At 45.8% G+C, this 104,876-nt stretch overlaps 3 protein-coding genes across 3 annotated transcripts in view; 1 reads left to right on the top strand and 2 right to left on the bottom strand.

Annotated features, from left to right (window-relative positions):
* Nucleotides 1-6,939: 6,939 nt before the first annotated feature.
* Nucleotides 6,940-61,801, top strand: SACM1L (SAC1 like phosphatidylinositide phosphatase). Its single transcript, XM_084752820.1, has 19 exons — nucleotides 6,940-7,208; nucleotides 18,725-18,822; nucleotides 22,614-22,688; nucleotides 29,284-29,433; nucleotides 32,631-32,690; nucleotides 33,989-34,022; nucleotides 40,316-40,417; nucleotides 42,699-42,784; nucleotides 44,112-44,198; nucleotides 44,641-44,709; nucleotides 47,754-47,833; nucleotides 49,235-49,333; nucleotides 51,711-51,849; nucleotides 54,697-54,766; nucleotides 54,874-54,946; nucleotides 55,715-55,808; nucleotides 55,900-55,992; nucleotides 56,604-56,661; nucleotides 59,951-61,801. Exons 2-19 carry the CDS (start codon nucleotides 18,748-18,750, stop codon nucleotides 60,085-60,087), a joined length of 1,581 nt encoding a protein of 526 aa, XP_084608946.1. The 5' UTR covers nucleotides 6,940-7,208; nucleotides 18,725-18,747; the 3' UTR covers nucleotides 60,088-61,801.
* Nucleotides 61,802-66,969: 5,168 nt separating this feature from the next.
* Nucleotides 66,970-101,682, bottom strand: LOC311580981 (sodium- and chloride-dependent transporter XTRP3B). Its single transcript, XM_084752816.1, has 12 exons — nucleotides 101,452-101,682; nucleotides 100,578-101,091; nucleotides 92,555-92,695; nucleotides 90,851-90,942; nucleotides 88,413-88,640; nucleotides 86,795-86,905; nucleotides 83,961-84,202; nucleotides 82,495-82,657; nucleotides 71,977-72,181; nucleotides 71,381-71,540; nucleotides 68,979-69,144; nucleotides 66,970-68,019 (listed from the first exon to the last, which is right to left on the bottom strand). Exons 2-12 carry the CDS (start codon nucleotides 100,804-100,806, stop codon nucleotides 67,870-67,872), a joined length of 1,887 nt encoding a protein of 628 aa, XP_084608942.1. The 5' UTR covers nucleotides 100,807-101,091; nucleotides 101,452-101,682; the 3' UTR covers nucleotides 66,970-67,869.
* A 3,103-nt stretch (nucleotides 101,683-104,785) lies between these two features.
* Nucleotides 104,786-104,876, bottom strand: part of LOC311580982 (sodium- and chloride-dependent transporter XTRP3) — a 47,160-nt gene continuing 47,069 nt past the window's right edge. Inside the window, exon 11 of the mRNA XM_084752817.1 lies at nucleotides 104,786-104,876. This exon is cut by the window's right edge and continues 978 nt beyond it. The gene's annotated coding sequence lies outside the window, so the exon portion shown is untranslated.

Genomic DNA, 104,876 nt, shown 5'->3' with positions numbered 1-104,876 from the left:
ATTGGAGTTGCTTCCTCAGGGTGAGCCTGAGGATCCCCCACACCTTTTTCAGCTTATTTGCGCATGACCTTTGGGAATCCCAGCCCATGGCCTGGGAGAGAGCTCCTCTTTTTTTTTTTTTTTTTCGAGACAGGGTCTCTCTGTGTAGCCTTGGCTGTCCTGGACTCCCTCTGTAGACCAGGCTGGCCTTGAACTCACAGTGATCCACCTGCCTCTGCCTTCTGAGTGTTGGGATTAAAGGTGTGTGCCACCACTGCCCGCTGAGAGCTCCTTCTGAAAGGAAAGTTTTTGTGTGGGAAATCTCAAAGCTAGCGCCAGAGGGAACGCGGAAGAGGTTACCAAGCTTGTTTCAGAGGTATCTCTCTTGCCCACTTCTTAGTACAGTCGTTCATTTGGTTTGAAGAAACCAATATAAGGTACATGCTTTTGTCTGGGTTTTCCTTTATTATTTCTCTCTACCTTTTCCCACACACAAAACATACCTCACAGATAGTTCTCACCAAATCACAGGTCAAAGAGTTGTTTGCCCGTCACGTTGGAGACTGCGCCCAGCCTCCTGGTCTTGGCTGCCGCTAAGCACTGTAGTCACAAAGCAAGGTCACCTGAGACTAGATGACCCTGAGCCAGCATTCTGGCCCAAGTGCCTCTGCGCGCTGGCTCCTAGAGCAGCCGGGCTGGGAGGGAGACCTCGTCTGAGCTGAGTGTGTGGGCATTCCTGTCCTCCCGACATTTGAGGGGCTGAAGTTTGTGACGTTAGAGTTCGACAAGGCCGTGCTCAACTACGTGAGGCCCTGACCCCACTCAAAAAATGTTGAAAGAGAAAGAAAAACAAAACCTCACCCAGAACTGAAAAATGAAATTAACTCTGCCTATCACTTCCTGAGGCTGAAGGTTAGTGCTCCTTGGTAGTTCAAATGGGTAAAACTAGAAAAACAACGCAGTGGGTTTTCAGCTGCCCTCTTACTACCTTCAGGGAGTGCCTATGGCTCGAGGCAGGAAGGCTGCAGTGTCTCACTTGTGCCAGGCAGGCTGCGTACCCAGCAGCGGGCTTGGGCGATGGAGCATGTCCGTACCGTTCTCCCCTTCAGGTTACCTGGCTGGGCTCTGGCAAGGCTGGCGGGGGGAAGGAAATGAGCGCATATGTCTTTGCCGTCTTTGAGGTTATGGTGTAGTCTAATTTTGGGTCAAAACGGTTGAAGAAAACTGCAGTGGAATCAGTGGTGTCAGAAGTAGAAGGGATGTGTTTGCAAATTGAATAATTTAAAATTCTGTGATTAATTTTTTTAAATGAAATTCCTGATTGAGATGATTCAGATGTGTTTGCAAATACTACATTTTATATTATTGAAAAAGAACAATAAAGAATTTGCAGACTTTCCCCCAGGACTGTTGTTTTCTGGAGAAGGCACCATTAGGAGGCCCCATATTCCTTGTTTCTCTCCATCTCCGGCCCGTGCACTAGAACCATGAAAATATGTTCACTTATCTGGGATTTTAAATGGGCTATAAATTTTGGCCAGATAGATCTGTAAGGAGATTATACGTATGCAGGAAGAAAACACAGGCACTCAGGAGGGGGACTATGTTTTGAAAGCGCAAAGAGATTTTTCAAGATTCCTGTACCACTCTTGTACCTTGGATTAAAACCGAGGAGATGGTGGCTGATCCCAGATCCAAGGCTAGCCTCTGTCACCACCGTCCACATTGAGACCCAGGGCTAGCCTCTGTCACCACCGTCCACATTGAGACCCAGGGCTAGCCTCTGTCACCACCGTCCACATTCAGATCCAGGGCTAGCCTCTGTCACCACCGTCCACATTGAGACCCAGGGCTAGCCTCTGTCACCACCGTCCACATTCAGATCCAAGGCTCGCCTCTGTCACCACCGTCCACATTGAGACCCAGGGCTAGCCTCTGTCACCACCGTCCACATTGAGATCTAGGGCTAGCCTCTGTCACCACCGTCCACATTGAGATCTAGGGCTAGCCTCTGTCACCACCGCCCACATTCAGCCCCATTCTGCCTGAACAGAGTTACTGGCTACGTGTTGGGCATGGCAGACTTTCCATTCCCTGGCTAGTGCCTAAGTGAAGGCCCTTTATCTGAGGCCTGTGAGGGTCTCCCAGGTGGCTGACAGAGGAATCACAATGTTCTGAACACCTTCAAGTACTATGTCCCTTGTTTGCATGGCCGTCAAGCACACAAAACACAAACTAGGATTGCTAAGAAGATTCAGAGTCCACGGTGCTTTGCAGACATTAAGTACTGTTCTGTAGTACCCTTTTCTCACCTAGTAAAAGTGTGGTCTACCAGTTAGAGCCCTTGCAGAGAACAGTGTGAGACTGGACTCCAAACTGTGGTTGCACAATAGCCTTGTAAAAAGTCTCAGGAGGAGAGAGCTCAGTTAGGTGCTTGCATGAGTCTGGCTCTCACAGGCCATGTAAGAATGCCAGGTGCAATGCTGTGCTCCTATAACCCCAGTTCTGGGGAGATGAGGCCAGGCAGACCCCCGAGGCTTGATGGCCACTAGCTTAGCCCAGTTCGTGAGCTTGAGGCTGGAAGGTCTTGTTCCAAAGAAGGCGGGTACCCAAGGCAGTCCTTTGGGTTCCGCATGCATACATGCCTGCACATTACTTGCGCATACATGTTAAGAAAAAGCCAGAAGACCAATTTTTTGTATTTTTCTTTGACAAGAATCAGTCCTAAATTTGTTTTCAGGTAGCCTCAGAGGTAACTTTAACAGAAAAAAAATAAATAAAATGTACTAAGCAATATTTTGTTCTGAATACAAACAGGACAGATGTGACCAATCTCTCTCGTGTGTGTGTGTGTGTGTGTGTGTGTGTGTGTGTGTGTGTGTGTGTGAAAAATCTCACTGCAAAAGGATATTATTTTCCTCTTTCGCTTACTGAAAAATTATTCAAAGTTTTACTGTTACATAAAATTTTTCCAGGTGTTGTGACAGTAAAGCTTCAAGTGTTTGTAGGCTATTAGTCTCTCTTCATGGTGGTTAGTGGGTATTTTGTGTGTAGAGTAAGCAGATAGTATGTTGGTATGTAGCTGAGGCTGGCCTTGAACTCACGTCTCACCTGCCTCTACTTGACATGCTGAGATGACAGGTGTGCGCCATCATGCCCAGCATGGAGCTCTGAAATCCATGCATACCGTATTAGTTACTTTTGCACTGCTGTGACCAAGTTGCTTACAGAAGCAGCTTAAGGGAGGAAGGATTTATCTTGGCTTGTGGTGTCAGGGGACTTAAGTTTGTCACAGCAGGCATGATGGGACAGCTTTATTCATGGCAGACCAGGAGGCAGAGCAAGCAGACCAGAACCAGGTGCCACGGCCTTCCAAAACAGCACCAGCAACTCGGGAGCAAGCAATCGAAACAGGAGCCTGTGGAGTTTCGGAGTGAAATCACAGCATGAATTAACTTGGGAACCGTCTGAGATGTTTGCTCCTCAGTACTAGCTTGTACATTAGCATGCCGAGATTCTATAGGTCCTGGCAGATGTTGGGAACTCCGGTCATAGACAAGGATCAATCTGTTGCTAGTAACAACAGTAGCAGCCCCACCATCAGCTTTTCCACTGGTTCTCTGAAGAGAGCCAGTCAGTACCAGTCTGTGCTGTGGGCTGCATTAGGGGGGTGGTGGTGGTGTCTTTCATCTCAGCACTTGGGAGACAGAGGCAAGAGGATCTTTGAGTTCAAGAACAGATGGTTTGCCAGGCGGTGGTGGCGCATGCCTTTAATCCCAGCGCTCGGGAGGCAGAGGCAGGTGGATCCCTGTGTGTTCGAGACCAGCCTGGTCTACAATGTGAGTCCAGGACAGCCAAGGCTACACAGAGAAACCCTGTCTAGAAAAACCAAAGAACAGCTGGTTTACAAAGTGAGTTCCAGGACAGCCAGGGCTATACAGAGAAATCCTATCTCAAGAACCAACCAAACAAACACAAGAAAGAAAGGAAAAAGAATCCAGTACTTTCGGGGGAACAGATCTTGTCTTTATAGTGCACTCTGTGCCTGCCTGCTTTGCTACAAATGAACAAACAAAACAAAAAGCCCATTACCATCCGAGATCATGCACTACGCTGGTATCCCTGAGGACAGTGCCCCCGGCATGTCCAACCTGCTGTTCTTGGCTAGTACAGGTAAGAACAGCTATGGATACAGCCAAAACATAAAAACTCTAAACTCAAAACATCAAGAGCTTTGTTTTACTGTTTACTTATTTGTAACTCAGTGGCTCAGTTCTTGATCTTGAACTTTGTGGTGGGCAAGGTTGTATTATAATGTTAAAAGGTTGGGCAAGGGGCTGGAGAGATGGATCAGTGGTTAAGAGCACCGCCTGCTTTTCCAAAGGTCCTAGAGTTCAGTTCCCAGCAACCACATGGTGGCTCACACAACCATCTGTAACGTAATCTAATGCCCAAATAAATCTTTAAAAAAAAAAAAAAAGGTTGGGCAAGCCTGGCTCTAGACTGAAGGTGGCCAACGCCTATAAGAAACCCAGGAGGCCTCAGGGAGTCATAGTCCAAGGGCAGAAGCTTCCTCAGTCAGGTCTTCCACCTGCCATCAGAGGAGTCACTTCCTTTGTTGGGTCTGTTACTGCGAAGGTTTTAGCCAAAGGACCCTAGAGGTGAGTGACCTTTTGGTTTGAAGCAGCCACATCTCAGGAGAGGGACATGCAGTGTTGGGACAGGTGTGTGACTAGAGCCGTCCAGGTGTGCAGTGATGGGGACAGGTGTGTGACTAGAGCTGCCCGGGTGTGCAGGTGACACAGACACTTGTCACTCACTGTTCTCTGGGTTTCTGCTCCATGGCTGCCAAGTCTGATGCCCTAAGGACACAGGACAGCACAGTGCTGCGATGGGAGCAGCTAGGCAGATTTCACACACATGGGTTCTTCTTGACTGTGAGGGTGGTGGTACGGGAAAGCGGGGGCATGTGATACACGGGCAGCTAGCTCTCTGGGGAGAAAAACAAAAGCCCTGATATGAAGTGTGTGCTGTTTCCCATCTCATAAATGTTGCTGCCACTGTCCACTCCACCACATGACACCTGGACTAGGAGTGGGCTGCAATAGCACCATCGTGGTCAAATACCAAGCACCCTCAGGCGTTCGAATACGCTGGCGCCAAGGGAGTAGGAGAAACGTGTTCAGCTCCGTGTTTGGAACAGCAGCAGCAGTCACTGTGCCTCCATCAGACAGACCAGACCGTATGTTCCTTATCATGTATGTCTAATGCCGATTAGCATGTGTAGAAGCATGCGGGTGACAGAAGGTATGTTGTTTCAATTCTTCCACAGAGCAATTTGAAAACACGTAGCAAAAATTTCTAAAGTCAGGTAAAAGTCAGTTAGTCAGTTAGTCAGTCAGTCAGTCAGTCAGTCAGTCTGTCTGTCTGTCTGTCTGTCTCTCTCTCTCTCTCAATGTGTTAAAACTGGCAACAACTCATTTTTTTCAAGATAAAAGTTATGCTTAAGATACCTAGTTTTCTTATGTTATATCTTCAAAGAATATTTAATGGCCTTAAATCTCAGACAGCAAATTAAAGGGCAAACAAAAACACCATAACTTGGTAGGGCGTGCCTTTGATCCCTGCACTCCAGAAGGCAGAGGCAAGTGGATCGCTGAGTTCGAGGCCAGCCTGGCCTACAGAGCAAGTTTCAGGACAGCCAAGGCTACACAGGGAAATCCTGTCTCCAAAAACCAACCAACCAACCAACCAACAACAACAACAACAACAACAAGATTGTAACTTCATTAAAAACAAACAAAAGCCTCTTAAGTGTAGAAGCCGGGTGTGGTGTCTTGCACCTTAAAATTCCAGAACTCTGGAAGCAGGGCAAGGCAGAACTCCGAGCTCCAGACCAGCCTGCTCTGTACCCAGCAGTCAGGACTGCGAGAGTGAGCCACACCCCTTCCCCCTGCACTCCTTGCCCGGTGCTAATTCTGCCCCCCCCCCCCAATATTTTCCTGTATTTGACACATTTTTAATAAACCCTTGGGGGGTGAGGTATGTTATCTAGGACAAACCTAATCATCGATTGAATGACTGGTTAATGAATAGGTTGAGCCCTCCCCTTTGTCACATCTGTTTCTGGCTTTCTCAGGTCTCACGTAAAATGAATGGCCATGCACTCGCTTTCCTGGGCCTCTTATTGCGAAATCTCGGAAGTTTTAAGGTTTCCTTCTGCAACGGAGGCCCAGGTTGGCTTTGCAGGCGGAGCTAGCCGAGGCCGCCTATTCCAGGACCGCAACCAGGTCAGCACCTTGCAGAGCAGGAGCTTCGCCTTTCTCGCTGCAGTGCCGCCCGCTTTCCATCTGCAAAGAGCCTTCGTCACCCTTGAGTTTCCATCATCGCGTGGGAAGACATTGGCCACTCACCTGCAGATTGCAAACCCCCGCTCTCAGGAGTGTTTTCCTAAGTGTACCGGTTTAGACTCCTACGCCCCACTAAGAACAAGGACGGGAGGAAATTTGCAAACCGTTTTAGAGAACTCTGGCTTTCAAATACAATTAAAAAGGTATTATTTTGCGCAAGGCAACATTAAAATTCAAGATTTGACCTTGACATGCGAGCTATGACTCTTTTCAACGAGGGAGGCCTTGTAACTGTGGAGAGGGGGAGAAATAATAAAATAAAAAATAAACTCGCACGTATCGAGCCAGCCAGGAGTCGAACCTAGAATCTTCTGATCCGTAGTCAGACGCGTTATCCATTGCGCCACTGGCCCGGTGCTGGCAGCGTCTCCTCCGCGAGGACTGATCTCCGGTTACGTAGCGTCAACAGGCTCGCCGCCCCTAGCGCTACCTTCCGGTCGGTTCTCTGAGCGCCCCCGCCGGGCGCAGGGCTACGGGGACTCCGCCTTTCTCCGCAGCGCGTTGCACCAATGCGCGGAGACGACGTCACGGCGTGCCCCGGGCCTGCTCCAACCCGCGCGCGCGGGAGGCGAGCCTCGCACGGCCCGGCGGGCGCACTGGTTTGTCCCCCTCCGGCTCCCGTGCTCTCCCGAGAGGCGGTCCCGGGAGCGGGGGACGGGGTTGGACCAGGCTCCGAGGCTACCGCAGCTGGAGAGCGGCCGCGCCGGAGCCGAGGTGGCGTCGGGGTGCGCTGCGGGTGGAGCGAAGCGGAAGGTGGAGGAGGAGCTGGTGCGCGATGGCGGCGGCGGCGGCGGCGGCGGCCTACGAGCAGCTGAAGCTGTGAGTCCCGCGGGCTGCGGCGCTGGCAGGGAAGGGCCGGGCGAGCGGGCGGCGAGGCTCGGCCGCAACGGAGGCCCGGGGTCCTGCAGCCGCGCCCTCCGCCGGGCCGGAGCCCGCAGCCGGCTCTCCCGGTGCGGCCTTCCGCCGGCACAGCAAACCTTTCTTGCTTTCTTGCTTTCTGGGCCTGGGGAGCCGCTCTGACGAGTCCTCCTTAGGGTGCAGCAGACATTCAGTCAGTCGCCCCCAAGGGCGGGTTGAGTTTACTGTGCTTATTTCATCAGACTGCGTTGACAGCTAGAGGCTCGCCTCTAGTTTTGACACAGCAAAATTGACTTTTTAATTTTTTTTTTTAAGTAAAGCCAGGTGTTTGAAGATTTGAGACCCAGCCTCTGGTTGTTTAGCGGTGCATAAAATAGACATTTATAAGCTCTTGGCTCGCCCCGGTTTTAAGGTTGGGGGGCTCTATTCCTCTTGCTGTCACTTAACCCCCAGCACCTGCACCCTTTCTTGTCGGTGAACAACTTCGCGTTAATCGCTTTAATAATTTACCTCGAGGTTGAAAGTCACGGACCACAGCCTGGGAAATGCCTTTAGTAGCAGAAGCAAATAGAACTTTCTAAGACCTAAGTTAAAATAATCCTGTTACTTAGACATAGGCAGCCTAACTCGTTTGCAGAGAAACAAATGTAGTTCGGGTGTTCCTTCTGAGTAACTGTAAAGTACGAAGACTTCTTGGCACGGAATTAGAAGGGCGGCCATCTACACAAAGTGCTGTGTTTTTCTTCTTCGGTTCACTCATTGCGCCTCTTCCTCTTGCTGCACTTCTCTTTGGAAACCTCACCTGCGTTTCTTCTTTTAGACAATTCTCCTTTGCAAAGTGAGCAGTCAGGTCATCGGTGACAGTTGAAGCAAAATGTGTTGGACTTTGTTGGGCCAGAGTCGCTTGTACTTTACTGGCAAACTAGGTTGCCGTCCACCTGATAGCTGTTGAATGTGATCCTACGCTAGGTCTCAGGTGTGTTTGAGAAGCCTGCGTGAGGCAGTGCCGCCTTCGGTTACAGGACGCCGGTGAGTTTTCCTGCCACGAAGAATGACCGAGATGGATAACCTCAGAATTAGGAAGAAGAAGAAGAAGATGATGATGATGATGATGATTTTTTGGTTTTTCAAGACAGGTTTTTCTGTGTAGCCTTGGCTGTCCTAGACTCACTTTGTGGACTAGGCTGGCCTTGAACTCACAGCGATCCGCCTGGCTCTAGGAAGATCATTTTTGGGCTGCCCAGGCGCTAGGTCTCACCAGTCCATACCTCAGTGCACTTAAGAGAGAAGGGAAGTTCATCCTTTCCTGCTGGGAACGATGGTTTTGTACTGAAGTATAAACTATGAAGCTGGAGTTATATGGAAGTCGCTGTCCGTCTTCAGGTTTTACATGTTTCTGTAAATGTGAAGATAAAACTTCCTTGCAAATTTTTCTTTAGCAAGTGGTTTGTGAGTTAGAATCTGTTATCACCCCTTGAGTAAAAAATACTGTTTTAGAGATACTTGTGGGTTGACTTAGTTGCTGACCTATCTCAGAATGGTGGGACAGAGTAGCCAGTTTCTAAAAATGCCTAAAAAGCTATATGAAAAGTCACCTTTAATCCCTCGGCCCGGGAGGCAGAGGCAGGTGGATCTTTGGGTTGGAGGCCAGCCTGGTCTATAGAGTGAATTCCAGGACAGCCAGGGCTACACTGAGCTTGAAGGAAAAAAAAAAGAAAAGAAGAAAGAAAGTTACTTTACTATAGGTGCATTGGTACATAACTTATCTAAATACTGAAGTGCTTTGGTATTAATTAGTAACCTTTTGTACATTATGTCATACGTTTTCTTCAGTTGGTCTCCGCCTTGTTAAAGCTCTCCTAGCCGTGCTCTGTCCATCCTCTACAATTTCCACTTCCATTTTATTAACCTACACAATGACGGCCACAATTTTAGCCACCTGAATTCTAATTTCTTTATAATCTTCTAACTTTACTTCAGGTTAGCCGTTCTAAGGTTTGCTGCTCCTTGTCTATCTTCAATCTTGGGTTTATTTTTAACCTCTGCTAGAGCACTTTCTTCGCCTCTCCTGTCTACGAGCGGGTCACATCTGCAGTAGAGAAGAGAGCTCTCAGGCAGTTCAGTCAGAGCAGACATGGATTAACTTCCTAAACTTTCTACCAGCTTTGTGTCCTTCAGGTTTTGGATGTTTCTATAAATGTGAAGGTAAAACTTCATTGCAAGTTTTTCTTTAGCAAGGGGTTTGGGTGTTAGAATCTGTTTTTACCCCAGATTATCAACCCAGCGAGGCTATTCAGTCTCTGTGAATAGTTTTTTTTGTTTTTGGAAATATGAGTGTATATTCTTTGTAAGGTGAGTCTGTAGGTAAAGTCCTGAAGGAAGCTGGTAGATACCTTCTCTGACAACATTGTTTCTCTTCCTTGAGCTCCCATATGGATTTTGAAGCTAGAAGTGAGGATTTATTGTCATGGGGCTTGGGCACCAAATATTCATGCAATTTAAGCACTCTGTTTACTCTCTCATCCACAAGAGGACTGAAGCTGGGGCAACCAATCCACTCCCTCTGCCATTAAGAATCGTCCCGCATACTTTGTGTCTCTAACAAGGCTGAATGGCTCTAATACGGGATCAATACCTTAATGCTGATTTCTTCTCTAATCCTCTTCAGTGCTTATCAAGAACCTTTGAAGAGCATCTACTCCATGAATCTCCTGAGTAAACGACATTTTCAGTGTAGACTACCTGAGGTAGAGCAGAGCCGGGCAGTTCACCGTGTGTCCTTTGGAAGCAGCAGAGGCTTAAGCCCCTTGGTGTATATGTTGTCAGTGCCTCTGTGACGTCATAGGCTGATACGTTGTCTGCTCTCACTGAGGAATGTCACACGGAGTCCTGGTCACATGAGTCACACACTAGGCATGGCAGAGTAAACCTTGAAACCCAGCTGGCCAAGAGTCCAGCCATCTTTCCATTACACTGCATCACTCAAATGACCTTTTCTTTTCTCGCTGGTCTGTGGACAGCCAAGTGGAAAACTGCTACTTGTTAAGTGAAAATAGCTCACACATGCATACGGGCTTTTCATATAGAAAACAGAATTTAGGTTGTTTTGTTGTTTTAAAAGACAAAGTCCTACTGTATAGCCCAGGCTGGCCTTTAACTCATGATTTTCCTGCCTCACCATTTCAGGTGCTAGGATTATAGATATTGGTCAACATGCCTAGCTTCTTAGGCTACATGTATAAGCATGAATAATGTCAGACGCAATAAGTCTGAAGTTGCAAAACATAGAAAAATGCATTATTGGATAATATTAAAGCCACTCTGTACCACCCTTTTTCTCTTTGAGTGTCAGCCAAAACCAAAGTAAGGCAAAGAACGCTTTCAGGTTTGTCTAGTCTTTATTGTCTACAGCTTCTCACTTGAGAACCGTCCTGTCAGGGCACACCAAAAACAAACAAAAACAAAACAAAAAACGTGCTAGGTAAGTTTATGATTGTATATCAGGCCACATGTAGATCACACGCTGAACATGCTTGTTAGATATTGATTATGTCTGTCTGTCCAACCAGAGACATGTTAATTCTTTTAGGGTTTCTGAGGAAGTATGCTGCTACAGTTTTATGGCACAATAGTCATGTTTCTGTGCAAATAATATATTTTAAAAAGTTGATTAACCTATTATTTTTTCAAGACAGGGTTTCTCTATGTAGCCTTGGCTATCCTGGACTAACTTTGTAGACCAGGCTGGCCTCGAACTCACAGCGATCCATTAACCTATTCTTTAAAAAGATTTATGAGTACTCTATGTATACCTGCAGGCCAGAAGAGGGCATCGGATCCCAGTGTAGATGGCTGTGAGCCACCTGTGGCTGCTGGGAATTGAAGTCAGGACCTCTGAAAGAGCAGACAGTGGTCTTGGCTGCTGAGCCATCTCTCCAGTCCAAATAGTAATTTTTAGTTGTGGTAACATACTTTAAAAATGTACCATCTTAATTATCTTTATGCATTCAATTCTTCCAAAACTACAACTCTGTACCCATTAAATGACTCTGTACTCTTCCCTCCTACCCTGGCAACCATCGTTCTCCGATTCCTTTGTGTTCAACTAGTCATTCTAGGAGCCTCATTTAAGTGGGCCCAGTACTTTGTCTCTTGTGACTGGTTTATTTCCTTCCTATAAGGCTTCAAAGTTCAACCATCTTGTAGCAAGTGTCAGATTCTTTTTTTTCAAGGCTGACTAACATACCATCAGTGGTGGATAGTCTTATATTGCACTGCAGTGGGAGCACAGCCTGAGCTGCATCCTTAGACAAGTTTCATCATTCTTGATATAGGAATTTGCTTCTATCAGACCAAATGATGCAGCTATTACACCCATACCCGTAGGACGTCTGCTGTTGTACATGTAACCCGTAGCTAACCAGAATGCCATGCAGTGTGCCCGTGTGGCAGGTGCCTGTGACCCCCGTAGCTAACCAGAACGCCATGCAGTGTGCCCGTGTGGCAGGTGCCTGTGACCCCCGTAGCTAACCAGAACGCCATGCAGTGTGCCCGTGTGGCAGGTGCCTGTGACCCCCGTAGCTAACCAGAATGTCATGCGGTGTGCCCGTGTGGCAGGTGCCTGTGACCCCCGTAGCTAACCAGAACGCCATGCAGTGTGCCCGTGTGGCAGGTGCCTGTGACCCCCGTAGCTAACCAGAACGCCATGCGGTGGTGCCCGTGTGGCAGGTGCCTGTGACCCCCGTAGCTAACCAGAACGCCATGAGGTGTGCCCGTGTGGCAGGTGCCTGTGACCCCCGTAGCTAACCAGAATGCCATGCAGTGTGCCCGTGTGGCAGGTGCCTGTGACCCCCGTAGCTAACCAGAACGCCATGAGGTGTGCCCGTGTGGCAGGTGCCTGTGACCCCCCGTAGCTAACCAGAATGTCATGCGGTGTGCCCGTGTGGCAGGTGCCTGTGACCCCCGTAGCTAACCAGAACGCCATGCGGTGTGCCCGTGTGGCAGGTGCCTGTGACCCCCCGTAGCTAACCAGAATGCCATGCAGTGTGCCCGTGTGGCAGGTGCCTGTGACCCCCCGTAGCTAACCAGAACGCCATGCGGTGTGCCCGTGTGGCAGGTGCCTGTGACCCCCCGTAGCTAACCAGAACGCCATGCGGTGGTGCCCGTGTGGCAGGTGCCTGTGACCCCCGTAGCTAACCAGAACGCCATGAGGTGTGCCCGTGTGGCAGGTGCCTGTGACCCCCGTAGCTAACCAGAATGCCATGCAGTGTGCCCGTGTGGCAGGTGCCTGTGACCCCCGTAGCTAACCAGAACGCCATGAGGTGTGCCCGTGTGGCAGGTGCCTGTGACCCCCCGTAGCTAACCAGAATGTCATGCGGTGTGCCCGTGTGGCAGGTGCCTGTGACCCCCGTAGCTAACCAGAACGCCATGCGGTGTGCCCGTGTGGCAGGTGCCTGTGACCCCCCGTAGCTAACCAGAATGCCATGCAGTGTGCCCGTGTGGCAGGTGCCTGTGACCCCCGTAGCTAACCAGAACGCCATGCGGTGTGCCCGTGTGGCAGGTGCCTGTGACCCCCGTAGCTAACCAGAACGTCATGCGGTGTGCCCGTGTGGCAGGTGCCTGTGACCCCCGTAGCTAACCAGAACGCCATGCGGTGTGCCCGTGTGGCAGGTGCCTGTGACCCCCGTAGCTAACCAGAACGCCATGCGGTGTGCCCGTGTGGCAGGTGCCTGTGACCCCCGTAGCTAACCAGAACGCCATGCGGTGTGCCCGTGTGGCAGGTGCCTGTGACCCCCCGTAGCTAACCAGAATGTCATGCGGTGTGCCCGTGTGGCAGGTGCCTGTGACCCCCGTAGCTAACCAGAACGCCATGCGGTGTGCCCGTGTGGCAGGTGCCTGTGACCCCCCGTAGCTAACCAGAATGTCATGCGGTGTGCCCGTGTGGCAGGTGCTTGTGACCCCCGTAGCTAACCAGAACGCCATGCAGTGTGCCCGTGTGGCAGGTGCTTGTGACCCCGGGAGCAGGGAGGAGGAGGCACAAGTACCAGTCATTCACGGCCAGCCTTAGTTACCCACGCTGAGGGTTATGTGGTGTGTGACTGCAGCACAATACACCCTGTCTATCCACTGATGGGCATTCAGGCTGCTTCTATCTACTAGCTACTGTGACTTTAGCCATTTTAAATGTGGCAATTTTTCTTTTAGTTTTTGTTTTTTTGAAACAGGGTGTCTCTGTGTCACCTTGCCTGTCTTAGACTCACTCTGTAGACCAGAATGACCTCGAATTCAGAGATCTGCCTGGCTCTGCCTCCCTAGTGCTGGGATTAAAGGTGTGCACTACCACAAAACAAAAAAACAAAAACAAAAAAAGACTTTGCAATGAAGACTTTTTTTAAAATCAATTTTTGATCATAAAAATTTTGACATTGTAATATTTCTACTTAAGAACTTAGTAATCAAGGATTTGTTTTTAATTATTGAAAAACTCTCACTGTAAGTTAAGTTTACAGTCTTGTCTATGTTGAGTGACACTGTAGCTAGGTGTCTTGAGATACATGTGGGCCACAGATGCGGTAGAGTCTTTGTCTTGGTTTCCTCGAAGTCTGTTAGTTCTGTGTATTTGTTAGTTGAGAGTGCAGTATAACCAGTTGATAGGTTAACTTTGAAAAATCCCTGCAGAATGTGGCTGCAGTTGTACTTTATTAAAATTAAAGTTCTCATCAGAGAAATTCTCTCTTCTTAAATAAAGTTTGAAATTTGACCTGTCAGAAAATAGAGGCACCAAGAGGAAGAGAGGAAGATAGGCAGAGGAAGGGAAGGGAAGAGGAAAGAAAGAAGGAAAAGAAAAGAGAGTGCTGTTTCAGATCTGAAGGCCACTGTTGGCTTCGTCCTAAGTGTCCTAGAAGCCTACTTTAATTCACAGTTGGATTTCTGAGGATATTAAGTGGTCATTGTTATGTTACTAGTATTTTCTTGGCTAGGAGAAGAAATAATGTTTAAAATCATTTTCACTAAGCTAATGGAAGCATCCAGTCAGGCCTCACAGAGGAGCACAATGCTGTGGTCACTGGCTACACGCTCCCTCCCTGAAGAACTGAACGTTCACTGTCTTCTCGCACGAGGAGACCAAGGCACATAGGTTAAGGCTGATGCCTTGTCTGCAGGGAGTGGTGGCTGCTGGTGAAGATTTAAAAGGAAATAGCAGTAAAACCTTGCATGGTAGCAAACGTTGCATCACAGAGAATATTTACTCAGTTATTTTTGACTATGAGTACTTGATTTTTAAAAAAATCCCATCAGCTTTTGAAATGAAGTTTAGGGAACATAAAACTTTACAGAACAAAATTCACGACATAAGGCAGCTATATTTGAGATCATGTTAAGGCCAGTTAGTGGTTGGTAGGGGACGAGCAACAGGAAAGAGGACAGCGCTGTGCTTCTGTGACTAGCAGGGTTCTAAGTTGTGGTTCCTGCCCTTAGACTGCCAGTCAGCTGACGTCACTGTTCACGTTTTCAGTCCAAGCCTAGAATAGCATTTTTACTTAAGCCAACTTTTATTGATAACTTTTCACTTGATTGAAGTCCAACAGCCATGAGAGAGACTGTGGCACTGGAACTTTGCCTCCTCTCCTGTAGTGGCATAGATCACGGCTCTCCCTTCAATTTTGTGCAAGTTCTCAACGCTTGAGTTCTCCTGAGCTCTAGGACCTGCATGGTGAAGGAGAGAATGCCCTCCCACCGACTGGCCTCTGGGCTCCGCGTGCTCACCACGGCATACACGTGCACCCACACACTCCCCACGGCATACACGTGCACCCACACACTCCCCACGGCATACATGTGCACCCACACACTCCCCATGGCATACATGTGCACCCACACACTCCCCACGGCATACACGTGCACCCACACACTCCCCATGGCATACATGTGCACCCACACGCTCACCACGGCATACACGTGCACATTCACGCTCCCCACGGCATACACATGCGCTCACACAATCAATAAATATTTTTTAAAAAATACATGCTTAAAGTTTCTGATATTTGTAAAACTATGAGTTGAAAAATGTTTCTTGGAAATATACAGGTTTCTATTGGTAAAAGTTCTATCCAGATAACTTGGAAGATGGTATTTGGGGCTTTTCAGTAAAAGTTTACTGTTAATGAGAATAGGACAGTTAAAATGTGAGGTATAGGTAATTTTCCCTTTAGAAATATCATTATTGTAGTAATTATACATAAAATAAAACCATTTAAGCACAATTGGGGATATATTAAATTAAAGCATTAATTGAATAACTTTTTTGGTCTTATGTTAGGAGTCCTATAAAGAAGATGTGCAGTTTGTCGCCTGTGTAAAGAGTGTCACTGTGGGGCTTACCTTGGTTCAGTAGGTGAAGTGCTTTCTGTACAAGAGTGAGGACATGGGTTCAGATCCCAGGAGCCCATGGAAAGCCAAGCAGGTGTTTGCCTGTAATGCCAGTGTGCTTCAGCGGAATGGACAGCCGAGACAGGAGAATCTCCGGGAGCTCACAGACCCGCTGGCTGCCATCTGCAGTGGCAGCAGCAGGAAACCCTGTCCTAAACACGGTGGCAATCCAGGATGACATTGAGGTTGTCCTCTAGCTACACTTGGATGCTGTGGCACAGGTGCAACCTCACAAAAGATTTTTAGAAGCTGTAGTGAGTATAAAAGGCCCCTCTTGCTCCTGGAGGATCACGAATTCACTGTACATCGTACTGTGTCAGAGCAAAAGTCAGCTTCCCCGTGAGCCAGCCTTGGTTGCCACAGGCGTGCTCCTGGGACTCTCCTGCTCTGTGAGGTGGAGGTGAGCATGGCCGTCCCGAGGCTTAGTTCAGAACATGGCTGTGTTTTCCTTGTGCCCAGCAGATTTTATATACTGTTTCACTTAATCGTTAAACAACGTTGGTATCACCAATTTCCCCAACCCACCTATATTTTCCCTGGTTTTGCTTTAGGATTTCTTGCTTTGTTTTCTATTAGATATAGATATATTTATTGACTATTGATACTTAGTTCCTATGACCAATGGCACATATTGTAAAGTATACAGTTCAGTAAACATTGAGAGTTTTTATACTATCACTGCTGGTGTTAGCATACAGGACACATCCACCACACCACAGAATTTTCTTGTGTACACAATCTCCCACTTTTCTCCCTTCTCAGCCCAAGTTAAACACACATGTACTATCCTGATGGGACCTGACTGTGGCACTCTGGGCAGTTCCTCAGTGGATAGGAGCGCATTCACTGAATGTTTGTGCAAGACTGTTCGTGGCACCTTCATTACTAATAACCCCAAAGCCAAGCCGGGTCAAATACCTATCAACGAGGGAATGAAGAAATGGTGATGTGTCCATTCAGTGGGAATATACCTGGTAATTAACGGGAGTGAACTGCTAAATACTGACATTTGAAACAGACCTGCCTTCTTGGCTGTATAGTAGTTGGCTTGATATTAGTTTTCATGCCTTGTTTCTTAAAACGAAGGAACCTATTCTAATATTAACCATTTAGGCACTATTAACCAATAAATGGATGTTAGTTGTATTTGAATAATCGAGGATTGGCTATTTCTCAGAAAACTCACATAGTAAACACAATAATTCTGCTACAAGGCATGTTTCTGTAACACCAGGTAACAGTCTAGGTAAATAGAAAATGAGGCAGTGATGGCTGTGTTGATTTGTGTGAGATTGTTCATAGACAACGCGAGGCAGAATTATGGGAGTAGAAAAGCTAAGTGGGAAGAGAAGGGAAAGTCTGAAGTCTGGGCATCAACAGTAAAGATTAGTGGGGACTTTCGTGGGTGTGTGTGTCTGAGGAGGAGCCTTGAACTCCAGCTGTAGTGGCAGCAGCCTCTCTTCTCCAGTTAAGCTCTGCTCTGTCTGCACTGTTGGCCCACTTTTCTCCTTGCTGTTTGTTAATTCTGTACACTCCCTGAGTTAGCCTGTGGTAGCCATGCTGAGTTGCTTGGCAGACCTGTCCAGGTGATCTCTTGATAAACCAACTGTTTTGTTGTTGTTGACCAGACTTTGGGTATAAAGTTGTGTACCAAAGTGGGTTGCCATTTTCTGTCCCTTCTATTTTACTTTATTGTTGTCTTTTTTATTAAATGAAAGTTTTCAGGAAGATACATAATATATCAACCAGCAATCTCTGGCCTGCCCCCCTCCCCACGTTTTTAACAAAAAGCAAATGTTTAAGTAATTTATTTAAAACAATTTAGTGTTTTTAGCTAAGGTTAATCTGTTCTTGTTATGTATTTTTTAAAAAATTAGGCCTGGTGGTGGTGGTGCACACCTTTAATCCTAGCACTCGGGAGGCAGAGGCAGGTGCTCTCATTGAGTTGGAGGCCAGCCTGGTCTACAGATTGAGTTCCAAGACAGCCAAGGCTACATGGAGCAATCCTGTCTTGGAGGAAAGGAAAGGAAAAAAAAAAAAAAAAAAGAATTAGTCCTGGGGATGAAACTCAGAGCCTTGCAAGGCAAGTACTTGTCCAACTGAACTATATCCCTAGCCCTTTATTTACTAAGTGCCACACCTGTAATCCCAGCACTCGGAAGGCAGAGGCAGGTGGATCTCTGTGAGTTCTAGGCCAGCCTGGTCTACAGAGTGAGTCCAGGACAGCCAGGGCTACTGAGTACCAAAACCTGGCTTATTTAATGCATTCTGTGGCCGGATTTTTGGCTACTTTAGTGGGCTTTTTTTCTTACCTCCCTTCAGCACTCCTGTTCCTTCCTACACCCAGCACTGGGTAGGAGGGAAAGAGGGTGCTGACCCTCAGGCTGCGCCTGCTGGCCAGGAGCACTGAGTTCCCTGGGGAGTTGGTCCTTGTCACAGGGCATCTCCAACCAGCAGCCCCCGCCACTGCTGGCACCTCGCTTGAGGCTCTGGCATTGTCCCCAAATTCCCAAGGTAAACTATCTGCAGCTTCAAAATCACACCCCTGCCCCAGCATGAGCTGCCGTGGACAGTGTGAGGCAGCCCCATATCCCACACTTGGGACTAAAACAAAAACGTTCTCATAATAGTTCTACGTTTTTAAAGAAACCAAAAATTCTCACTATGCATGTTATACTTGTGATGATTCCCTTATTTTAAGGAGATTGAGAAGAGCTGGGGGAAAAAAAAGAACTCCTTGCCTGGGGTCCCACAGCACATGGCCTGGCTCTGTGTTACAATGTTGTATCACTTTTTCTATGATGCTGAATGTAATACATTTGAGGAGACTGTTATTTTAAGCAATTGATGTCTTTATAACAAATTAAAATCTTAACAGCATTAAATACACAAGTGGAAAGAATTGCAGTAAATCCATAAGGGTAATGAACTTAACAGTACCATCTGTGTAGAAGTAGGAAGCTATACTGCATTAAAACGCTAATATAGTAATTTTCAAGTCCTGATTTTATTTGACTTATTTATGCCTGCTGATTTCTTCTTAGGCACATTACACCTGAAAAGTTCTATGTGGAAGCTTGTGACGATGGAGCAGACGACGTGCTCACCATTGACCGAGTGTCCACGGAGGTCAGCCTTGCAGGTGGGTATGGCTAGTCTCAGGGTATCCCCGAGAGAGTCAGTGCTGTGATCACAGATATTGGAGCTGTCAGTGGTGTGCCATTGTGAGGCTCCTTGGGTGCCTTCTTATTAGAAAGCGTAAGTTTTGCTACCTCAGTTAATTTAGGGGGAGGTGATTCTGAGAAAGGGTTTTGTTGTGTAGTCCATGCTGTCCTAGAATTCATTATGTAGCTTAGGCTGATCCATAACTCTGGATCCTCCTGTGTCTACTTCCTGGTCGTTATTCTCCGACGACAAAATGAGCCCATTCAAGGCAATTAAAGCACACAAAGGCAGGGTATCGGGGGCAGCTCTAAGCTGGGGGCAGCTCTAAGCCGCCCAAGGAACTTGCACACAGAGAGATTCGGAGAGAGGGAGGGAACCAGAATGTCTGGTTTATTTAGTGAAGAGCCTCTGGGGGAGAGGAAGCCAGCCCTGGGCTGGAAAGTTCAGGTAGGGACTGAAGGATGCTGGGAGACGCTGGGGGCCAGGTCCGCTGAGTTACATAGGCACCTCAGCCATTTCTCTAGGGCCTGAGTCCAGCTCCTCCCAAGTGCTGAGATTATAGGCGTTTGTTACCGTGTCTAGGCCAGAGCTATTTCCATTTACTTCTCTGTCCTCTGATAGGGTTTGGTTCCCCTGTCTGAACTCATTTCCGTTTCCTTCTCTGTCTTCTGATAGGATTTGGTTCCCGTGACTGAACTAGAGCTAACATTTGAGTGAGTGGGAAGATGTTTTTGCTTTAAGTGTCAAGAGCATTCACAGCTGCCTTTGTTTTTGTTCAAAACTAACATATATTTCAACAGTTGCTACAGTTTTATTGCTACTGTGCTCTGGTCAATAAATCTTACTGTTCATCCAGGAGTATGTTTGAGTTTGTTAAAAGGTTTAGTAACTATGAGGACACTTTTAACATGAAAAAATAGGATGTACTTCACGGGCTAAAATGTGTAATCATTGCAAGCATGCTTCTTTTTATCAGTGCTTCCCTTGGGTGTGAAAAATATTTCCATCAGTTCTGTGTATGGAACCATCTGAGTTCTGAAGAAATGTAATTTTAAAAAAAGATTTATTTATTTATTATTATGTATACAGTGTTTTGCCTGCGTGTACACCTGCAGGCCAGAAGAGGGCATCAGATCACATTATACATGGCTGTGAGCCACCATGTGGTTGCTGGGAATTGAACTCAGGACCTCTGTGCCCTTAACTGCTGAGCCATCTCTCTAGCCCCAAATGTTTTAATGACAAAGCAATGTACCAGGTAATAAATAACACATTTGAATTTCTTATTTCATTTGTTAATCACCAAGTAATAGCACATTAGAATTTCATATTTCTTTGGTTTAGTACCAGGATATTCACATTAGAATGTTATATTTCATTGATTTAAAATTTTCAGTTCATTTTCACTCAGTTATCCTTTTTATTTTAAGAAAAATCCTTGAAAGTGTACTTTTTTCTTTTCCTCTTTCTTTCTTTCTTTCTTTCTTTTTTTTTTTTTTTTTTTGATACAAGGCTTCTCTATGTAGCCCTGGCTGTTCTAGAACTTGCTCAATAGACCAGGCTGGCCTCAAACTCAGAAAGATCCTCCTGAGTGCTGAGATTAAAGGTGTATACCATCACCACCTGGCTGAAGGTATATACTCTTTTAATCCTAGCACTTGGGTGGCAAGGCAGGCCGATCTCTGTGAATTTCAAGGTCAGCCTGGTCTCGATAACAAGTTCCAGGCCAGCCAGGATTATATATTGACACCCTATCTGAAGGAAAAGAAAATATCTGAATAACCAGAGTAGGTATTTAGTAAATATTGTTTGAGTAGGTAAAGTAAAATATAAAAATATTTTCAGTAGATTAATAAGATGAAAGAAAAACATAACAACTTGTCATATATATGGGTGACAGGTTATTTCTCTAAACACCTTAGGTAGTTTTTCTTTGACAGATGCCATTAGAGTTGTTTTAGGTTGATAATTAACATGTTCTGTGGTCTCTTGATGGTTTCACAGTAACTGGTTAGTTTTAACTATTATAATGTACTTTTAGAGATGTATTATATCACTCAACACTATTATTTATTCATGAGTGAGCTAGTGCTTTCTAAGTGTTTTAGTAAAGTATATTCTCAGTTATTTTTGGACTAGCAATGACTTTACTTATAGGTAGAGATTGCAGCTCCATTTTAGTAGACTGAAATGTTCATGATCAGGACAGATTTTACGTTAAGGTAATGATGGTACCAAGTCCTTGATGAAGTGGAATACTTGGATACAAAGTCGGTGATAGTGAGAGCCTCGCTCGTTAGCTGTTTCTCAGCCAGTTTCTCTCTTCCATTAGGAGTAAAAACTGTGGTCATAGAAAATAGGTTATTTTTTCTACCATGAAAACTAATATATATTCCAACAATTGCTACAGTTTTATTGCTACTGCGCTCTGGTCAATAAATCGTATTGTTCATCCAGGAGTACGTTTGAGTCTGTTAAATAATCTCAATATATTCAGGACAAAAATACCCTCTAGGATATTTCTGTTAAATCAACTGAATTATTGAGGACAGACATAAATGGATCTTGACCGTTTTTGGTATTTTAGATAGAATTAGCTATTTAGAAGAAGATCTTTACTTTTAAGGACCAAAACTTGAGTTTACAATACTGAGATTCAGGTTGATAATAAGTTGAAAGAAAACTGAAGCTTAATAAAATAAAGGCCTTGGCAACATAAGTTTGGAGAAGCTGTGCTCGCTTTTACTGTCAGTTGCTCAGAGCTCTGTTCTGTGTGACATGTGAGAGGTGAATAGTGCTGTTTGAATTTGAATCAAGAAAACAAGCTTGCTTGATCTGGAATTCTCGCACCTGCCTTTGTGGCTTTGTTTTCTAAATAAGAGTGCCACAAAGTGTGTTTGTGAAACATTGCCTGAAAACCCAACAATTCTGAAATGTATTTTCTGGGATACAATTTTATTGGTAATGGATATCATTGATAAAAATCAAAGTTAGTATGTAATCTTCTTGCCTACCTATGCACACTGGTGTGAGGCACAAGAGGAAGAAGCTTCTTTCTCAGACAAGGATGTTTTGGTTTTGTATTCTGCTCGTGGTATGTGAAGGTGAGACTCTTGTTTCAGATCCTTACTTCTGCTTACTCTTAAAGGGATGGATAGGATCTAGTCTCTGGCAACATTAGAAATCACCCACAATTTACCTCATAAAGAAACTGATACTTAGCAGGGAGTGGTGGTGCACGCCTTTAATCCCAGCACTTGGGAGGCAGAGGCAGGTGGATCGAGATGTGAGTTCGAGGCCAGCCTCGTCTACAAAGTGAGTCTAGGACAGCCAAAGCTACACAGAGAAACCTTGTCTCGAAAAACAAAACAAACAAACAAACAAAAAAAAAAAAAAGAAAAGAAAAAAACTGATACGTGGGACTGGAGAGATGGCTCAGCGGTTAAGAGCACATGGTGGCTCACAACCATCTGTAATGGGATCTGATGCTCTCTTCTGTCATGCAAACACACCTGCAAGTAGACTACTCATGTGCATAAATTATGTAAATAATAAATATTAAAAAAAAGAAACTGAAGCTTGTTGCCTGCAAAACCATCTTTTAATATCATGTGGACTTATTTATATTCTGTAAAAATGGAGGTCGGACAATTAAAAAAGTGCTAGTTTATTTTTAGAGTAAATTGTGCAATTTTATTTACTTGAAGTTATTTAAACTACATTTTTATTTTGCTGGTGAGCTCTTCTCTTGTTTTCTTCTTTTTTAAGTCAAAAAAGATGTCCCCCCTTCAGCTGTTACAAGACCAATATTTGGGATACTGGGCACAATCCATCTGGTGGCAGGTAAGAGAAAAAACCCAAGATGGCAAAGAAGGTAATTACGTTAATAACAGTAGCTAATGAGAAAAAGTGATCTTCCTGTCATTCTCTAGGTAGATCTCTAGGTCACGTATTTGTCCTTAGTTTCTAAAAATAATAATAATCTCTAAGCAGTTAAATTTATCATCCTGAGTATTTTTTTTCTTCTTCTTCTGAAGTTTTGTTTTGTTTTGATTTTGGTTTTGTTTTCCTAGACAGGGTTTCTCTGTGTAGCCCTGGCTGTCCTGGACTCACTTTGTAGACCAGGCTGCCCTCGAACTCACAGTGATTCACCTGCCTCTGCCTCCCGAGTGCTGGGATTAAAGGCGTGTGCCTCCACGCCTAGCCCAAAGTATTCTTTTTAAAAGGAAGATTTTTTGTTTGATTTTACTCCAACTAGAGTTGAAAGCATATAAATTTTCATAAATTCTGAGAGCATTTAATTTTAGTTAATTAGCTTGATTGATTGATTGAGATAGGGTTTCTCTGTAGAGTCCTAGCTGTCCTGAAGTTGCTAAGTAGATCAGGCAGATCTGGAACTCACAGAGATCCTCCTACCTCTGCCTCCTAGTGCCCATTTAAAAATTTTAATTCATTGATTTATCAGAATATTCTATACTTTCAACTTTCTATGAGATGTGATACTTGGGCTGAGTTATTAAGCTATTTGTCTGTTTGAGATGTGGTCTGTAGCTATAGCTAGGTTTGAGCTGTATGTTCAAGGCTGGCCTTCAACGCACTGTCCTGCCTCTGCCTCCCAAGTGCTGGGCTTATAGACATGGACAAGAAAGTGGATTTTCATTTTATTGAACTTTTAAAAAGCCTTTGTTTTGTTTTTATTTCAGTGGCAATGCTAGATGCTGTTATAAAAAATTTCAATTTATTTTATGTTTTTATTTATTTATTTTTTTGCCATTCACAATCTAGTGATCAAGGTATACAAGTGATAAGATACTGTAGCACAGTGTGACAGCTTCTAGGAAAGATTTATATACAGTGAAGCCTCTAGGCAGGGCAGTTGGCAGTAGAACACTGAGTAGACAGAGTGTTTGTCTGTCATGTGCACGGTTCCAGCTTCTGTCCTTGGTGTCACAAGAGAAACGGTGAGGGAACCGTGTTTAATGATCAGGGAAGGGTGCTGGACAGGGTAAAGATCGGTGCGTGGTGATGGGCGGTCAGGTGCTCGCCTAACCGCTGCTCCTCCGTGGGCTCACGGTGTCTAGTTAGGTGCACGACTGCCCCAGCGCACCTGTCACCATTTAGACAGGCATGGGGTTCAGAGGGGGTTCCCCTGCACCGGCCAGATCTTGTGATTTCTGGTGTTTCAGGGCACAATCCTGAACATAATCCTGCATGCCTTGAGAATGACCAGTATTTCCTGTCTCTGCTCTCCCAGCTAAGATAAATAATTCAGTTATCAAAAGGTTTGCTTTTATCTTGAGAAAAAAAAGTTACCCTTTTAATAGGTTTTTTTCTAAATAATATATTAATCTTTATAGTCATGCATTTAAGAGTGCTTTTTTAAAAATGGGCTTTTACTGGAGTAGCTCAATGCAGTGTCATTTTGCCAGGCTTTAAAGTTTACAAATAAAAGCTATTACTTTGTGTTTTCTGTTTGTTGTTTTTTTATGTTGTTTTTGTGATATGTTAGGACTCAAACCCACGACCTCACACATGCTGAGCACAGCTCTATCACTGACCTTTCCTTTTGAAGTCCCACAGTCAATAACATTATTAGAAGGCCAGCTTTCAGCACTGTTGACATTTTTACTTCCTTATTACATTTCATACAATTTTTTTTAAATCACACTACACTAACTACTACTGATCTTAATCCCCAGCCCTGTTCTTTTTTTTTTTTTTTTAATTTATGTTTGACTTTTTTTCCCCAGGTAATTATCTTGTTGTCATTACCAAAAAGATGAAAGTGGGTGAATTTTTTAATCATGCAATCTGGAAAGCCACAGATTTCGATGTTCTTTCTTATAAGAAGACAATGCTGCACTTAACTGATATTCAGGTAAGACTTTAGAAGCCGTCACTAATGCAGAACTCAGCAGTGCCGCGCAGTGGGGTAAAATGTAGGCAGGCTTCTCATAAGCCTAATACTAAGCAACTTGTAAATGATGTGCTCTGCTACCTTTCCACCTGTCCATAAAACCACCTTCTAAGGGGCTGGGTATCGTGGCTCAGTGCTTAAGAGCACTGACTGCTCCTCCAGACAGGACCCAGGTTCAATTCCCAGCACCCACATGGCAGCTCACAACTAACCCCAAATCCAGGGGATCTGATGCCATCCCATAGACATACATGTAGGCAAAACACTAACGCACATTAAAAAAAATAATTTAAAAGATGTTTTTAAAGTTTATATATTTTGTTGGGTTTTATTTTTGAATATTGAGAAATTAGAAATTATAAAGTTCTTACAGAGAAAGAAGGACAGATAGAAGGGGTAGTGCTGGCCTTTAATCTCAGCACTGTGGAGGCAGAGGCAGGCGGGTCTCATGAGTTCGAGGCCAGCGTGGTGTAGAGAGGGAGTTCCAGGACAGCTAGGGCTACACAGAGAAATCCAGTCTTCAAAAACAAAAACAAGAAAGAAAGAAAAAAAAAAAAAAAAAAGAAAGAAAGAAAAAGAAAAAGGGAAAAAAGAAAAAACTTAATATTACCTTTAGCTGAGTATTTGCTATAGAAAAATAAAATACTAGCTATGTTTGAAATTGTTTTTCATTTCTTTTTTCTTCTAAAAGAACGTTCTTTTCACTGTTCACATGGGACAAAGAGAGGGTGTGTGTTTGTGCACAGAACACGTGACCTTTTCACATAGTGCCCTCTTTGCTCATTTTCTTTGTCCAGAGACTTCAGGCACCTGCTCTCGTTAGCACTAGATCCCTAACAACATAGTGAATGTTAGTGACCAAAGTATATTAACTGTACAGATGAAAGTCAAACAGGCACAATGATAACCCTAAAAGTGCTTTGAAACTGGACATAAGAACGGAGCTGTGGAGCAGCTTGCCTGTGGGAACACAGCAGTCCTCAGTCAGTCTCCGTTCTGAGCACAGAGCTGCCAGCGTAAGCACGTGGCCGTCAGAGAAAGGAAGAGAAGCGATGTTAAACTGCCACAGGTGTTGTATGACATTCACTGTGCGAAGGATAAAATGCCAAAAACTCATTTGGACTTAGAAAAGTTTGTAACATTTACCAGTGTCACAGTAGTTATGCCCAATGGCAAATTATGTGACCCGGGGCAGTGAGCAGGCACAGTTCAGGTTTCTCGATAAATTTTTTACAAAGTAAAATGTTTTTAATTTTCATGTTTCTGATAGTGTTAATTATAATGTACCCACTATTGGGTATAGCGGCACACACTTGCAGGTCCAGGGTTTAGAGAGACTGAGGCAGGAGGATCAAGACTTGAGGCTCAGCTGAGCTGTAAAAGGACTCTACCTAATCAGACACATGGATAAATGCATGCGTTAAACACAGTGCTAACACTAATTCGTTCATTTTTAACTTACACTAAGAACATCCTCCCCTGTGGTTTTTCGAGGCAGGGTTTCTCTGTGTATCTCTGGCTGTCCCGGAACTCACTCTGTAGACCAGGCTGGCCTCACCGTTTCTCTCTGCCTCCTGAGTTCAGTGATGAAAGGTGTGCACCACCCTTGACTGGCTTATGGTTTTTTGGTTTGTTTTTGTTTTTGTGTATGAATGTTTTGCCTGCATGCATGTCTGTGCATCACATTGTGCCTGGTGGCTGCAGAGGTCAGAAGAGTCCCTTGGTTCTAGAGTCACGGATGATTGTGAGCCACCATGTAGGTGCTGGGAACTGGACCCCAGTCCTCTGGAAGAGCAGTCACTGCTCTTAATCACTGAGCCTTCTCTTCATCTCCAACAACATTTTAAATATTTTCATAAATCCCTTAAAACATTATAGAACAATCAGTTTTTACAGTGGCTTATATAAAATAATTTATGTCACTAAGGTTAAGATAGCATGGTCACTTTTTGCACCGTTACAAAGTGAAGACAATACTTATTTTCCAAAGGTATTTGTGACACTTTCACATTACCCTGTTCTGATTTTTAAATATTTGTGTGTGTGTGTGTGCGCGCGCGCGCGTATGTGTGTGCGTGCTTGTGTGTGTGTATGTGTGTGTGCATGTGTGTGTGCATGTGTGTGTGCATGTGTGTGTATGTGTGTGTGTATGTGTGTGTGTGCACGTGTCTGTATGTGTGTATGTGTGTGCTTGTGTGTGTGTGTATGTGTGCGTGTGCTTGTGTGTGTGCGTGTGTGTATGTGTGTGTGTGCGTGTCTGTGTGTATGTGTGTGTGTGCTTGTGTATGTGTGTTGTGTATGTGTGTGTGTGTATAGATTGGCAGGCGTGTGCCATGGCCCACATGCAGTCGTCCAAGGACAATTTCAGGTGTTGGTCCTCACGTTCCACTTTCTGTTTGAGACAGGGTTTCTGGTTGTTTATCTCCACAATCACTGGCCTGTGAGATTTCACAAGTTCTCTTTCCGCTCCTGCCTCACTGCAGGAGCGCTGGGATTATGCATGGCCCCCAGTGCCAGGGTTAGGTGGGTTTTAGGGATCTGAATTCAAGCATTATATCCACCGAGCAATAGTCTACCAAGCCCAAAAGTAAGTTTTGAAGCTTACTTTCTGGGAGTGATTATTGGGTTTACAAAGTTTCACTCTCCAGAATGCTTGCTTCCAGAGTAATTTACAGTGTTCTGTAAAAATCTCTTCCCACCCCCAGTATGGCTCTGGTTGTCCTAGAACTCACTGTGTAGACCAGGCTGGCTTCAAACCCACAGAGATTCTGCCTCAAATGCTAGGAGTAAAACATATGCCTTTAAAAATGTTTTACACCTGAGTTTTCTTTGTTTGTTTGCTTGTTTTGTTTTTATGGTGAGACAGTGCCTTACTATGTAGCAATAGCAGACATGGAACGCAGAGATCCATCTGCCTCTGCCTCCTGAGTGCTAGGATTCAAAAGGCGTGCACCACGTTCCTGGCTACTAAGATTATTTTTTAAAAGAGTTTTGATTTTTGTGTGTGAATCAATGTGTTTAATTAAGGTTACTTATATAGGCGTATAGGCAGCTTACCAGAAAATGTCTCTCTCACACCCAACCACTGTCTTACCCTCAGGGAGGAAGTATGCCTTGTTTGTTTCTACAAGACTTGTTTTTCTAAAACATACGCCTTCCCTGTAAAAATGCCGAATCATAGCTCCGTCTTAACAAGAGAAACTTTAAGATAAGCTTTTTATTCTTTAGAGTTTCCTTTTTCCTAATATATATTAATATATTCATTCTCCATGAGAAATAATACCTTAAACAAAAGTGAAGCTTAGAGCACAGTCTTTAAAGCACTTCTCTTGCCGACATGAGTTTGATCCCTAGAACTCCAATAAAACCCAGACGCAGTTACAGTTGTGATCCCAGTGATGATGGGGAGGCGACACAGATGGATGGGTCCCTGGGCCTTGTTGACCAGCCAGCCTCGACGACTAGACCCAGGGCTCTAAGAACGTCTGCCTCCACAGAGAGAGGTGCTGGGTGCTGGAGAGCATCTCAGGGTTAGGGCACCTGTTGCTCTTGCAGAGGGCGTAGCGGTGGTTGGTAATATCCACAACTTCAGTGTCAGGATCACACATGGTACACAGACAGACATACACACATACATACATACATACATAAATACATACATGAATGTTTTGTCTCTATATGTAGGCAAAGCACTCATATACATAAAATAAATAAAAATCATAAAAATAAAGATGGTGCCTGGAGTAATAACAGCCACCGTTATCCTCTGGCTTCCATACCCACCCCCATACACACATGCAGTGTCATGCACACCAACACATGAAATAAAAGTAGCTATATTCATTATAACGACTCAGGAATATTTTCTTGGACAATTTCTTTGTGATTACTGTACTTTGTTGTCAAGCCATAAAGCTGTTTTTCTGTGCTGTTTACTTTATGCTTTTGCTAGTCTGCTCAAATGTGTGTATATATACATTCGTAATGTGTAAGCTTATATATTAATCATTTGATGGCCACTAAACATTACCAAACCTTGACTTTTTTTCCGTAAAAAGTCATATTGTTTTTTAACTGGGAAAGTCTGCTAAAATTATTATTCCAAAATAAAGGAAATACTCCTTTTCCTAGGCTTTCTAATCTTTCTTTTAATGAAAAATGATTGTGTTTTATTTTCTATCCAGCCCAAACCAGTGAAGTTTTTTGAAAGTAAGGTGATGCTAATGTCTTGATTTGTGTGTTTCATCTGCTAATGAGGATAATGATGTAATTGCACAGTGCAGTAGGACAGAGAGGACCTGGGAAGTGCAGCACACCAGAGTCTCTGCTGCAGCCTCAGCTGATGCTCTGTTCTGAAACACCGCATCTGTGTAATAACCTGCCGTGCTTACAGGGTCTCCTCCCTCTGACTGGGTGCTTGTGCCGGGGATGTCAGACATGTTTTTAATTTTGCTGTCTTCTCGTGGTGATAGGTTTTCTTCTCATTTGTGACCTGTGTCGAACTCTCTCTTTTCTTTACAGTTACAAGATAATAAAACTTTCTTAGCAATGCTAAACCATGTCTTGAGTACGGATGGATTTTACTTTTCAACAACGTATGACTTGACCCATACTCTGCAGCGGCTGTCAAACACCAGCCCAGAATTCCAGGAAATGAGTCTCTTGGAAAGGGTAAGCTGGATCTTCATGTGTTTATTTCATTCTTAGTTGTTTTTTAAAGGGGCATGTCTTTTATGATTTTTTTTCCTATTACTCCCTCCCCCAAGTCCTGGTGATAAACTCAGGGCCTCGTGTGTGCTGGGCGGGCTCTCTCCCATTGACCCACATCCCCAGCTGTTTTCATTTCCCTTGCTTTTGACTGTATTAGAGTCATATGTGGGACCTTGAAAACATACCATGTTTCAGATGTCTGTCACAGGCCTCGCTGAGAGCCCTGCCTTGTATATAAACACAGCCAAGATTGCGATAAATCGGGCTAGATACTCAAGAATCTAATAGAAACACACAAGTGATTATGTGAAAACCTTTCAGAATGTGTGTGTGTGTGTGTGTGTGTGTGTGTGTGTGTGTGTGTGTGTGTGTCTGCATGTATACATAACACACAGTGTTGAAGATTGCACACATGGCTTTGCACATACTAGGTAAGCACTCTGCCACTGAGCTACATTCGAACTCCACAGTTTATAATTTTACATAAATATTATCAGGCTTTTAAATGTAAGCTTGGGTGTCAAGTCTTCATTGTGTTGCATTCATCTATGATTTCATTGCACTTAGCTCAGCTTTTGAAAATAGTATTCCAGGATGTAATGGCTTGCCAACTAGAGTGTTGTTTTTTAAGTAGAAGAGGCAGCGATTTATTGATTTAAGAATCTGAGCAGTTATAAAGCTGTAGCCTGTTGTGACAACTCTGGGGGTGCACTCTCATCCTGTCGTGTCAGCCCTGGGGGTGCACTCTCATCCTGTCGTGTCAGCCCTGGGGGTGCACTCTCATCCTGTCGTGTCAGCCCTGGGGGTGCACTCTCATCCTGTCGTGTCAGCCCTGGGGGTGCACTCTCATCCTGTTGTGACAACTCTGGGGGTGCACTCTCATCCTGTCGTGTCAGCCCTGGGGGTGCACTCTCATTCTCCATCTTGCTTTGGCTTTCATGCTGTCACACCAGAATCATAGCAATATCCCAGGCTGGCCTTGAACTCACTGTGCAGCCCTAGAAGGCCTTGACCTTTGAACCCTCTTCCCTTAGCCTTCTGATGGGAATTTACAAGGACTATGCCACAGGTTGTGCTAAAATGGGTGTATTTTTAATCTTAGGGTTTAAACGTCCTCAACTGAGTTTCTGCTCCTCAGGGACAGGGCTTTTTGCTGCCTTGATTTTATTTATCTGTATTTGTTTTATTTGGTGTGTGTGGTGCTAGAGCTTAAGCCAAGGACTTCATGCAGAATGGCAAGGATTCTACCACTGAGCCATGCCCCTAGTCCTGCCTTTTCTTTTCTTTTTTCTTTTTTCTTTTTCAATTAAGAAACCATGATCATATTTAGGGGCATACAGAATTTTAAAGGGTGCTATTAATATAACATTGCCAGTAATGGGCCATTTTTACTAGTGAAAATGATAAATTTCACAAATTTATTATTTTAGTTGTTTAGCTGCATATAGCTTAAGATTTTACATTGTAATCAAGTAAAATTGTATGTTAAGTTAGATACAAGCTAAGTAATCAAGAAATTTGGCTTTTAAATAAAAGAGATCGATGCTTTTAAAACCAATTGCTATCTTCCTTACATGTTTATTAAATTTCTCTCTTGTGCCTGTTGTATGCCAGGCATGTTGTACTTAGTGGGAGCACCAAGGCACCCGTGCTGTGGGAAGAGCCTTTGGTAGACTCAGAGAGGTCCTCGTGTGAGGGTCCGCAGGCCAAGATGGCCGCCACCGGAGGCCAGACTCAGTGGGATTCCCCGGGAAGGAGAGTGTTGTGTCTAGGAGTACCAGACACAGCTATAGCGAGCAGGGCTGCTCGGGAGGCCAGGCTTATTAGTTAGGTGATGATGGAGAGGAGGCTCTTGGCAAGAGAGTGATAATAGTAAGTTAGTAGTTAAGTTGGAGGAACTGAAAGCTATTTCTTCTGTGACAGAAAATGAATTTTTAAAAATGCTCTTGTTTTTCTTTTGGACAGAGGTCATCATTTAGCTCTGGCCATCCTCAAACTCACAGCGGTCACCTGCCTCTGCCTCCCGAGTGCTGGAGCCAAAGGTGTGCGCTGCTGTACCCAGCTAGGGGGAAGATTATTTATTTATTTATTTTTAGCTAAATAAAAACATCACTTACAGAGAACCATAAAATTGATAATTGAAACCTTATCTTAAGACATAAAAGAACATATTGAATGGTCAGTGCTTTTGCATAGAATTAAAGACTCCTTTGTTTTGGTTCCTTGGTTGTATTTTCCCAACTGTTATTTTATCCTTAAAGGTTTCCATTTCACCATCTTAAAGACTTTGACACTTATAAAGCCATGTGGCAGAGCCCTTGTGGCTTTAGTTGTTGCTTCCACTTGTAATTCAACAATAATTTGTTGTTTTAGCACTATACTTTTTATCAGGTTGTATTCCAAATAACTCAACTTTTTAGAAATAGCAAGTTATTCTTTACATTTCCTGACTTATAAAATATTTAGTTACATAATCGCACTGTTATGCAGTGAAATGACTAAGTTCGGGTAACATAAGCCACGTGGGAGCACATGCTAAAAGACATGCTACTCGGCTTCTCGTGACCCCTGGGTCATTCCCTAAGACCTCAGGTGTTAGGAGGGAGTGTGGCTCAGCAAAGCACTGTCTGCTGAGTCCATGTGCTGAGCTGAGTCCACCCAGGCTCCTCTGTATTTGTGATGGACTGTCAGACGCCAGAGGGGAGGTCAGACCTTTAAGTAGCAGCTGCCAGATCTCCAGGGAAAGCGAGCAGAGGTTTGGTGCTGAGGTGGCTGTCACTGAAAAACCGAGCAGACAGCAGAAAGGGCATGTGTAGCTTTCCTTTACCTCTGAGGAGGCCAGGCAGGATGGAGTCAAGATGGAGGCCAAGTAGCTGTGTGGGGGCAAGTATCCTTGGGGGGTAGTCATGGACATGGAGAAGTGAATGTAGGCTCTGATAGAGACTTAGTTCTTGGCCATTGGTTACCTTAGGAAGGTAGGAGAGGTGCAGACAGGCATGAGGAGAGGAGGAGCCGATTAGCAGTGGGATGTATCCTGTTGGGCCGTGTCTGGGAAACTCATACTAGCCGCCAGGTGGCGGCATTGACGAGTGTAATTTTCTATCTGAGGACACTTAGTGTGCTGGAGATATTTCATTAAGTTTCAAAACCTCTCTCAGGCAGATCAGCGGTTTGTGTGGAACGGGCACCTGCTTAGAGAACTGTCTGCTCAGCCAGAGGTAATGTACTCCAAATCTGCTCCGTGTTGTGTACATTTTTGCATGTGTGCTGTAAGATGACTGACCGCTCACCCAGGGAGGGTGAGTAATTCTAACTATGACTCGCACCCTTACCCTGCTCGCCCCTCTTACTGGTGTATGTAGAAGTCTAATCCATTGTGTTAGCTTCCTGACACCGTGACAAGATGTCTGAGACAAGCTGACAGTGTTCAGGCTCAGGGCTTTCAAAACCTTCATTCCATTGTCTAATGAGCGCTTTGGGCTTTCAGTTGGAGAACATGCCGAGGAGTACACTGCTGAACAATTGCTCACCTGATGGCAGCCTGCGAGCAAGTGGGAGCAGTCAGGGTGCCATGCCTCATAAAGGTCTAAGTGGTGTCCTTCCTCGCACTAGGCTGTACCTTCTAAATTCCAAGAGCTTCTCTGGCCAGTTGCCAAGCTCTTATGACAAAGCCTTTTAGGGACACTTCAGGTACAAACCATAATACTTATGAATAGAAGCCTTAAGTGAAGAGCATTGCTTTCTGTAAGAAAGCTAGAGTGAACTGTACTGGGTGCGGTGCGTAATGTAGGAGTGAGGGGTCAGGACTAAGTCCTGTCAGTGCAGAAACCACAAGTTTTCATTTAAAGGGAGTAAGAGATTTACTCTGGAGCCGTTTTGAGTGACCATGGCCTGGAAACAGATTTAAGTTACTCCAAATTCCATGTTTCACTATGGAAGCAGTTTCATGACTTTTTATGGTTTTATAGAACAGTGAAAGTCATAAAGCAAGGCAAGTTTAAAATACATTGGTGGGCCGGGTGTGTTGGTGCACGCCTTTAATCCCAGCACTCGGGAAGCAGAGGCAGGTGGATCACTGTGAGTTTGAGGCCAGCCTGGTCTACAAAGTGAGTCCAGGACAGCCAAGGTTCCACGTGGAAACCCTGTCTCGAAAACAAAACCAAAACCAAAACCAACCAAACAAACAAACAAAACAAACCACCAAAAAGAACCATTGGTGGGTACATTAAAGAGGCAGAAGGGGAGGGAGGCTTTTTTATAGGCCCAGGATGCGATCTGATATGTCTTACATGGACTTAAGGTGTGATGAGTTGTCAGTCAGTGTTGGTTTGTTTTGTTTAGTGTTTTGAGGCAGGGTTTCTTTATGTAGCCTTGGTTGTCCTGGAACTAGCTCTGTAGAGCAGCTGGCCTCAAACTCAGCGCTGCGCTCTGCCTCCCAGGTGCTGAGCTACAGGTGCGCACCGGTTCCGCCCAGCTGGTTGACTGATTCTAAATATGCTGTATGTCTCCTTTTTAGGTCCATCGGTTTGCTCTTCCAGTGTTACATGGCTGTATCCTTATCTTAGTTTCTAGATCTCTGTTTAAGTTTTATTTTACATGTTTAAATGTTTAAAATGTTTAAGTTTTAAGACAAGTCCAGTCTCAAATGTGGTGTGATATGGCTATTTTAGTATAATTTATAATTGTTGTTAACATATAAATGCAAAATCTTAGCATAGACTATAAACAGCCCACTCTCCTTTTTAGGTTTTATCCTCTGCAGAGTAAGTTATTATTTTCGCTCAAGAGTTTGGGGGCTGATGGCTTTAAAAGAAAGACGCAGACTGCATCTTGCCCTTTTGGAGTTACCTTGTAGCAATGAGTTACACAAGAGTAGAGCGAAGTTATTTAATGGATGCCTTCCTTAGTATTTAAAGAAATCAGATCAAGAACTGCAGTCATCACCAACCTGAAAAGTGAAATTTTAAATTTTCATTTGAAGAATGATAGAAGTATGAAAATAAAATACAAAGAATAAAGCTTGGAGACAGTCAAATCGTAATATAAAACAAGTGTTGTTTCGTTGTAGATACATTTTAAGAATACATCCTAGTCAGAGACATCGCAGGGAAGTAGGACGCACATGAAAGGGCTCCTGAAGGAAGGTACAGCAGTCAAGACCCTGTCTGTAAATTGGCATCTTTATGTCAAGTACAGCGATGAAGTTTATTGACCTAGCAGTCAAGTTTATTTGTTCATTATGCTGTTACAAGTTTTCATCCATCCATCTATCTCCTGGGGGGGGGGTGTTCAAGACAGGGTTTTTCTGTGTAACAGGCATGGCTGTCCTGGAACTCACTCTAGACCAGGGTGGCCTAGAACTCACAGATCCACCTGCCTTTGTCTCCTGAGTGCTGGAATTACAGGAATGCGCCACCACTGCCTGGCAGAATTTTATATTATTACGAAAAATAATGGAGAAAATGTTTTTTAAAAATCAGGAAAATCTCAGGGTAAAGCTCTTGGTTTATTCTGTTATCGTCATGGCCTACTAAACACACACACACACACACACACACACACACACACACACACACACCCTACACACACACACACCCCACACACACACACACCACCATCAGCCATCTCCCTTTCCCGTCTCTTTCCTTATATAGGTCTCATGCATCCCAAACTCACCATGCAGCCACGTATGACCTTGAACTTTTGAGCCTTGTACCTCCGCCTCACAAGTGCTAGGAGCACAAGCCTTCTGCATGCGAGACAAGTGTACACCAGCCTGCCTCTTACCCTCCCTCCTCCCTCCTAAGAATAAAATAAGAACAGAGGTGTTTTAAGTAGCTTTTCAAGGATTTGGGCCAATTGTTCCTACATTTTTGTTTTGTTTTAAAAATGAGATTGTAGAGCTGGAGAGATGGCCCAAGAGGTTAAGAGCACTGACTGCTCTTCCAAAGGCCCCGGGGTTCAATTCCCACAACCACATGGTGGCTCACAACGATCTATAATGAGATCTGGTGCCCTCTTCTGGCCTCTAGGCATATATGCAGGCAGAACAATGTATACATATACATAATAATTAGAAATACATCTTTAAAAAAATAAAATGAGGTTATGAATGGACAAATAATAATAAAATATCATAAACTTGTTTTCTAGTCTGCTTTATAATTAGGTTTCCTACGTAGTGTTGAGTTAAAAGCTTAAAATGGAGTTGTGTTTAATGTAGTTTGTTAACTAGGATTGTACTTTTAGGTTTCATATTTACAGAGATACCAACAAGTCCATCCGAGTGGAGTGCACTATAGACAGGGAGAAATGCATTCCCGGGTATTTACTCCAGATTACTCAGGGCTCTGTGGGCCACGGAAGGGCTGCCACGGAAGGGCTGCCACGGAAGGGCGGCCACGGAAGGGCTGCATGTGATGAGAGGCTTCTGCAGTACCACTCTCTTACAGCAGGAGGCCAGGTGTGAACAGGGAGGAGGCCAAGTCGTGCCGGGGAGGAAGGCATGGGTGTTGTAGGGTAGCTAACTGTAGCAAGTTGAGCTGGCTCGGTTTTCTAGGTAGATGTGGAATATGGAGGACAGTGGTGTAGCCATAGTTCTTGTCACGTACGTGGAAGGAAGCCGTCGTTGAGATGGGGGAGTCTGAAGGAGAAGAGTCATCCATCTGTTAAGCTCAGCGTTTCTGTAGATGGCGGAGGACAGTGTGAGGAAGGAGCCCAACTAGCAGAACTGGAGCTGAGAGAAGAGGTCACACTAGAGACGACATTTCTTTTTGTTTTTTACTGAATGTGTGTATGTGAGGTGTGCGTTCACCATGGTGTATACAGAGAGGTCAAAGGACAACTTGAGGATCCTGCGGCTCTGTTTGCACTGTGGGGGTCCTGGGGCGGAGCTTGTTTAGCTTGGTAACCAAGTGCCTTACGCACCTCTCTGGCCTCACAGGGGTGAGTCTGTGGATGGTCAGGGTACATGGCACACCTTTCTTCCTGTTTAGTTTGTGTGCATGTGCACACTTGTGGAGGTCAGAGGACAAGATTCTGTTCTTTCCTTCCTCCTTGTGGGTTCAGGTGTTGATTAAACTCAGGTCCTCAGGCTTAGTGACAGGTGCCTCTATCCTCTGTGCCATCTTACCAGCTTTAGTGACAGGTGCCTCTATCCTCTGTGCCATCTTATCAGCTTTAGTGACAGGAGCCTCTATCCTCTGTGCCATCTTATCAGCTTTAGTGACAGGTACCTCTATCCTCTGTGCCATCTTATCAGCTTTAGTGACAGGTGCCTCTATCCTCTGGGCCATCTTATCAGCTTTAGTGACAGGTACCTCTATCCTCTGTGCCATCTTACCAGCTTTAGTGACAGGTGCCTCTATCCTCTGTGCCATCTTACCAGCTTTAGTGACAAGTGCCTCTATCCTCTGGGCCATCTTATCAGCTTTAGTGACAGGTGCCTCTATCCTCTGTGCCATCTTACCAGCTTTAGTGACAGGTACCTCTATCCTCTGTGCCATCTTATCAGCTTTAGTGACAGGTACCTCTATCCTCTGTGCCATCTTACCAGCTTTAGTGACAGGTGCCTCTATCCTCTGTGCCATCTTATCAGCTTTAGTGACAGGTGCCTCTATCCTCTGTGCCATCTTATCAGCTTTAGTGACAGGTGCCTCTATCCTCTGTGCCATCTTACCAGCTTTAGTGACAGGTGCCTCTATCCTCTGTGCCATCTTATCAGCTTTAGTGACAGGTGCCTCTATCCTCTGTGCCATCTTACCAGCTTTAGTGACAAGTGCCTCTATCCTCTGTGCCATCTTACCAGCTTTAGTGACAGGTGCCTCTATCCTCTGTGCCATCTTATCAGCTTTAGTGACAGGTACCTCTATCCTCTGTGCCATCTTACCAGCTTTAGTGACAGGTGCCTCTATCCTCTGTGCCATCTTACCAGCTTTAGTGACAGGTGCCTCTATCCTCTGTGCCATCTTACCAGCTTTAGTGACAGGTGCCTCTATCCTCTGTGCCATCTTATCAGCTTTAGTGACAGGTGCCTCTATCCTCTGTGCCATCTTACCAGCTTTAGTGACAGGTGCCTCTATCCTCTGTGCCATCTTACCAGCTTTAGTGACAGGTGCCTCTATCCTCTGTGCCATCTTATCAGCTTTAGTGACAGGTGCCTCTATCCTCTGTGCCATCTTATCAGCTTTAGTGACAGGTGCCTCTATCCTCTGTGCCATCTTACCAGCTTTAGTGACAGGTGCCTCTATCCTCTGTGCCATCTTATCAGCTTTAGTGACAGGTGCCTCTATCCTCTGTGCCATCTTATCAGCTTTAGTGACAAGTGCCTCTATCCTCTGTGCCATCTTACCAGCTTTAGTGACAGGTGCCTCTATCCTCTGTGCCATCTTACCAGCTTTAGTGACAGGTGCCTCTATCCTCTGTGCCATCTTATCAGCTTTAGTGACAGGTGCCTCTATCCTCTGTGCCATCTTACCAGCTTTAGTGACAGGTGCCTCTATCCTCTGTGCCATCTTATCAGCTTTAGTGACAGGTGCCTCTATCCTCTGTGCCATCTTACCAGCTTTAGTGACAGGTGCCTCTATCCTCTGTGCCAGATTATCAGCCCTTAGACTTTTAAAGGGGAATAATTTGGGAGCTTGAGGAGTGATCAGTGAGTTTGGTGGTGACAGACAGCAAGAATGAATCTTAGAATTGGTAAAAACTTCTTATATGAATTCCTAATGCGTTCACAGCAACATGTTATAACAAAATAGTGAGCCCCACAGAATAAAAGTATGTGTTCATGGCCTGGTCCTTTTCCCATCCACACAACTCTGAAGAGGAGTAAACTGCTCTGGGATGACCCTGGGAATTTATGGGGAGTAAAGACAGAGTTACAAGGTTATGGGGTGGTGTCATTTTCATAAAGCCGAAAAGCAAATGTTTTCTTTATTTATTTAATAATGGTTATAGGTACAGAAACTAGAAAGATGAGAGAATGGTTGTCATAGACTTGTTAAAAATTGTTATTTAAGAAAAAGATGTTACATATAGCACACAACAGTAGGGCAAACTTAACCAGATGAGCAAAGATAAATGATATGGCCAGAGGAGCCGGGCGTGGCAGCGCACACCTTTAATCCCAGCACTCGGGAGGTAGAGGCAGGTGGATCGCTGTGAGTCCCAAGGCCAGCCTGGTCTACAAAGCGAGTCTAGGACAGCCAAGGCTACACAGAGAGACCCTGTCTTGAAAAACAAAACAAACAAACAAACCCAAATGATATGGCCAGAGAAACAATAAAACTTGTTAGCCTCGTAATGCCTCCGTGAGTTGGATAAACTCAAGTTATCAATAGTTGGTAAAGAAGATAAGATAGAATAATTCTCAGGTTTGCTGGCATTTTTTGATAGTGTCAGGTGGTGGATATAGTTTGATCCATGTCCACATGCTCACACAAAGAGACGTTTGTTGAAACTCCGGACCAGAATCAACTTGCATGTCTGTCAACAGTAGAACAGACAAATACGCTGGTATATCCTTTCTGCTGTGCTGGTTCATGCTTGTGATCTCAGCCCTACGTAGGCTGAGGCAGAAAGGTTAACAGTTTGAAGCCGTGCTGGGTTACATAGCAAGACTTTTTCTCAAATAGGGACACCCCCCAAAAAACCCAAAACCAAACCAACCAGTAGTATGCTTATGCGGGGAATAATTAAAGACTGTAGTAGTGACTGAACCAGGGACATACAGAGCATGCAGGGCCACAGGAGCACTGCACTGTCATGCCTTTCATGCAACAAAGTAAAAAGCTGTTCACACTAAGACGTTGTTTAGTGGCAAAACTTGAAAGCCATGCAGAGGAGTGAGGTGAGTGGCCCTTCCTCAGTGGCTGTAATGGAGTCAGATGGAGAGATAGCGTGCTTCAGAGATGCGCTAGAATCCGAAGGCTTTGTTTTGATCAAATAGATTTGACTTAAAAGTCACAATTTAATCAGTTTTAATTGCACAATTCAGTGACTATTACTGAAGGAAAGGTTTGGAGAAACCCCAGGCTGACGTGAGCGCTGTGCTTCTGAATATGATCTTGGACCTTCTACCTCTGAGGGCTAAAATCACGTGTGGGTCGTTACATCTGGCCTTATGTCACGCTGGGGGTCAGACGCAGGTCTTCTTGCATGCTAGAAAGCACTCTACCCTTTTATATTTTTTATGTTAATTTTTTCCCATTTTTAGATTCACTATTTACATTCCAGAGAAAAAGCAATTAACGTTTGTTTCTGGATTAATATTTTGATCTATAAGTCTTCATATACCAACTGTTAAGATCAATTTATATATATAATTATACATGTTATATATTTCAGATTTTTATTTAACTACAATAGCTGGCTCCCCCCCCCCCCCCCCCCGCCCCCGCCCCTTCATTTAATTTTTAAACTTTTACCTCTTGTAGTGCAAGAGGTCAAACCCAGGGCTGAACTGTGCTCTCAGCTCCTACTCTGTTTTCCATTTCTTACTTGAAGATTTCTTTCAGATCCCTGGTTTTCATTCAGAACAGGGTTTTGGTGATATCATTGACAGTGTTATACTTTCAGAAAGTAGTTGAAGATATCAGGGAAAGGAGAAGGTTAAGTCGAAACACTAGCAAAGTCCTTAAGTACTCTGTCCTCATGTCACTGCAGAGCTGACTTGACGGATTCAGTGGGGGACGAGGGGACTGAAGGTTTGCAGACAGCCATGAAGAACCAGCAAGACTTGCATATTGTTTCCCCCTCCTAAAGACAGTGCGTTCCTGTTAGCGTAAATAGATTTCTATTGATTCTGGAGCTATTTCTACATTACATTTTTCTTAATACAGTTAAGTTATTACTATGCACTCATGTTCTATTAATGGGAAATACTTTGATTGGATTCTCATCTCCCGAAGGAGCTGCTTCCGGGCTGGCGTGCGCTACTACGTACGAGGTAAGACTCACTTCCTGCCGGCATGGCGGGGCCGATGGCCGCGTTGCATTGCTGTCTTGAATGACTTTCCTGTGACCTTTCATAGATTATGCTATTGACACCCCTGCTAATGTCCTCTCTCGTTACAGTAATTAGTAGGTCTTCCGTGCTTTTCTCCAGGTCCTGTCGTCATTAACTGCTTAGGAACAGCTGCATGTTTATTGGGTGACTGAAAGTACTCACTCCAGACAGTGTCTCCTTCCCACTCCTGGCGTCTTTGCATGTGTAAAGGCAGCCATTTTACTACAGGACTTCAGCTTATAATTCTGCAGGCTCTGCACTAAAAATGTGCTGATTTGCCTCCTAAACTGTTAAGATGTGTATTAGAGCTATTGTGCTTATGAAGATTGACAGCATTTGCTCTGCTTTCAACCATAATGTATCAGAATAAAATCCTATTAAATAACTAATTTTGAGATCAGAGTGTTACATAGGGAATATCTGATTAATCTTACTACAGATGCTATCTATACCACTGAGGAAAAGCTACTAAGAGTGGTCTCAACCAAATTAGCGTTAGCATCTCCTTAACTACATTTTCCTGGGTTGTTAAGCATTGAATACGTGTTTTAAGCATGAATTGCATTTTTAAATGACAGGAAATTTCTATTTAATCTGCTTGGTTCTTTGTTTCTTAGGGTGTGGGTTTGTGTGTTCTGAGACAGGGTTTCTCTGCGTAGCTTTTGGCTATCCTGGAACTCGGCTTTGTGGACCAGGGTGCCCCCAAACTCCCTCTGCCTCTGCCTCCTGGGTGCTGGGAGTAAAGCTGTGTGCCGCTGCGGCCTGGCTTTCTGTTTGGTTCTTACTCTTCTGCCAGATAACCAGGTGTGAGTTTCTTATTTATCCTGTTCTGTAACTTTTTATATCAGTACCGGTATGTTTTCTTCCTTGTGTAGCCAGTGGTTATATCTTATACGTGTTTCCCTACATCTTGGTTTCTTTTTAAAAATTAGTATATTTTGGAAATCTTTTCATAATATCTTCCTCTTTCCTCTCTTCCACCTCTCTCTCTTTTTAAGACAACTGATAACAAGATAATTGCTCCTTAATGGGAATTACGTAAGGAGTCTTAGTTGGTGCTCTATTGCTGTGAAGAGACGCATGACCACAGCAACTCTTATAAAAAGAAAACATTTAGTTGGGGCCGGCTTACAGCTTCCAAGGTTTAGCCCATTACATCATGGTGGCATGCAGACAGATACGGTGTGGGAGAAGTAGTTGAGAGTTCTACATCCATTTCCACAGGCAGCAGGAAGAAGAGACACGGGGCCTTGTTTGGGCTTTTGAAACCCCAAGGCCCCTCCTTCTCGCCCCCAAGGGACACACTTTCTCCAACAAGGCCACACCTAATTCCTCTCAGGTAGTGCCACCCCCAATGTGAGCCTGTGGGGAGCCATTCGCATTCAAAACACCACAGAAAGAAACAAATGTAGCCTGTGATTCTGAAAGTAATTTAGTATTGACAAATGTGAGTGTAGCTCAGTAAACTTGTTTCCTTTTGATGACCTGCTAGTGTGTAGTCACAGGTGCACTGATAGTGATAGCGCAGCGCTTTACTTAAGAAAATGTGTCAGAAAAGGATGTTTTAATATAGGGGAGTTAAAATTTCATTTCTTTCTTTCTTGTAATTTGGTAATCTGCATCAGGACTACCTTGAAAATTGCTTTTGTTTAGCAGACTTTTCATAGCAACACTAAATTATGTAAACAAGCTGATAAGGAAATACTTCAGATATCAGAAATTCCTAACCAGTATAGAGTCTCTGGCAATTATATTAAACTGCTTTTCTAACTAGGTTTCATGGACATGGTCACAGATGTTTAGGGTCATACACCATTTAAATATCTTCTAGAGACTCTGTGCATTACAACTAAGCACTACTGATGTAGTACCTTTCATTACTGAGCCACATTTTTATTTAATTTTATGTTATTACCAAGTATAATCACAAAAATGATAGTTTTAACTTTAAAAATAGGACTCATAGGCATGCTTGACTTTCTTTTCTTCAAAAGGGACTGTTTTGAGGATATTTATAGTATGAAAAATATAAACTAGCTTTATGTTTATATAAATAAATCTTGACTACTCTTTAAGCAAGCTTCTTTAAGTTTTCTGATAATGTACTATCCATTTGTTTGAACTTTAATTTTATAAATACTTTCCCATTAATGTGAGTTTAGTTGGTAATTATGTTGTCTTGATGGTTTTTTTTATATATTTCTTTTCTTCCAAATGTTAGGAATTGATTCTGAAGGCCATGCAGCTAACTTTGTAGAAACAGAACAGATTGTGCACTACAATGGGAACAGGGCGTCGTTTGTACAGGCAAGTGAATGTGTCTGATGGTCATCTGATGGCCTTTTCTACTTGATCTTCATTCTGTTGTGTTGAAATTTTCCTCTTCTCCTTCCCTTTTTCTTTCTTTCTTTTTTTCTTCTCTTCTTCCTCCTCTTCAGGTTTTTCGAACCTGAAGGTAGCACTGGCTGACCTTAAATTTATTATATAATTTGTCATATGACTTTGAACTCCTGATCTTTTTGCCTCCGCATCCCCGATGCTAGGATTACACGTGTTTACTGCCAGGCCAGTCTTTCTTCCTTCCTTCCTTCCTTCCTTCCTTTCTTCTTTTCTTCCTTTTTTCTTTTTGAATTTTAATTTATTATAATTTATTCAGAGGACATCTTGAATATTATTCCATTCTTTCTTAAGTACTGACTTTGTGTACAATGTGGGAAAAGTTCAGATAATAAAAGGGTTGGTTATTAATATGGCACTATCTCATAGATACTTCCTGCCTTTAACTTAAACCCCCCAAAAAGAAGAGAGAAGAAAGTGTGAGGTGCATGGAGTTTAGCAGTTCACCACTGCAGCCTTTGCTGACAGCTGTACTGACATGCTTGGCTGGACCTGCTTACTCAGTCCTCCTCACCTGTCCCTATTCCAGAATGTCAGTGGATAGACAAATTCAGATGTTTGTAAATACAGTCCTTTGAGAATGAGTAAAGCATTTTTCTTTTCTTTTCTTTTCTTTTTTTTTTTTTTTTTTTTTTTGTATTGCCAAACTATATAATTTATATACAACTTGGTTTTTTGGGTTTTGGTGTTTTGTTTTCTTTTCTTTTTTTCGAGACCGGGTATCTTTGTGTAACAGCTCTGGCTGTTCTGTAATACAGGCTGGCCTCGAACTAATGGAGCCACATGCCTCTGCCTCCCAAGTGCCTAACTGGTAGATAAATCTGTTTGTTTTAGAATTTAAGGTCTGCCCAGTACTTTCTATTATACAAGAGCCATGTGTGTAACGTTGGGAAGGATGATGTATGTATGTATGTATGTATGTATGTATGTATGTGTGTATTCAGTCAGGTTCTCCAGGTAGTCCTGGCTGTCTTGGATTTTTCTGTGTGGACGAGGCTGGCCTTGACCACAGAGAGAGCTGCCTGCCTCTGCCTCTGCCTCCCAGTGCTGGGATTAAGCATATGTGCCACCATAGCTAGCAAAACAGAGTTTAAGAAGGTGCATATAGACTTTTGTAGCTGGTAGATTTGTTTTATTTTTCTTTGCAAAGTTGTTAATATCTGTACTGCTTACAATAATTAGGTTGAAAAACACTAGTTTGTGTTCTTTCTTTTCATGTTTCTCTCTTTTCTTTTAGACTCGAGGATCAATACCTTTTTTCTGGTCACAAAGACCAAATCTAAAGTACAAACCACAGCCACAGATCAACAAAGTAGCAAATCATGTATGTATTTTCCTGAAATTTTCACTGGTTAAAATAGAACCTAAGTTGCTTTTTGGTTTGCATATAGAACATGTATTTGTTCCCCACAAGTCATAATTCAGCATCCTTAAGGCCCCTCTCTTGGACCGTAGAAAAAACTGCCTCAAATAACGTGTCCCAGTCCTAGAGCAAAGGCCCACGGGAGCATGACAGATGGGCACGTGGGGACCTCAGTGAAGTGTGTGAGTGTTGTGGGTGCATTCAGAATGACACCGTGAAGCTGTAGTGCAGCATAAATGGCTGCAACGCCACTTACCTCATGGTGCTCCCAGCATCCAGGGAGCACGGTCCTCGTCCTGGCACTCTCTTGAATATAGAAACGGGGTAGTTGAGGTATTTTTAAAATATGGTAATTATCATATAATAGAGTCCAATAAACTATATGCTGTTGTCTCTCTTCTAGATGGATGGTTTCCAAAGACATTTTGATTCACAAGTAATTATTTATGGAAAGCAAGTCATAATTAATCTGGTAGGTTTGAGTGGTTTTGGGGGGCAGACAACAAAACAAAAACTTTAATTAACAGGAAAATTAATTTTTAAATTAATGTTTCTATAACTTTTTATCAGACCAAACAGGAACCCTGATCCTAGTAGTTATTCACTGTCTTCTCCCCTAGTTCCAGCCACTCTGTTTTACTTTATTCTCCAATTGTTCTGAATTTGTCTGTTTTTATGTTCCTCATATGTGTAGAATCATATAATATTTTCCTCTGTTTTACTTGTTTCATCTAGTATAATATTTTTAAAGATTCATCCATGTTTATCAGAATTTCATTACTTTTAAAGACTGGATAGTATTTTATTTTATTTACTTTGTTTTTGTTTTTGTTTTTGGAGACAGGGTTTCTCTGTGTAGCCTTGGCTGTCCTGGACTCACTTTGTAGACCAGGCTGGCCTCAAACTCACAGCGATCCGCCTGCCTCTGCCTCCTGAGTGCTGGGATTAAAGGCGTGCACCACCACGCCCAGCTCAAGACTGGATAGTATCTTATTGTAGGAATATAGGACATTTTATTTATTCATGAATTGATAGACATTTGGGTTATTTCTATTTTTTAGGTTTTATGAATGAGTTAAAGAGCATCGTGAAGGAATTTAAAGAAAAGTAGTACTAACTCTTATTAAATCCTTAAACTTTTAGATTAGTGAAATTGATTAGTGAAGCCATCTGGTCTGAGGCTTTTCTTTAACAGTCTCCTTCCTAATTACTAGTCTGTTTAGATTTTCCTTTTGTGGAGAGGGAAGGTGCTGAGGTAGGGGTGAGGTTTCAATATTAGCCCAAGCTACCCTTGAACTCTTAGTGTTCCTTCTGTCCCAGCTTCCCCCGGAGCTAGAGTTAACATGTGTGAGCCACCACAGCACTTTTCTATTCCAGTTTTCTATTTCTTCATTGTTCAGTTGTAGTAGATTGTGTATGTTGTTTGTTTTTTCGAGACAGGGTTTCTGTTACACAGAGCCTTGGCTGTCCTGGACTCTCTTTGTAGACCAGGCTGGCCTTGAACTCACAGAGATCCGCCTGCCTCTGCCCCTGTCTCCCCCAGTGCTAGGATTAAAGAGGTGCGCCACAACGCCCAGCTTAGTGTGTATGGTTTGTTTTGGTTTTGCTCTTTTAAGAAATAAATGGTTTTTGTTGTTGTTTGGTTTGGTTTGGTTGGTTTTTCAAGACAGGGGTTCTCCGGGTAGCCTTGGCTGTCCTAGACTCGCTTTGTAGACCTGGCTGGCCTCCAACTCACAGTGATCCGCCTGCCTCTGCCTCCCGAGTACTGGAATTAAGAAAATTGTTTAACTTAAATTGCACATTTTTTGGCATATGAGTATCTGAAGTACCCTCTTACAATTCTTTTTTCATTTCTCTAAAAGTTATTAGCAGTATCCTCATTGCTATTGTTGGTTTCAGTAATTTGAATCTCGTCACTTCTGTTGTTGTTGTTGTTGATTGTGGCTGAACTTGTCAGTGTTATTGATCTTCTTAGGAACTAGTGTTTGGTTGTCTCCTCTGTTAGTTTTCTGCGTGTTTATTATTTCTGCTCTAATCTGTATCATTCCTTCTTGTCTGCTACCTTTGGAGTCTTTTAGATCCTTAATGTGCACATTAGGTTACTGATTTGAAGCCTTCTTTTTCTTCTCTCCTTCCTTTATTTTTAAACATTTGTTTATTTTTATTTTCATTTGTATATGACCTGCATTTATCTATGTGTACTATGTGTATTCCTAGTGTCCACAGAAGCTAGAAGCTATCATCAGATCCCCCAGAACTATAGTTACAAATTGTTGTGAGCCACTGTGTGGGTGCTTAGAATCGAGCCTACACCCTCCTTGAACTCAGAGAAATCTTCCTGCCTCTTCCCCCTGAGTGCTAGAATTAAAAGTATGTTGCTACCACACGCCGCTAGGTTCTTATTTGTACGCCTGACTTTCCTTAGCCCTTCTGCCTTTCATTATTGTAATGTAACACTGGAGTCAGTTTTCCGCCCAGAGCTGATAGTGCCTTTGCTGTTGTTGTTTGGTTCTTCAAGGTTATAGTGATGTGTTTGCTGTGGACTTTTCCAGACTCTCTTGCAGAGACTCTCCTCATCGTTGTGTGCTCACTGAAGACTGTTTTAGTATGTTCAGCTAATGTTTTGGCAGACTTCAGAGAAAAGACAAAATAACAAAATAAACCAACAACCTGTCTTCTATTCTTTGCAAACTGGCTCTGCTCTGAGACAGCGAATCATTTCCCAGGTAGCCAGGCGCGCCAGGCTGTGGGCAGTGCACAGTGGCGCCCCAGGCTGTGGGCAGTGCACAGTGGCGCCCCAGGCTGTGGGCAGTGCACAGTGGCGCCCCAGGCTGTGGGCAGTGCACAGTGGCGCCCCAGGCTGTGGGCAGTGCACAGTGGCGCCCCAGGCTGTGGGCAGTGCACAGTGGTGTTTTGCAGTATTAGGACTTTTCTGGACATGTTTCTTGCCTGAGTATGGAAGTAGCTTTCATATTTACTGCTACTTTTGAATGTCCTATTTTCTAAAGAGCATCACTTGGTTTGTCTAGGCCTTATGCAGTCTGTTTTATGTCTCTCTCCAGAAGGGAGCTCTTGCCCAGGTACCCATTGGCTGATAGTACAGCTGTAGCCTGTGCACTCGGCCCAGTGTCTATTACCCTCACTCAGCTACGCAGCACAGAGACGGCTCGTCCTGCAGCTGTGCATCCAGGCTGGACTGCTCTGCAGGCTTGAGGAAGGGAGCTCAAAACAAGATTGCTGCCGTTTGTTATAGAAGTCATCAATGAACTGTGGAGGAGGAAGGACAGAATGCCGTAGAGATTTTGTATAGCTTGGATATCTTGATAGATATTTTATTTGTTACTGTAAACTTTGATTGCTTTTCCATGGGTCCTACAAAATTGGTTCAGATGACTTCTTCTTTTTTGTGTTTCTGTGCCAAAATGAAGCTTAGAGTTTCCTTGTTATTTTCCTACTATCACTATCTAAATAAAAAGTCATACTGGTTTTTGTTTGTTTGTTTGTTTTTTAATACAGGTGAATCACAAGGGATCAGAGAAACCACTTGAGCAAACATTTGCAAAAATGGTGTCATCGCTGGGTAGTGGGATGATCAGGTACCTCCCTTGGAGACTGTATATGAACACCGAGAATGTGCTATTATAGTTCAGCTCTTGTTAAAAAGTGTGTGTGTGTATGTGCGTGCGTGCGTGCATGCGTGCATGTGTGTGTGTGTGTGTGTGTGTGTGTGTGTGCACACGTGTGCGTGTGGAGGCTGGATGTACGCAGCCCAGTGTCGATGCCAACATGGGGTCTTCTGCAGGAGCTGCAGCAGGAGCTTCTATGATCTGGATCAGCGTAACTTGTGCGTAACCTCTTCTGGAGCAGCAATCTTTCCATACTCTGTCTGATAGTCTGCGTAAAGCAAGGCGGTAGCTGATAATTCTGGTCAGAGCACTAAGAATAACCTACAATGCTACTTCTGTTGAAATTGCCTTTTAAGATGCTCTCCTTGCTTCCTGGGATTGGCCCACGTGTGCTTTTGTGCTAATGTCTGGGAGTTACCATTCTCTCTTGAGAACCGTTGAGGTGGTGGGCTCTCTTACATGCTAGAAGCCCACACTGTGTGGATAGAGCCAGGGAGTTACACAGCAACAGATGCTTTGTCTGCATTTTCACTCTTCAGGTGGGAGCACGGTGTCCTTCCAGTCCCCCTACTTGTTGTGATCCCTGAGCAGGAAGTTGGGGTGTATGCCCTTCTTCATCTAGTCAGTGTTCTCCGTTGGCTGTCAGAGCTTGGCTCATGACGCGTCGCCCTTCTGAAGAGAGGTGTCAGACGGTGGACGCCTTCCACTTAGATGTCATCTCACTCTAGAGTTGTTCTTCTTAAACACTTATCAAGATTGACAAACTTTTCTCTGTACATACATGTATAATGTACAGGCACGTCGTCTGGGGCGTAGCTAGCACTGTAGGGCTGTCTTACCTCCTGCATTCTTCAACCCCTAGTACACAGCAGACGCCTGCCTGATCCGCCATGGCTGAGCTGAGTTCCAGTACTTGGAACATGTTGATCTGGAAAGTGGGAAGAAGAAGCCACATTCTTTGCATACAGGAACAGAAAATAAATACGTGTTACTCAGTTGGATTGTACCTTTTGAAGTATACACCTCAGTACTGGAAATCTGATCTGTTTCACTAGCATTTGCTGCGTTTCTCTACTTTTTTCTGCAGGTCACTAGAATAACAAGTGATAACAAAATTTATCTTATAATAATTTTAATTAATTTGTCCTCCACTATTGATACGAGCATGGGAAGTGGGTGGGTGGGTGTGCGCGGGCGCCCGTGTACGGGCTGCTGTGGTGCTAGTAGTAAATCCAGAATGAAAGAGGCACTATATTCCTAAGCATTATGCATGCTCTGATATAGGAAAAAAGAAATCATCTTAAAGGGGTGTTATTAATAGAAGAAAATTGAATGGTCTCGTCAGTTTCTGAGTATGTGCTCTTTTGGTAGGTACATTGCCTTTGATTTCCATAAGGAGTGTAAAAACATGAGATGGGATCGCCTGAGTATTTTATTGGACCAAGTAGCAGAAATGCAGGATGAGCTAAGGTAAGCCATATTGCTGCTTTAGAGCAGTAAGGGGAGAGAGAGCTGTATATGTCAGGCTTATTAATTACATGTTGTTTAGCAGATCTCTGAAGCTGTTTCACTTGGTTGTCAGTGCCTAAATAGCTGTTTTGTTTTAATTGTTTATATTGGAAGAGTGTTCTTGATTGAAGACTAACTGGATTCTTATAGATGGACCTATCTCAGGCGTGTTCATAGTCTTTTCCAAATTGTCACATAATTGCAGTTGGTGTATCACTATTTTGTTTTTAGCAGCGCGTCATTTTATCACAGCATTCTGTTGTGAGCGTTTATAATGATAATTTTTAGTGTCCTCTCCGCAGCTTTAGATGTTTATGTCAAATGCGTGACTGGGCCCACTCCTTGTCTCTGAAAGCGTCTTCTCCAAGTGTTTCTTTTTGGGTGAATTTTTGTGTATCTTTTTACCCGTGTTAAAATTTGCCTAGAAAAAAAAAAATCTTCAGTGTAGGATTAGTGGAGGGAAAGATTTAACGTCATTGTGGTGCTTTCTGATGTGTGTGCCACATGCTAGTGTGCGGTTCATGTGCTTGTTGTCCCGTGCGTCGGTCAGGCTCGCTCGTTTAAAGCTGAACAGTCTGTTCACCGTCCTGTCCTTTGGTTTCACCTCTGACAGTTCTAGCCTGGCACTCCATGTGTACGTTTTTAATTTTTAATTTTTGACAGTTTGTTACTTGTGTACAGTATACCAAATGTACTTTCAAATTTCAGTTATCTCTCTGAGCACTTGTTCAGTTTTTAAGAATATATTAATAACATAGCTATCAGCTATAGTTAATTTCTTTTCCTGTGACGTTCCGTCAAGAGCACAGCTGATGGAGAATAGTAGGCTGGCACTGTGCTTGGCCTTAGGAGGAGACTGTCTGGGCTGACGTTGGCGGGAGAGGGGCGGCTCCTTGGGTTCACCATTAATGGCTGTGGTGGAGGACAGTGTGGTGGCTCACACCTTAACGCCAGCACTTGGAGGCAGAGGCAGACAGATATCTCTGAATTTGAGGCCAGCCTGTTCTAAATCGGGAGTTCCACATCTTGTCTCCAAAAGGAAAACAACAGCAACAACAAAAATGTAAGAAGACTCACTGCAGAAGCCCTGTCATTGTTGGTCACTGTGCTCCTCAGATAGGAGGAGTTAGGTCATCTCTCAGGACAGTGTCGCTTCCAGTGGCTTTTGAGATAGTGGCAGGAATCTGTCCTTCTGACAGGTGTCTCCAGTCGTCCCTCATTAGCCGTATGAGCTGGGGCCGGATGGCCATCCGTAGCTTCTGTCTCTCCGTTTGTAAAGTAGAGAGAACAATGCTTACCTGGTAGACTTCCTGTGTGTGTACTAGTGTCGTAGCCTTGTGTGCAGCCAGCCTCGCTGTGCTCCACAGACAGTAGGTAAAGTGACTGTTGATCTAAATACCTTCTTCAAGTCCTTCTTCCTAATATGGTAATTTTGACTTAGCTTTGATGAAACTGTTGTATTTTGGGGAATAATTTTACTTTCTAGTTTTCAAACTGAGCCCTGCAGACTTTGCTAGATATTTGGTTTGTATGTTTTATTTTTTCTCATTCAGATCTTAGAGCCGCTTAATAGTTTTGAGTATCAAACAAACAAAACGAAAAACCCAACCCTGCTATTTAAAGTTCTGCATCTGGGAGGCTGGCCAGGGCACTAAGGCTGACAGCAGATCGTTTGTTGCCATGCTCTTAACCAATTGGATGTTATCAAAAGTTTTGCTTCTTAGTGTTATCTGAGGGACTTGTTTTAAAAAAATGAAAACATCACAGAAACTTGTCACCATGCTTGGCTACTGTATACATATTTGAGTGATCAAGGAGAGAGGACATTTTTATTTTCAAAAATATACTTCTATTGTCTAGTTGCATGGTGATCCATTTTAAAAGAGACTGAAACATTTTAAGTGCATTTTCCGTCCTTTGCTTCAGAGGTTCTGATTCCATTGGTCGTCGAGGCTAAGAATCTTTATCTGTAACTCAGGAGATGCTGGTTGGGACTTTGCAGAGACTCTAAGCCCTGATAGGTTGGGACGTGGCTAAAGTGACTGTGGGAGAGACCTTAGGAGAGACGGGTGGCTTCCATAGCCTCCCTGTCCTCCCAGCTCTTCTGCGTGTGACGACTTCTGTGAAAGCCGTGTTTAGCAAAAGGGCTGTGTTGCCTCAGCCGTTTATTTTCCTATTTGGTCTAGAAAAATGAAATATATTTGACTGTTCACTCCCTCTGACCTTGCAATTTATGTGTTTTACTTAGTTTACCCCATGAGACCTGTGTCCTAAGAGCTGTGTCACTGGGGTGTTCAGTGTGCTTTGGTATAGGAGTGCTCACACAAATGTGTTTCAGTTATTTTTTAGTAGACTCCGCCGGCAAGGTGGTGGCGAACCAGGAAGGAGTTTTCCGCAGCAACTGCATGGACTGTCTAGACAGAACAAATGTCATACAGAGTTTACTGGCTCGACGCTCCCTTCAGGCCCAGCTGCAGGTAAATATGACTTTATTGAATCTTTTATTGAAAAAAAAAAAAAAGTAAAGAACCTTTACTTTTGAAAACCAGCAACAAAAAGTACTCACATTGTCCACACCTTAACCTGAGTTTTATTTTTGTACTTTGCCATCAGAGCACCCATGTGATCTTTACTTTGCTGTTTTCCATTAGTATTTATGTAATTATAGTTTTAATAATATATATTGAATTATAATTTATTAAGCCATTATGTTACTATATTTTGGGGCCCTAAGTAATAATACTATAGAGAATGTGTCTGTTTTTAATATCATTAACTTGTATTTTTTCCTTTGGGTTTTAGTTCCTTTCTGATTGCTTTGATTAAATAAACTGACAAGGTCAATTCAGGGAGCAAAGGTTTATTCTAGCTACAGTTCCAGGTTGGAGCCCGGCACTGTGAAGTGTCTCATGAGCATGTTGCTGGGGAGACGTGAACACATGTGTGTTCCTTCCAGCTGGGGAGTGCACAGCAGAGCACTCAGTCAGAGTGTTGGGTTACTTACCGAGTGTGAGTGAGGGGTTACTTACCGAGTGTGAGTGAGGGGTTACTTACCGAGTTTGAGGGAGGGGTTACTTAAGGGGGCCAAACTAACTCACACATGGCTGAATCACCTGAAGCCCACCCCAACACCAAACTGCATGCCTGGAGGTTACCGCATGACTTGCAGGCAGCTTGAGAGATTGGAGAGTCTCTCGCAGCCGTCCTGGTGACTTGAGGGTGCCTCAGCAGTCCTTACTATTACATAAACTGGGGTGGGAGGGTCAGTTTACGCCTGGTGTGTCTGGTCAGTTTCAGGGACTTGCTGAGGCTTCTGAGTCGTTTCCTTCCTTAGTCATAAGGAGCTTCCCTGCAAGATGGAATGTTTTTTATCTTGAAGGAGATTGTTATACAACGTGGTGGTATGGAAGCCTCAGGAGCTGGAGCAGCTAGTCACGCCCACAGTCAGGTGCAGAGAGACCAGCAGGGACCGGATGCTGTGTTCTTGATAGTGCCCAGTTCTGTCACAGTTCAGGACCCAGAGCAGTGGTGTCGCTCGGCCTTGAGCTGGGCTGCCACAGCAGCGGTGTGATCAAGACCGCCTCCCTACAGAGAGCCCACATTCAGACTCTTCCCAGGTGACTCTAGACTGTGCCAAGTTGATAATCAAACCTTAGTCAGGCGACTTTCTAGAAGTGCAATTACAGAGTTAAAGAGAACAAGTGCATTACTTCCTAAGAGGGTCCATCAGTTCACGTTGATGTCAGCCACAGTGAGTGAGTCCATTCATTGACCTCTGTCTAACTGCACGAGGCGTTGTTTGGTTAAGACAAGGGCCTTTTCCTTTGTTCTGCTTTGCGTTTTGTTTCTGAGGCAGGGCCGCCCTAGCACATGTAGGCTTCTAGCTCCTCATTCTCCTGCCTCAGCTTCCTCACCTGTGCACCCCATCCAACTTTTTCCCTCTGATTTAGTATAACAAGACTGTTTTGGAAATGTCGCTCAATTGATAGAGTGCTTGCGTGGTATGAGTGAAGCCCTGGATTTGCTCTCACGTTTATGTTTATGGCACATAGCATGTGGGCGTGGAATTGGGGGGATCAGGCTGCCCTTGGCCGCATGAGACCCTATCTCAAAAAAAAGAAAAAAGGTTTTTGTTTGCATTTCTTGGCCTAACATGGGCTATTAAGCCTCTTGGTTAAAAGTTTCTGACATAATTACTTTACCATTAAGATTGTGCTAAGGGGGAAAAAATGAATGCAAGCAGCTTATTCTGTATATATATTTAACTTTAAACATGAGTGAGAACCTAGACTCTAATTCACATTGGCATTTGTTGTGAGGGACAAAGTATGCTCCAAAGGTCTAGATAATTTATAAGTATTCAAATGACAGAACCAGGAAATGCCACTTAGGCATTTAGGATGAGTTTTAACTGTGCCAAAGAGATGATGAGCAGCCTCTAGCTTGTGCTGTGCTGTGTCAGTCTATTGAAGATACTGCAGCCTTCAGTTTCAGTAGGAAGGGCTAGGAATAGTTTGGTCCTGTGGCTGATTAAACACAGCCTGCTCGATTCGGTTGTATAATCTCCTTCCCCTGGTAGACACAGGTTGGTGGAACATGAGGAACTTCAGAGTATCTTTGGGCAGAAGTCTTTGAAGCGGCCTTGTCAGCTGGTGTGTGGACTCCCTCATGTTCTTTGTCCTCCAGTAGGGGCAGTTTTTGCCCAGGTAAAGCCGCTGGGTGCTCTGACTCGTACTGAGCAAGAGGTAGTGAGGTGTTGTTTCAAGTGGTTTGAGGGGTTGATGATTTGAAAGACACCCCAAGACAGGGCTCCAGCATGTGTTTGGTAGATCCCAAAGAGGAGTCCAGAGAGAAGGGGATTCGGGGACCCAGAAACCCTTGAAGTTTTATAAGAAGGGGTGTCTGTGCGCGTATAAAGGCTCATGGGTGGGCGCTGTTTTGGGGAGGATGATGGGTAGCGTGATTGTTAGAAGTCCGTGGGGTGCAGAGTGACCTGGGTGTGGAAGCGTGGGGTTGGCGGGTGCTGAGGAGGGTGACGGTGACGGCGTGGGCGGGCAGGAGGGAGCAACCACTACCGCTCCCAGCAGCTGCCGAACACATCTAGACATTGTCCTGCTGTTCTAGGCCGAAGGAAGAGTGGGAGGTTAGCTTCCTGCAGTCTGGAGGGGGTGGACAAGTGCTCTGACACATTGGGGCACACCTGTGTTTTGCACCAGCAGGAAGAGAGCCCCCGTGGTCGGGTTTGGGGACGGCTTCCTTTTCTTCCACAGTCTGCTCTGCTGCAGTCTCATCACTCACAAACATGGGTGTGGCTCTTGTTCTAGAGACTAGGAGTTCTGCACGTAGGACAAAAGCTTGAAGAACAAGACGAATTTGAGAAGATTTACAAAAATGGTAGGTAACTTAATAGGAGCAAAGTTATTCAAATTTTGAAATTAATATTTTACAATAGAACTTTAGTTGGCACTTTAATCATTATCAGCTTTGTTTTCTCCCCAAAGCCTGGGCCGATAACGCTAATGCTTGTGCCAAACAGTATGCAGGGACTGGTGCCTTGAAGACTGACTTTACAAGGTGAGCCTTTAGCTTGTTCTTCACATCAGTGCCTGGTGGTCCCAGTGCTTTCCGGAGGTCTGTGGGTCTGTGCTCAGCCCCCGGAACCTGGGCCTCACCAGCTTGGGCACTGGTGAGCACTCGTTGGGGCAGTGTGGTGCACAGAGGGCTGTCAGCTGGTCTTCTGCAGAGCTCTAGACGATGCTCCTGCTCCTTCACGTGTCCTAAGTGCTTCTGGATCTTTCCTGTAACCCTGTAGAGGGTCCCAGAGAGCAAACATGGTTCCCAGTTGCTGTGTCGTTTTATACCTCCTAATATGTGCTGTACTTCTTCATAGGGTTTTGGTTTGGTTTTTTGTAGCTAAAACTATTTCACTCTCATGTCTACTTTGGTAATGTTTTACAGAAGAAATACAATTGACTGGCCTTCTTATCCATGGTCTGTATCTGTGGATTCAGCCAGCCATTAACCAAAAGTGTTTATGAAAAAGTATTTGTGTCTGTACTGAGCATGTGCTGGTTTTTTTCTATATCACTATTTCCTCAATAATACAGGCTAATAGTTATTTGCCACATATGTGCGTTGTATTAGACATCATGAGTACCTTAGACATGGTAAGAGGGTGAGAATAGGGTATGTGGAAACACGACACCTTTCTATATGAGGGGCTTGGAACATCTCTAAACTGGTGTCTAGTACAGGGAAACAAGTATATAACAGCCACTGTTCATAAAACTGAGGACCTAGTGTGCATGTATATAATTTAAAACTGAACCTTTTTTTAACCAGAACTGGAAAAAGAACTCAATGGGGACTTGTAATGGACGGCTGCAACTCGTTACTGCGGTATTACAAGAACAACTTCTCTGATGGCTTCAGACAAGTAAGCGTGTGTTTGAATGAGTGTAGCTTTGCATTGTTACTCAGTGCAGTCAAATCAAGTTTGAACAGTCCACAACTTCCTTTCTTTACAGGATTCCATAGACTTATTTCTTGGAAACTATTCAGTGGATGAATTAGAATCTCATAGTCCTTTAAGTGTTCCAAGGGACTGGAAATTCCTGGCGGTAAGAAACGTTTTATGATTTTCAAGGTTGGAACTATTGTGTCTGAAGGCGTAGAAAACACCTCTGCTGAAGACATGGCATGCTGTTGTAAATGGAATGTACACTCTTTTCCCTCCCGAAGAGAAGGAAGTAATTGAATATTTTGCTTTCTTTCATGACTCTACCATGAATCCTTTCTGTGTAAGAACACATGAGGAATGGTGGAGGAGCCCTTTTTTCAGGAGAACGTCACTCTCTCTGTGATCAGGGGATTGCAGAGATAACTTTGTAAACGAGAAGCGAGTGTGTCTGGGATGCTCGGCTTCCTTGTGACCTCTCCTAGGGCCTCATGCCAGAGTGCAGAGGCCCTGGGCGGAAGAGAGGCCTGCTGCCCCGATGCTCATTTTGCCGGGCTGGGAGCAGAAGCACCCGTCCTTAAGTCCGTAACACCCCATCAGTGTGAAGACTCAGGGCACTGTGATTGAACCTATAAACAGTGGTACTCTATTTAAAAATAGAAACAAACCCTGCATGTCTGAGCCTGAAGACATTTTGCTCTTTTTCGGGCTAGGTGGGCGTGGGTGGTCTTGTAGCCCTGCTTATTCCTAACCAGCTGTTGCAATTGTTTTCAGCTGCCCATCATCATGGTTGTTGCCTTTTCAATGTGCATCATCTGTCTGCTCATGGCTGGTAAGTGTTCTCTTACTTCACGTCTTCTTTCCCTTCTGAGACTGTGTGTCTTACTGTGTAGCTCTGTCTGGCCTGGAATTCTCTATGTAGACCAATTTGGCCTTGAACTAAAACAGATCTGCCTGCCTCTGCCCCTGAGTGCAGGGATTAGAGGCGGGTATCACAGTGCTTGCCTCTTAGCACTCACCTTTCAGAGCGTTGAACTTGGTTGTGCATCTTGAGTTCTGAGTCCACTCAACACTTGATGTTAACTTGATGTTAAGCTTAGTGAGTACTTTGGTAATTGGGTTTTATTTTGTCTGTGTTGGTAGTGGTAAGCATCACTTTGCACTTTGGCACATTTCTAACCATAGTTTTCTGTGCTTATTAGTGGCCAATTCTTTGTTTAGAATCTTGTTTTCTTTTTTTTTTTTCTAATTTTAAATTACCATACAGGCTATTTGATATCATTATGGCATTTTCAAAAAAAGTCTTTTTATGATTCTCCTCCTGTATCTCCCCCACCACTTTCTCCTTTAATTACTATTATCACATGAGGGGTGCACATGTAGAAGTCACAGGACAACTTTGTGGAATTAATTCTCCTTCCACTTCTATATCCAGGGATCAAACTCAGGTTGCTAGGCTTGCAAAACTTGTGCCTTTACCCACGAAGCCCTGGTCTTTAACTTAGTGTGTGTGTGTACGTGTGTGTATATGTGTGTGTGCGTGTGTGTATGTGTGTGTGTATACGTGTGTGCGCGCGTGCGCGCGCGTGTGTGTATACGTGTGTGCGCGTGTATACATGTGTGTGCGTGTGCGTGTGTGTGTGTGTGTGTGTGTGTGTGTGTGTGTGTGTGTGTGTGTATCTTAAGTTAATATATTTTCTCTTTTTCTTGTTGCCAGATTACTATGCTGTGTGACAAGCGCCTTTACCCATTGAGCTATTTTGCTGGCCTTCATTTATAATATTTTGGTGTTTATTTTGTTTCTTGAGACAGGGTCTCTCTGTTTCGTCCTGGCTATCTTGAAACTTCTGTAGACCACCATCTTGACGGCACCCTGCAGATGCGCTTCCCTGACCTCCCATGCCTTCTGTTCCTTCATGTGGAAGCCTGGCTTCCCACAGCTCTCTGTACTTTTCTCCTAGCATGTTCACTGAAGTCATGAATATGCAGACATTTTTTTTTTTCAGAGGAGGGATGCCCTCCTTGGTGCACCTGGTAGAACCAGCATGTACTTTTCTGTGCAGAATGATTTTCTCACTTGTCTTTGACACTCAGTCTTCAGATTTTGAGGCAGAGACTCTTGTGTTATTGCTTTGCTGGGCTGTAGTTAGGTCTCCGTGGTTCTCAGGGTTAGGGATTGGCGGCCCACCACTACCACCATCGTCTCTTCCCTCGGTTGCCCTTAGGAGGCGGCGGAACCCTTGCATCCCTGCCCTCCTCAGGGTCCAGCACCGTGAGCAGTTGCCACGTAGTCTGATGAAATAGTAGAATTAGAGGGGAACCCCATAGTAACTTGCTGTTCTAGGTAGCAAGCGTCTGCAAAGAGCCAGGCAGCAGACAGCTTTGTCTCTGTCTCACGTAGTCGCTGCCTTCTGAAAATGAAAAGTCCATTCTAACCTATAGTAAAAACAGGAGAAGGCATGGGAATTGCTTGCAGTATCAGTCTGTGTCGAGTTTTAAGGCAAGAAGGAAAAAGGGCAAATCCAGTCAGCATGTGCTAATTGCTCAAAGGCCAACAACTGGCTTGCAGTCACTCCCTGGATCCTCCAACTTGTGTCTTAGAAAGCACTGTGCAGGTCTGGAAAGGTGGCTCAGCTGTTAAGGGCTAAACTCACAACAACAGCCACCACCACTGTGCCGTGGGCACTCATCTCCCTGTGAGATGGGTTTGTTTATTTTCTGTGCTCAACATTGGTTAAAGATCTCTGCCTGAGTGAGTGGGGGGCGGGGTCCTCGGGGAGCCCTTTCTTGACCTGGAAGAAGCACAGTGGCACAGTGCTTACTGAGCATGTGTGAGTTCTGTCTAAGTCTTGTCATGGTTAAGTTTTTCCCCCCAACTTAATGTAAGCTAAAATCATCTGGGAAGAGGGAACTTCACTTGAGAAAATGCCTTTACCAGACTGGCCTGTGGGCAAGTCTCTGGGGCATTTTCTGGATTAATGGTTGATGTGGGATGGCCTAGCACACTGTGGGCAGTGCCAGCCCTGGGCAGGTGGTCCTGGGTTATGTAACCGTGCAAACTGAGCAGCCGTGGAGAGCAGCCTGTTAAGGAGCACTCCTCTACGGTCCTCTAGGTCTCTGCCTTGAGTTTCTGCCCCGGCTTCCTTCTGTGATGGACTGTAAAGCATAGGCCAAATAAAGCCTTTCCTCTGCCAAATTGCTTTTGGTTATATTTATCACAGCAGTAGAAACCAAACCAAGACAAATACCCAAACAAACACTAATTGGCCTTCTGAACAGCACCTTTTAAAACTCAGAGCTTTGAAAATTGGTAATGTTGCAAATTTAGAGATAATTTTGAATTAAAAACAAATCCAGAATGCTGTGGCTGGTACCTGTCAGGTAACGCACGCTGTAGGGGCTGGTTTTCATCCTTGCTGTGGTTGAGAGGGAACATAAGTGCACCCCAGCCCTGATGTGCTCTGCCTTCCATCCCCAGAGCGCTGGGATCTTACTTGCCAGTTGACTCTACATGTATTTCTCTGCTGTTGAGGCCAGCAGATGCAGAAGAGAAGTGAGCTAAGGCTTAGCTCTTCAAAGAGAAAACCAAAATAGGTCTTTGCTGCATGGGTGCTGCTAACCTTCCTAACTCCACCAGCAGAGTTGTATTAAGTGCTATTACAACATATTGCGATCTATACAGTTAACTTTAATGTGTAACTTTACTAAAACCCACATTCTGTAAAGTGTGCTTCGTATAGGTATTTTGAGAAATCTCATTGGTCATAGAACTGTGATGAAGCTGTTAGTAGTAGTTTCTCGTGCTAGTAAAGCATTTAATCTCAGTGGCAGTTATGGCGTGTGTGGTGGTGTGAAGGATGGTCCAGGCCTTACTGCGAGGCCTCTGCTCAGCAGCCTCAGCACCGCTGGGCACTTCTCATGGAGACAACAAGTTCTTAGGGTCCCATAGCTGATGGTCTATGGAGCCTTGCAGACTTGAGGCCCCTGGTTTAAGGCTTAGGAGGTTCTTGTATTTTCCTGTGGACATGCTAGTAAACGTCATTGTGAAGTTGTGCTATACAGCTGACCACTACATCTGGTATCAATAAATGATGCGTTATCTTTGTTTTTAATATCAACAGGTGACACTTGGACAGAAACACTGGCGTATGTCCTCTTCTGGGGAGTTGCAAGCATTGGAACATTTTTTATTATTCTTTACAATGGCAAAGATTTTGTTGATGCACCTAGATTGGTTCAGAAAGAAAAGATAGACTGAATTTGTGTTTGTGGAAAGCGGCTTGGCTTGGAAGACCCCATGATGCAGAGCTGGAGTCTTTACTGACCTGCTTTCCACATGAGCCCCAAGGGCGTCTTACAGCATCTTTGGTCCAGGCGCACCTCTTGTGGTCTGGCTGGGTGATGTCTTAGAACTGCTCTGATGATCTCTTTACAGTTGGGATGGTAATATTTACAATTTGAAGCTGTGCTGTAATTGAAATGTAACTTAACTTCAGCTCACAAATCAGAAGAAGTCTATTCACTGTCAAGCTAATCAGAAGTTCACAGATAAGTAATATATTTTAAAAATTTAACTTCTTTCATTATTTAAGACGAAATTATTTTTCTAGCTCTGTTTCACTATTGTCATTGTAAAGCAGTCACTGTTAGCAAGCATATTTTCCATGTGTCGTTGGACTTTTCTTAAAAGTTTAATAATAGGCTGATTCTACTATGTTTATAGACTGTCTCAAAGGCCTCAAGTAGTCTGATACATTGTGATTTCACAGGACAGAAGGGGACATTCGGATCTAGAGTTGTGGGAAGTTTCTAGTAGCTGCCTCTTGGCTTCAGCCAGCTTGTGCTGCTGTAGCGCCCTAGCAGCTCAAATGTCATGGGGAAAAAAAGTTGAGATATATTTTATCTTTTTAGGAAGGTATAAATGAAATCAAAGAATGTAAAGTCTGTCTCTTATGCTAAAGGTCCAGTGTTGCCTCTTTAAGAACTGCTCCATTGTGGAAAATACACTAAACTGGCCGGCTGCTTCCTCCCATGTCTTGTAGGAGTTTGGGTGGAGGGGGGGTTTACTCAGTGAGACATGCGGTGTGGGGGGGGGGGTGTTACTCACTGAGACGTGCAGGCCTCAGAGAGGGTCTTGTGCTAGATTTGACTCACACTTGAGGCAGCCACTGCTTCTCCATGCATGGTACTCTTGCTTTTTCACTCTGTCAAGGTTTTTTTTGGCTGTCAATGAGTGTCTGAAATTTAGTGCTTCCAGGTAGCCATAGTTCTCCAAATCAAGGACCAACTTTAATTATGCATAAAACAGACGGAAAACTACGCTCCACAAGCTGTGCATAGTTGTAATTGTAAGACAGGTTATATATTAAAATTGTAATTATGAGGTTTAGATATTAGAACAGTATATAAGGTAGTATCATTGCACTATCTTAATTCAGTTAAACACTGCTAAGGTACATCAGTGTTTTGCTTGAAAATATGAGGTTTTTTTTCAGTAGCAGTACTTATGTTGTCCTTAAATATTTCTAAAAGCGCCTTTGTTTTAACATTACCTTTTTTTTCAACATTATCTTTTATACACAATAAGAGTTACTGCTTTTAGAAACTCTGGGAAAATCTTGTGTAGCTTAAAATCAGTCATTAAAGCTTACAATAGGATAAAAGTAAATAGAGCCACCTGTTCTGACTATGTAAATAAGCATATTTTGTTCCAAAGATAGAATATTGATGCCCAGCCCATGTCTACAGTAATATATTACTCAAAAGCTACTGGGCATTTCACAGTAAGCACTTCATGTCAACAGCTACAGCAAACACCAAATCTGAACCACTAATGTGGTGACTCTGCAAGGACTGCTGTCAGAGGGTTAGGCTGCAAGCGATCAATGTTTCAGAGCCCTGCAGTGATTTTGTTTAATTCATTTACTGTACATCCATATGCAAAAATAAAATGCCATATTCTTTTTAACCACTGTTGGTATTGTTTGTGTTTTTATTATACTTGGTATTTTTTTTAATCTTAAAGCAATAATTGATTGCTACAGAAATACTAGTCACCATAAGCAAACAAGAAAACCAATAACTTCTGACCTGTTGTCCAGTAATCACCTAAGGCTTTTTTTTTTTTTTAATGCTAGGGTAACATTTAGTAATGTATAATGTTAAGTGATAGTTAATGTCCATAAAAGCGTCTCTACTTCCAAATCCTCATTTGTTTCTAAGTGATAACAGGTGGCCACGTGATAAAGATTTATGGGTGGAGAAGATTGCAGCCGATACACGGGAGAACAGCGTGTGTTGGAAAGTATGTTCAGGGCTGCAGATGTAGCTGTTATTAGAGCACCTACCCCTGAGCACGATCACCAGCACCCTGTGACCCTGGCATGGTGGCCACACCTGTGACCCCAGCATCCTGTGACCCTGGCATGGTGGCCACACCTGTGACCCCAGCATCCTGTGACCCTGGCATGGTGGCCACACCTGCAACCCCAGCACCCTGTGACCCTGGCATGGTGGCCACACCTGCGACCCCAGCACCTTGTGACCCTGGCATGGTGGCCACACCTGCGACCCCAGCATCCTGTAGCCCTGGCATGGTGGCCACACCTGTGACCCCAGCACCCTGTGACCCTGGCATGCCAGCACCCTGTGACCCTGGCATGGTGGCCACACCTGTGACCCCAGCATCCTGTAGCCCTGGCATGGTGGCCACACCTGTGACCCCAGCACCCTGTGACCCTGGCATGGTGGCCACACCTGTGACCCCAGCACCCTGTGACCCTGGCATGGTGGCCACACCTGTGACCCCAGCATCCTGTAGCCCTGGCATGGTGGCCACACCTGCGACCCAGCACCCTGTAGCCCTGGCATGGTGGCCACACCTGTGACCCCAGCACCCTGTAGCCCTGGCATGGTGGCCACACCTGCGACCCAGCACCCTGTGACCCTGGCATGGTGGCCACACCTGCGACCCCAGCATCCTGTAGCCCTGGCATGGTGGCCACACCTGTGACCCCAGCACCCTGTGACCCTGGCATGGTGGCCACACCTGCGACCCAGCACCCTGTAGCCCTGGCATGGTGGCCACACCTGCGACCCCAGCACCCTGTGACCCTGGCATGGTGGCCACACCTGCGACCCCAGCACCCTGTGACCCTGGCATGGTGGCCACACCTGTGACCCCAGCACCCTGTAGCCCTGGCATGGTGGCCACACCTGCGACCCCAGCACCCTGTGACCCTGGCATGGTGGCCACACCTGTGACCCCAGCACCCTGTAGCCCTGGCATGGTGGCCACACCTGCGACCCAGCACCCTGTGACCCCAGCACTTGGGAGATGGAAGCATGAAAACCAACTCAGGGTCATCTTCAGCTACGTAGCGAGTTTGAAGCCATCCGTGATACGTGAGATTTTTGTCTTTAAAAAAAAAATGGTTTTCATAGAAGACGTAGAAAAGTGTCAGTGAGCCTGAGGGAAATACTGAGTAAACACCTTGTCGCTGGACGCCCTTGCCTGCTTCTGTGGGAAATGAAATGAAATTCCTTGAAAATGGCATCCAAGATACATACACACAATATACATGTGTGTGTGTGTTTTGTAGGTAAATACAGTGTTTAGATTTACTTATATATGTGTATACATATGCTTTAAAGACTTATTTCCACATTTCCTTAATTCATTTCCCTGAGTTCTTAGTAAAGTAACTTCAGCCAAGTGTGGGAGGTGATTGGAACGTATTGTTTGTTCACTGTGAGAGTAGATCAGCTCTGAATGGCCTCATCCTGTTGGTTGACCTGTCACTGTAATGCGTTGTTTCCACACTTGGCAGCTGGAAGCAGCCTGTATTGCTTGTGTTTGTTGTCTCGGTTTCTCTGAATCAAGACATTCTACAAGGCCACAATTAAGATTCTACTGGAAGCAGGCAGGATGCCCTTTCAAGATGACGGTCACTGTTGGCCAGTGCCAGTTGGGGTGGCCATCCATGCTGACTCTGAACTGAATCCAGTAATTCCTTCAAACAATAATTTTTTTTTTCACAGCCAGCAATATTAAGTCTTCAGTCAAGATGGGACTGTTGCCCACCACTTTGACTGTACCTTTGCACTAAAGTCAGTGGCTCTAACTCATCCAAGAGGAAGAGATTTCACAAAAGCATCAGTACCAGGATCACTTATGAGGTACAGGACACATACCTCCTGCAGCCAGTACAGCGAGAACACCAGGGAGGCAGAGGCTGGTACATTTGGAAGGAATCTGGGCTGCTTGGGCCATGGGGAACGTAACCAGGACAAAGGTGAGCTGACTGAGTGCTGATAGCAGGTAAGTTGGAAGGTGAGGGAGAAAGACCGGACAGAGAGGTTTTGCTGGTATGCCGTGTGCTGCCAACCTTGATTAGCCATGGCCCCCTCACTGAGAATTACCACTGTTCTCACACACACACAGGCACACGCACACGCACACACACACACATACACACACACACACACACACACACACACACACGATTTTTGTTTTGTGTGTTACCTGCATGAATGCATTGCTCTACAGGCATGCCTGTAGAGGCCAAAAGAGTGTGTTGGGCCACCTAGAGTCATGGATAGTTGTGAAACTACCATGTGGGTCCTGGGAATTGTATCTGGGTCCTTTGAAAGAGTAGCCAGTACCCTTAACCACTGAGTCATCTGGCTAGCTCCAGCGTGCGTGTGAACCGTGTGCATGGCCACATGGATCCAATCTCTGGTCCTCATGCTTGCACAGTAAGTGTTGTGACTCACTGGGCCATCTCTCCAGCTACCACCTCCTCAATCCTTTTTTCTTTCATAGTTGTTCTAGTTTTAAAGCTAGTGTCTCGCTATGTGGCCCAGATCATCTCCAAACCTGTGGTCCTCCTGCCTCTGCCCCCTAAGTGCTAGGATTATAAGCATGCCTGACTGCTTACTTTCACCTTTTTTTGTTGGTGGTGTTTTGTCTTATTCAAGACAGAGTTTCTCTGTGTAACAGCCCTGGCTGGCCTCGAACTCAGAGATCCACCTGTTTCTGCCTCCTAAGTACTGGGATTAAAGGCACGTGCCACCGCGCCTGTCTGGTGTTTTTCTTTTTGTTTTTGAATTTGATAAAACATTTTTATTTATGGATCCTTTGAGCTCAGTTCTCAGATCAGTGGTTGTATCTGGAGCTCCTGTCTCTGAGCTGTTGCTTGTGCTATAGGGCGTGCATCCCTGGGACACTGTCACGGCACACGGCGTCAGTGCAGAATGAAATAGCATCTCATCCTGACACTGTCACGGCACACGGCGTCAGTGCAGTATGAAATAGCATCTCATCCTGACACTGTCACGGCACACGGCGTCAGTACAGTATGAAATAGCATCTCATCCTGACACTGTCATGGCACACGGTGTCAGTGCAGAATGAAATAGCATCTCATCCTGACACTGTCATGGCACACGGCGTCAGTACAGTATGAAATAGCATCTCATCCTGACACTGTCACGGCACACGGTGTCAGTGCAGTATGAAATAGCATCTCATCCTGACACTGTCACGGCACACGGTGTCAGTGCAGAATGAAATAGCATCTCATCCTGACACTGTCACGGCACACGGTGTCAGTGCAGAATGAAATAGCATCTCATCCTGACACTGTCACGGCACACAGTGTCAGTGCAGTATGAAATAGCATCTCACCCTGCCATTTCTCTGAGCATGGACCATCTTTTCATAGTTTTGGGTTTAATTGTGGGTCCTGTTTGGAGCCTGTTGTGGTCTTTCACTTGTTTCCTTATGGCTTTGTGAAATTCTGTGTGTTCTGGGAGGAAATGATTTGTTAGTTGTTTGCAGTTGCTCTCCTAGCACCGTTTGTGCTCCCTTTGGAGGACAGCTTTTGACAGTTGTCACTTCTTGGGTCTCATTCTCTCCAGCCAGTTCTGAGTTACAGACTGTCAGCTGATTTCAGGGAATGCTTAAACCTCAGTGCTTGCTTTTTTTAATTTAAAAGGTTTGTTTCTCCTCCTTCCTGTGCACCCTACAGAGTCAGCTGCAGCTCCACTCCCTAGCTGTACTGTGGCTCTCACAGTGAGGAAGCTAGCTTTTCTTCAGAAATGACAGCCTCTTACTCAACATTTTATTGGTCAAAGCTAGTAACTTGACCAGACTAGAAGTTACTGAGGCCAGGGGATAACCCCTGCCCTTGGGGCAGTGTGGGATAGCATTCAGCTGATCTGCTTACTAAGGATGCTGGAGCCCTCCCCTGCTGATTTGAATGCCATTTTCCCAGTTTGCGGTGTTTGGGGCTGCTTCTCTGTCCCCGTGTGTTGTCACTGCTGAGCTTGGTGTGGGCATAGCATGAGCTCCTCACATTTCCTGAATCTTCCAACTTTCTCTCTGTTCAGCAAAACCCTTTTCAGAACGCACGTTTCTAAGTGTTCTGGATTAATATGAGCTTTCTTACACATTATTTGTTTTTTTAAACCTAGGGGTCTATGAAAAGAACTGTCAGAAACACTGGTTTAAACAAAGTGTTTTCTAAACTGTAAGACTTTGAGAGAGGTTTTAAAAATGACTCCTAGGGGCTTGAGAGATGGATCAGTGGTTAAGAGCACTGGCTGTTCTTCCAGAGGTCCTGAGTTCAAATCCCATCAACTACATGGTGGCTCACAGCCATCTATAATGGGATCTGGTGCCCTCTTCTGGCCAGCAGGTGTACATGCAGATAGGGCACGCATACTAAACAAATCTTCAAAAAAAGAGAAAAGCAAGGTGACTCCTGCAGAGGGTGTGTGCTGTATATTGCCATCAAGGTTTTTAGCCAGAACAAACAACATATGATTTTCCTGTGAAATCCATTTTGGGCAAGGCAAGGGTAGAATGAGTATCCTGGCCTTGGGGTTAAAAATATCACCTCATGCACCTAAAAGCTTAAACTGATTTAAAAGCAGTCACCCCATCACATGTGGTGTCTTGTCAGCAAGAAGCAGATCGCACAAACTTGGTCTCCTAAGAAGCACAGTGAAACTGATGGTTACAAAGTGCCAGTGTCCACTGCTGGAAAGAAGGCTGCAGATGGCCATCAGGGCAGGCACAGGAGGAAGGTCCTTGAGAGGGGTGTATGTGTTTCCAAGGGTTTCATCTTCCTCACACTTAGTGTTCAATAAAATTTATTCTATTTGAGGTTCACAACACAGTATCGGGGTCACATAGTAAATGTATCTAGTACACTAGAGCAGGCTATTAACAGTAAAAGATTTAGTAAAGAAAACATCTTTATACGGTTTTATTGTGTTGTGTACGGCACTCTAGACTTTCATCCTCTACTTCTCATGGTTTTCCTCCTCCTCTTCCACCAGGGAGCAAGTCAGGTCACACGTAAGGGGGCACCCGTTACACTGTAATACATGGATTGATCAGGATATTCAAACCACAAAGAAAGAAACCTGCCAGTCAAGAATACCATATCCATACACTTCAATGATGAAGCAAAACACTTCCCTAGACAAGAAAAAGCAGAGAAAATTAATCATCATTAAGACAGCCTTCAAGAAATACTGAAAGTTCAGGTATGGTGGCCCATGCCTGTACTCAGTAGACAGCGCGAGGTAGGAGGACTGTGTGTTTCATCCCAGGCTAACATTGAATATATAATACAAAAGGGTGTAAGTTCTGGCAACAGAAGTATATATTATGGAAGATAAAGAGTCAAAGGCGCTGGGAGATGGTGGTGCATGCCTTTAGTCCCAGCAGACGAAGGGAAGTAGATTTCTGTGAGTTCGGGGCCAGTCTGGTGTACGGAGTGAGGTCCAGGACAGCCAGGGTTGCACAGTGAATCTTGTCTTTAAAAACAAACAAGAGTAAAAGCCGCAGTACTTATGGCCGTAGCTAGGTTTCTGTCATCCTATGATACAGAGAATTAAGTTTTCTTTGCGGATTCAGAAAGCAAAAAATACTTGACTGTAAAGAACAGCTGCAGAACTTCACTGTTGACTATACAGGAAGTAGCTGTGTAGCAGGGAGTGACCGACAGGCCTGTGAGACCTCCAGATCTCAGGAGACTAGAAACTTCTCTCTGTTCTTGAAGTGGCGTGTGACAAAAGTCCCCAGGGCTACCAGAGGGATGCACATGGTAGAGGCGGCTACGAGAAGCCCAATGACAGCTAATGCGTACGTGGGGTAATCCTTAGTCACCACATGGCCCTGCAGGAAGAGACGGGAGAGATTTTGGCTAGTCTAGACTAGCCCAGCCTTTATTCCAAAGACGGAAGGAAAATGCTATGAGTTGTTGAGGTTTGAAAATAAAATGCTTCCCCCAGACCCAGGTGCCTGCTTCTCCAGCTGCTGGTTCTGCTCTGAAAGGCTCTGGAAACATTCAGAAGTAGGATCTAGGCCTTTAACCCCAGCACTCGGGAGGCAGAGGCAGGTGGGTCTCAGAGTTCGAGGCCAGCCTGGTCTACAGAGCGAGTCCAGGACAGCCAGTGTTGTTACACAGAGAGACCCTGTCTTGAAAAACCAAAAGGAAGTATGACCCATCTGGGGAAGCAGGTAACTGGGGCTATTCCTTGGGTGTCAGTCTCTAGAGGCTTCCCTACTGTTTTCTATCAGGGAGTGAAGACTGTCTGCCTCACACTCTCCATGCCTTGATACTCTGACTCCCTCCAAGCAAAGGAAGCCCCCATGAAACTATGACCCAAGTCTCTCCGCCCTGCATTTACTTTATCAGGATTTTGGTCAGTGTGATAACAAAAGGAACGTGAGAAGGAGTGGGCCTGTAGGCCACACCTCACAGCGCCCCGCCCCCTGTACGTCACCTCACAGCAAGCCTGCACGGAAGCCACGCCCCCTTTCCTCTTCACCCATAGAGCTATCTCGAACATGTAAAGCTTGTAAGGTGTAACTCCCATGAGGGAAGAAGGGGATAGGTCCACAGGGATGCCGTGGAGGTGACACCTTGCTGCCTGTGCACACCGTAGTAGAAACCCTCACAACCTGTTGTGCTGTGCTAGGTTGAGCATCTGTGAAACATGCTCCCATGCTACCACCTGTGCTCTCCCCAAACCACAGCAATGGTGCCTTGGGTCCGAGACCTAAAGGCCTGCGTTCTGAGGTGACACTGTGGGTCCTGCTCTATTCCCCAGCCCTGCAGGAACATCAGGTACCTGAGCGGCATCCCAGGCTTGGTACTGCAGGGTTCCCGTGAGGATATAGTCACTCAGGTAGAAGACAAAGAGGCTGATGATGAGCAGTGGACTCACAAACGCCCACATGGCCTTCCAGTACCAGTTGAGGGTGCGGCCAGTCATGGCCCGAAGGTCACTTTCAAATCTGTTTGGACCACAGGGAGAGAGAGGCTGGGTTTATTCATGCTCTGGAGGGAGGGGCTCCAGTTTGCATGCCCTCCACACTTGGGAAGATGCTGTTCTGGTTACCAGTTATGTTTGACCGTGACCCTGTACCCGTCTGATCTGTTCCTGTCCTGGGGAGGTGTTGAAGTGAATGGAAAAGGCCGAGGCTGCCTGAGGTGGGGGGTGACCATTAAGGAAGAGTCGTGGGGCATCTCCCTGCTGTTGGCCTTCAGTGAAAGGCTACTGGTGTGAACCAGAGGCTGCTTAAAAGAAGGTGGGACATTGAGGAGGGAAAGCCAGTCTGCTCAGTGCACAGGGCGAGGGAACACTGGTCTCTGCCCACCCATTCAGTCCATTAGAGATGGGTCTAAGTACACTCTGATGTCCTGGAGATGGTCTCAGAGCAGTCACTCTGCTTGCAAGGGCCTGGCCTTGGCACCCCAGAGCAGGTGGGGTACAGCAAGAGCAAAGCTGCTAGGTTGCAGCCCAAAGACCACCGTCTGCCTTCTCCTGACTGCAATCTGCTTTCTTCTCTTTCTTACTTGGCCTACATACAGCAACAGCACTGCATGGATCTGATGGGTCACTCCTGTAGGCTACAGTACTAATGTGTTTGTTTAAAGTCACTTTGGCGCTTCAGGGCCTGAGCAACTCTACATTTTTCAGGAGAGAGGCTGCAGGCCAGGGCTCTGATGGAATTTGATGAGGGTGCTCAGAGCCTGGATGGCCTCAGACCTGCTGCCCAGGCAGGTGGCCTGTGGCCAGATAGGATGCCACTGTCAGCAGCTGCAGTCATCTGCCTCCCTGTGTCGCATGGTTGTGCAGTCGGCCTGCTCCTTCCTACTGCTGACTGAACTGGGCTCTAGCTTCCCGCCAGGAATGTGCAGTGAGCACACCAGGACAGAGGTCAGAGAGTGCTGTAAACCTCCTGTCTCTCTCCTGTGCCCTTCTGAACAGAGAAAGGTAAGGGGAGCTGCCCCAGCGGAGTGAGGAGGGCGGCTGTCATTCTTTCCGGGAGGCCACTAGATGGCGCTGTCTCCCGAGTGAGCTGAAGGCTCCTCCTGGCCAGGGTCTGCAGCACAGACAAGGCTCCCTTCGCTTCTCCCTCCTTCCCAACATTCCTGGGATATAACTGTCCTCTCTCCAGTCATGTCACCCCCAGGGACCTGAAGTTCAGACCTCGCTTTAACTTTCTTCTACTCTGAAACAAACATACTCCATGACCGGTCTGTTTCTCCCTGAAAATTTCTATAGTGGCTAATCCAGAAACTGGCAACCAAACTAAGGGCTTCAGACTGTCACAAGGGAGCATAAGAGGAAAGGATGGAAGTCTCAGTGCTACAAATCAAACCCTCTTATAGGTTTCCAAGCATTTTCCAGACCCTGAGTCCTGGGGAAGCCACCACGCTGGCTTTACCTAACTTATCCAGGAGGCAGCTGGCTACTGGTGATGCTTCAGCATCTCGTGGGACCCTGGTTTTTCAATAGATAATGGGGTTCTTCTCATCGGACAGCCTGACTTTTAGAGTTTCCTGGCTGCTTTGACCCAAGCCCCAAACCACTTTAGATCATGATAAAAATCTGAGGAAGAGGGAGAGATGGCCCAGCACAGCCCTTGGGCCCAGATCACACTCAAACAGCACACAGTAGCTGGCCCCTGAGTCCTCTCTGTGACTCACTCAGCAGGGCTGGGGGACTTGAGGCCTGAGGTTGTTGCTGATTGATGGAAAATGGAGACTCAAACTCCACACTAGTGCGTCTCAGCGTGTAGTCCCTAGAAGCCAAGGGACATCTGCATTCTAGGACCCCAACCCAGACCAGGCTGGTCCTGAACTCAGAGATCCTTCTGTGCTGAGATTAAAGATGCTCACCACCACGCCTGGCTGAGGCTGCGTTTTCTAACTGGACTCTGGTTCAGGGTTCTTGAAAAGTTCAGATAGTTGTGGAAGATCACAGAGTCTAATCCTGGGGCAGAGTCCCCATTGCACCCAGGAAGCCGTGAGTACAGCAGGGCAACAGGGAAACATGCTACCATGCAAAACGAAAAGCAGGTACTAGAAGGAAGCTGTTAGCTGCAGGCCGACGGGGGAAGCAAGGAATAGCTGAGATCAGAGGACAAAGAACACCTGACGGTTCTGGTCTCTCAGGATGATTGTCTCATGAGTGTGGCGCTGCAGCCTGCGTGCCCCGGGTGGAGGAGGGTCTGGGGTCCTTACCTCTTCAGCCCATACACATAGCACACAGCTACGGTCTCCACCAGCACTATGAGCAGCAGGGACAGTGTGGCCGCGTAGTCATTGAATATGTCAAACCAGTAGTTCCCAGCCTCCATGGTGAACACCATGCCGATGGCACAGCTGACGAGGCACACCAGACCTGGGACACAAGAGCAGTGCTCATCTCTCAGCCTCCCTACGCTCACCCCGTGCTTATGGCAGCGGGAGCCACAGGTCCCTGGTGTTCCTGGGAGGGGAGGTTCGCCCACATGAGCTGTAGGAGCTGCTGTGCAGGGGATGTCAGCGCATGGAGAACTCAAGTGGGAGCAGCGCATACACTGGGCTGCAGGTACCCAGTCCCAGGAGAGATGCCAAGTGTCAGGAGGTTCTGAGTGAAGAGGGTGTAGCTTCCGGTGCAGGGTGAGAACATGAAGGGGACGGAGCCTCGTGTTACCCGTCCTGGATGTGGAGCACAGCGCCTCCTACAGCCCTTCTGGAGCCGGCTTAGAAGCACATGGCTCCTGAGGAACCCCACACCGGTTGTGTTGCACTTCCCAGCGCACCCATGCCCTGCCCCCTCTGCGTCGTGAACTGACCTGAAATGGCCTCCTTGGGTAGGAAGCTGGAGATGCGCTTGCTGTCCGTCAGAGGAGTGAGGATGGCCGTTCCTGTCCCTACCATGCTTCCCATGCCCAGCATGAGCAGCATGAAGAAGTAGAGCACTGACCACAGCTGGGACACTTCCATGTTCTTAATGGCCTCCGTGTAGACGATGAAGGCCAGGCCCGTGCCCTGGACAGCCTGAGAGTGGGGAAATCATACTAGGTGAACACGCCAATAGTCTTTTTTACAAACGTTCAGTGTTGGGACCTTAGAGCTGGCCTTATATTAAGCCTGTTTATCTCCTTTGCCTCTGTCCAGGTCCCGAGGCTCAATTGGACTGGCTAGAAATAGCTGGTCAATCTACACCTGCACACATGCGTATGTGTGCGCGCATACACACACACACACACACACGCACGCACGCACGCACGCACCCTGAACCCTGCATTCTACTCCCTGCCCCAACTTAACTTTTAGATAAAATACTACAAAATCCCATTTGGATCTTTGTTTTCAATGCCAGAACTGAGGCCTTCAGGGTTGCTTGGTGGTCACGTTCCTGTGTTTGCGACCTGCTATGGACGCTGAGCCTATTACTTCTGCTGGATGCCAAGTCCCTTTTGGCGTCTGTGAAGGGTCCTGAGTAGGTAGGTTTAGCCTAATCACGGGACTTCTAGAAATTAAGCCAGTAATCCACAAACCAGGGTTCAGAAAGCCACAGGAAGATGATCACCATGCACCAGAATGACCAGCACCTGGGCCCTTCTGCTCTTCAAGGATGATGTGTATGTGTTGGCAGATTCACAAGTGCTATGCAACTGAATTCTTAATGTTGAAACTTCTACCCTGAAAGTGACTGCTTTCAGACAAGACCTTAGTCGGTCACTAAAGTTAGGTAAGGCTTAAAGGGTGGAATCCTAACCCAGTAAAGGAACACAGAAAAATCGCTGATCCTGGGAGCAAACGTTCACCAGAAACCAGTCTTTAGAAATATGGGGAATATCTGCAATATTTTGTTGTGGCAACCTGATTAACTAATATAGGAATATAGGTCAGTTTAGTGGCATACCAGTGGCTAGTTATGAGGATACATATAATTTTAAATTAAAGGCTATTAAAAGTTGATGTGTGTTATTCTTACTACTACTGCTGTGCAGAATTCTTGAGAATGAGGCGACTTTTTTTTTTTTTTTCCCCAATAGACTACCTAGGGTCCTAAGATGCTGGACATTCAGAGTCATTAAAGATTGGCCTGAAGCAGTGGCCGAGTTCATTGTCTCTTCTTGCCAATTAAAAGTAAAGGTGCAGCCTTTATTAGGAATTACTTCAGCCAACTTGAGACCCATGGCATGAGAAAGAGCCTGACACAGTCAGTGACACTCTGCTGTGCTCACAGACGGGAGGCCAGTATAGGTGTCCTCCTGAGAGGATTCCCCCAGCAGCTCATGAAAACATACAGAGACCCACAGCCAAGCAACACTAGGCAGAGCTCAGGGAAGGAGGACTGAAGGGCCAGAGGGGCTAAGGACCAAACACCCACAGAATCAAGTAACCTGAGCTGGTAGGGGCTCACAGACTGAACCATCAACCAGAGACCACATATGGGATGGACCTAGACCTTATATAACAGATGTGCAGCTTGGTCACCATGTGGGACCCCTAACAGCAGAATCAGGAGCTTCTCTGACTGTTGCCTCCGTCTGGGTCCCGTTCCCCTGTCTAGCCTCCATAGGCGATGCACCCAGTCCTACTGCAACTTCATATGACAAGGGGACTTGATATCCATGGGAGATCTCTTCTCTGGGGATAAAGGGGGAGGCTGGGGGAAGGGTAGGTGAGTGGGGGGGGGGGACTGGAAGCTCCTGTTGGGGTAAAGTTAATTTAAAAAGTATTTCAGAGGGCCAGGCATGATGACATAGGCCTTTAATCCCAGCACTCAAAGCAGTCAGAGACAGGCAGAGCTGTGAGTTCAAGGCCAGCCTGGTCTACAGAGGAAGTTCTGGGACAGCCAGGGCTACACAGAGAAACCCTGTCTTCAAAACAGAAAAAGTATAGGAAAGTGAGAAACCAAGGAAAAGCACGAGAAACTCTCAAGAGTGGAAAGAGTTTGCAAGAGGAAAAAAAGCAGTTCAATTTCTGTTGTCCCATCTTTTTTATTTGTCCACCCCAATGGCAGAGGGTGGACTAGGATCATCTGTTGACATCAGTTGGTTCTCTGGGCAACTGTGGGTCCACACACTGTGAGCATGTCCTCCTGGTCCAACCAAGGAGATGATCATGCAGTTCATGTACTGCCTCCCCTGTAAAGGGTGGTTCAAGGCCCTGTACGTCCCTCTCTGTCTCCAGCTTTGTTGCTGACCTAGACCTAGCAAAGACCTCCAAAAACCTCGGTCTGTGTGATCTGGCTGGGATGCAGCCTTTAGTCCCAGGAGACAAAGGCAAACATATCCCTGAGTTCAAGGCCAGAGTGGTATAAAGCAAGTTTCAGGTAAAGAAAAGTTAGGTCAAGGCATGGCAGTGCATGCCTTTAATCCCAGAACTCAGGAAACAGAGGCATGCAGATCTCTTGGGTTCTAGTCAGTACTGTTCAGGCAGTCTGGTCGAGTCAGTGAGAGGCAGTGCAGCGGGGTTGAGTTTGTGGCAGTTCAATTTGTGGAGTTCAGAGGCTGTTTTTACTGGGAGAGTTTTAGAGAGAGAGGCTGAAGAAATAGCGAGCTAGACAGGTGAAGACAGAGCAAGCCGGAGAATGAGGAGCCAGAAGACTACAACATGTTGCCAAAGTTAGTATGAGACCAAGCAGAGCAAGTCAGTAGAGCCCGAGACAGAAGTAAGTTTGATTCGGTCAACTTGGAGAGGAGTTTGAGCCAGAGCGGCTGAGAGGAACCAGCCAGCCAGAATTCAGAAAGACTTAAAAAGGGTGAGCTTATTAAGCAGTAAGTCTCAGAGGCCAAACACATTCTAGGCCTAGAGAGTAGATTGTTGGGAGGCTAGACGCTTCCAGGACTAGGCCTGGGTTAGCAGACAACAATTACATCGGGTGAGTAAGAGTTACATTCACAGCTATTAGTATTAGCCTGTGCTGGCCACCTTCTGATTCCCCAGGTGGGTCACGTGCTGAGACCCAGCTATGTTCTAACATCCACATGACAGGTTGTAGCTTTACCATCGCAGAGAGTTAACTGTCACAGCCACCCAGATGGAATCTTGTTATGAGAAGCCATGTGCTCTTGTAATTTAGTGATGATTAGCTTCATTCGAAGGATACAGGAAAGAACAGAAGAAGTGCAGCATACCTGCTGTCACTCAGAGCCCTGTCCAGTTTGCTTATCTCATGCCCATCCAGAAATTCTCCTACTCATCTTAGTGTTCCAGAATTTACCGTCTTACCCATTACTCTTCTTTTTAACCCCACCCTCTGTTCTCACTACAACATATATGGCAAAGTTGGGCCCTGTTCCCTTACTGCCTTCAAAGAGCCAGCTCCTGTGTCATACGAGCCAGTCTTTCCAGCGGAGTCAGGGTAAAACAGTCTTCTAAGGGTACGCTGTCAGTGTCCTGCCTATGGCTACTGTTATAACAGTTAAGTCTAAAGTATTTAAAAGAAAAAATTAATCATAAATGTAATAGAAATGGGCATCATTTAAATGACAATGTGAAACAGCTGAAATATTTGCGAGTCAACTGCCAAATTTGATGCCTATTGATGAGAGAAATAGTGAACTGGGAGATACGTATTACCTAAGTTGTGTCTAAGACAAATTCAGGAAAATAAATCTATAACAGCACAAATGGAAGTCAATACAACTAACCTGAAAAGGCAGATCAAAGCAATAAAGACAAGAGGTTTACTTAATAGGATACACATTCTAAGATATGGCATTCCAAAGAAAGAAAGAAGGGAACAAGAAGGAGTGCGAACAGATGTGAGTTTTACACATTTTTAAGAAACACGGTCCACAGATCACAAAACCCAGCATCACTTAGGCCTAGATTAGACGAATAAAGCTACATCCAACACCACTGAGAAGGTCAAAAGCAAAGGGAAGCACATGATTCAGACACAACTGCTTACTCACAAAAGATGAAAGGATTTCAACAATGCAAGTCAGAAGGCAAATACTGACAATGTTGAAAGAAAACAAATTGTTAACTTGATTTTAAAAAGATAAATTCAGATATTTACATATACAAATATATATATTTACATATAAACTGAACATGAACATATTTGCTGATGAAAAAAAAATCTCTAAAGGAAGATATTATAAGGGAGGATCCCAAAACCCTAAAGGCTGTAATATGAGAAGGGATGATAAATAAAATGTAAATAAAATGGCAAACATGTAGGTAAATATAAACTGCATGAAGTAACAACAAGGTCCAATTTGTAAGCTGTAAGTTGGATATGGATTATCCTTGTCCTCTTTGGGAAGTCAAATATTACCTAACTTTAGATTCAGCATAGAAATTTCTCGAGAAAAGAAACCTAGGCCAGGCTTAGTGGGTAAAGGCTCCAGCTATCAAGCCTGACAACCCAAGTTTAATCCCTGGGGTCCTTGGAGGGAAAGGTCCAAGTCCTTTGACTTCCACCTATGCCTTGTGGGACATGTGCACTGCATTCCCCAGAAGTGTAATAAATAAAATATAAATTCAAAATGAGAAGAAAGGAAGGGGCTGTAAAGGGAAGGGAAGGAAGTCTCAGACTCTCAGGTTGCAAAAGCAAAAACTGATCTTGGGGAGATCAGTGAACAAGCAGAAGACTGAGGCCCTGAAGGCGAGAATTCGAGCCTGGGATGTGATGTGTGCCGTGCCTTGGGCTGACACAGGAGGACCTGACCCTGAACCACCACAAGAAAGTGTCGCCGTCCCCATGCAGTGACCTGGAATGTCTCCACAGATTAAACAAAGTCCCTAAAATCTGATCCAATCAAGCACAAAACCTATTTTCAAATTGTTTTTTATTTTTGGCAACCAGAGTCTCAGCCTTTCCCTAGCCCCTATTCTTAAAGAGTATTCTCTTTTTTAAAAATCTAAGAATATTGAAAATATAAAAATGAGACAAATAGGCCCACTTTTCAATTCCACCTCCGTTTTTGGAGTTTTAGTGCGATTAAGAAAGGAAGTGAGTAGTAAACACTTAGAAGGAAAAACTCCCACCACTTCAGAGATGGAGGCAGGAGTGTCATGAGCTGAAGGCCAGCCTGGGCTATGAGACGCTTTTCAAAATGAAAACGATAATAAAAGAGGCAAGGAGAGCATGAGGAAACACACAAGTGACGCTGTCCTGACATCTGACAAGATAGACTTCAAACTAGTCCTGGTCAGCAAAGACGGACACTTCATTCTAATTAAGGGAACAGTTAACCAAGGAGACATTATATATATATGCAGCAAACTCTGGTGAAATCAACTTCACAAAAAGGATACTAAAATTAAAGATAATATTAACATCAAACTATTAATAGTATGTGATATACTATAGTATATAGTAGGTGATACCCCACTTTCTGCAATAGATGGGTCATCTGGACAAAGTAAGCAAAGAAACATCAAAATTAAATGTTAAAATAGAACCCATCCTGGGACACAAAACAAACCTCATCAAATTCAGGAAGATTTAACTAATTCTGCATATCCCGTCATTCAATAAAACTTAAAGTCGACAGCAAACACGGATCTAGTAAGTTCAAAAACTCATGGAGATTAAATAACTCATTACTGAATGGTGAATAAGTCAAAGAAAAATCAAGAAATAAAATCAAGAGCTGGGTGGTGGTGGCGCACACCTTTAATCCCAGCACTTGGGAGGCAGAGGCAGGTGGATCTCTGCATTCAAGGCCAGCGTGGTCTACAAAGTGAGTCCAGGACAGTCAAAGCTACACTGAGAAATTCTGTCTCAAAAAACAAAGAAGAAGAAAAAGAAAGAAAGAAAGAAAGAAAGAAAAGAAGTAAAATCAAGTAGTCATACGGGGAAAAAAAAGTTCCAAATGCCTCTATTAAAGCACAAATAAATGGTACTGACAAACTCAATTTTTGAAAAATGTCTTACTTATTTTTTCTACTTTTATGAAAAGACATTGTGACAAAGGCAACATATAAAAGAAAGTGTTTGGTTTGGGGCTCAGAGCTGCAATGGTTTAGAGTCTGTGACCGTCACTGGGGAACCATGGCAGCAGCAGGCAGGCACTGAGTGTTCCATTTTCTGACCCACAGCATGAGGCAGAGATAGGTGATGGTGGGTGCTCTGGAAACCTCAAAGCTGACACACCTCCTCCAGCGAGGCCACACCCCCAACTCAAGCAGTTGTACCAGCTTAAGCCAACAGCCCAACCACGTGAGCCTGTGAGGATGTTCCCACTTTAACCATCACATCATGAATATGTTTTTTAACAGAAACTGCTCTGTTAGTTACTTTTCTCCTTAGTGTGACAAAACTCACTGACAAAACAACTGAAGGAAGGGAGGCTTTACTTTGCCTCACAGATTGGAAGGGTTCAGTCCATGGATGTTTGGGCCCCATGCCAACGGGCAGAACACGCCTGGCATGGAGGGGGGTAGGAGGGAGAAAACGGAATACACAGTTAATAGGACTTCACAGGCTTATGTACTTGAATGTTGGAGGAGGTGTGTCACTGGGGGGCAGGCTTTGGGATTTCAAAACCCCAGTTAGCTTTCTCCCTCCCCTGGATCAAGCTGTAAGACCTGAGCTATTGCTCCTGTGCCCCGCCTGCCTGCCGCCATGCTCCCGGCCTTTTAATCATAGACTCTAGCTCTCTGGAACCGTGAGCCTCAATAAACCTCATATATGAATTGGTCATGGTGTCTCTTCACAGCAAAAGAAAATTAACTATGACACATAACAAATATGGGAAGCAATTAGGCAAACTAAGCTAATAAAAACAGCCTAAGAAGGCCAGGCGCACTCCTGAGGCAGAGGCAAGTGGATCAAGGTGAGTTCAAGGCCAGCCTGGTCTACAAAGGACAACCAAGGCTACACAGAGAAACCTTGTCTCAAAAACAAAAAGAAAAGCACAATAACTAAATAAATAACTAAATAACTAAATAAACAAAAATTAAAAATAGCCTTAGATATTCATTGGAAAAATTTTAGTTGGAGGATAATATGAAAGGCCTAATGTGATAAGCATAGTTTTTTAAAAATGCCTTTTAGATATAAAAATAGCTTAGCCAGGAACCCCATTATACCCAAGGCTGTACCTGATAAGCAGGACTCAGTTACGTCACCTAAGATAAGCAGCCACGTGACTAGAGCTTCACAGTACCCACCTGACAGCATATAACCAAGAACAACGCAGTGCCCTGAGATGCTCTAAAAGCTGGAGAAACTCTCCAGGACCCTGACCCTCCACCCAGAGACTGCTGTGAGAAACCGGTCCTGTGTCTTTGGCTAAGACACACTGCACAGATGAGCAGCCTTGGGGAGACAGGGATAGGACGGAAGTTAGGAACTTGAGAGTGTGGCCCTTGTATAATGACCCTCAGCATAATAAAATATAACTGTTCTTAGGCCAACTACATACACTTACATTCTTGCTTATGACACCTAAGTAAATGAGAGAAAGCTCGGTCTATCTGGATGTCTATATGTAGGAAAATGCAAATAGGCTCTCGTTTATCAGCCTGAACAAAACTAAAGGTCAAGTGGATTAATGATCTCAACATAAAACCAGACACGCTAAGTCTTAGAAGAAAAAGTGAGGAGGATCCTGGAGCTCATTGGCACAGGAGACAACTTCCTGAACAGACCACCAACAGCTCAGGCTCTTAGGTCAACAATTAACGAGTGGGACCTCGCAAAACTGAAAAGCTTCTGTTAGGTAAAGGACATTGTCAGCAGAACAAAAGGGCAGCCTGCAGACTGGGAAGAGATCTTCACCAACCCTACAAAGGACTAATATCCAACATATATAAACAGCTCAAGAAATTAAACATCACCAAAACAAATAATCAATTAAAAAATGGGGTGCAGAACTAAACAGAGAATTCTCAACAGAGGAATATCAAATGGCTGAGAAACAATTAAAGAAATGCTCAACATCCCTAGATATCAGGGAAATACAAATCAAAAGGATGCTGAGATTCCATTTTACACCAATCTGAATGGCTAACATAAAAAACTCAAGTGACAGCACACGCTGGCCAGGATGTGGAGAAAGGGGAACACTCCTCCATTGCTGGTGGGAGTGCAAACTTGTACAACCAGTTTGGAAATCAGTCTGGCGCTTTTTCAGAAAATTGGGAATAGTGCTACCTAAAGACCCTGCTATTCCACTCCTGAGCATATACCTGAAAGATGCTTGACCACACAACAAGGACATTTGCTCCACTATGTTCATAGCAGCTTTATTCATAATAGCCAGGATCTGGAAACAACCTGGATGTTCCTCAGCTGAAGAATGGATAAAGATATGTGGCACATTTACACATGGGATATTACTCAGCTATTAAAAGGAAATCATGAAATTTGCAGGCAAATGAATGGAGTTAGAAAAGATCATCCTGAGTGAGGTAATCCAGACCCAGAAAGACACATGTACTATATACTCACTTATAAGTGCATATTAGCCACATAATACAGGATAACCACACAACAATACACAGACCTAAAGTAACTAAATAACAAAGAGGCCTCTGGTAAGGATGCATAATTTTCATTCAGAAGGGCAAATAGAACAGACACCAGAGCAGCTGAAGACAAAGAACAGGACGGGGCCTACCATCGAGGTCCCCTGAAGAACTCCACCCAGAGGGAATCAAAGCAGATGCTGAGACTCATAGCTAAACTTTGGGGCAGAGCACAGGGCGTCTTTTTGTTGTTGTTGTTTGTTTTGTTTTGTTTTGTTTTGTTTGAGACAGGGTCTCTCTGTGTAGCCTTGGCTGTCCTGGACTCGCTTTGTAGACCAGGCTGGCCTCGAACTCACAGCGATCCACCTGCCTCTGCCTCCAAAGTGCTGGGATTAAAAGCATGCACCACCACGCCCGGCATGAGCACAGGGAGTCTTATGGAAGAATTAAGGGATAGAGGGACCCAGATGGGCCAGGAGCTCTACAGGGTCCAACAGAGCAGAAAGTCTGGGCCCAGGGGGGCCTTACAGAGACTGATACACCAACCAAGGACCATCCATCCATGGTGAGGACATAGACCCCTGCTCACATGTAGTCTATGGGCAGCTCAATCTCCTGGTGGGTCCCATAATATGGGGAGTAGGGTCTGCCTCTGACATGGACTCTGGTGCCCACTTGTGGATCACTTTCCCCTAGTGTTGTAGCCTTGCCAGGCCACAGAGGAAGAGGATACAGGCAGTCCAGATGAGACCTGATAGGCTGAGGTCAGATGATAGGGGAGGAGGGCTCCCCCTTTCTGAGGACTAAGGGGTGGGGGGAGTCACGGGGGGGAGGGGGCTACAATCCGGATGTAAAGTGAATAAATTTTTAAAAAATGAGAGAAAACTCTTGAATCAAAAGCCACAGTGATATTAAGGTCCCCCCGTTACATTACAGAATTAACAGTTTTAATAAAATCTCTTAGGACAGCACTCTGGGAGGCTGAGGCAGGCAGATCTGTGAGTTCGAGGCCAGTCTGGTCTACAAACTGAGTCCAGGGCAGCCAAAGCTACACAGAGAAACCCTGTCTTGAAAACAACAACAACAACAACAACAACAACAACAACAACAAACCCCACAAATAATAACAACAAATCTCTTAGGAATTCCTTAAGGAATTTCAACCCCAATAAAACTTGTAAGTTTAAAGTAAAAGTAACTGAAATTAACTAACTAAATAAAGCTCCTAGCATAATGTAGGTAAGTCTATGAAAAATAAGAGTGATTGAATGACAAATCTTTTAAAAATGTCTCTTAGCAAGAGGGGTATATATATTTATCTGAAAAAATAAGATATCACACAGAATGAGTGAGATTCCACTCATATTATTTAGGAATTTTCCCAAAATTAAACTGTTGGCTGAGAAAACTAACTTCTAGAGCCACTGCTAAAATAAATGCCAGTTAGCACAAGTATTGTAGTAAGAACCAAGGTTCCTGCCTATGTATCTCCCAGGGCGCCCTCATATTAACCCCAAGGCAACTCAATAAGGGCCATTCAGTGTGTGTGTGTGTGTGTGTGTGTGTGTATGTGTGTGTGTGTGTGTGTGGTGTGTTTGTGTGTGTGGTGTGTGTGTGTGTGTGTGTGGTGTGAGTTTGTGTGTGTGGTGTGTATGTGTGTGTGGTGTGCATGTGTGTGTGTGTGTGTTACCTTCCCCTCTGCCTTTTCTGAGTTTGTGAAACTTCAGCAGAGATGAAGGAAGGAGGGAGGACTCAGACTCTAGGGGAGCTCTCCAGGGGAAAGGGTTCCTAGTGGCAGCTGGGAGAGCAGGAGGCCAGTATCTGCTTTAGCTGCTGCAGGGACAACAGTCCAGCGTCCTGTCCTCCTGCAGGTCCTCATGGACTGTGTGGCTACAGTCAGTCCCCACCCTGCCCAGGCCTCTTACCGTGCTCAGCTCGGACTCCAGGCTGCAGTTTCTCATGTGTGGGAACACGGCGCTGTACTTGTCTGGGTAGGTGGATGCCAAGTAAGACTTCATCTCCTCCAGGTTGCTGGCTGTCAGAAAGCCGTCTTCAAGGTCAAAAGAGTTGGTCAGCAGGAGAATCACCCTGGAGAGCAGACCATCACCTTGGCCGTCGTGACTGAGAGGCCACTGGCCCTGGAGAGCAGACCGTCACCTTGGCCATCATGACTGAGAGGCCACTGGCCCTGGAGAGCAGACTGTCACCTTGGCCATCGTGACTGAGAGGCCACTGGCCCTGGAGAGCAGACCGTCACCGTCACCTTGGCCATCATGACTGAGAGGCCACTGGCCCTAATGCCCCTGAGAACCTCAGTGAGGAGAGAGAGGCTGGGCTAGTGACGCTTTGAAAGGGAGGGCTAAGGGGGCACACACCTTTAATCCTAGCACTCAGGGAGGCAGAGGAAAGCAGATTTCTGTGAGTTTGAGGCCAGGCCACACAGGGGGAAAAAACAAAACAAAACCCCAAACAAACACCCCTTCCCAAAAGAAAAGAAAAGAAAAGAAAGAAAACAATAAAGGAAGGTCAACCATGAATTTCTGTACAGAGGCTTCAGATCTGAGCAGGGATGAGGACAGGGACTCTGTCCCTACAGTGAGGCTGTTCGACATCTGGGCCAGCGATGTCTGATGAAACTGCATGGGCTGGTAGAAATGTAACACCACACTTGGGTATGCCCAGTGCTTCTGAGTAACCAAGTATCCTTAGAACCACTTAACTTTTTTTTTCCAAGACAGGGTTTCTTGTGTAGCCTTGGCTGTCCCGGACTCCCTTTGTAGACCAGGCTGGCCTTGAACTCACAGTGATCCACCTGCCTCTGCCTCCCGAGTGCTGGGATTAAAGGCGTGCACCACCACCACCTGGCTAGAACCACTTCAATTTAAGTTCGTATCAATATGCAAGTTATTTGAATATACATTGGCTTCTATTACATTTGTTCCTAGTGTAGAGATAGCTACTTCTGGTAAGTGATCACCCTACTGGACACCTTAGCATCTGAAAGATGGTCCTCTGTTTGACGGGAGCCATGGACAGTAGTGTAGTCTCTGAGACTTGGCTAGAGAGGTCTCGGCTATACTTGAGATGGGAAATGGGACTGAAGACACCAGCATTGTTTGCTCAGTACCCTCCTCCGCTAAGTGCAGTGACCGCCTTAAACCGCCTACTCCCTGCAAGGCAGCCTTAGCTTTGTGGCCCCTCAGTTTCTGGTGCTACAGAAGGTCGGCACTGGCTACTGAGAAAAGAGAGCTGAACCTCACACTGTAGGCCCCCACACTGGTTGGTGACTTTTGTCTATCCCTTGATTTCCCAGTCACCCTTTCAGCTCTGAGCTTTGGAGCCCTGCCTTCCCCCTGGAGGTCCAAGGCTCTGAGGGGCAGCTGAGACTCACTTGTTTAAGCAGTTTTCATAGTTGAAGGTGGCCTTGAAGCCATAGATGGAGAAGGTCACAATGCTGGCAAATATGGCAGTAGTACTGTTGATGATGGATACAATGACGGCGTGCTTCTGGCAGTCGTTGGAAGGCTCATTGTAGCTGGCAAAAGCAATCAAACCACCACACCCCAAGCCCAGAGAGAAGAAGATCTGTGTGGCTGCATTGATCCAGGCCTTGGGGTTGGCTAGCTGCTCCATCTGGAGGGCCAATGGGGATAGGACTGAGGAATCCTGGGCCCCAATCCAAGACTCCCCCTCCCAGGAGAAGTAGGCTCGGAGAGGGGAAAATTTACCCCCCAACCTCCCCAGCTGTCCAGACCTGACTTATGTTCAGTTAATTACTTGTCAGTGAAACCACATCACTCAATCTCAGGTAAAATAATCCCTGATTCAAAAGATACCAGGCACTTCGCAGGTGCCTCATTCTCTTCAGATATTATCAGCCAAAAAACAAGCCAGACTGCCCTTGTCCTAGTCCAGCCACTCTGTCCACTCTGAGGAAGCTACAACTGCCTCAAAACTATTGGTAGCCAAAGCACTTCACTATGAGGAAGGCACCTTTAAGGCCTTGACTGAAACAGCTTCCAAAGTACAGTTTCCCTTCACAACCCTGGCTGAATTCTAACAACCATTTCCATTTGTGCCAGAGGGAAAACACTTTCCCCGCTGGCCAAGAAGGCCTGTTGAGACTGGAGAGATGCATCAGCAGTTAAGAGCATTGGCTGCTCTTCCTGAGGACTGGGTTCAATCCCATCACCCACATGGCAGTTTATAACTGTCCAGAGCTCCAGGTCCAGGGGACCCAACACCCTCACACAGACACACATTCAGGGAAAACATCAATGCACATAAAGTAAAAATCACTTTGAAGTAAAAATTACTTCTTTGCCAGGGGAGGCTCTGGTTATAAAGAAAGAATATCCTAATTGTTTGATTTTACCAATAAAGACTCAGGAGCCACATGCAGGGGTGAAAGCTCAAGAGAGGCAGAAGCAGGCGGATCTCTGTGAGTTTGAGGCCAGCCTGGTCTACAAAGTGAGTCCAGGATAAGTAAGGCTACACAAAGAAACTCTGTCACAAAAAAAGGGAGGGGGCAGAGAAAGCACCCAGCAGACCTTCCTACTCAGCCGAAGTCCCAGAAAGATAAAGCTCTTCCTGCTTAGCTCATGTCCCAGAAGGAAAAAGCTCTTCCTATTTCTCCATGCTGTTGCTGTCTAAAACGCCCTTCCTCAATGTCCCTCTTCTCTGCCTAATCCCTGTCAGTTGGTTGCTTTTTCTGACTCTTGGCCTAGGGTTAACTTTATTTAATCCTGTTTACAGAAATCTCTTGGATTAAAGGTATTTGCTAGGGCTGAACCACACCATAAGGACTTGTTTACAGTAAACAGAAAGCTCTAGGATCAAAGGCTGAGCCACACCACAACAAGAAACAGGTTTTTACAGTTCACTATCTCGGGGCTCACAATTTGTTAGTGGTGCAAACACAGCACTTCAGTTGCACAACACACTCTTTCTCTGGCTCTATAAGCAGGCACTTGGTTCAGTTTCTGAGTTAGCTGTGTTATTCTCTGATGGTGCAGCATTAGACCTCATGAGGTCTCTCATGTGTGAAGTTTTCTTGTCTATTTTTTAGTTATTTCCTCCTGGAGGGTGGCTCCCCAAGGTTCAGGAAGGGTCAAGAGACCCCTGAAACACTAGGCCACTCCCCAGGATTTCAAAGCGGGAATAGCTGCTGGAGAGAAGAGACAAGTTGTGTGGGGTGCTCTGGGAATGCAGCTTTTATGAGCCATTGCCTATACAAAGCTTCCTTCCTTACCTCTCTCCAGGCTCTTCTGTGATACAGCTGCCCCTGTAAGTGACCCTGATAAACTCACTGGTTCAATAAGCTAGGCTTATACAGACTTGAGTCTTTCGTATGTTGTTGGTGCCCTATCTAGGATAAACAGCGTCTACTCAGCCTTTCCAGAAAAGCCCATGCAACATCTGCTCTTCACCTGCATCATTATTAGAGTGGGAAGAAGAGATTGTGAAAGTGACAGGAGCATCCAAAGGACACAGGATGCCACAGAAGACGCCGCCGCCACCACCACCGCCACCACTGCAGCTGCCACCACCGCCACTATCCTTAAAGTAGCAGCAGTGAGAGGGCAACTAAAAAGTTCCAAAGAGAGAGCAGGAGTAGGGAGAGGTCTCAAAGACAGCAAAGGCTGTGAAGAGTTGAAGACTACAAATTGCTTCTGTTGCTGGATACCCTCTATAAAACCACAAAGCTAAGAGTTAAGGGGTTAGCTCCCTAGGCCTGAATGCTGTCACACTGAGGAGTCCACAGAAGGGTGGGTGCTACAGGCACAAAATTTGCTAAATGAGTGCTGCGCGCTATTTCTGTTGAGGAACACTGGCCTGGAGAGGGATGAGGAAGGGATCATGGTGACCTGCGGGGAAAGGGTCTAAGGAGGAAGGACACAGGGAAGGGAGATCTCTGGAGCGGCACCTGTGACCAGCATCTAGACAGGACTCTGGGTGAGACCTGGGACAGGAAAGGGCAGAAGGGAGGGACTGGCATCGGTCATTAGGGCAGTCAAGGTGTAGGAGGAATGGAACCGGGATCTAATGTTCCAGAAAGCACAGGGCTGGGAGTGGCCTGTCTGGGGAGGCAGCTCAGGCCCATAAAGCACCCACAGCCGTTGGCCCAGCCTTAGGCTTCCTCAGCCTATGATTTCCCCCAGGCATACCAAAAGGGACCAAAACAGGCAGCAGCACAGTTAGGACTTCTCCCCTTGCGGCCCATACCTTGGGTGTGAACATGTAGGCCAGGCCATTGGTGGCTCCGTGGAGTGTGAGGCCTCGGACCAGGTAGATGATGAGCACACAGTAGGGCATCGATGCAGTGAAGTAGACCACCTGTGGGCACCAGGACAGAGGGAATGGCTGTGCGACAGCAGGCGAGAAGGTCACCCGGCATTATCAACTTACATATCATTGAAGTGAAGATACTGTTGTTACGGAATTTTTAATTTAAAATATACAAAATTAAATCAATAATATAAATCCTGTGAGTGCTCAATAATTAAGCGCTAAAATCACCCGAGGGAAGCTCTTTTATGAGGTCTAATGCTGCCCACCCCCTACCAGAGCACAGCACAGCTAACTTAGAAATAGAGCCAAGTGCCTGCTTACGTCACTAGGAAGATGGTGTTTACATGGATCATGGCACAGTCTTTACATCAAATGTTTTAGGAGTTTGCCCACAGCTGGAAAAGGTTTGTTTGTTTTGTTTTGTTTTTTGTGTTTTTTTTTTTTCCGAGACAGGGTTTCTCTGTGTAGCCCTGGCTGTCCTGGACTCTCTTTGTAGACCAGGCTGGCCTCGAACTCACAGGGCTCCACCTACCTCTGCCTCCTGAGTGCTGGGATTAAAGGTGTGCGCCACCAGCACCGCCCGGCAACTGCTGGAAAAGGTACTAAAATTGTTTTTATAGGGTTGGAAAGTTTTCAGGATAGATATGGCGTCTCCCTTAGTAACTCTAAAATAAAAGTAAATGAAGCCAGGAGGCTGTGAAGGGTCGTCGTGTGTGACTGCTTGATTGTCACGGCCACAGGAGACACCAGTGACAAAAAGGACCCCGGAGGTTGTCAGGGAGGTACGCCTAGCAGCCATGTTCAGTGTGGGATTAAGGTGACCCTTGCTGTCAGTCCTTGTGCTCAAGGTCTTTAGTTTAAAAACATCTTGCATGACCCTCCCCCCGCCCCCCAACCAGCCTCTGTGAACACAGCCTTAGTCCACTGTGGTGCCCATTCTCCCATGGCCCTCTGTGAGCACCATAGTTTATTAAGGCACCGTCCTAGTTTCCTTCCTGTGCTGTAACAAAACACTTTAAACAAAAGCAACTTAGGGGAGGGATGGGTTTACATGGCTGATAGTTTTAGGTCACAGTGCATCACTGAAGGAAGTCAGGGCAGGAACTCAAGAAGGGATTTGAAGCCGACATCAATAAGAAATATTGCTTGCTGGTTTGCTCATAGGCTCATGCGTGGTTAGCTTTCTTATGCAATGTAGAAGCATCCACCCAGGACACGTGTCACCCGCAGTGGGCTGGACACTCTCACACCAACTAATAAGGCCATCACCAGCTTGCTGACATAATGTTATATAAATGAGAGGTTTTGACGCTAGTATGTTTATAAATTGATGATAAAATGGTGGTGTAAACTTAATCAAAATGAACATAATAAATAATCAAATCCCCTACAGACATGCCCACAGGCCAGTCTGGGCAACCCCTCACTGTGTCTCCCCCTTCCTAGGTGGCTCTGGGCTGTGGCAAGTTGACCGTTAAAGCTAACTAGGACAGGCACCCATCTCTTCATGGCCCAACCCATCCAGGCAGCACCGTCACGCTCCCCAGCCCACCTTGCCAGTTGACTCGGTGCCCCGAAGGATGCACAGATAGACAATAAGCCAGGCCAGGGTGAGGCACAGCGCCGGCTCCCACTGCACGCCTCCGTTCTCCTGGATGGACGGCGAGATGTTGAGCGTTTTCCTGTACCAGAAGTACTGCGTGGACGAGGCCTTCTCACACTCCTCATCGTAGCCGGTGCGGTTGCTGTTCAGTGGGCAGACGGACCACGGCAGGGGATCCTGCGGGACAGAGTGAGAGTCAACGGAGAGGTGAGGAAGAGTCAAGGGCTCGGTGAGAAGTGGGATATAGCTTTGGCAGAGGAATCGTGGGGGGGAGGGAGGCTGATCCCCAATGGCGAACGGTTTCAGCCTTTGAGGCTGACGAGGGGTTGGGCTACCGAGGATATGGATGGCGTGGAGGATGACTGGTTTGTACTGGGCGTTGGACGTTCCCCAAAGATTCACGCCCAGAGGCTGTGTCTCCTGGATGAGGAAGTGCTGTGGATCTTTAGGAGGTGGAGTCAAGGAAGAAACCATTGGAGTGAGCTGAGGAAGCCTGCCTGTCCCTTCCTATTCTGGTTTCACTGTAGCTATCCCCTGCTATATGCACTTAGGCTATGATGCTCCACTAAACTTCATCTCTATTAGAGACCACATTGCAAGTTAACAAGCCTTTTTATAACTTAGTGTCTAGGATATTTTGATCTAGTGAAGCTGGCCAATAAGGGTTGCTACTTATTTCAGTACTGCGGGTGGTTTCTGAGGACCACTGCACTGTCTTATGGGTCTAGAAGACTCTTTGATAGTATCTGGACAGTGGCCAGACCATCCACAACAGGGGAACTCTGCCCAGCATCACTTCAGCAGCCAAACTAGGAGCTTATACTCTAAGCTCTCGCAGCATTGTTGGGACGGTCAGAACTTGCTAGTGACGGAGCCGGAGAGATGGCTCCGCCGTCAGGAGTGCTGGTTGCTCCTCTAGATGACCCAGGCTCAGTTCCCAGCACCCACATGGTACTCACAACCGTTTGTAACTCCAGTTCCAGGAGATCTGATGCCCTTTTCTGACCTCCATGGGCGCTGTTTGAATGTAGTACAGATATACATGCAGACAAAACACTCACAGACAACTTTTTTTAACTAAAAGCAAAACAAAGCAAAAAACCTTGAATAAGCCAGAAAAAGCAACAGTCAGTCTACTTTCACCTTCCATAAGCCAACTCATTAGGACAACCTTAAGAGTACAGACAGAGGGGCTGGAGAGGTGGCTCAGAGGTTAAGAGCACTGACTGACTGCTCTTCCAGAGGTTCTGAGTTCAATTCCCAGTAAGCACATGGTGTCTCACAACCATCTATAATGAGATCTGGTGCCCTCTTCTGGCCTGCAGGTGTATGTGCAGGCAGAGCACTGTATATATAATAATACATTTTAAAATCTTTAAAAAAAAAAATAGTATAGACAGAGCTGGGCATGGTGGCACAGCCTGTAATCCCAGCATTCTGGGAGGCAGAGGCAGGTGGATCTCTGTGAGTTCAATGCCAGCATGGTCTACAAAGTGAGTCCAGGACAGCCAGGGCTACACAGAGAAACCCTGTCTCAAAGGAGGAAAAAAAAAAGTATATAGACAGATGTTCCATCCCATCTGGGTGTGGCACAAGGGGGAAGGAGGTCCAATGCCTTGACGCTGTTGAGGCCCCCGGGCCAGGGAGCCTGGCACTAGTGACTAGTTCCACAGTTGGACTCTAAGCTTTGGCAGCAAAAACCCTCTTCTTTCTGCTTTAGGTGATTTGAACAGGGTTCTTTGGCACCCAAAAGAAATTAACTAAAGTGATGTCTGACAATGACCGTAACTCCAGAGCAGCTAGCTGCTCAGCAGTACTGATGGGCACTGAGGAAACGACCTAAATCTGATCAAAGTTGATGGCAGTATGGGAGTAAGCCCCTGCTAAGGTAGATGCCTTGTTGAGCAAGGTCTGATTCTATGAGATCAGATTTATAGGACAAAAAGCTGCCACCAATAGAGGTAAACCTGAGAAAGCGCATGGCTTCAAGGCCACATTTCGCAGGGAACAGCCTGGGGCCCAGTGGCGTTCTCTAGTGGGCCAAGGCTGCTTTACCTAACGTCAGGGAGCCAGGTCTGCACTCCAGGGTACTCAACCCACTGAAACCCTGGCTCCAAGCGGGCCTTCTAGTGGATGTGAGAGCTGGTGTGCAGCTCTGACCTGGATGTTCCCACAGGCAATTACCAACTGCCTCCACTTCTAGAGCAGTGTTTCTCCCTTTAGGGCGTCAGAAACAAAAGTCCAACGGATGACTGGAAGTGTGCCTTTCCCCGCCAGGCTCCCTTCATGTTACAACCCACAAACTTTCCCACTCCTCCCAGAGGGAAGGCCCGCATCCTCTCCCGCTGTTGTCCGTCATCTGGTTCACCTAGCAGGCCTCTGCTCACCTGGAACGAGTGGAAGAGGTACCATAGAGCCCAGGTGTTGATGACATTGTAGTACACAGACACCAAGAAGGAGACCACCAAGCTAGCAATGCCTGAAAGGACAAGAAGGCCATGCTGAGGGCAGGTATAGGTAGCCCAAGGTGTGAGCCTCCCTGGGGCAGACGTGATGGGGCCACCCAGGGCAGGAGAGCTTCCCCTCCAAGTTTATTCTAAACATGACCTTGCATCTGTGGATTGTCTCCAGAGCTTCTTCCCCCAACGTCTCACACATTTTTTTTTTAACATCTAAGTGCTAGGTCCTGGGTTCTGTGCTTGATGTGTGTGTGTGTCTGTTGCCATGAAGAGACACCATGACCACAGCGACTCTTATCAAAGAAACCGTTTAACTGGGGCTTGTGTGCAGTTTAGAGGGTTAGTCCGTGGCGTCAAGGCAGGAAGCATGGCAGCGCGCAGGCAGACACGGTAACTGGGAGATGGCACTGAAGACACCAGGAAGACAAACACTGGGACCACCTTGGGTTTTTGAAACCCAAAAGCCCGCCACCAACAACACACTTTCTCCAACAATGCCAAACCTCCTAATCCATTCAAACAGTGTCCCCTCCGAGCCTATGGGGGCCATTTTCATCCAAACCACCACAATGCGTCTTTGATTTCCACAACAGTATTTTTCCCATTTCACAGAAGAGAAAACTGAGACAAAGACCACCCTGCAGAACCAGGATTTAAACCTCATGAGAGAAGTGTCACCTCTTGCCCGATATGACAGTTAATTCCCTTTGCACTAGGTTGAGTCACTGGGGACAGGCCCATCCCCCTGTTATTAGGAGGGATGGAGTTTAGCAGAGGCACAAAGGGTGGGAGACCAGCCCCATTGCCTTGGTCAGACTTGTGAAGGGCCTAGGGTAGCTCTGTAGACAGAGGGCATGTGTGCAGCCAGGTTGCTCTGGAGTGGCCTGATGTTGGCCTCTAGCAGCACTGTCCCCAGCTCCTCCATCCCATGGGTACCCTGGACCATTTTTCAAGCTGCTGCCCTTGGTCTTGGTGGGAGTAAGTACATCAGCATCACCACCACTGGGAAACTGGCCAGTAAGTTGGTGTCGGTGCCCCTTAGGGTCCCAGCTGTTTTCTTTCCTATGCTAAAGGACTGACCCCTCCTTGCTCCTGAACAGTTGCTCCCCTTCCAGGGTTGGGGCATCACTGTAGCCATTGATGGCCTTGGATCCTGGACTTTTACAGAGGTGATCCATGTCTTCCTGGCGGTATCAGAGGAGAGCGTGTGGAGGTCACTCTGGAAAGGTGTGCTGGGAACCGAAGCCACCTGGTGTGCATAGATGCCTTGGTTTCCAAACTCTGGCAACACTCGTGGTGTCGATGTCACAAGGCCCCCAAGTGGTGTGGTGAAGATGGGGTGCGCTCACACACTCGAGTGCCATGTTCAGCATCACGTCCCTGCGTCATGAAGGACGTCCAGCCATTCACAGGGTCTCAAGCTGAGTCCAGAGAGGAGATGCCCTGAGGTGGGAGCTTCCCTGGGGACTGCGTGTGGGAGTCAGAATCCAGGGCCCTCTCTGCCCAAGTTCCATGGCGCCCTCCCTCCCTGTGCTGTCAGTCCACCCAGTCACAGGTCCTGCTCATGGCCTGCACGCCTGCAATGCCCAGGAACACGCGTCTGTCAGGGGCACAGGAAGGGGTCCCACCTACCGACACCGCTGAGGTAGGGGCTGATGGTCCTCCAGGCGCCGATGCTGCCCTGCCGCATGCGCTGCCCCACGGCCAGCTCCAGGTACAGGAGTGGCATCCCCTCCACGATGAGCATGATGACGTAGGGGACCAGGAAACTCCCTGTGGGAGACCAGAGCACCGGGTCAGCGCGCACAGACGGCCTCACCCTGCCCCACCCGCCTGTCCCCACCCAGTCCTCCTTCCACCCACCCAAGTCGCCCTCAGACCTTCCACTCCAATCTACTTTTTTCCTGCTCATTTCTTCTGCCTTCTACATGTCCCTCCCTCTGTCATCTCTCTCACTATCTTTCTTCCATCCTCCTATTCACCAGTTCACCCACCCAGCTCTCTCCATCCTTTCATTTTTCTGCTCACTCATCCATAGATGACCTGCAGCCATGTTAGTTGTTTAAATCTTTGAATACTTCTGTCCTGGGAGGGAAACTGCTGCCGTCCCCAGCTCCTTGTTGTCACTCTCCATGGCTCTGCTGGCCCAGCTTCTGCCAGAGCTGCCATCTACCCTCTTGTGTTGGGGAAGTTGGGGAAGTCAGGGGGCAACTTTGGGAAGCTGGTACTCTCTTCCTACCCTTTTGTGGGTTCTGGGGGTTGAACGCAGGTCACCGAGCTTGTGTGGCAAGTGCTTTTACGCACTGGATCATCTCACTAGCCCCTGGCTTCTCCTTCAGCATGTATGGGCTGACGCAAGGCTGGACCACCAAGTTGCTACATACTTGCACATCCCTCTTGAGGGCTTCTGTCTGTCTTCCTACAGCTCTGACAGAATCTGTGTGAGGTGGGGTGGAAAACCAACAAACCTGCTTCCTACCCTGGAGGGTTCGCCTACATAAAGGGATTTCAGGCATTTAAAGTGTTTAATAAAAAGTACTTCATGACAGACATGCCAGCTCCTGACAGCACCCCTAGTCTCCTCCTCTGAAGCGGGTGGCACAGAAGAACCTATACCTGGAGCTTCCTTCAAAGGTGGCAAAACTGACGGCTGGTCAAAAGACGGTTTTTTCCTTGACTGTTGACAGCAGCACACTGTCCAGACAGTGGACAGGCAGGACACTGGGAAACTGACTGCCTTACTTAGCCTAGACACAGATCAGACTGTCTTCTCAAGTTCCTGCTTCACAGGAAAGTCTGTCAGGGCCTGCCAGCTGAAGAAGATGCCCCACCCATCGCAGAAGAACCTGGGGACCAGGTAGCTGATAAGCGTCTGCTATATTTAATAGACTTGGAAGCTGCTTGGTCTGTAGTTCCTGCTTAGTCAGGTACAATTTATCCTTCTCAGGTCTCTGGTGGGTTTGAAGACCAGATTTGTGAAAGAAGAAACTTTTGTTCTTCGCTTTACAAGTGACTGTTCCCAAAAAACAAACAAAAAACCAAAAACCAAAAAACAAACAAACAAACAAACAATCAAAAACCCAAAACAAGTGACTGCTCCCAGTAACCTGTCATCTCATGGTGGATGAGTACTTGGATGGGAAAAAAGTGTAAAGGTTATGTAAGGTCTGAGGATACAGAAGGTTAAGTTGTGAGAATCTAAGTGTTTTAGGATCTAAGAGAGTGATTTAAAGCATATAAAAGGGATGAAAATGCTTCAGATTCCTTCCCCTTACTCTGTTACTGCTGTACTAAGACCTCAAAGGGCAGAGCTTTAACATTAGTCAATGGAGCTCTGATAAATCATTAGACTAACTCTGGGTAAAGTATCCCATTACATGGACCAGTAATATCATAGTCACGAGCTCAAGATTTTAAATTTCCTTTATTATAGACTTAAAAGTGTTCCTCATTGTGAAAAATATATATATTCGTCTTCTGGATAGAGGATGGAGTGTTAATACTTTTAAGTAAGATCATTTTACTGTAGCTTTTACCATGACTCAAAGGCATGAGTCTGCTGCTCTTTCTACAATATGGACTTCAGTACAGATTACAGCAGTGGTAACACTAACGTGTCTAAAATGTATCTCTTTTTTGTAAACTTAAAAGGATTTTGTAAGCTTCAGGGAATCCACTTGGATTCACCTCTCACAGGTCAAATGGACTCTGGATAAGTACTGTCAGTCCCAGCCTGCTACTCCACCCGCCAGTCCTCAGGGTGGGGCCCCTCCTCTCCACCTGCCAGTCCTGAGGGTGGGACTCCTCCCCCTTTCCCTGGTATCAGAACTCCCGCCCCCACTGCCAAGACCCTGGGCCAGAAGTGTCAAATGTACACCCAAGAAAAAAAATTCTCTCTAATCTACTTATCTTCTGCCCCTAACATTGTGTGTGTGTGTGTGTGTGTGTGTGTGTGTGTGTGTCTATTCCAGCATCCTGCCAAGTCCAGATGCTTCTTTAAAACCTGCATCCAGGACAGCTTCAAGTAGCTAGCCCCAGGTGGTCTGGTCCAGCCTCACAAACTTCTACTTGCCCTTCATATCCCTAGCCACAAGTGGTCCTGCAGAGCCTGGACAGCAAGTGATGTAGCCTGCTCTTCCTGGACTTGGCCAACATTCCGGCTTTTTGGGTCTCATAACTGTGGGAGCAGTCTCTGTCCAGGTGGTGTTTCTAAGAGACAGAATGTGAGAAGCACAAACAGTTCCCACGGCTGCTTGAGCAGACCTGAGTCTCTAGTGAACTAGACACATAATGGGGTCCTGCCACACTGGAGACCCACAAAATGGCACCATGCCCAGGGCATAGCTTGCTTCCTGCCCTTTATCCACAGACACACTGCCGGAATGTGCTGTTCGTGGTGTAGACCCTCACGGGACGCAGATTCCGTGCCATCTCTGGATGATGTCACGGTGTGTCCTTAGCTGATGATGTGTGTATACATGCCAATGAGCTTCCACATTAAACTAGATCTGCACCTAGATGCTGGGCTCCAGAGCCTGCTTCCCCAGGTAACTTGTGACTGCTCTTCCCTTGCTCCCCAGTGTCAGCAGGAAGTAGTCATAGATGATTATTTTCTCCCTTATATTATATACAAAAGGCTGGGATGCTGGGTTTCAGACCCGGGACAAGAGGCTGAGGTGCCCATTTAACTATCAAAGCTGACCTGGCCTCCCGGTTCTCCCAGCATTCCTCGGTCCCTACCTGTTCCTGGGTATGGCTGGCCCAGCCCAGGGTGATGGGCTTCCTTTCCACAAAAGACTCTTCCTCATATAATCCAGACATTTTGTGTTCTCTCTCCTCTCTGCCTCTCTGCCTCTCTCTGTCTCTCTCTGTCTCTCTCTGTCTCTCTTTCTCTCTGTGTTTTTTTTTCTCTCTCTCTATCCACTCTCTCTTTCTATGACCCCTGATTCCCTGCCTGCATGGTGATTTCCCTGGCCCTGTTCCTTGGGACTGGCGAACCTGCCTAAGAACTGCCCCCAAAAAACCTGTCTTCATACTTTAATTCAGCTTAATTCGGCTTATTTTGTCGGCGGAGAAAACCTATTAGTTTGTCTAATCTACAATGAATGTGGGTCCAACGGCTCCTCCATGGCTCCAGTGGCTTGCGGTGGTCAAGTGGACTTCGGCGGCCAATTCTTTGGGGGAGAAGGGGAGTCCTTCATTCCCCAGAATAAATGACAGGTCTCAAATGGTCATGGTGGAGGAATGGGGTGAAAGAATTTATTTCGTGAATCAGGAACATTATAAGCCTTGGGCAATGGGGGCTGGAGAGATGGCTCAGCGGTTAAGAGCACTGACTGCTCTTCCAGAGGTCCTGAGTTCAATTCCCAGCAACCACATGGTGGCTCACAACCATCTATAATGAGATCTGGTGCCCTCTTCTGGCCTGCAGGTGAAACACTGTATACTTAAATAAATCTTAAAAAAAAAAAAAGCCTTGAGCAATAGAAGAGGTTTTGGGGTGTGTTTGATTCAATGGGGTTAGGGGTGCCAGGGATAGTTCATTTACATATAGCAGCACAGTCCTATGCTGAGGGGGGGAATGAAGTATCCTATGGGGGTGGGGGGGGGGAACTCCAGGCATAGAAAAATGACCATTGGTTGAAAGCTAAGGTATCAAGACATCTCATTAGCATGGAGGGTATTTCCAGGAAACCCAGGTGGACCCTGAACCAGTTTCTTCTCAGCAGTTGGTCATTTTAGCACCAACTCAGGGGCTATCCAGTAATGCCAGACTTCGACCTTAACAGCAGGGTCCAACAGAGAAGTCTTGGGTCAGGATTGCCCTTTTTCTGCCCACACTCCCTCGTCCATCTTGATGGGCATCCTCAGCTTGTCAACCATCAGCAGCCAGTACAGACCCTGGAAGCAGCTAGACCACCTAACCGTGACTCAGTCCCCCGACATCTCTCACTTTCCTCTTTTACTCTTTCTTGGTGCAATCTTGCTGTCTTATCCCTGGCCAGAGGAAGTCAGGCCCAGGTGCCCCAGAGTTCCATTGGTATCCAAAATATTTAATGCCATTATTGGTCAAAAATGCTTGATTTGCCATAAGAGTCACTTTCTATGTAAACCACACAGGCTCCGGGAAAGGTGCTGGTGGCAGCCTTACTGCATTTGCTGAGCACATGCTGTGTGATAGGGGCTTCTCTGTTCCAGCCTCATGTGATCACAAAACCCAAGATTGTTTCCAGTGATCAGTAGTTCACACAAGTTCACAGAGCTGGAGAGACAGAGGCAGGAAGGCCTCCTTTCACCAACTGTTTGTCACACATGTTATGCACTTATACTAGGAAGAGTCTGGGGGCCGCCAAGGGTAATCATGGACATAGCTTCTAAGAAGTTCAGAGTTTACATTCTGTCTCCTTTTGGGACATATCCACCTACCAACTCAGAAACTCTCTAGCATTAGTCACTTGCATAAATCTCAGAAAAACAATTAGAATTAGCAGCCTTGGCTGACAGAGTTGCTTGCTGTCCCCGTTTGAGCAGGCTTTTGGGGAGACAACTCCCAGTTACGTGGGCACGACTGTGACTTTGCCCCGAGTCTAGTGTCACCAAACTGAATCAGGCTCATGGGTCTTTTCACACTGGCCAGGCGGCTTCAGACATGTATTGGGCATGTGTCTCAGGCTGCTCCACTTGCCAACTACTCTGCCCATTTTCCAGCAGGATCTGGCTATTTGTATCCTTCCTATTCCCTGTTACATCTTACTATATACAACCATGAGGCTAAGTATGTAAGTCTGCAACAAGTAGCAGCTGTCATACAGAAAGGCAGTTACAGAGAGGGTTGACCCTTAATGGGGAGAGGCCTAAAGCCATCCTGACGGGAATGGGTGGGGGGGGGGAAATCTAACTGGGAAGAAAAGCGATCATAGTCCCAAGGGCCATCAAGACAAAAAGGGGCAGATTTCTGTGAGTCTGAAGCCAACCTGGCCTACAGAGCTAGTTCCAGGACAACCAAGGCATTACAAAGAAACTCTCCCCCCCCCCCCCACAAAGTGCTCATGGCACAGCAGGCAGACATCGGCAAGGGCACTCAAGGGCGCTGGGTAGCAATATCTTCCAACCTCTGAAGACCCCCTGGCCATAGCAACCAGGCCAGACTCAGGAGAGAATATCCCAGGTGAAAACCCAAAACTATCCACCACACCCTGTTAACCATAGGAACCGGAAACCTAGAGGGAGAATCACTCAGTTCATCAGAACACAGCCTTCAAAGCCCTGGAGTGTAACCCTTCTTGTTCTCCTGAGCCTGCAACAGTGAGTGGTCTCGGCTACACCCAGAGCACTGCTCCGCCACTGCTGGGAGCATCCCTGGAGGTGCTTTCCTTACTGACAACACTTGGAAGAAACTGTGAATTGCTAGGAAATGCAGGCCCTGAAACAACCTCTTAAACTTCACCCTGCAAGAAACCAGCCCAGGAAGCCTTAAAGGCCACAGCAGGAGCTGCTCACAGGCGGGGAGAGGAGACCGCCTACTTTTTCAGTTTATGTATCTGGTACTTCCCATTACCGGCATTAAAATTTGTGTCAGATGTTTCTTAAGGCCAGTGAGTTAAAGGGGTCCAAACGGGTAAGGGCTCTGGGGGTGGGGGTGGGGGTGGGGAGTGGAGTCCCTGCCAATTGCCACCTGCAGAGACCCAGAGCGTTTATTTGTATCTTTTTCTTTCTGATTTTTGTTTTGACACAGGGTTTCTTTGTTTCTGCCGGCCTCAAACTCAAGACTGTTTGCCTGCCTCTGGCTCCACAGTGCTGGGATTCAAGGGGTGAGCCACCACCCCTGGCATGTTATTTGCTCTTACACTTGACTCTAATATCTTGTGACCTTAATGAATGCTTAATCTTGTAAGGTCCACCATTCAAAACAACCCGAAGTAAACATTCTCTTTAGTCTGTTTTCCCCATTCAGGTTAATAGTCTGTAAGCAAATACCCTGAGAACTCAGAGCAAAGAACTCACACCCATAGCAGGAGAATATAAAATACTTCCCCCACCCCCCCAACCCCCTCCTCGTAAAGTGAAAGCAAAAGTGAAGGTGCCTGAGGCACAACTAGTAGAAACAAAAGCAGGCCCCAAGGAGGGAAAAGATACTCTGTATCAAATTGAGAAGACCAGGTTTGCAGATGTCAGACCTTAACTCCCTGTGAAGCCCTCAACTCCAGCCCGCGACCCAACAACCCAAGCAGGGCAATCGGTGTTCGTCTACAGCTGTCAATGGTAGCAGCTTCCTTAGCACCTGGCCCTGGGCTGCTGAAAATTCACACCTGAGTGTCCCAGGTCTAGTAATCTCAGTGCTAGAGGCTCAGGATTGGGAAACCTGTCAAGTTCCCCTTAGCTCCATGGACCGGTGGGTACTGTGCTGGAAAAGCAAGCCAGAGCTTCCGGAATTGTAAGCAAGATTCCAGCAGCCCTGCCCGCAGCCCACAGCCTTGGCAAACACTCATAGCCACTTTCTTCCCTACCCACTCACCCATCCGTCAGTTTTGAGATGTCCACAGCCCAGGGTCTTTGGCAAAGCCAGCGGAGAGCTTTACTCACACACCAGGGACATGTGTGTAGAAGGGGCCATCTGTCCTACTGCACCAGCAGTAGCTATGTGAGTTCTGGGCAAACAGCTAAAGCCCCTTGGGGTGCCAGGACCCAACTAAGATTGTCTACAAGTGGCAGAACTTGCCCTGCTAGCTCAGTCACCAGCTCCACCTCAGGCACAAAGCAAGCTCTCCTCGAGGTCACGCAAAGCTCTGTGGCCACATGAGGGAAGGAAAAGTGAAAGCCTTGGCAGAGCCAGCTATTGCCCCGAGCCTGCCCAGCTGCAAGCAGGGTCTGAACACCACCTTCCCACTCAGGCGGCTTTGCGAGGCTAAATCCCCTGCTTGATCGGAAAAGGCTGGGTTTTTGCCCGTTACCAGCTCGATGTCAAAGGAGGCTGAGGCCTGTGTGGTTTGTTCTCAGGAGACACCTGACAGCAGAGGCCATATTCCTGCAGCTGTCTGGAGTTATGCTCTAACACTCAAAGGTCATAAGATGGTCTAATTTTAACCCAAAGTATCCAGCGCTAACTACAGCAAGCCTGGTGCAGCCCATGGTCAGCCTGTCTCTGTGCCGGATCCTGCTGGCTTGTCTGCTGCTGCCTAGGTCTGGGAGAAAACTCAAACTCGTACCAAGGTGGGAGTTTAGGCACCTTTAGCTGAACCCAGCACCCATCCTCACTACTTCCTCAAACCCCAATAATACAATGCAAGCCGATGAGCTCTGCAATGCTTTTGTCGAGAAATCAACAACATAACAACAGAATATAACGAGCCTTAGTTGGCATCACATTTTACACACACACACACACACACACACAGAAGAGAGGAAGGTGATAGCATCATGTGCACAACCCAGAGGTTAGAAACGTAGAGAAGGAGCAGAGAAAACCTTCATGACGTCAAGTTAGGCAGAGGTGTTTTAGATAGCAGAGCAAAAGCGTTGTCCGCTGATGCCAAGGCCAGACCTTCCTTACTGCCAGCTCTTTGGAGGTGACAGCCAGCACTCCTATAATCCCTCCAGGTTCCAGGAAGGTGGCACCCAGTTACTCAGACATGCTTTACCTGCGCGTTGCACTCACCTCCGCCGTACATCTGGCACAGGTACGGGAAACGCCACACATTGCCCAGGCCCACTGCATAGGAGACACAGGCAAGTAAGAACTGCAGGGGGTTACCCCACTTTGGCCGCACCTCCTCCACGTCCACAGGCTGAGCGTACTCTGCTGACCCCAGTCTTCCAGCGCCTTCCCAGGGCTGTAGCTCCTCATCCTCTGGCAGGGAGGCCACACGTGCTGAAGGTGACTCCATCTTCTGAGGCAACTCTCAGCACAGAATGGGCAACTCCTGTGCTCTCTTGTGGATTCTGAGCCCCTGTGTTTTCTGCAGTTGTCTCCGGGACTCTGGGGCCAGCTTTCTGCCCTCCCAGGCCCTGGTGTGGGTCTTCCCTGCTTGGCCAGTGCCTCACTCCCTGCCTCTACCTCACAGGTGGCTAGTTTTACACCCTCCCACTGACCTTTGGCCACATTTCTTTCTTTGTCCCATGTCTCTCATACTTCGCCATTTCTGGGCTCCTTGGGCTGCTTTTAAGGGTGTCTGCAAAAAAACAAAATTCATGAGGATATGACTGTACCTGCTGGAGGCTGATGGTGAGCTGGGAAGTGTTTAGCTACAAACTGCAGAAGAACTCTGATGTGCGCGTGTCGATTTCTATAGTATGAATACCCCCACTATGGCATATCGTGAGCTACCAATACAATTCACTAAATGCAACAGGACCCCATTATGTTGGGGTCCCCGCCTTGCACAGACAATGACACAGCTATCCTCAAGAGCGTAACTGACAGTTAAGGGATAGCAAGCAATCAGAAACGGTGAGTTTTGAGTATTATGTCTGATTTATAATTTGCACACCACTCAGACCTTAGTAATAATTGTATATAGCAATCACCTTACCAAAGGGATGAAGATCAGTTCTCTGGGGTGTCCTGATGCCCAGCGAAGGTGATCCAGTCCAGCTAACCCCACCTCAGTGTTCCCAGGAGGCCATCCTGGCTAATGGATGACTGACTACCTGTGGATGGAAACTTCACTGTGCCTGCCAAAATAAGGGCACAAAAGACCATCAACTGTTTCACCCGAATTCTGGAGGAAGGGGAGAAAGGGAGTGCAGCTCTGGCCAGGTTCTGTAGTCCGACCCTACCAACTAAGAAAGTTATGAAACTTTCAATCATTTGCTCATCCTGGTGAGTCCGCTGTTAATCATCAAAGTTTCTAGTTTCTGCGTATGATAAAGTCCAAACTCCTTAGCTCTGTTGGCAGGTCTTGAGGATTTTGTGGGTGGTGGTGTTGCAGTTTTCATTAAAAGAAAAAGAAAAGATTTGTTTGTGTGTTTTGCTTTCGTACGTGTGTGTGTGTACCTCTATGTATCTGTCTATGAGCTGGAATATGGATCGCTATGAACCACTATTCTGGTGCTGGAAACTGGATCCAGGTCCTCTGCAAGAACAGCCAGAGCTCTTAGGTGCTGAGCCATAACTCCAGGCCCCGGCTTGAGACGGAGGCTTGCTAAGCTGCTTGCTTAGGCTGGGTCTCCAGTCTGTCTGCGTCAACCTCTCAGATACACACCTGGCACATGTTGACTTCTAATTAAAATTATATTATTAGAGAATTGTTTTGTGCCCTAAGATATGGCCTATTTGGGGGAAGCCCGATGTGCTGATGAGCACGCAAATTCTATAGCTGTTGGATAAATAACCGATCTTTTCAAAATGATAATTGGCCCCTTATCATTATACAATGATTTTCCTGTCTCTTTTTACAGGGTTTTGCTGTTTGTTTTTTGAAACCGGTTCCCACGATGTAACCTAGTCCTGGAATTCACAGAGCTATTATCTGTTTGCCTTGGTCTCACAAATAGTGGGAATTCAGGCACATGCCGCCGTTATATGAGGATCTTTTTTTATTGTTTTTGGTGTGAAGTCTTGATGTTATCTTTTCATCTTCTACCTCAGTCCGTTCACATAGTGAGAAGCTGGTTGTACAGAGAGAGGCTGTAATTGCAGTCAGGAGATGAGGGGAAAGTCCAACTACAGACACTTGCTTTGAGTTTATCTACATGACAACTGGTAATAAACAAATGTTTTTCCATTTTCCGTCTCAAGTCTGAGTCAAGGGTGGCTACGTCTCCCAAACAAACAGCAAATTTCAGAGTTGATGTCAAGTGTACAAAGCTGGAAGGTTCCTTTTCTCTCAGGCCTATTGGTGGGAGAGTGGACAGACTCCATAAGCACTGCTGCTGTGTCTAGAAACAGCAAAGGGTTCGTCTCAACTATGACTTAGTACCTGCTCAAGAGAATTACTCTTGGTCTACATGAGATCCACAGAAACCAAAGTAAAGCTGTCACCACGGAGAAATTGTCACCCGACTGTGCTGCTCTGTGACGGACCTGGTCCAGCTCAGGGTCTTTTGACTTTACAATGGTGTGAAGGAAACTGAGTTCTGCAGAAGCTATAGTTTGAGTTTCCGCATTTTGCAAGCAGGATGGTCTCTGGGGACATGCGGAGCCCTTGAGGGTGCATGGCCTCTGATGCCCATCTGACAGCGAGCTGCTGCCCTGACAGCGATGGTCAGGAAGGCGGTGTAACAGACGCATGTTCAACTTAGGATGCTCTTCAGTTTCAGGGGGTTCAGCAGGATGGAACCAGATGTAGGTGGAGGAGTGTTGGAACATAGTCCAAGAATGGAGTCTTGTAGGAATTCTGAGCGCTTGGGAGAAAACTAGCAAAGCAAGACAAGCGTTTCTTCAAAACACAGAATTGTTCGTGGACCGTGTTTCCGGGCCCCTCCTGGGTGTAGTGGATAGGAATGCGTTTACCTCAGCTGGCTCATTACACCTGGCTATTGTTATTTGTTGTATGCCTTCATGGTTTTGCCACATGCTGTTGGTCATTGTGATTGTAAACAGCTTGAACTCATGAGAACTTTACTCATGTGACCTTTCTTAACCCTTGCGGTATAAACTACCTGGTGCTCTGAATGGCTTTGTCTACGGCATCAGACTTTAGTCGCCTCATTTTTAGGCTCCCTTCTCCCCAGTTCCACTGCCTTTAGAGGAACACCTATATTTTATGATAGCAGCCTCACCTGGCTGTTTCCATAAGCAAAACTGTTTCACAGATGTGACTTCCCCTCATAACTGCAAACGCTCAATAATGTATTTACATTTTTACAAGCACTGCATATAAGTGTTTCTAAAAGTACCATGTGCTTTCCTTAAGTAGGTTCTGCCCCGGCTCTCGGATTGGATTACACGTTGGATTCACCTGAGAAATTAAAAAAATCTAGGTAAGGCTGGGTCTCACTCCCAAGATTTTCCAATGGATGCCCCTGGATCCAGTAGCATGGACAGTGGAAGTTGTCAGTGCTCTCAGGTGTGTGCGATAGCAGACATGTTGGGCACACTGAAATAATAATAAAATAATGATACAGGACAACCTTACTCTTTCACCTCTGAGGGGACATGATATTGAGACCTTGACTATGACTGGCCCCAGAGAAGCGTGTGGAGAGAGAAAGACAGAGACTCTGCCTGAAGGCTGAGAGGAGGCGATGGACACATAAGATTTCAGGAACAGACTCTTGTCAAGGGGTGGGCCCACTCTTCAAGCCTAAAAACTATCCGATGAAAAACTAGGAGTAAACATCTAGGTAAATAAATATTGCTTCCTACATTTTAAGGACAGTGATCATTTTGAAACCAGGCAACAAGAAAAGATGGAAATGTTGCTAAGAAGGCAGCTAAGATAGTGAAAGATCTTTAAAAAAAAAAAGTTACAAGCCTATGTTAAGAGAGTCACTTTGTGAAAGGCATCATATCATCATTATCCACCCTGTTATACTTATTTATATTATTTTAATTTGTGTATATGTGTTTTGTGTATGTCTGTACATGTGTATTCAGGTGACAACAGGACAGAAAAGAATATTGGATCCCTGGAACTGCAAATATTGGAGATTGTAGGCTTCCCAACGTGGATGCTAAGAACCAAACTTTGGTCTTCTGTAGATATAGCAAGGATTTAGCCAGAAAATTTCTTCTCAGCCCCTCAACAGGCCTTTCTAGTGCCTACTGGGGAAAAGAGAGGGGAATAAAAGGAGTCTCTGATTGGTCTTCCAAGTGATATCTAAGCCTCTTCCAAGGTGTCTGCACAGAGAGACCCAACAAAACCCTTCAATTCCATGAGCTCAGCACAGCAAAGATTGTTACTACAGGAAGAACTCTCAGTCTAGACAACCTTGATCCACTTTATTATGATAAAAAAGAAAAATTCACATGATGGATGAATAACAGCCATAAATAGGAAGTGTTTTCACCTAT

Source organism: Acomys minous, assembly GCF_964271855.1.
Source record: "Acomys minous genome assembly, chromosome: 13".
Classification (NCBI taxonomy): Eukaryota; Metazoa; Chordata; class Mammalia; order Rodentia; family Muridae; genus Acomys; species Acomys minous.
The sequence above is the reverse complement of the archived record's forward strand: the minus strand, read 5'-3'. Positions and strand labels throughout refer to the sequence as shown.

What these genes read in the sequence shown, in the direction of transcription:
- SACM1L (XM_084752820.1), top strand. Translation starts at nt 18,748, where the DNA reads ATGTGGAAGCTTGTGACGATGGAGCAGACGACGTGCTCACCATTGACC. An exon ending in GAAATGCAGGATGAGCTAAG is followed by an intron (nt 49,334 to 51,710) that starts GTAAGCCATATT and finishes AATGTGTTTCAG; the next exon opens with TTATTTTTTAGTAGACTCCG. An exon ending in TTGAAGACTGACTTTACAAG is followed by an intron (nt 54,947 to 55,714) that starts GTGAGCCTTTAG and finishes TTTTTTAACCAG; the next exon opens with AACTGGAAAAAGAACTCAAT.
- LOC311580981 (XM_084752816.1), bottom strand. Translation starts at nt 100,806, where the DNA reads ATGGAGTCACCTTCAGCACGTGTGGCCTCCCTGCCAGAGGATGAGGAG. An exon ending in CCCCTACCTCAGCGGTGTCG is followed by an intron (nt 90,943 to 92,554) that starts GTAGGTGGGACC and finishes TTGTCCTTTCAG; the next exon opens with GCATTGCTAGCTTGGTGGTC. An exon ending in ACCCAAGGAGGCCATTTCAG is followed by an intron (nt 71,541 to 71,976) that starts GTCAGTTCACGA and finishes CTTGTGTCCCAG; the next exon opens with GTCTGGTGTGCCTCGTCAGC.